The sequence below is a fragment of the Odocoileus virginianus genome, chromosome 30 (genome assembly GCF_023699985.2).
Source record: "Odocoileus virginianus isolate 20LAN1187 ecotype Illinois chromosome 30, Ovbor_1.2, whole genome shotgun sequence".
Taxonomy (NCBI): Eukaryota; Metazoa; Chordata; class Mammalia; order Artiodactyla; family Cervidae; genus Odocoileus; species Odocoileus virginianus.
This window is the reverse complement of record NC_069703.1, coordinates 31,843,585-31,950,271: the sequence shown is the minus strand read 5'-3', so window position 1 is coordinate 31,950,271 and position 106,687 is coordinate 31,843,585. Positions and strand designations below refer to the sequence as shown.

The following is a 106,687-nucleotide window of genomic DNA, read 5'->3' as shown; positions in this document are numbered from 1 at the left end:
CCGGCAGATCCCCTACATCTCGTTACATCCCAGGGGATGTGTGTCCCTTTCTTCCTCCAGCCTGGCATCTGGGGTGGCTGAACTTTGGGTGGGTGGTCGGGATGCTTCCAGGAGGGACTGACGGCAGGGAGACTCAGATGGGAACGAGAGCAAGTGTGCTGGATGGAAGAACAAGAGAGCTTGGCGGAGCCGGGCTGGGATTCGGTGTTTTCTCTCCGTTTCAGGAGAATGGAGTCCAGAGGAGCTCAGGTGGCATCTTGAGGGTTTCCCAGGCGGCGCTAGTACTAAAGAAACCTCCTGCCAATGCAGGAGACATCAGAGACGTGGATTCGATGCTGGGGTTGGGAAGATCCTCTGGAGGAGGGCATGGCAACCCACTCCAGTATTCCTGCCTGGAGAATCTTATGGACAGAGGAGGCTGGCGGGCTACAGTCCATAGGGGTGCAGAGTCGGACACCACTGAGCGACTTAGCACACAGCATAAGGGAGCTCAGCGCCTTGGAGTGGGACAGAGGACTTTAGAGGCTCAGAGACCACGGCGTTCACTTCATTCTGTCCTTCTGCAGAGCTCCCAGGGAGACCCCGAGTCCCTGCTTCCCTGCGCATGTTTTTCCCCATGCGAGGGACCAGGAGACCCTGATGGCCATCCCAGCGGGACGCGCGTGTTCACACACACACACACACACACACACTGGCTTTTGCACGATGAAGAGGACAAAGCAGCCAGCTGCGAGTTTCCTCCAAAGGCGGAGGTGGAGCCTGGCTCACGTTAAGTCAGTGAGTCTGAAAGGACTCTGTGTCCTCCCGCAGCTTGGAGCTGTGGTGGGGAGCAGAGAAAAGGGCGGGCTATCCTAGTGAAAGCCATAACCTGGCTGAGAAATCACCTGTGGGGGCTGCCCGCGAACAGTGTTTCGGTTGACCGTTTAAGCTCAGCCTCTTGGCTCCTGGAATTGTTTTCATGAGGGGCTGTTGGCATGATGCTTCTGGCCCATTGGGAGTTCCTGTTTTAATCAAGTGTTCTCCCTGGACTCTGCAAAGTGGTGACTGATTTTGAAGAAATGAGGCCAGCTGGTAGAGGATTTCCAAAGGAGCCTTAACGTCTTGATTCGGGGGGTCAGTGTGAGTGGATTCCCAGACAACATGGTGGCTCTCAAAGAAACACATTTTGTGGAATCACCAGTGGCTGCTGAGAAAAAGCAGAAATGAAAGCTGCTCTGTAGAGATGCTGCAGCAGGTGCAGTCAGCGCCTCTCGGGGTCGGAGCCTCTCAGCTCCGTTCAGCTCGGCGCACCGGGGCTGGACACCCACCGCAGCTGTCCTTTGGCAGGCGGCTTTCTCCAGCTGCAGAAGTCCGCTCGGCTGGTGCGCCCGGGTGCCGAGGAGTGAAGGCCCCTGGGAGGGACCCTCAAGCAGTGGCCGAGTGGAGCTGGCGCACCGCCCCCCACTCCTTCCCTGTGAGCTCTGAGATGGGCGTTCACTCTCCTTCCTCGAAAGTGTGAAATTCAAAGTCCTGCATCCTGGGAGGACACCCCCACCCCCAAGTTCCAGGCAACCTGGGGGACAGTTGGTCACGCAAGAGAGAACCCAGATCAAGACAGATGTAACCACACCAAGTGAGGCAGAAAGATTGCTGACCATAGTTTGAAAGCCAGGCATGAGCTCTGAGAACAAAAGCGGGTCCGCACCCAGAGTCATAACCTGGTTAGTAACGATCCCTATATGGGTGGCCTCTGTGCTGTTATTTTAATTCCTCACTTGCCCAGGGTGTTTCGTGGCAGCACATAAATTTGCACTGAATCCTCATCTCAGGCTCTGCATTTGGGGGAACTACTGTGACCAACTTGTCCTGATTTTCCTGGGATTGTCCCAGTTTTGAAACTCAAAGCCCCACATCCTGGGAGCCCCCCCGCCCCACAACTCCTAAGTTCCAGGCAACTTAGGGGGACAGTTGGTCACCCAAGAGAGAACCCACATCAAGAAAGATGTAACCGTACTAAGTGAGGCAAAAAGATCACTTGAACCTAGTTTGAAAGCCAAGCGTGAGCTTCGAGAACAAAAGAGCAGACTCGAGTATAATTTTTGTCACATCGTCAACAGTTTTTATGAGCTAAAAGCCTTTAAGAGAACAGTAGCCACCGTGTAATATACAAAGAAGCCATTCTGTTGAGAACAGGCAGACACATACAGCTCCAGGGTGGGATGTGCTGACTATTGGTGGACACTGGACGCTGGTGTCCAGGATTCCGCAATGTCTACATAACTGGCTACCGGGCAGAAAGGTGAGACGTGGTCCAAGGACGAGAAGTGTGGGGAATATTACAGGTGAGCAGGCAAGGGGGTGGGGGGAGCACGTTGTAGGCACTTGAGGCTCTGGGGTCAGGGGGCAAGCACCGGCCATGCCACTTGAGCTGAAGCCACCTGGGCGATTACTGAGACTACACTGCAGGTGCGCCCGCATTCAGCCACAGCGAGGCTAGGCGCTTTGCCTTGGGAAGCGGCTGTAGGCTCAAGACAGCTGGCTCCTAGCCAAGGAGATTTGCAGCATGAACAGGAGAAATCCCACTTTGTCAGGTCACCTGGAAGGCAGTGCTGTGGAGAGGCTGGGGGCTGGGTGAGCACGTGGGTCAGGGAGCGCCATCATGGGGGCTGGAGCCCCGGCCAGGAGATGCTGCCGAGTTCCTGACCTTGGGACGGATCTCTGTGGATCAGACTATCCAGCTGCAAAGTGCCGCGCCCGCCCCTGCCCTGGTTATTTTTACACTGGCTCTGCAGAGCGTGCCACAGCTGAGCTATGTGCCCATTTTTGTTGTTTTCTCTAGTCCCTGCTAGATTGGCGGGGGGGGGGGGGGGGGGGGGGGTAAAAAAAGATCTTCCAAATGCCATGGCAGTGAACACACAACCTACTTCCTGGAGTAGCAACTCCCTTCTCTTTCCCTCCCCAGGGCACCGTAAGGATGCAGAATGCATTTGTGTCTGGGGACCACCTACATTCCAATATGCAAATAGCTTGAGGCAGTATTTGGACCCCACAGTGGAAGCTGCCGGGAGTGTCACGCAGGTTCCAGCTAGGCAGGTGAGCTGAGTGGCCGGTCCCCTGGGGTAGGCTGCACTCAGATCTCAGGAGACCCCTCCAAATAAGGGTAGGAACAAAACCCGGGGCAAGAAAGGATTTAGAGGAAACTTCCAGAGGCCTTTCTGGAAGCAGGAAGAGGAGAGGAGGAACCTGGCTTTCTCAAACATCTGAGAAGCAGAAGAAAACCCAGCAGCTGGTTTGGGAATCAATCACTCTTATCATCAGTCACAGAAGAGGAGGGCAGTTGGTGACACTGGTTTGGTCCACAGGCAAGGGACAGGCTGGGAAACCTAAGTACTGGCTGGAAACTGATGCTGTTTATTTCCAAGTCCAGTTTAAGCCTGCCTATGTGAGGGGCCCAGTTTTCCTGGGATCTGGAGTTGGTCTCCTCGGGTGAGGGGGTCTCAGAGAGAGGGCTCTGCCTCTGTGTGCAGTAGCAGGTTGGACCCTTGAAGCAGGGACTCCTCCTACTTCACCGGACAAGGAGGCCCCCGCTGTTACAGTCAGCTTTACCCCCCCCCCCCCCCGCCCACATACACACACACACTGATGAGAAAGCAAGCCTAGGGCCATCTTCAGGGCCTATGGGGCCTCAGGCCACACCCACAGGTGGCAGGACCACAGGGAGGGGCGTGGCCTGTCAAGACACACCCACCTGGATTGCCAGGAAGTGAGGAGACCGTTCACAGAGGAGACATCCTTCAAATGCTTCTGTCCAACCTCCAAAAAGAACAGGAGCACCACACTGCCCCATTGTGTCTGGCAAACGTAGGCTTTCAATAAAGGCTTTTTATGGTGACTGCAGCCATGAAATTAAAAGATGCTTGCTCCTTGGAAGAAAAGTTATGACCATCCTAGACAGCATATTAAAAAGCAGAGACATTACTTTGCCAACAAAGGTCCATCAGGTCAAAGTTATCGTTTTTCCAGTAGTCCTGTACGGATGTGAAAGAATTGATGCTTTTGAACTGTGGTGTTGGAGAAGACTCTTGAGAGTCCTTTGGACTGCAAGGAGATCCAACCAGTCCATCCTAAAGGAGATCAGTCCTGAATATTCATTGGAAGGACTGATGCTGAAGGTCCAATACTTTGGCCACCTGATGTGAAGAACTGACTCATTTGAAAAGACCCTGATGCTGGGAAAGATAGAAAGCGGGAGAAGAAGAGGACAACAGAGGATGAGATGGTTGGACGGCATCACTGACTCAAGGGACATGAGTTTGAGTAAACTCTGGGAGTTGGTGATGGACAGGGAGGCCTGGCATGCTGCAATCCATGGGGTCACAAAGAGTTGGACACGACTGAGTGACTGAACTGAACTGAAAGGCTTTTTGAATGTCAGTGCCTGAAGAACCTGAAGGGAGATCTAGCAGCATGTTCCCAACTAAATAACCTGGGGAGAGAGACCCAAATCACCTCCCAGAGACTGACAATGCATACTTATATAGTCATGGGACTGAGTTGCCCTGACTTCAAGAAATCTGTTTTCTTAGTGCTTCCCTAACATATTTGCCTGCTGGACAGTTTCTCATGAATTGCTAATTTGCCTATCCACCAAGAAATAGTGCTGGAAATGCTGAGCTAGTGCCACCTCCTCCTCCAAAGGATGAAATGGGGCCCAGAGGAAGTGGGCAACTTGCCAGAAGTCACACAGCACACTAGTGGTGGAGTTTAGAACGACACTTAAATTCCCCAGCTTTCAGCTCCGCATTCTTTTGATCTGTGCCATTAAGCATTTGTATCCTCCTGATTCTTGAGCCTGGCAGGACATAAATGACCTTCTGCATGACCTAGAAAGCAAGGACCAGGTTAACAAAGAATCCAGATTAATCCACATCAATCCTGATTACAGGGGCAATGGTGCATCTACACAAGACCTTTTGTACTATTTACCTAAGGTTCTTCCCTCTTCCTTGGAATTAGGCCCTTTGGTCCTTTGCTTGGCAATCCTGGGGGCAGATTTCTGAGACCCGTGTCATGCCAATACCACTGGAGTTCTTTAAACAAAGTCTCTTATCCAGATGTCCTCCAAAGCCCTTGGGTTATCTGAAGTCAAGGAGGATTTGTTCTTCTGCATCTTTGGGTGCTGGGTAGGGGAAGTGGTAAGTGCAGAGGTCAGCAACTTGCTTGTGCATCAAAGCTGTCCAGGGCTCCAGCAGCTGCTCCTGGGGCAGGGTCTGCGGTGGCTCCCTGCTGGGCTTCTCAGTTCCTCCTTCCAGGGGTCTCACAGCACTGGTTTTATACTGGGCAGGTACTGGACCACCTGAGCCCAGGTCACTGTCCGCACTGAGCTTAGAGACCCAGAAGCAGGCTAACAGGAAGTTGGACAGCCCCGTCCCAAGCTGGTCATGGTGGACGGGGAAAGAGGCCCAGAAAGCACGTGGGACTCGTTCAAAGTCACACAGACAAGCACGTCAAGGTCATCATCTCAGAGGTGGAGAGTCTGGGACTGTCGGAGCAGGAGAAAGCCCCTGCTTCCTGGCTCCAGGGCACCCCTAGAGGGGGAGCCACTTTCCCAAACTAGTGCCAGGCGTTTCAGCTCTCAGCCTGACAGTAGTTCCATTCACGGGGGATGGCACGCCCGTCCTCCTTCCCCTGAAGCTGGGGCTGCTGGCTGCATTGGTGACGAGGTCTGGAGCTAGCTCCCAGCCCTCCATCCCTCTTCGGGTGGGTGACTGCCTGGCTGGGTTCTTCCCCAGAGGGCGGGTCTGAAGCACAACGGCCAGCCAAGGGGCAGATGGGACCTGATGTGAAATCTCCAGCCCCGTCCCCGCCCAGGGGCATGCGTCACCAGTTTCTAGGGGAGAGCCTCGAAGGGCGAAGGGCGGGTGAGGTGAGAGTCGGCCAGGGAGACCTTGAAGCCCAGCAGGAGGAAGGGCGGGCTCTGCAGTGGGATGGGGGCGGGCGGGGCACCACGTCCTGAGCGGGCTGCCTTTTCTCCACGTGCGATGGGCGTCCTGCTGACCCCGCGCTCTCTCTCCCCCCTTGAAGCCCGGGCACTGGGTCTTCGTGGGGCTTCGTGAAGGTGTCTGATCCGTGGGGTCATCCAGATGTCCTGAAGGGGGACACCTGGCAAGGGGAGGCTGTGTGCCAGGGTCCTGGGCCAGAAGGGACCACTTGGTGAGGAGAGATTAAGGCCTTGGAGAGGGAGGTGGGCAAGGGTGTGGACTCAGCCTGGGGTCTCAAGCTGTGGGCTTCCTGGGTGAGGTCCAGACCCACCCCTAAGGGAGTCTGCAGGCAGAGGTGACTGGGCACGGGCCGTGGGGGAATCCCAGGCTGGGACACACCTGTCCCCACGGCGGGCCTGAGAGAGGGAAGTCCCCAGAGGCTGCTTTGAAGCTTCAGGAGTCTTTCCCTTCATTGACTAAATCACGGCCCCCAGCTGAAGCCAGCACCCCCAAACGCGCTGCAGCCAAGCATGGAGCTCTGTTGCAAAGAAGGCCCCTCTCTCCCTCCCCGCGTGCTACGGCAAGAGAAGGCCTGCACTATCCAGAGTGCAGCTGACACCGCGTGCCTCTCCAGCCCCTCAGGACACGTGGTCAGAGCTTGCACTTCGTCTCTGCGGAAGGTGCATATCGATTACCTAAGGAGTCCTCTGACTTCTCCACTGACTTCTGTGACCGTGGCTCTTCTTTTGGGACTGGTTTTGCACAGAACGTGGCTTTATGCTAAACCTCAGCTTGCAGGGAATCTTCCCTTGTCCTCTTTTTAAGTAGGAAATCACAATCTGCAGACCAACACTAAAATATAGGAAGGGCTTCCAAGCCAAAAAATAAGTTCCCTGGGTGACTGTCGTAAAATGCTGGGGAGGATGGTTCTCCAGGCAGTTTGTTGGTGGGATTTAGGGTCCTGGCCTGTCACCATGGAGTCAAGGGCCTGTCCCAGAATGCAACTGGCGGAGGTGGTCTCCCCCTGCCTAGATGCAAGCTTGCAGGTCTGGTTACTTTCAGGTTTTGGGTCTGTGTATCCATCCTTTATCTGGGTCAAGGGCCGGGGGTGGTCTGCATGTGCTCCTCCTCCAGAGAGAGCTGAGATTTAAACTGTATATAATCTTTCCCCAACCCCCAGTGACAGTCAATTCCGTGGCTCCCCAGAAGTCCAGGCAGAAAGGAATCTGGACATTCTCAAGACCTAGTCCAACTCCCTCACCTCGCCCACTTCTTTTACAGGTGGGGACACTGAGGCCCAGAAAGGAGGTGGGGCTGGCCTAAAGTCACACAGGTGGGTGGTAGCAAAGCTGGCATTGAATTCAGGCCTCCCGATCGCCAGTCTGGGACTCCTTCTAGCAGCAGTATATTGGCTATAGTTTTCAGGAGTGCCTCTTACCAGCCCACGGGGCTCCCCTCCCCCTCCCACGCCACCCCAGCCTCCCCAGCGCCCCCTACACGTCATTCGGGTTATAGCAGAGCATATTGAACTGCAGGTTCTCGTCCCAGTGCCGCAGGAGCACGAAGAGCTGGCGCGCGGCGGCCTTGAGCGAGTCCTGCGTGCGGCCCTCGGGCACCTCCTGCTGCTCCAGCCACGAGCTGGCCTTGGCGGCCACCAGCTCCCACTCGACGAAGTAGGAGGCGGCACTGTGCTCCAGCCACGCCAGCGCCACCACAGTGGCCCACAGCTTCCCCACGTGCTCCGCCACGGCCCCGAGCTCCTGGCCCGGCCTGCCCGCGGCCAGGGGCTCCTGGGAGAGGCCGTCATGGGAGGGGGGCAGGGGCGTGGGGCTGGCGCACGGCTGGGGGCTCGGGGGCTGGCGGGCGGTGAGCGACACCCGGTGGCAGGTGAAGGGCGAGGTCCACTTGAGCTTTTCCATGGGGACGCGGACGGCCTCACAGAAGGCTTGGTTGAGCAGGAAGGCCCCGGAGGCCCGCTGCAGAGACACCTGTGTGTGTGTAGGGGGAAGCCCTTCAGTGGGCCTCATGCTTTTCAGCCCACGGAGCCCCAGGCCACGGCTGAGCCTGGGCGCATGGAGCGCACCTCTTCCCCTCCCCCGGCCAGCTCGCCCTCCCCACCCGTGGGATTTGCGGGACCCCCAGACCAGCTGGGCATCGCCGCACCTTATCCGGCTGGTGCTCACACTGATGGCTGTCCCAAGTCCAGCTCAACGTCTTCACTCCAAACCTGCCTCTTGCCCTGGGCAGCTGGACCCGCCTCAGCCCCTGGGACCATCCACTGTGGTCCAGGCAGCTCACCACCAGCTTCCTCCCTCCGCCTCCACTGGTTTCCGAGTCCCAATGAGCCCACTCTCCAGACGGCTCTGCAGTCCGCCGTCTGCCACTTCATGCTCTCCCTGGCCCTCCTTACCTCCCCTGTCCACCCACCCCCACCCCATCCTTTCCGCGTCCTGAGGGGTCTCTGTAAGGCACAGGGCACGTCACTCTTTGGAGGCCATCCACTCGGTAGTTTCCGTTTTCTTCGGGGATAAATCCAAGCTATAACCCCCAGAGCTCTGTTCGTGCTGGACTCTTTCCCTTCGCCACCGTTCCCCAGCTGCCAGGCGCCCTCCCTCCTCTGTAAACCGCCAGCCACGACTCCTTGCCCTTCAGAAGTGGTGCCTAACCATGGCATCCTCCCAGAAGCCATGCCTCATGTCTCCCCATCCTCAAGCCTGCAGTTGGTGTCTCCTCCTTCCCTCATTCTCCCCCCAGACCCCATGTCTCCTGTCACGGCACCCAGCGGTCAGAGCTGCCTGGTTCAAGAAGTCCCCACTAGACTCTGAGCGACTGGAGCTCAGAGACCACCCTCGCCTGCTTCAAGGTTATCTCCCAGGGTCTAGCACGGTGCCTGACAACAGATCCTTGTGACTACACGCCTCCTGCTCTATTGTCCGGGATGTTTGGAGACTCCAAGTGACCGTAAGCACTTGGGTGTGCAGGGGCTGGGACAGGGCAGGGAAGCTCCCACCATCTCCATCTTTCCAGCACCTTCTTCCCCAACTTGGCTGAGCCCCAGACGTGGCAAGACCAGGCCCCCTTGCTCCTCAGTTCAGAGACACTCACTCCTGGCCGGGGCTCCTCACCCTGCCCCGCAGGCTGGCGTGTCTACAGAGCCATTTGCTAAACACGGTGCATGTCCCTGGGGTGTTCTTTTTACTTGCTGGTGACTCATTTCAAGCCCTTTTTTTTTTTTTTTTTTACATATTGAAAAACAGACACACACGGGTGGTGGAGTAGGACACAAGATCCCCGGGAATTTTTGAAGCCAAGACAGCAGATTGCAAAGAACGGCTGTGGTGCTGACACTGGGTTTTAGCAGCCCTCCTCCACCCCTGGCGGGGGCCTGGGCACACTCCCTCCACTCCGCTGCTGTGTGGGCAGGGAGGTCTAGGTCTTCTTCCCTTTGTGGAGGCAGAGGGGTGGGTGGCCCTTCCGCTTTGTGTGGGGCTGAGGTCTGGGGTCTGGGGCACTCACCAGTGGGATGTAGTCAGAGCTTTGGTTCCCCGGGGCTGAGTCTGGAGTCTTGGTCAGTGGTTTGCCCAGGAAGCCCTTGGCCGCTCGTGTCAACAGCCTAGACTTGTTGAGACTCAGCCTGTGTGGGAAGAACTGAGGAGTGACCGCCGCCGTCCCAGGGGTGTCCCTGGTCCCCCCACCCCTCCCAGAGGCCCCGCAACAGCCTCTGAAAGTCCCAGCCAGAAGGGGCCTGGCCGATGATCTCCTCCTTTGACAGTGGGGGAAACTGAGGCCCAGGAAGTGTGTCTACCTGAGGCTACTGCTCGAGTGAGGGGCGAGGTAGTACTCTTTTTAGGACCCTCTTTATTTAAAAAAAAAGTTTTTAATTGGAGGGTAATCGCTCTACAATGCTGTGCTGGCTTCTGCCACACGTCAAGATGAATCAGCCACAGGCATCCATCTGTCCCCTCCCACCCGAGGGCTTCCCAGGTAGCGCAAGTGGCGGAGAACCCGCCTGCCAATGCAGGATCATAAGAGACGCGGGTTCGATCACTGGGTGGGGAAGACCCCTTACTGGAGGAAATGGCAAACCACTCCAGTGTTCCTGCCTGGAGAATCCCATGGACAGGGGAGCCTGGCGGGCTACAGTCCATGGGGTCGCAGAGAGTCAGACACAGCTGGGCACACACACACCTCTCTCCTGACCCTCCATCCCATCCCAGGACCCTCTTTTGACAGCATGTTCTCGGTCAGCCCAGTGGTCAGACAGTCACATGCCAGCCCTCCTGGGGGGACCTGCATTTGTAAAGATATGGTGGAGGTGTGGGAAGGGAACCTGGGGCTGGGGGAGGTTTCAGCAGTGTTGAAACCTGAAGACGGTGCTGTCTCTGGGCAAGGGTCCTTCCTGCCACCCTTCAAAGTATTCTTGTTTGTGCAGCTGTCAGGCTGGGCCTACCTCTGGCCCCCCAAACCAGGGACAGTCCCCTGAAAATGGGGTGGTGGTAGAGGGATCCCCCAGTGGAAATCCCCACGTACCTGGATCCAAAGAGAGTGTCTGAGGCCTTCAAGGAAGAAAGGGTGTTGGTGGTCAAACCTCGCAGGGGACCTGGAGAGCCACAGAATGAAGATTAGGACCTGAGAGATGACCTTGTCCCACTGCTCACCGCCCCGCTGGGGGAACCGCTGGGGAAACAGAGTCCCAGAGAGGGGCAGAGGCTTGCCTACATGCCTAGGGATCCCAGCTAAGGATGATGCTGCAGGGCTATTTCTGACCCAATGGGCATGGGGAGGGGTGAAAGGTGTGGGTTCCTGGGTAAAGAAGCAGCCCTCCAAGCCCCCTTGGCTGGCGGCCCTTGCATTTTCTGGAAGTTTACCTGTGGGGACAGTGACAGCTGCAGGTCAAGCCCCACTTCAGCCCCAGGCAGGGATACTGACTTTCTTCTATGGGCACACTGCTAGAAGATTCTCGGCAGAGTGATGTGGGAGATTGGTCCTTCAGCTGGGAATTGGGAGGCCTGATTCCTGGCCTAGCTCTGTCACCAACTTGCTGTGTGACCTTGGGCAAGTCATTCCACCTCCTCGGAGTCTCCGTTTCCTTCCTTTAAAGCTTTAATACTATCGATCATGCATGGAGCTGTTTGGAGACTCAGAGACCCACCAAGGACTTTGTTGGGTTAAGACACTCTCGGCCCAGAGATCAGTTACTATTTTAACTCAAGGGAGAGCTGGCAGGGACTTCCCTGGTGTGGTCCAGTGGCTAAGACTCTGCACTCCCCAGGCAAGGGGCCCCCGGGTTCCATCCTTGGTCGGGGAACTAGATCCCAGGTGCTGCAACTAAGCGTCCACATGCCGCGACGACTGCAGATCCCAGGTGCTGAAACTAAGACCTGGCACAGCCAAGCGGGTAAATAAATATCAAAATAAAAAAGGCAGCGCCGGCAGACGGCATGCTCACCTTCAGGAGGAGCATACTTGTCGCGGGCCATGTTCTCACCAAAGGACACCGGGGCTCTTTCCTCCAGGTCTGCAACAGAGAAACCAGTGAGGCCTGAGCTACCTGGCCCTCCCCCTCGCACCTCCAGGACCCACGAGGAGGATGCGGGTCGGAATTCACGGTACCTGGTGGGGGACTGGGAGAGCAATGTCCCAGTTCCCATCCTGCTTGGATGGATCTTCACCTCCCAGAGATACCGCCATGGCTGCACCACAAGAGTTGGACACGCCTGGGTTCGCATCCCAACCCTCCCAATAGGGTAGCTGTGTGACCCCAGGGAAAGTTACTTCCTTTATAAGCTTCGATTGCAAACCGGGGCTAATAGTATGGCTTGGTGTTGTTGTAGGATTAGATGAGATAATATACAGATAGTGCTCAGTGCTTGGCCTGTGGCATGCAATCCATAAAGCCCCGAGCTATGGACTCAGCAGGTTAGTGGGAGCAGGTTAGAGGCCCGAGCGTGGTGGTTGGAGGTGGTGGTGGGGTGGGGGGAGGTAGGTTCATGTCAGCTCTTCAGGAGGCACCAGAACATGGCTTTGACTTGTCAGAGGGCTCTGAGCCTCAGTTTCCCCATCTGTAAAATGGGATACCAAATCGCACATATTGTTTATTCAAAATGTGTACTGGGGTGATTAGTCCTATGATTATTATTTAACAGCTGGAGAGTGATGGCAATGTACTATTCAGGAATGATCCAAATTACGGGAAAGACTTCACGCATAGATAAGACCTGCCGAGCCTCTGTCTCCCCTCTGAGACTATTAGCAGCTCTTTGAGGGCAAGAAGCTCCGTTTACTGCCAGGTGCCTGTGGGGGGTGGGGTAAGCTGAGCACAAAAAAAGAGTGAACCAGTGGCTGAATGACTGAAGCAACCAGCAGGCAAAGAACATGGTGGTTAATTAATCTCACGGACTCTGGAGCCAGACAGGGCTTGTTCACATCTTGGCTCTATTGTGTCTCTGCCGTGTGCCCTTGTGTAAGTCACTTAACCACTCGGAGCCTCAGTTTCCTCGTCTCTTAATGTGGAAAATGAAAGAAACTCTCTCAGATGGGTGTGAAGAGTCACGGATAATTAAAGTAGTGCTGAGCACCTAGAAAACCCTCGGTGAGTGTTAGGCATTCCCTCCTTGAGGAGGGAAAGGGAGGGAAGGGCATGGGGTAGACTTATAAGAGCTTGGAAATCATGCACACCGCGTATGATTTAGAAGACAATTAGAAAAGGAGGGATTTGTGATTTTGATGGAACTCATGGGCCACCAAGAGCTGAGCTACAGAGGATGGAAAGGGTAGACGAGAAGTTTCTTCTAGACGGGGAGCCCAGGGTGACTTGGGGGTAGAGCAGGCTCCCCTTGGAGGCTCTGAGGGACCAAGGACTTGGCGAAACTCCTTAATCTCTGAGGAAGCCCTCAGATTTTCACCCCCTCTCATACTATTCCTTTTTGAACCCAGTAATGTCCATGAGCACTTTCTAATCCCTCAGGCACAACAGGGCTATTGTCTGGGTGTTGGGGCTAGCAGCCAGGTGGGACCTCTGATGTCCTTTCCACACGCAGAAGAAGGCAGGAGATGCTCAGGGTACATGTGAGGGCACGGAGAAAGGGGTTAGGATGGGTGCAGCGGTTAGGCTGTCTTTAGCAGGACAAAAAGACATGTAGACCTCCAGGACACAGGCTATCCTGTGAATGTATGCAAGATCGCCAAATGATCAAATCATGGAACTTCAGGGACCCAAGCTTTGGGCACAGTGAAATTTGGTGACGGTTGAAAGGAAGCTTTTCAGGAATCCTAGAGTAAGCAGATGGTGGGACCTGAACAGATGGAGCTGCCTTTTCCCTTGACTTTTAGGTTTCCTGGCATTCAGGGCCTGGGCGGACTCAGGGGTTGGAAGCAGGGAACAGCCACTGGGGTCGCTGGACCTTGAAAGGGGAGAGCTGGAGTGTGGTGTGGGCACGTGGGCAGGGAGGCCAGCCTGTTTTCTGGCTCCTGGTGGCACACCTGGGCCGTGCTCTGCCCATCTCAGACCTCAGAGAATTCAGGAGGCCTGGCCTTGCTCTGGCCCCATAAGGCCCGGAGCGGAGACTCAGAAAGAGTCCGTCATGGCTTCGGACATGAGGGTGCAGTGACCCGGAGGCCTAGACTTCAGAAACCAAGGCAGTTCTTACTTAGATTCTGATATTTGCTGTCCCCTGCAGCTGAGTCTTCTCCAAGCATGGTCTGGGAGCGCCCGAAACCAGAAGTGCCCTTCCACTGTCGAGTCAGGACCCGAGAGCTGACCATCCGCAACGCGGCACCTTCAGGAGGACAGGGAGAAGGTGGTCAGCTGGGTACAACTGTGCTACACTTTTGGCTTGTCCCCAGGGCTTCCCTGGTGGATCAGATGGTGAAGAAACTGCCTGCAATGCAGGAGACCCAGGCTTGATCCCTGGGTTGGGAAGATCCTTTGGAGGAGGAAATGGCAACCCTTTCCAGTATTCTTGCCTGGAAAATCCCATGGACAGAGGGGCCTGGTGGGCTACAGTCCATGGGGGTCGCAAAAAGTCAGACATGACTGAGCGACTGACATGTTCAAGGCTGGCAGGAATGGTTCTAGCTTCAGCCTGTCAATTTTCTAAAAGGAGGAAGACATTGCAGAAGGCAAGACCATGAGCTTTGGAGCCAGAATGACCTGGGTTTGAACCCCAGCCCCATCTCTTACTAGCTGGAAGGAATGCTGACCACTCTGAGTCTCAATGTCTTTACCTGGAAAATGAGGATAATAATACTCACCTTGCCAGGTAAGTACTATGGCTGAGATAATGTTCAGAAAGCAGCAGTGTTGGTTAGAAAAGGTTGGTTTTCTCAGAAGCACCCCATTTTCCTTCCTCCCAGTCTGCCGTCTCAGAAACTGAGGTCCCAGTTTCCCCCTCCCCAGATCATCACCAGAACGTCCCAGAGCATCACCGTCAGGGATGAAGCTACAACACCAAACAGGGTATTTTGGGGAACTCCATTCTTGGAGAACACGAATTTGTAAGTTGTTCCTAAAAATGAAGAGTTCTACTGAAGAATACATTTTGAAGAAGTTTCATACTGTTGTTGCTCAGTTGTGTATGACTCTTTGCAACCCCATTGGGGGCCACCATGCTCCTCTCTCCATGGGATTTTCCAGGCAAGAGTACCAGAGTGGGTTGCCATTCCCTTCTCCAGGGGATCTCCCCAACCCAGAGATCAAATTCGGGTCTCCCACATTGGAGGCAGACTCTTTATCATCGGAGCCACTAGGGAAGCTTTATTGACTATGTGGATCACAACAAACTGTGGATTTTTCTTAAAGAGATGGGAACACCAGACCGCCTTATCTGCCTCCTGAGAAATCTCTATGCAGGTCAGGAAGCAACAGTTAGTATTGGACATGGAACAATGGACTGGTTCCAAATTGGCAAAGGAGTGCAACAAGGCTGCATATTATCACCTTGCTTATGTAACTTCTATGCAGAGTACATCATGCAAAATACCAGGCTGGATAAAGCACAACTGGAATCAAGATTGAGGGGAGAAATATCAATAACCTCAGATATGCAGATGACACCAAACTTACGGCAGAAAGCGAAGAGGAACTAAAGAGCCTTTTGATGAAACTGAAAGAAGAGTGAAAAAGCTGGCTTAAAACTCAACATTCAAAAAACGAAGATAACAACATCCAGTCCCATCACTTCATGGCAAATAGAAGGGGAAACAATGGAAACAGTGAGAGACTTAATTTTCTTGGGCTCCAAAATCACTGCAGATGGGGACTGCAGCTGTGAATTTAAAGGACACTTGCTCCTTGGAAGAAAAGCCATGACCAACCTAGACAGCATATTAAAAAGCAGAGACATTATTTTGCCAACAAAGGTCCATCTAAGTCAAGGCTATGTTTTTCCAGTGGTCATGTATGGATGTGAGAGTTGGACTATAAAGAAAGCTGAGTGCCAAAGAACTGATGCTTTTGAAGTGTGGTATTGGAGAAGACTCTTGAGAGTTCCTTGGACTACAAGGAGATCCAACCAGTCCATCCTAAAGGAAATCAGTCCTGAATATTCATTGGAAGGACTGATGCTGAAGCTGAAGCTCCAATACTTTGGCCACCTGATGTGAACAACTGATTCCTTAGAAAAGACCCTGACGCTGGGAAAGATTAAAGGCAGGAGGAGAAGGGGACATTAGAGGATGAGATGGTTGGGTGGCATCACCGACTCAACGGACATGAGTTTGAGCAAGCTCTGGAAGTTGGTGATGGACAAGGATGCCTGGTGTGCTGCAGTCCATGGGAGAGAGTTGGACATGACTGAGGGACTGAACGGAACTCACACTCACACTCACACTAGTCCATTCTCTGGGCCTCTTGATATATACTAGCACCCTAAAAGTTCTGAGAAGTCCTGCAGTAAAGAAAACTTTTGAGCTTTATTTAATCCTGTGGTTGGGAAATGTTTTCTCCCAATCTGGTATTTCCTATTTTTTGTGCTGAATGGCCATTAACAGGACACAAAACTGGGGTTCCAGTTTCCTGGAACACACTTTGGGAAGTGATGATCCAGACCTCAGGGGGCTGTGAGACTTGGGTTAAGACACAGGCTTGGTCCCTAAAACTCCCAGGCTGTTTTTTTTTTTTTAGCTATAGAGGCTAAAAATGGTCAGAGATGAGTGGGAGGGGATGAACATCATTCAGGGCGACAGTGCCCAGTGGGTGAGAAGGCCAGTGAGTGACAGCTTCAGTGGCTGGTCAGTCTGAAACCAGAGGGGGTGAGGCAGAGAGGGATGGAGTGAGGGAGGGAGGGAATATTGAATATTTTGGTGCCATCGATTTTTAAAAAGCAGGGCAGAGGGGCGAGAGGAATGAGAAAAGGTGTATTTTATTTCCAAATACAATTCTGTCAAGAGGTCTGCTTTAAAAAGAAAAGACTGCTGCAAAGGACAGGAAATGCGATTTAGGAAAGAAAAAGTACATAAAGTTTATAAACCTATGGAAAGTTTTCAACAAAGAAGCTAAAGAAATTCCCCAAAGATACTTTCTTCCCCTCTCAGATTGTAGGTTCAGAAAGATAAACAATTTTCAGTGTTGGTGAGAATGGATAACACAGGATAACCTCTGAAGGCAGGGCTAGTTTGATAGCTTACTTTACAATAATTTAAGATGGGTCAGGACTCCCCTGGGTGTTCAGTGGTTAAAAATTCATGCTTCCACTGTAGGGGGCATGGGTTTGATCCCTGGTTGGGGAACTAAGATCCCACAGGCCCATGCAGAGCGGTCAAAAGATCTTTTTTTTTTTAAAGGGCTTATCCTGTGATATGCAATCTTAGTTCTGAATGTCAATTAACCCTGAGGAGATAACCAGACCATATACAAAGATGTCCTCGGCAGCATAATTTACAATACTCAAAAGGGGGAACAAACAGAAGGTTTAATAATAATAGCGTTAGTCGCTCTGCCCTGTCTGACTCTTTGTGACCCCATGGACTGTAGCCCACCAGGCTCCTCTGCCCATGGAATTCTCCAGGCAGGAATACTGAAGTGGGTTGCCAATGCCTTCTCCAGGGGATCTTCCCGACCCAGGGATCAAAGCTCGGGGCTGGTTAAATAGGTTGATTTAGACCTTAAGTGGCAGTGGAGAGGGCTAGCAGAGGGCACGGACTCTGGAACCGGGTCACTGGGGGTTAAAGCCTGACTCGCGCCTTTGTGCTGTGTGACTGTGGACAAGTGACTTACCCCCTTTGCCTTGCTTCCGCATCTGTAAAATGAGGGTAACTATCTTCTTTGCAGAGCTGTTTGAGGATTAAATGATTTAATATATATAAAGTGCTTTGGAACACTGTCTAATTGGCTGTTATGGTGATTGTTCCCTGCCGTGTGCTTAGTCATGTCTGACTCTTTGTGACCCCATGGACTGTCGCCCACTAGGCTCCTCTGTCCATGGAATTTTCCAGGCAAGGATACTGGAGTCGGTTGCCATTTTCTACTCCAAGGGATCTTCCTGACCCAGGGATTGAACCCACCTCTCTTGCATCTCCTGCATTAGCTGACAGCTTCTTTACCACTGGAATTGTTACTATTAAAATGAAAAGTGGAAACATATTTCCCACACCCGGAGTTTGTAAGATATAGCACATATGGGTATGATTCAATTCACGCAAAATGATCTATCTTTTGGTTTCTCTACATGTAGATACTCATAGAAGTCTGTAAGGATGATCACACCAAGGGGGTAATTAGTACTCATTTCAGGATGACACTCAGTTCCAGGCACTTTTATGTGTTTAATGTCTTTATATATTTTTATTTATTTTCCACTGAAGTGTAGTTGATTTATAATGTTGTCCTAGTTTCAGGTATACAGCCAAGTGATTCAGCTATACATATTATATCTATTGCATTTAGGTTATTATGAAATGTTGAGTATAGTTCCCTATGCTATACAGTAGGTCCTTACTGGTCACCTATTTTATATACAGTAATGTGTATCTGTTAATCCCCCACTTCCCCCTTTGATAATCGTTTGTTTTCTATGTCTGTGGGTCTGTTTCTGTCTTGAAAATAAGTTCATATGTGTCATTTTTCTGTGGATTCCACATATAAGTGATGGCACATGACAGCTGCCTTTCTCTGTCTGGCTTACTTCACTTCGTACCATCACCTCGACGTCCATCCACGTCTTTCTATATTAGCATTTTCTACAGTGACACATACCAAATGGAAAAAGGACGATAAAATCAAATTCATTTAGTGGGAAAAAAGGGAGTGGGGTGGTTTTGCAGCCCTCTTCAGAGCAGTAGGCTGGGGGCTTGTGAGCCCCCCACCCCCTGGCGGTCAGACCCTCTCCCCGGGGCTTTTTCGCTTCGAGGCCTTTCCCTGCACCCCTTCCCACCGTCTAGGCTCCTCTGCACCCCAGCGCCCTCCTCCGGCCCACTGGGAGGACCCTGCCTCTGCCTTACCGGAGTTGGGGTACCCCACCACGGTGGGCAGGTAGCGGCTCTTGTTTATGTCCACGGGCACGAAGGCTGTGTACTTGCTGATGATGTTGCAGGCCTTGCTGGCGTGCACGGCATTCACCTGGTAGCGGCGGCTGGTCCCTGCAGGCGGAGAAGCCGAGGTCATTCTGCGCACTTGGAAAGGCCTCCCTCCACAGGGGCTGAGAGGAGGGCTAGGTCGGTGGTCCCATATTCGGAATTCAATCAGGCCTTACAATTAAGGAACTACCAACTTGCCATTAAGCACATTAAAAAATTAACTCTCAGAATTATTGAAACCTCCACCATCATTTCATAAAATAAGGCTATTTTAATGTAAAAGAGGTAAGATAGCTAATAAAATGAGTTACCTTCCTTAAATAACTTTAGTGTTATTAAAAAAAACCCAAATCTCTGTGTTGGCAGTATTTTCTATTTTCATTTTGCAGCTGTGTGCTGAGAATCTTTCTGCAGGATTTCACAGGTCCCCTGGCTGCATGGGGACCATAGATCTGCCTCATAGAGACAAACCAGAGAGGGGGAGTGGGGTGCACAGGGTGACACAGCAAGTTAGGAATGGACCGGAGATCAGGACTCAGGATGGCCTGACCCCAAGGTTCAGACTCTTCCTACTGAGCAGGTGAGGAGTCTTCCTGGCATGAATGATGGACAAATGTCCTGTAAACTATAAGGAAAAGTGCTCATGGAAAAAAAAAATAACATATATGAAACTACAAATAATATAAACAAAAACCATGTAGTAGTATTATATAAATAAGGCATATATTATAACAAATAATAGAAATATTCTCTATGTATATCTATCTGTTCTCCAAATGCACTTCATCAACAGCTCAGCAATCACTTTCTTGAAAGTTTGCCCCAGTTCCTGGAGTAAATGAGCCTCCCTATCATCTCTGTTATACAGTTGCTTGGATTCCTGTGTTTCTTCTTAATAGTATTAGGACAAATCGGTCCTGAATATTCATTGGAAGGACTGATGCTGAAGCTGAAGTTCCAATATTTTGGCCACCTGATGCAAAGAACTGACTCACTGGAAAAGACCCTGATGCTGGGAAAGATTGAAGGCGGGAGAAGGGGACAACAGAGGATGAGATGGATGAGATGCACTCAATTAACGGTGTGTGTAATTATTTGATTCATGTCGGCCAGCCTCCAAGCTAGTCTGTGTCAAGCACTCAGAAGTCAGGACGGGGATGACAGTGGTCACTCTGCTGTTCAGCCTGACCCCCAGCTGATCCGCACTCAATAAATGGCCTTGAAGGGTGACTGTGCAGACCGATTAGGCCTAGAGGGTTCTGTGGGAGGAGAGGTGTGGTACCAGAGGAGCTAGGGAGGTGGAATAGGGCAGTCCTCATGGTAGTGTCTGCAGAGTCCTACAGTCCAGTCCAGTTCAGTTCAGTTGTTCAGTCGTGTCCAACTCTTTGCGAGCCAATGGACTGCAGCATGCCAGGCCTCCCTGTCCATCACCAACTCATGGAGCTTGCTCAAACTCATGTCCATTGAGTCGGTGATGCTATCCAACCATCTCATCCTCTGTCGTCCCCTTCTCCTCCTGCCTTCAATCTTTCCCAGCATCAGGGTCTTTTCTAATGAGTCAGTTCTTCACATCAGGTGGCCAAAGGATTGGAGTTTCAGCTTCAGCATCAGTGCTTACAACGAATATTCAGAACTGATTTCCTTTAGGATGGACTGGTTGGATCTCCTTGCAGTCCAAGGGACTCTCAAGAATCTTAATCCAACACCACAGTTCAAAAGCATCAATTCGTCAGTGCTCAGCTTTCTTTATGGTCCAAGTCTCACATCCATACGTGACTCCTGGAAAAACCACAGCTTTGACTGCTGCTGCTGCTGCTAAGTCCCTTCAGTCGTGTCCAACTCTGTGCGATCCCATAGACTGCAGCCCACCAGCTCCTCCGTCCCTGGGATTCTCCAGGCATGAATACTGGAGTGGGTTGCCGTTTCCTTCTCCATAGCTTTGACTAGATGGACCTTTGTTGGCAAAGTAATGTCTCTGCTTTTTAATATGCTGTCTAGGTTGGTTATAGCTTTTCTTCCAGGGAGCAAGAGTCTTTTTAATTTCGTGGCTGCAGTCACCATCTGCAGTGATTTTGGAGCCCAAGAAAATAAAGTCTGCTACTGTTCCCACTGCTTCCCCATCTATTTGCCATGAAGTGGTGGGACCGGAGGCCATGATCTTAGTTTTCTGAATGTTGAGTTTTAAGCCAACTTTTTCACTGTCCCCTTTCACTTTCATCAAGAGGTTCTTTAGTTCTTCTTTGCTTTCTGGCAGAAGGGTGGTGTCATCTGCATATATGAAGCTATTGAGGGACCCATAGCAGAGGGGAAGGAGGGAGGAGAGAACAGATCACGGGGCAGATCACGCAGGGGGTGGAGCCCTCGGCCGGGTGTGTGTGTGTGTGTGTGTGTGTGTGTGTGTGCGCGCGCGCGCGCATCTGTGTGCGTGGGTGTGGGTGTGTGTGTCGGTGTGTGTGTGTGTTGGGAGGGGGACAGTGTGGGTCAAGGGAGGCACATGTAGGCAGCGATGGGGCGGGGAGGTGGAGCGCTGGGCGGTGGCAGGGCTGCGGAGAGAAGTAAGGGTGGGGCCAGGAAAGAGGGCGGCCCCTGGGGGAGAGGCAAGGGGCGGGGCTTACCAGACGGGCGGCGCTGTGAGGGGCGGGGCCGCGAGGATGGGCGGGGGAGAGACAAGGGGCGGGGCCGCTGTGAGGGACAGGGCTATGACGAGGGGGCGGGGCCGCGCGGGGGGCCGCGCAGGGCCCGCGGTGCTCACCTTGCTCAATCTCACCCTCTCGCTCCGCCAGCTGCTCGAAATCCCGGATGATGGCGCGTGCTGCCAGGTGGTGGAAGGTCTCGCTCCACAGGTCGGGCTCTTGCGCGCCGCCCCTCTCCGGGCCGGGAGGCCCCAGCTCGAAGCTCACTTCCCACTGCAAATGCTGGCTGTCTTGCAGGCCCTTGACCACGGCCTTGCCCAGCACGGGGCCTGGGGTGGCGGGCCTGCTGGGGCTGGCCCGCTCCTCGGACTCGGCCAGGGGCTCCCAGTCCGAGGACGTCTCCGTCGCGAAGGCAGAGGGGTGATGGGACGGCTCTGCGGGCGGAGGGACAGGCGGGCTGAGATCTGAGCTGCAGGACAGAGGGTCCACTCCCAGGGGACATCAGACACTAAGCGAGGACAGTCCCCCCTCGCTGCTCCCGCCCCAGGGAACCCACAGCTCTCCTTAGGAGGTCAGGGGTAGCACGGCTCGTCCCCAAGAATAGGGCAGATCGCCCTCCCAGGAAGCCAGTACCTGAGGGGGCCAGAGAGGGTGGGAGCACTCTGCAGGGAGGACGTCTGGGAGCCTCGCAGGGAGCCCAAAGACCAGGTCGATTGGGAAGGAGGGGTTGGTGAGGTCCCTGGCAGGGACGGGCCACAGCAGACAGCGCTCCACCTCCCCCGGGATGGGCTCCAGCCTACGATTCCTCCCTGTCTCCAGTCGGGTCTTGGACATTGTGGACACTTACCCAGGTCCCCAGGGCTGCGGCTGTCTGAGGCAGGCTTCAAATTGGACCCAAGATCCAACTCTTTCATGGGGCTCCAGGCCTGGGTCTCCTGGCTGGAGGGTAGGAAGGGCTGGCAGCCTTGGGGCAGCAGAGACGGCCTGCGGGCCCCTGGACCCCGGAGTTTGGGGCCCTGGCTCAGGTCCGGGCCACCGTTCAGCAAGGGCTAAGAATGCAAGAGGAAGGGGAGAAGGCTGAGCTCCTGGCGCTGGGCCCCCTCCCGTCGGCCCCGAGCCACAGCTCTTCTTGGCACGTCACAGCTCCTCCCTGGGGACTGCCCCCAGAGCGCCCAAGGACACTGACCTGCTCTCCACTACCCATGAGAAACATCGGCACAAGTAATCCCAAATCGTGGATAAAGTCCAAACCACAGAAAACCATGGGAAAATCATGTACCATGGATAATATTCTAAACCCACTTTTTTTTTTTTGGTTTTGTTTTTGGCCATAAAGTTTAAAACTGTGTGTGTGGTTATAATTATCAACCTTTCCCCTTATGTCTTCCCATTTGTCATGCTAAAAAGTCTTTCCTAATAGAAAAAAATTCTAGAATTTTTGTGATTCTGTTTTTGTTTACATCTTTAGTTCATACAAAAATTATTTTGGTGTAAGGAAATAGAAAACAGCCTTTTCTTTGGTTTTCTGAATACTACAAATGTCATCACCATTTACTGGCGACAGTTCATTCATTGAGTCCCTGCAGTTTATCAATTCTCCGCCTCTATCCTGACAAAGCTGTCATGAGCATTTGGTTTTATTTCTGGACTTCTGTTTTGTGGATTTAATCTGTCCAACGCTAGTACAAAACACTTCAAAAGGCAAGAAGTCAACTGGGAAATATATTTGCAGCATGCATGACAAAGATCATTTTCAACAAAATGCTTTTATGAGAAAAGTATTATATAAGCCTGTGAAAAAATGCTCAGTCTCAGGAGCATTGCTCTAAATTGAAATAAGTTATGAGTGTTCCATCTATGGATTAGCAAACATTTAAATGTTTGGTGACACCCTTGTTGCCAAGGAGGAGGGCGGAGTCTCTCGTGGACTGTTGATGGGACACCGCGCTGGCACTCCTGTGGGAGAACGATTTAGCAGTGTGCCATCTGTCAACACTGAAAATGCACAAGCTCCTTTGACCCAGCGATTCCACTTTTAGGAATTTAACTCTGTGGCAACACACAAGGATGAAAATATCCATGTGCATGTACTGTATATATATTGTGGACTTTGAGAAAGTAAAAATCTGGAAACTTTCTAAAAGGCCATTTATAGGGGATGGTGTATGCATCACGGTTGTTGTGGTTTAGTTGCTAGGTTACGTTCGACTCTTTTGCGACCCCGTGGACTGTAGCCCACCAGGCTCCTCTGTCCATGAGATTTCCCAGGCAAGAATACTTGAGTGGGTTGCCATTTCCTCCTCCAGGAAATCTGTCTGACCCAGGGATTGAACCCGAACCTCCTGCATTGCAGGCAGATTCTTTACCACTGAGTCACCTAGGAAGCCAAAATACGTTATGGTACATCTGTGCAGTGGAACATCATACAACACTGAAATAAAAGTGGTGTGGATTTTTTCCATACCAATACAGAAAGATGCCCAAAATAAAATTTATTTTAAAAAATTTCAACTGTTTCATATTTTGATTGTGGAGAGAGTTACATGACTACATGTATTTATCAAAACTCATAGAGATGTTCACCAAAAAGAGTAATTTTTACTGCATATAAAAAGTTAGTTAAAAAGACATTTAAAAAGTAAATTGGAGAGCAGTTTGTATATGTGATTATTCAAAGCATATACGTGTGTTGCAATGTGTGTTTTTGAGTGTGTGTAGTATTTCTGGAAGGAAACGCCCCAAACCAAGTGGACACAAGGCAGAAGAGAGGGGTACTTTTACTTTATATTCAACCAAACTGAGGGTTTTTTAAATTGAGAACCCCAAGTATGTATTACTTTTGTAATTAAAGAATATTAAATTAGTTAAAAATAAAATTTGTACCTCTGGGAACATGTACTCCTGCCTGGAAGGAGGAGGGTGGAGGGGAACAAAGACACTTATACATAACAGAGAGAAAAACTGCCCCTTAGTTTTTAGACTAATGGTTAACTACAGAGTCTTTCTCATCTCCATCAAATATTTACTGGAAAGAGGACTATGCCTCCCCAGTAGAGGGGGCTTCTTGGGGGCAGGGGTTAAAGATGTCCTTCCTGTTTCCTCTGGGCCTGAGGTCCTGGGGGTGATACAAGGGTGTGGGAGACGGAAGAGACTGGTCCCTCTTAGGAAGGCCTCAGTGGGAACCGGTACCCAGACAAGGCTGCTGAGTCCCAGGACGTCCTTAACCCCTTTATCCCCATCAGAAACTGGGATTTCCCCTCACTCCAGGGTTACCACCACACTGAAAAACAGACTGCTGCAGTTTCCATAGCAACAAATTAGTCTAAGATTCAGCCCCCTTCACCCATCCGTAGACTGCAGGGAGTGTGTACGTGTGTGTGTGTGCATATATGTGCATTCACATAAGTATACTGGGGATTATCACATTGTGAAAGAAATCAAGAAGGGGATAAGGAGCAAAGATGGGCCAGAAGTGAGCAAGAGAGAAGCCAAGCTGTCCAGAGCTCTCAGCAAGCAGAACTGTGTTTAAAGGATGCCATTTCACACGACAATCCCACTACTGGGTTATATACCCTGAGAAAACCATAACTTAAAAAGCCACATGGACCTAAACCTTCACTGCAACACTATTTACACTAGCTCGGACATGGAAGCAACCTAGATGTCCGTCAACAGATGAATGGATAAAGAACTGTGTTACATATACACAATGGAGTATTACTCGGCCGTAAAAAGGAATACATTTGAGTCAGTTCTAATGAGGTGGATGAACCTAGAGCCTATTATACACAGTGAAGTAAGTCAGGAAGAGAAAAACAAATGTTACATATTAACATGTACATATATGGAATCTAGAAAGATGGTACTGATGAACTTATTTGCAGGGCAGCAATGGAAACGCAGACACAGAGAACAGACTTGTTGACACAGGCAGGGAAGGAGAGGGAGGGACGAATGGAGAGAGTAGCCTGGAAACGTACTCACTGCGTGTGTAAAACAGACAGCCAGTGGGAATTTGCCGTGTGACTCAGGGAGCGCAAACCAGTGCTCTGTGACCACCTAGAGGGGTGGGCTGGGCTAAGAAGTGGGTGAGGTTCACGAGGGAGGGGGCATAGGTTTACCGATGGCTGGTTCATGCTGATGCGTGGGAGAAACAGACACAATATTGTAAAGCAATTACCCTTCAATGAAAAATAAATGCATTAAAAAAAAGAAACTAAAAAAAATAAAATAAAGGACACCTACTCTGTGCCAGGCGCTGCACTAGCTACTTTATCTCTTATCAGCAGATGCTGCAGGAGTCTTCCACCTACGGTTGGCTCCCAATAAACATCTGTTGCTGACTCTTAGTCCAATTGTCTGACAAGCTAGTCTCTCCTTTGCAGAGATGAAAAGTTGGGGCTCAGAGAGGTTAAGCAACATGCTTAAGGAGCAGAGTCTGTCTGACTCCAAAGCCAGTGTCTTCTAGCCGCATCGAATGGCTCCTGGCTAAGCACCGCGAAGCACCTTCTGGGGCAAGGTGGCAGTGTTTCTGTCGCTGGGGAGCGCAGAGGGCTTAGGTATATGTGGAGATGGGAGGGATAGGGTTACTGGGGAGAATGGGGGGATGAAAGGCTTCTTTTATGGAACCAGAGACTCACAATGACAATGCTACGCAAAGCCCAATTTTAAGAAAATGGGCTAAGGCATATAGATCATAGCAAACATCCATTCGGGTTACCATAGTGTTTCTCAGACCTGGTGATTTTGCTGCCCTGCCCTGGGGACCTTTGGCAGTGTCTGCAGACGTGTTTGGTTGCCCCGACTGGGGATGGTAGTGTTACTGACAACCGGTGGATAGAAGCCAGGGAAGCTGCCCGACGTTCTACAATACATAGGACAGCCCCACAACAGAGTTACCACTTCAATAGTGTGGGGCCGAGAAACCCTAGTCTAGCTGGACGCTGGATAACTGGTCCTCCTGTGCCTCTGTCTCTGAGATGATCTCCGCCGTGGATGAATGTACAACCCTTGAGGTTTGCAGAGGGTGCAGAAAGGGAAGAAGAAGGGAAAGCAAGGCAAAAGGTCCTGGGTTGCAACCCCCTGACTGGCTGAGTGACCCTAGGTAAATCACTTTACCTCTGTGACCCTCACTTTCCACATCTGTACAGAGTGGGGGTGGCCAGCTCCTACATTGCCTCCTTTCCAAGGGGTACTGTAAAATCAAACTTGAGTGCAAATGGGGTGCTGTTTGACAACTGGGAAGTTCTATGAGAAGAGAATACGTGATGTTATTGACCAGTGGGTATCATTATTAGAAAGGTGTCAATTGTTTTTTTTTCCAGTTTTTTAAATTTATTTTTATTAGTTGGAGGCTAATTACTTTATAATATTGTAGTGGTTTTTGCCATACATTGACATGAATCAGCCATGGATTTACATGTGTTCCCCATCCTGATCCCCACTCCTACCTCCCTCTGGAAGGTGTCAATTGGAGGTCAGGTAGGCAAAGATTTGGAAACAGGGGGAAGTGACTTATGTCAGTGTAAATTGCAGTCAAGCTCCATCCTTCTGACTGAGGCAGGAGACACGGCTCCTCCCATCTACAGCAATCCCTAACTCCAAAATTCCCCGCTAGGGTACCTGCAAATCAATCTGCCACCACGGAGCATCCAGGCTGGTCTGGTTGGTGAGGTCCTGCAGCTTGGTTTTCCGCAGTGGGTATCTCCCGGTAGCCGTTGTGGGGTCACTGGCTGTGAGCGTTCTTGGGGTGGGCTTATGGTTGGTGATCTGGTTGGTGCTATATGCCCGCCGTCGCTGGGAGAGGCCTAGACCTGGGCAGGAGTGATGACGGAGAAGCAAGTAATCAGGGCGGAGAAAGAGAGGGGCTAACAGACTCCTTGCCTGCTTGGATACTTCTTGAGTTTTCCGCTGCTTACCCGTCGGGTTGGGAAGATCCCCTGGAGAAGGGAAAGGCTACCTACTTCAGTATTCTGGCCTGGAAAATTCCATGGACTGTATAGTCAATGGGGTCACAAAGAGTCGGACACGACTGAGCGACTTTCACGTTCACTTATCTGTTGAAATGTGTGCAGGTGTCTCACCTCACCTGGCATCCAAAGCCTTGCCTCACCCAGTGCTAATCCCTGCTCAGCTACTCTTTCTCCGCCTTTTTCAGGAGGAAAAGCATATTTGTGCTCCAAATATACCGGCTGTGTGTGTGTTCTCTAGGCACGACACCTCGACGTCTTAGCTCAGGCAGTTCCTGCTGCCTGGATCTCCTCGCCCCACTCCTAAGCACTGGTGCCCTTGTTACGTCTTTGCTAATAGCCTCTACCAGATGTTCCTTTCCCTGGGATTCCTACAGTTTGTTGAAATTCCCTATGGTCCTTGTCACCCTGCTTTCTAACAGAATTAAGGACAATTGTGTCTTGAAGTCGGAGGGCTTCTGAGGGACAGGTACCGCGTTTGATTCTCTGCTTCCCATTCTGTGCTCAGGACCAGCCTTAGTAGGTGATCAGTAAATACCCTACGAATGGCAACTGATGCCATGAAGAAGTTTGGGAGGAAGACGGATATAGACTCTTTATCTGTACTGTCCCTCTTTCAAGTTCCATGAGGTTAACTGAGTTGCTAAAATTCTCCAAATCTCAGTTTCCTCGTCCGTAAAGTTGATGTTATAGTACCCACCTCCACAGCTGCTAACCATTAGCACATAGTAGGTACTCAGTAAAAATGTGGCAGTCGTGGCTTCCCTGGAGCAGGGCGTGAAGCACAAACCACAGCCAACTAACCAGGGTTGGGGGCAGAGTCTCCGCTGGATGGCTGGGTGTCTTTGGCCTGTCTCGGGTTGAGCGGTGCCCTGACGCTCCTGCCACAGTCCCCACTGTCTGGGTTGGGCTCCTCATCCTGAGAGTGGGAGAAGACAGAGCTGCTGGACTCCTGAGAGGGCAGCATGCTGTATCGTCTTCTCTTGTCCTGGAGGGAGGGAGAGGAAAGAGGACTTAGAGAGAGGCTAGGCGTCAAGAAGGACATCCAAAGGGCGGCAAGGGGTGTGAGAGGAGACGGTGGAGGCTCCACCTTTGAAGAACCAGAATAATAAGCAATGGTTTTCCTTGCTTGGGGAATTTAGGCAGACTGCTGTTTAAGGGATGATGAATGGAAATGGTTTTTCATATCACTTATTCTGTTAATATTTATAATTGTATTCTTTGTTAAATTAAAAATGTAATTCTAAATGCTATTGCTGTCTCCAAATAGATAAACAAAAACAACAGCATGAACCATCTGTTGCTCTCATCCCATTCCCCATGATATAAACATATAAAAAATATAAAGGTTTTGGTGGTCATCTTGTATTATAAAATCTGGACCATATTACTTACATTTTGTCCATAGCTTGAATTTCACACTTAAAACATTTTGGAAATCTTTCACATCAACTACTCGTTTAAACATCTGACTGTGCGATATTATACCACCCCTTATTATGAAGCATTTGCTTTGTGGCCATTTATTTTTTTGCCACCATAAAAAATACTACAATAAATTCTTGACCATAAATCTATTACATCACTTTTGTTTCTATGTATTGGACTCTTAGGAGGTTTTGCTGGATTGAATAGTTATCTATGTCCAACTTGATTAGTTATTTCCGGATTGCCTTTCAGGAGGGTAAGTCGTGATCACACTCTTCACCCAGCAACTCTTCTAGGAGGAGGAGAAAGCATTGCTAGTCTCATGCGTAAGGACGAGAGAATGGATTTGATAACCCCTGCTGGTAGTAGAGTCTGTGGATGACCCACTATCTCCCAGACCTCCACGCAGGGCCCAGTCTGTGCAAAGTCTCAATCAGCATTAGGTTTAGCGTGTTTTCTCTGCAGTTGAGCACCCCACTCTCCAGAATACATTACCATTACTGACCATGGTTCTTAAGAGATTCCATATCTTTATAAAATCTGAAAATTTCAAATAAAATCCTAACTTTTCTTGAAAGATTAGAAACATGTTTAACACAAGGTCTGCATTCTTCCATGGCAACCCTTGTTAGACCTGAGTAGGGGCTGACAGTTTAGACAGGGTGTGTGTGATCCAGTTTGCTATCTTCTTCACCACTACTCATTTCCTCTCTGTCAGGAATGTCTACTATCCTTCATGATATTTTCCCCTTCGATTTTTATATCAAGTTCATTTCATTCATTTTATACCTGCCCAGTCCCTCTGGGCATTGCGTTCATGACTCTGGTTTAAAAACAAAGTAAGATGACAAATCCTTTAAAGGGGAGATGAGAGACTTACAAAAGAGTAAAGAGGGAAGCTAAGAGAAAATATCTGAGAAAATAGCTTCTCGGGCAAGCTGATACATTTTAGCATTTAGGATTTCACCTCCCTTTGAGAAGGTCCTTACTTTTATCCCACTTCTGCCACCACATGCCACAGAATTATCCATGTTAAGAAATAAAACACAAATTCTTCTAAGGACATATGGCTGGATTAGAGTGTTTGGGGGAAGGAAACCTGAGTGCTGTTCTGAACTGAGTTGTTCATCAAATATACCCATAACCTACTTTGGGTCAATTATGTAAAATGCATATTCTTGGGCCTTATCTGCTAAGTTTTATTCAGTAGACCTGGGTTGGAGCAAGGGCTCTACCTTTTAAACATGTTCCCCAAGTTCTTCAGCTGCAGGGGACCTAGAGAGCCACAGACTGAGATAGTAGCATTTATCCAAGCAGTGTCACCATTGACTGAATGCCTATGGCCTAACAACTATACCCCACAGCAGTAAACCCAAATCCAATTGGCTCCTGGCTGCCACAAATAAACAGTCTTTCCAGCCAAGGATGGCCTTGTAGGCAGGGTTCTGGACCCCCACCGCCTCCTGGAATTTCTAAAATACTTACAGTTCTAGGATTGGAGATGTATAAAGAGGCATCACATACAATGCCATATCCCACCAGCCGTTCTCCGGGGAAGAGGGAGCTGGTGCTGACAGGTGAGATCAGGACCTCGGTGGTCTCTGGGAAGACCCATTCCACAGTCACATCACTCAGGACCGGGGCCATAGCCTTCTTCAGGGATTTGACCATCTGTTGGGCAAGGTGAGAACACAGGTTGGGGGGATGTGTAAGTGGGGATATGCACACGTGAGGAGCATGAAGACCATGTGAGTGTGAGCATGAGGAGAATATCAGAGAGGAAGTGACAAGAGATTGTGGGGTGGCCTGTTCTGCAGTGAACATGCGTCTGGGCTTCTTAGACTCCTAGAATGTCAGAGCTGGAGCAGATCTTTGCTGTCACCTCTAAGCTTAGCATTTTATAGATTAAAAAACCCATGATTCAAAGTAGGATTATGATGAGCCAGGGGCATACAGAAAGTTGTGTGAAAACATGGGCTGAATAGTGATTTTGAGCAAGTCAATTTGCCTTCCTGGGCCATAGACCTTCCTGGGTCCCTTTCTGTTAAAGGGAGTCGGTAATTCTCTACTCTTGGTAGAGCTGAGAGGATGACCTGGATACTGCATTTCAAGTATCTGCTACAAGACAGGTGCTCAACAAATGACAGCTAGTTTAGCACTTAGCGGCTTAGCATCCCCTAGAGTGATTTCCTCAAACGTACTGCAAAGGTGGAGAAACAATGATCTGGGGAGAACGGCAGCCACAGAGATGCACTTTCAATTTTCCCTTTGAGACAGACTGTGCTCTTTTGCTGCGAGGAATGCATTAGGCGGCAGTCTCCATGTGCGATGCCTCAGCTTTCAAACCAAGACCACACCCTCTCCCTGGAAGCCCCCAGGCAACAAATGAGCAGTGCCTGGCCTTTCCACCCAATACAGATGACCTAATGGGCAACTCTTGCTCCAGAGATCCCTGGTGGGTTGCTTAAGACCTTGCCAGACCTGCACTGACGCCCGAGGCTCTCCCTGCTCAATTCTGTTTCCCTCCTTCCCTTTCACAAGTGCTGCATCTGCACACAGACTAAAGAGTTTTCCTCTCTGTTTCCTCTTCCCTTCCACAGATTTTAACCCTTCAAGAAACTTCTTGCTCTTCAGCTTTGTTGTTTCTTGTCCCTGGAGGATATGGACCAACAGAGACTCTCTAAGGACTGGATTACTTGTGCCAGTTATGCAGGAGATGGAGAGGAGACTAATTGCCTTGATTTCTTCTGGGCCCTTTAGATTCTCCTGAGCCATCATTTATCATCTTCAGGAACATGTCCAGAAAGGACCCCAGACACAACTCACATTAAAGAGGCAGTGATTCCTTTGGCAGCCCCAATCCTACCCACCCAGGATGGATGGAACATATGACCCTGGGGATGGAGACAAGAGTGATCTAGTGTCTTGTACTAACTCCAGAAATTGCCCACTCTGTGCTTTCACCTGTGATTCTCCTTGGGGTGCAATGTGGCCTAGTGGAGAGCTCAGATTTGGGGTGAAACCCCAGTTCTATCCCTGAGTTACTGTGTGGCCAGTCTGAGCTTCTGAGTTTCCAGCACCAGAAGAGACTGAGGTCCTTCTGCCTACCTTGGGTTGCAGCCGCTCCCCTTCCTCCAGGAACTCAGCACTGCCCTTGGACACAGTTGCCAACCCGTTCACCAGTCTGTGGCAGACGTTGGGTCCAATTCCAAAGCTATAGCACCTGGGAGAGGGGGACAAAGAGACTGGGACTTCCCGCCCTCTCTGCCATTTTGTCCCCTGATAGGAAAGGGACAGATCATGAGCTATCTCAGAGCTGGCCCTGTTCTTTAGGTAGAGGGTGAGGGAGAAGGAAGAGGGGCATCCATGGACACTCATTCACATATGGACAACTCATCACCTCCCACCCCAGTGGAGAGCCAAAGCAGGAAGAGCTCCCTCTGCTGAGGCTGCTCTTTGGGACCTGGATGCAAGGTCGTGAGCATCTTATCCTTCCTGAACTGTTGTGGGGAAAAGGCAAACTTTGAAGTCAGGCACACCACCAATGAAGGTCTGTCTAGTCCACACTATGGTTTTTCCAGTGGTCATGTATGGATGTGAGAGTTGGTCTATAAAGAAAGCTGAGCACTGAAGAATTGATGCTTTTGAATTGTGGTGTTGGAGAAGACTCTTGAGAGTCCCTTGGACTGCAAGGAGATCCAACTAGTCCATCATAAAGTAAATCAGTCCTGAATATTCATTGGAAGGACTGATGTTGAAGCTGAAACTCCAGTTCTTTGGTCACCTGATGCAAAGAACTGACTCTTTAGAAAGACCTTGATGCTAGGAAAGATTGAAGGTGGGAGAGAAGGGGATGACAGAGGATGAGATGGTTGGATGGCATCACTGACTCCATGGACATAAGTTTGAATAAACTCCGGGAGTTGGTGATGGACAGGGAGGCCTGGTGTGCTGCAGTCCATGGGGTCACAAAGAGTCAGACACAACTGAGCGACTGAACTGAACTGAACTGGACACCACCCTGGAAGCAAAGCTCTGGAGGAGTTGTGGGTCCTCGCTTTTCCTTCTGGCATTTTCCACGTTACCCCAGGCCTGGCATCCTCAGTCCAGGGCAGCCCAGAAAAACCAAGCCCTAGGCCTTCAGCCTGTGCCCACCTGGTGGAGAAGGCATGGTTTCGCACCAGCTCCAGCACCTTCCCGGTGTTGTTGACGGCACCATCCGTGATCAGGAAGAGAAGCCTCGGGTAGCCTCGGAGCGCTGGCTGCCGGATGACCCACTTGAGCGGGGAGAGGATGTTGGTGCCACCCATGTCAGCTCGCATTTTCTGGATGTTATCACAGGCCATGGCCAAGTTCTCCTACAGAGAAAGGCCAAGGGTAGGGAGGTCGTCCCCAGGTTGTCACATGGCATGGAGATGCCCAGCACCAGGAGGATGAGTCCTCTGTTTCCCTGAATTTTAGTTCAGCCTCACTGGAGTTGACTCCTCTTCCCGGTTTCATCTCTGCCCCATGTGCAGGGAGAATAGGTGGTTGTTTTCTGGTGTGAGCTCCCTAATAATACCATCTACCAATGTCGCAGATGCTACCACTCATGATGTATTAACTCACTGTTGCCCTTTCTTTGTTCCTCTTTAAAAATATAAACATCCCTGGAAAAGATAGCACGTCAGATCTTGATTGCTCAGCACAGAGGAGGTTTCCTTGTCTGATGAGTGAGGCAGGAGGTGTGGTGGAAAGACCAGTAGTCTAGAAATCTTAAGACTTGAGTCCTGGCTCGACTGTGGCACTAAATGCCTAGGATACTTTGAGGAAACCATTTCCCTCATCTGGGCTTCAGATTTCTGCCCTTGTGGACCAGTACTGTGAGACCCAGTTAGGCAAGAGTTCCTGGCATTGGATGGATGTCACTGAGCAAGGACAGATTCCTGCTGGATGTCATGTGCCCTCCTGATCCTGACTCAGGAAGCAGCTCTTCCAACATGCACACTTGGAATGATGGAATATATCAAAAGTCCTCAAATGTATATGTACCCTTTGAACAAGCAAGACTAGAAATTTATCCCAAGGGAATCATTAAGGATGGATGCAAAGCCTTTGCTGCAAAGATAACTAAATAGAAAAAAAAAATGGGAACAACTTAAATGCTCAACTGTAGGGGTTTAGTTAAATAAGTCACAGTCTATCTGTGTAGTGGGATGCTAGGCAACTATTGAAATTATGTTGCAGATTAATACTTACTGGCATGGACATATGCTCAGGATATGCTGTTTTGTTAGAAAAATAGGTTACACAGACAGTAAGGGAGGTTTAATCCTATCTTTATTGAAAATGTGTGCAAGTGCTTAGAACAAGAAGGGATTTATACTAAGCTCTTAATAGTGTTTTTTTTTTTCTCTTTTTTCTGACTAATGATGGGAGATTTTCAAATTTTTCTTTTCGACTATCTAGATTTAAAAATCATGGGACAATCAATATATATTATTTCTGTACTGAAGAAACCCATAAAGAAGTTATTTTTAGTTGAAAAGGAGTTCCGATGTCCCTCTTTTCTCCTTTCCTACACCTTCTCCCCCTCTTTCTCTTTCCCTCCCTCCCTTCATTTCTTCCCTCCTTTCCCCTTCTTTCATCCATCCCTCCATCCTTCTGTTCCTTCTTCCCTGGGATGGGGCCTGAAAATGCAGAATCTAACCACCAGGCCAGGAGGGAATCCCCTAGGATGCTCCCATTCTGAACATCCTGCTGGGGCCGAGGTCTTCTTGTTCCAAACTGTACCTTGTGGTTTGGAAAGACTTCTAGACTAGTGGTCTTTCCACCACACCTCCTGCCTCATTCATCAGAAAAGGAAACCTCCTCTGTGCTGAGCAATCAGGATCTGATGTGCTACCTTTTCCAGGGATGTTTATATGTTTAAAGAGGAACAAAGGAAGGGCAGTGGTAAGTTAACACATGGTGAGTGCTGGCTGTGTGGAGCTGTGTGGAGCGCCATTCCCAGCCCCCTCGCCCACCTATTCTCTCCTCTGCCCCTTGCTCTTCACACCTTCCCTCAACCTTGCCCGAGTCCATCATTCTGACGAGAGGGAGGCTTCAGTGGGTGGGAGGCCTAAGGTGCCCGCTCCCTCCGTCTTCCCTCTGCTCCCTCCCTGAGCACACCCATCCTTCACCCCACGTGTTCCTTATCTTGGGGAGGGGGGAGTCAGCAGATGGCCTGCAAGGGGAGAGCCTCCCCTGCGGTTCTCTGCTCCTGGCATCGCCAGCGAGGCTCTACACGGGGTCAGGGTTAGGCCCTGCGGTTCTCTGCTCCTGGCATCGCCAGCGAGGCTCTACACGGGGTCAGGGTTAGGCCCTGCGGTTCTCTGCTCCTGGCATCACCAGCGAGGCTCTACGCGGGGTCAGGGTTAGGCCCTGCGGTTCTCTGCTCCTGGCATCGCCAGCGAGGCTCTACACGGGGTCAGGGTTAGGCCCTGCGGTTCTCTGCTCCTGGCATCGCCAACAAGGCTCTACGCGGGGTCAGGGTTAGGCCCTGCGGTTCTCTGCTCCTGGCATCACCAGCGAGGCTCTACGCGGGGTCAGGGTTAGGCCCTGCGGTTCTCTGCTCCTGGCATCGCCAGCGAGGCTCTACGCGGGGTCAGGGTTAGGCCCTGCGGTTCTCTGCTCCTGGCATCGCCAGCGAGGCTCTACGCGGGGTCAGGGTTAGGGTCCCGTGAGGCCGGGCCTTGAGGTCGCCTCCTCTCTCCTCTCCCTCGCTTGCCTCTGCTCCTCACCACCCAAGCCCTCTTGGTCCCAACCACGCCCCCTCCTTACCTCACTGTAGGTCTGACTGGAAGGGAAGAGGGTTTTAAACGTGGATCCAAACCCAATGACGTTGAAGAGGCAGGTTGGCATGAGGCTCTTAAGAGCCACCAGCATGGCGTCCTAATAGGGAAGGAAGGAACTTTTAGGATTCCAGAAGGCGTTCTTCCCTTGGTCATCACAGCACAGAGGCAGCCTCCAAGGGAAACTTTCGCCCTCTGCCTGCACCCGACATCGCGTCCTCCCCCAGAGCAAGAAATTCACTGATGCTGACCAGAGGCTGGGCCAGAGCCATCATCATAAAACTCCTCATCCGTGTAGCAAGTCTGATTTCTCAAAGTCATTCTATTAGAGTTTGCCAGTTCCGTTTCACCTCCTACTGACCCTGAGCGGTAAGGAGAGCCGGAAGTATGCATTCCCTTCTGCCAAAAGAAAATTGACATCTAAGGGAGACACATGGCCTGGTCTCGCTGGTGATGGAGCAGGCCTCTGTGTGGCTCTCATCCAGGGCCTTTTGTATCAGAAACCCCCCCACTATCATGAACTAGGATACATTTCTTAGGAGGAGTCTCTTTAGCTCGTATCTGTTCAATGCCCAGAATGTACTTTACATGCATTATCTCACATAATCTTCACGCTAACTCTTTGAGGCAGGCACAATATTATTCTCATTTTATTTAAGAGAAAACTGAGGCACAGAGAGGTGGAGTGACTTGTTTGTGAGCATCCAGATTGTAAATTAGTGGAGCCAGGACTCAAATGTGTCACTCTGACTCCAAGCCTGTGAACATTAAAGGGTCTGAACCGATCTGACTAGGCAACACCAGGAGACCTTCATCAAGGTATTTTCTAAAAAAAATAATGACGCAGAGAGAAGGTGGAGATGACAAGTGGGAAAACGATGGCGTTGATGCTGATGACACAATGCAATGATCAATGTCAAGCAGTCACTATGTGCTAAGCGCTTTATCTCTTTCGTCTCTACAATATACATTATAGCAGAGTGGTTAAGAAGACACACTTTGAAGTTAAACATATCTGGGTTTCAATCTCACTTTTACTAACTTGACCTTGGGTTAGCTATGTCATTTTTCTGAACTTCAGCAAGGCACACAGTAAAATATTCAGTAAATGGTTATTATTACCTACCGTATGAAATACGTATTAATAAAAACACCTCTATTTTACAGATAAGGAAACTGAGGAACTGCACTGGATCATAAAGCCTAAGAACAGGGCTGAGGCTCTCGAAGCCTAGCGCCGAGATCTTTAGTCACGTTGGCTCTGCTTTGGCACAGAACTCGGGAATGAGGGGCTTTTCCCCACCCTCAGAGAGTTTATTGATGGCATCCCAGGGATCTCGGCAAAGCTTCACAGAAACAAACTGTCATGCTCCAAAATCTAGAAGGAAACAGTTGCAAGTAGATCCCGGCAACTTCCACGCCATATGGTCTTTAGAATCCACAACCCTGCAGCACCTCGCCCACCCCGCTTTGTAAATATTAACATCAATGTTCTGTCCATCTCCTTTTATGACTTGTCTTAATACGTTTTGTTTTTCTGCAAAAGAAGTCAATCTCTGTTTATTTTTTCATTAGCTGCTAATGTGTGTTGCTGCTAGCAGGAGGCTCTGCCGATCCATACAGATGGTCTCTGCTCACACCTATCACGATTTTTAAAGCCCCGTTTTTGGCAGCAATTGGTAGCTGAAGAAGGAGACCAGCTGCAGGAAATTAAATTGGCTGAACCTTGCCCTTTGGCGGGACTGTTTAGATTTCTATTCTCTCTTATATCCTGAAGCCTAGCTTTTCCTAAAACTTCAACCTAATGGGCCACCTAATGACTTAAGCAACCCCTCAAAGGCCTCATTGTCAATGGGGAAAGGGACCTGTGGCTTGAGTAATTTCTGTGACTTTTTCTAAAAGGGGCACATTTAGCAGAATGGGTTGTGCCAACACAAAGCCATTTGTGAAAGAATGACCTTGAGCTCCCTGAGCTGAACTGGAAAAGAAAGCATGAGCGACTCCAAGGGGAAAGGGACTGAGACACGAATCAGAGGTAGAGAAAGCTATTGTCAGGGAATTCTGAAAATAGGTCTTTAATTCAGGAACTGGATTTCCACTCATCAACAAACTCCATTGAACTGGTAGTAACTGCCTGGGACACCAAGCTGAGAAGGATATATAGATTGAGACCAGGCTCAGCATTGAAAAAAATGTCATGGTCAATTATATTTTTATTTTGAAATGAAACAGAGATGAATATTTTTCAATGATAAAAGGTACAATTCACAAAGAAGATGGACATCATAAACCATTAGACATAATGGTCAGTTATTGCTGTCTGTCTGGGCTTGGGAGAGGGGAGTGGAATGATGTGTGACATATGCTTGCCCTCCCTGAATAAGTCCTCCCTTCTCATCTTACAGAAAGAATAAATGACACCCAGAGTTGAGAATCAACTTGTCCAAAGTAACATAGTAAGTCTGTGGCAGAACTGACCCTGCAACCCAGGCATTGCTTTTCCCACAGAGCTATGCAGCAAGAATAACAATCAGAGAAGAGAGCTTTTCTTAGTGGAAGAGTCTGTATAATTCCCTGCCAGCAATGTAAGGAAAATGAGCACTGAATCAAGATACAGAAAGCTCAGGTTCAAGCACCAGCTCTGTGATGTTGGGAAGAACATTTAGCCTTCTGCGACCTCAGTTTCTTTACTTGGAAAATGGCGAGGAAAGGGGATTAAATGCTCTCTAAGAGATGTTTTAGGTATATGATCCCATGATACTCTAGAGTAACTGAAGAGATGTCTTACAAATTGGTACAGTTGTGGAATGGAATACACAGGGCCACACAGGCCTGCAGCGTGCTTCAGCACTCTAGCCCTGTGGACAGCTCCCCATCTTGCTGCTTGCTTTTGATGTTGGGTAGGACTGGGGAAAAGGTGCTAACCAGTCCTGCACCCGAGTGTCAAGAGGCCTCAGACAGGAACTTGGATCTGATATATGACTGCTCTGTCATACGTTAAGAGCAAGTATGCAAGTCATACTTGCTCATACTTGCTCATACTTGCCCAGTCATAGCAAGGCTGAGGACACAGTTGACATCATGGGTCCTACTTAACTCCATCCCTCCCTGCTGATCCTGTTGCCCTGGAAACAAGAGTTTGCTCCAAGGACAACTGGGAGAGGGATACAATTTCAGGCGACAGCAGAGTCCTCTCCTTGGCCCCTCATGCCTTGCTCTCTTGGACTGTAATCCTTTACCCAGTTCAATAAATGGCAACTGAGGGCTCTTAATGCATGAACACAGAGCTAGACCCCAAGGTGAGAGAGAGATGAGGAAGATCTGCCATTTCCCCTCAATAAGGGAATAATTCCAGAGGAGGAGGAAGACAGCTGCACAACTGAAAATACAAGGAAGAGTTGGATAATTCCATAATTGAGGTGAGTGATCTGAAGGAGACAGACTGCTTCTGGATGTGCAGAGGGAGGGTTCTATTCTTCTTTCACCTGCACTCCAAAGCATCAAGACCACGCTCCCAGGAGTGCTCGGTTACCAGGGCTACAAGCCTCACGTGACTCTGAGCTTCGTGGTTTTTTGTTTTATTTGGCCACACCACATGGTGTGTAGGATCTTTGTTCTCCAACAGGGGATTGAAACCCACACCCTCGGCAGTGAAAGGACCGAGTCCCAACCACTGGACCACCAGGGAATTCCCCATTGTGAGCTCCTCGAGGGCAGAACTGTATTTACAGCCTGCCCTCTTTCCAGACAGTAAAGAATCTGCCTGCAATGCAGGAGACCTGGGTTCGATCCTTGGGTCAGGAAGATTCCCTGGAGAAGGGAATGGTTACCCACTCTGGTATTCTTGCCTGAACAATTCCATGGACAGAGGAGCCTGATGAGCTACAGTTCATGAGGTCGCAAAGAGCTGGACATGACTGAGCAATTAACACTTTCACTCTTTCTGGATGTCCAAGCATCGAGCTTTGCACATATTAGGCATTTGAAAAAAAGAAAAGATGAACCAAATCATTTCACTGGATTCGACACATTCCTTGATGGCAGAGGCCATATCTAATGAGTCTCTGATGTCACATGGTAGAAACAGACAGACAGATAGGGGTTTAATTTCAGACCATAACCTTGGGTACTTTACTGAAACTCTCAGGATGGGTTTTCCCATTTGGAAAAAGTGACAGCTGGACCAACCTCACAGGAGGACTATCTGGATTAAACACCAAGCTGTGCATTAAGTGGCTGCACAGAGTCTGACTCATAGCAGGTCCTCAGCAAGTGCTAATTTCCTTCCTCTCTTCTCTGTTTCTCCACTGAGTCCTTAGTGAGGTGTTTTAGCCAGAGCAGGCACACAACAGAGCTGTGGAGAATTCCAAGGGAAGCTACTGATGACTTCATCCCCTGAAAATGGACAACAGTTAACATCTGCTCATATCACCGAGCAGAGAGATCTCTGTCTAAACTGATAGCCCCAAAAAAAAAAAAAAATTGCTCATCATGTCTCTTAGCCAGAGATAGTCACTTAAGGAAGTGGCTCAGATCTCTGTCTAAACTGATACAAAAACAATCGCTCATCATGTCTCTTAGCCAGAGATAGTCACCTAAGGAAGCGGCTCAGGTGTTGAAGGAGAAAGTGCTGAGAAGCTGGTTACCCTGGAACCCTAGATCCTGGGGGTGGGGTCCTCGTAAATGTACCTTGACGCATTGGATGTTGGTCCCATTCATACTGCCACTCCTGTCGATGAGGAAGATAAACTCCCCACGGGTCTTCCTCAGGTTCGGCTGGACTGATTGGAGGTCGGGGCAGAAGTTGAGCATGATGACGGAATGGTGGGGGATGTCCTTGTGGAGGCGTTTCCGGATGATTTCTGTCTGGAGGAGAAAGGAAAACTCTCACTTGAGCATTCAAGGGGCCCAGAGCTACTCCTGGGGGCTCGCCCTGGTGGCCCCCAGCACTCCCCAAGTTGATCAGACCCCACTCATCCTCTGCGTGTAAGACTTCCAGGTTCCTGGCTCCTCTGCTAGATGTTCACAGGTTGCAGCAGCAACAGGGACTTGGAGGCAGAAGACCTGGGCTTGAATCTCAGCTGTCACTGTCCAGCCGTGTGATGCTGGGTCAGTCCCTCCTCAGGGTTTGTTTCTTCTTCGGAAAATGGGACAAATAAGGCCCGTTTCTCAGGGTGGTTCTGAGGATGAACTGGGCTGGCCTGCAGATGGGAAGGCCCTGGCATGCGTGCAGGCCCCTAGCTGAGTGGTGGTTTCTTCCCTTCCACACGCAGGGATGAGCCACTCTCGGGCTCACCTGGGCTGTGAACTGGGCTTCTCTGGTTCACCGGTTCTCTCCCACTGATAAGCTTCCTACTCACGCGTCAAGCTTCACCTCTTTGGAAATCCTGCCCCCATCTTACATGGACTTAATTACCTAGTTCCCTTGCCCATGGAACGAGGACAAGAGCACATACCTCACCGAGCCGTATGGACTAAAGGCAGCTCGTGTGGGCGCCGCCCAGCAGGGCAACTGCTGCCAAACAGCAACCATCGCCACTCTCGCTACTTGCCGTGGGACCCAGGTGTTTCTCACACTGCGAGTTTCCTTGCTCATCTGTCTCCCCTCTAGTTTGGGGGCTACTTGAAGGCAGACCCTGCTTGAGTCTCTTGCATCTCCAGGGCTCCACATGGAGCTAGGAATAAAGATGGGCTCAGGAAACATTAAAAGAAGGACACCGCCACAATTCTGTATCTTTTCATGGATGCTCTTAGCTGGCCTTCTCCTGCTGCTACTGAACTGCCTTTGACTCTTGCAGTCATCTCTGCACCCAATCTCTTTTTCTCCATCCTCACTGGCACCCTGTCTCACCACCCCATCTTTCTCTGTCTCTGACTGTCGCTGTGTGTACATGTCTCTCTCTATTTCTCAGTCTGCCTGGGTCCCTTTCTCAGTTCATTAGGTGACATCACCATCCGCCCAGGTGTTTAAAGCAAAGACCCAGCAGTCATCCTTGACTCCTCCCTCTTCCGCATCCTATCGATATCTACTCCCTCAGGAGAGGACCGCCAGCTCTGTAGCTCAAATACCTTCTGAACGTGTCCTTTTCTCTGTCCCCACTGGAAACACCCAAGTTGGGTTTTCCTGGTGGCTCAGATGGTAAAGAATCCACCTGCAATCCAGGAGACTTGGGTCCAATTCCTGGGTCGGGAAGATCCCCTGGAGAAGGGAATGGTAACCCACTCCAGTACTCTTGCTGGGAAATCCCATGGACAGAGGAGCCTGGCAGGCTACAGTCCATGAGGCTGCATAGAGTCAGACATGACTGAGTGACTAATACTTTCACTTCACTTTCTTTTTTCAGGACCTTTGCCTGGACCTGTGCAATAGCCCCTTCCCGGCCTCTTTCCTCTCCTTTTCTCTCCCTGTGGGCTATTGTATACAGAGCAGGCGGTGCGATCATTCTTGTTATTCTCTTGCTTAAGCGACAGTATCCTCTCATGCCCGTGCCAGGTCTCATGAAGCCCCTTATGAGTTGACCCCTGCCTACCTGGCCACCTCGTGTTTGCCCCACACCTCAGGCCACAGGCGGCACATTTCTGTCTTCCAAGCACATCACCATTATTCTGCCTCCAGTTCTTTGCACATTTTTCCAGGGTTTCACAATCCACTGGGTCTCATCCTGAGATAAGCTTCCTCTAAACACTTGGCAAAACAGCTCCCAGGACTCATCACTCATTATCCTATCATTCTGTTTTAGGTCTTTCACAGTCCCTAGCCCTTGCTCGACTGATCTTGCTCATATGCTTGCTTCTTGTCTGTTTCTCTGTGCTAGAACGTAAGCACCAGGAGGAAAGGATGTGACATTTTCAGTCTTCCCGTGCCTAGAACAGAGCCTGATGCCTGCTGGGCACTTATTGTTTGTTGAATGAATAAACGAGAAGATGAATCTCTGTAGGCTTTTCTGTCTGCTACTGACCTGTGTACATCATTTTTTTCCAGTCTGTCTCTCTTTTGTCTCTGCTTCTCTCTGCATTTCCATCTGTGTCTCCCTCGGTGTCATTTGCCCCCACTTTGTTAAGTCACAGTTTTTGACAGCTCAGCCCACCCAGCCCTTCCCGACTGATGCCTCTGGGTGCTCCCCTCCTCCCTGGTGAGGGATCAGGTCCTCCCTCCCACAGGGAGGTCCTTCGCCAAAAGCCTACTGCCCGACAGGGCTCTCTAGATGACAGAGCCCGAGGCAGCAATGGCCACATCAGCGACAGGAGCCTGATTTTTGCCTCTTGGAGGGTCGGGGTGGGAGCCTCGGGCTCAGGATTCTCTGCTGTCTCCTTGAGCTGCCATTATCCAATTACAATAAACTCATCATTTCTTAGCAGCTGCCGGTTGATGGCTGTCATCCCTGAAGCTCATGAGACTACAGGGTATTTGCATAACCAACCCAAGGTGGCAAATTAATTCTCATTTGCTCCGGCGGTCCCAGAGCTAATTGATTTAAGGCTTGGCAGGCAGGCAGGCAGGAAGGCTCACCGCCGACTCCCCCTGCCTGCACTGTGTGGTTCTCGGAGCCCAGTGGCACCCCGGCATTGCCACCCCTACTCTTGAGAACCCGGCTCCAGCCTCTTCTCCCAACTGACTCACCTCTGGGAGGGCAGATGTTTCCAGCAGGGTCTCCAAGGTAGAGGTGGGCCCTGAGCCATCTATTCCTTCCCTTCACCGTCTCCCCCACCTCCCGCCAAGCAGGGGCCTTCGGGTGGGAGCTCTACCAAAGGGAAGGATATCAGCTGTAGGTTTTCTCTGCATTCCTGTCTGTTCCTCTTCACTGTCCTCTGCCCATCAGGCTGGCAGGGGCCAGAGGGGCCCTTAAATTCAGCGCAACCGCCCCACATGAGCGGGGCAAAGTCCTTAGCCTCAGTATCATGAACGCCAACTCCCTTTTCCCAGCTCACCCGTTATTGTGGGTGCTAAGCCGCAGTTTTCTCATCTAAAAAGGGAGATGATAAAAAGCAGTGTGCCCTGATTCTTGAGCCTACCTTGACACTCAGGACCCAGGGCGCTGCGCAGTGACCTCAGCAGGAGGGAGACTGCGGGGGTGGCTTGCGGCTGAGGCTCAGCATGCTCTCACCCCCTTCCCCACCGCCAGCCCCTGCTGAGGACCCCCTTATCCATTAACTTCATGGGGTAGGGGCGGGCAGAGGGAGAGGGTTTCCCTGGCTTCCCCGGCTCTGCCTTTATTCTTTACCTAATAGCAAGCAATGATCCCAGAGGAAGGCAAATCAAGAGACTGAGCGACTTTCACTTTCATACTTTCAGGCACCTGGATGGCACTAGGAGCAGGTGACCTCTCAGGAGGCGGGATCATCAGCTTGCTGTGTGGCCTCAGGCGAGTCCCCCCACCCCACCCCTGGGCTCAGGCTTCTCACTGGTCCAGCGAGGCCCAGTGCCCAGAGCCACCCCAGTTCTGCCACCGCTGACGTTTCTCAGTCACCCTCACCTTTCTCTCTGCACTGCTGTCCTTCTTCATCCCTTTGATGAAATCTGCTCTTCCCTTCAGGTGCTGGTCGAACTCCCCCAGGGTCATGTCCCCTTTCTCCATCAGGACATGTGGCATGTGGGGCTCTGCAGAGACGAGACAGCACTGGCGAAGCGTGAGGGTAATGCTGGGGACCTTGGTGGAGGGGTGGATCTTCACTCTGGGGAGGACTCCCAGTTGGAAGAGGGGGATGGGATCCCTGGCCATTTGAGGCATGAGGGGCCATGAAAAGACTCCTGAGCTGGGAGGCAGGAGAATGCGTGACTCGACTTTACCCATCTGTAAAATGGGAGTGATCCTAGGCTCTGATCTTTTTGCATCTCGACAGTCTATGAATTCTTAAAGAGATAAGAGTTGCTCCCTGGGGGTTCAGAACTGTTGGGGTCTCACTAAGCTTAGGTGTTCAGCTGACCTGAGAGCAAAGTGCACCAATGGGTGGATGAGACAGTGGGGCCTCAGGAACTGAAATGGGGCAGGAGACACTCAACTCTGCCAACTAGAGCCACGTTTACATGGAAGCAAGTTGTTGGCCTCCTCTCCTCTGCCACGTAGCCTGCTCTCTCCCTGGCCACGGGGCGGCGGGGGTGGCAGCTGTCTGTGTGCCCTGGGATCAGCGCCTCCTCCCTCCCACCGGCAGCCCCGGGGGCCCCGCCGGGGGCACAGTACCGCTGGGGTGGATGAGGATCTCCACGGGCCGGTCGAAGGTGTGCCTGTTGGCCAGGGTGACGATGACGCTCTCGGCCGAGCTTGCGGACGGGGCGGCGTCAGCTCGGATCTCGTGGGTGGGACTCTCTACCCCTGAGTGGCGAGAAAGGGGGGACAGGTGCAGGGGCCCCCAGGGAGAGAGGGGCTTGGTGGGGGGCCTGGAGACCCAGGCCGGACATGACTGCCACTCCAGCCCCGTCAGGGGCTCCTGACCTGCTGCTGTGCAAAACTGTGGACAGCCCTTCTCAGTTTCCCCGTCTGCAAAATGGGAGTTTATCGAGACACCGTCGGATAGCCCCTCCTGCTCTGACCCCGGGACCCAGTGGGGGTTAAAGGGGTGGCTTCCTCTTAGGGGACAGAGACAAAAGGAGCTCCCCACTCCATCAGACGGCCCTCCATCAACACCTCATGTGTTGGGATGTGCACTCCATCAATGCACTCTCGTGTTGGGATGTCGGCATGCTCTGGGAGAACACTCATGGACCGAAACCACATTCTTTTAAAGCCTTGACTGGGAGGGGGACAGGGACCATCAGAACAGTGGTGCCTGACTCTGGCTCCTGTTAGAATCACTGGGAGCTTTGCAATGTTTCCGGTGTCCGAGGCTCTTATCCCAGACCAGTGTCATCATCAGAAGCTCTGGGGTGGGATCTAGGTGGCTGGATTTGGAAAGTTACCCCACTGAGGAGGAGGACCCCTCACCCCCACCCCAGGGGAGGGCCGGAGAAACATCTTTGTGGCTGTGGCCTCCTGGAGAGGGCCTTGGACCTCCAACCTCGGACTTTGGACTGCTAGGCCCTTGTGGACATTTCCCCAGGGAAGCCATTGGGGGGGGAGGTGGTTGGTGGGCACAGTCTTAAAATCTGTCCTCGGGAAAGAGTCCTGTTTTGCTGTAGGTTGGCCACAGGCTGTTGTCTGCTTGGGCCGGCCAACTTTCTCTCCCTCCCTTCCTCTCCCCACCCCGGGACCTCGAATCTTCTTTCCAGCCCCATCAGGGTCTAGGCAGCTCCGCTCACCTGCGAGCAGGCAGGGCCCACGAATCTCCAGCTGGAAGTTGAACTCGTATTCCATGGGGTTGGACACGTCGGTGTCCAGGAGAGTCGACAGGCATAGTCTGTTCCAGGAGTCCAGGGCCCGGCTGCCAAAGCAGTGCTTGTCTCTGCTGGGAAGGGGGCCGGGGGAGGGGGGCGGGGGAGGAGACTCAGCAAGATGGGAGCACTGGCTTCAGTTCCCACACGCGCACTTGGCAGAGCGTACATCCTCACCCAGTCTCTCGGACTCGGCCGTGGGACGGTTTGTGTAACGTCGCATCACATCAGGACTCCCTGCTCTGTCTCTGGGAGCTGGGGACCCTTGCCTGAACCACTGCTCCTCTGAGTCCTGGTTTTCTCGTTGAATAGGGATCATAACGGCACAGCTTTCTCCCGTGAGTGCTCAGCAAAGCGTCATCTGCTGCCCGCTCGCTGTGGCTGGCCCTCTGTCTGTCCCTCACCCGTCCCTCATCCCGCTCTATTTCCCTCCCCTCCACAGCCTTGCCCCCTGAGGTTTTTGCTTTGTGTTCTAAAAATGCACATGGCGTTGTAAGAGACATCATGACATTTGGTTGAAAAGATGGCATTGTGTTAGGAATCTCATTCAGCTGCTTCCCTTTTTTCACCCAGCACTGCGTTTTAAAGGCCTGAAAACCTTCTTTGCTGCTGCTGTGGTTCAGCTTGTTCCCCTGGTGGCTCATCGGCAAAGGATTCGCCTGCTGACACAGGAGACTCGGTTCGATCCCTGGGTGGGGAGCATGCCCTGAAGGAGGAGATGGCAACCTGCTCTAGTATTCTTGCCTGGGAAATCCCATGGACACAAGAGTGTGGCAGGCTACAGCCCACGGGGTTGACTTAGCGACTAAACAGCAATAACAATGGTGCTTCCTGAGGGCCTCTGTTATATTGTCCTGGTTTCTTCCTGCCTCCACATCCCTCCATCCGCAGGCCACCCCCATGAAGATCCTCATCTGCATTCCCTTTTTGGGCCTTTGGAAGGATTTATCTGGGATCCCTGGGTCCAAGGGCACACATCAAGTGTCGCCAGATTGCTTTGCAACGTGGCTGGCCAATGTTCACTGGGCCCCAGCAGTGAATGAGAGTTTCTCTCTTCATCCTCACTAACGTTTGGTATGGTCTATTTTTCTTATTTTTTCTCATGTCCCTCTGTCTAAGCCACTTTTTCATCGGAATTTGATGCAGGCAGGTGTTTGCATCCCCTGCAGTCCCAAGGGTGTCTCTGTTTACTCTTCCCTGCTGGAATGGGCAGGAATCAAAAATTTATCAGGGCCACCTCAGGGGAACTGGGCACTCCTCCCAAGTCTCTTGTTCCTTGACTCACTGAGGTCTGAATGTCCCCAGCTCTGCTAGGTCTTGCCTCTCAGATGTACCAGGCTTGCATTTACGAAGTATTTTGCATTTACAAATGCACTCTGGCAGCGTTTACAAAGATGACACAAGGCTGGTGTTCACTGGCCTGAGACTGGCTGGTGCCACCAGCTTCTCTGCTGTGCCAACAAGTGTCCTCACTCTAGATTTCGAGGCCCTCCATGGTCTGATTCCAGCCTTCCTCTCCCATTTGCTGTGTTCATACGAGCCTTCCTGCTGCTCTTCAAACACACCAAGCCTGGCACTGCCTCAGGGCCTTTGCACTTCCTGCCCACTCTACTCCCTGCTCAGAATGTTCTTCCTCCAGATGATTTCCATGGTTTGCTCCCTTCATTCAGATTAGGCCTCAGATGTTGCCTCAGTTCAGTTCAGTCTTTCAGTCGTGTCTGACTCTTTGCGACCCCATGGACTGCAGCACGCCAGGCTCTTCTGTCCATGGGATTTCCCAGGCAAGAATACTGGAGCGGGTTGCCATTTCCTCCTCCAGGGGATCTTCCTGACCCAGGGATTGAACCCACGTTTCCTGCATTGGCAGGCGGATTCTTTACCACTGAGCCAACAGGGGAGACCAAATGATAAGATGCATCAAAAGACACCTCCCATATGCAGCAGGCCTCTTAAACCTGGCATCCTCTCTCCCTGTGGAGGAAACGCTGGTCCCCCTGGGTCCACAGGTGGGGAGAAAGGAGGATCCCTGATTTCAGCTACAGGTGCCCCAGGCTGTGACCCCCTTTTCCCTCCTCCCCACCCCCGGGGAGAGTACAGAGAAACTCTCCTGGAATGTCCTACCCGACCCTGCTGAAAACCCTTGTTAATGGGTCCTTATTGCTCTGGGGAGAAAGCCAGAGTTGGCCAGGGCCACAGGGTGCCCTGTATCTCTGCAGCCTCATCTCAGGCCACTTCCTCTCTGGGGCCCCGTCCTTGCTGCCTTGGGGCCTTTGCCCCTTGCTGTTTCCACCTATAGGAATGTTTCTGTCTGTGCCTCATCCGTCTGCCTCCTGGCTCAGCCCTCAGCTGAAACATCACTCCTCAGAGAAGACTGACCTGGCCCCTGGACCCCAGGGGTTTGGTCCCTCTTTTATATTCTTAGCCAATGGATGTCTCTTCCACTGCACTTCCACATAATTAATTATGCATGCAAAGTTCACAAACAGCTCACATTAGTTGTGTTATTGGTTGGATAACAATCTCTTCCACCATGTTCCGAAAAGGCGGGAACCGTGTGCATTTGTCCCTTCTGTGTTCCTAACACCCACCCCAGTGTCTAGCACATAGTGCGTGCTAAGTCGCGTCAGTCGTGTCTGACGCTTTGCGACCCCATGGCCTGTAGCCCGCCAGTCTCCTCTGTCCGTGGGACTCTCCAAGCGAGAATACTGGAGTGGGTTGGGTTGCCATTTCCTTCTCCACTAGCACACAGTAGGTGCTCCGAAAATGCCTCTTGAGTGCATTAAAGTATAAAGCCTGGATATTCTGATCCCAGTTCCAATGCTTCTGATCGGTATCAACATCAGGCATTTCAGGGAGATTCTTTTTTTTTTTTCCTCTTGGCTGCACTGCATGGCTTATGGAATCGTAGTTTCCCAACCAGGGATCGAACCCATGCCCCCTGCGTTGGAAGCTGGGAGTATAAGCACTGGACCACCAGGGACGTCCCAGGGAGAGTCTTAGGTGTTCTAAAAGTGAGCAGGGGAGGGGCAGTCATCGCAAGGTGGCAGCTACAGAGCTTAGCATCACCGCCCATCTCTATCTCCCCCACCTCGACCCCCTCAACCCCACAACCCTGGCCTTGTCTGGCAGGGGCTCCTCACCCGTGGACCTGCTGGCTGGGGGCGCCGGTGCTGTCCGTGCAGAACTGGGGCACGGTCGGGGCACAGACAGCAGGCAGCAGGACCCGCACGGCCCCGCTGGGCAGCGTCGGGAGTTCCGAGGAGGTGCTGACGAACACGGTGACGTTCTCCATCGGGGCGATGGTCCCCAGGTTGACCACAAAGAGGATCCGCTCCAAATCCTCGTCCAGAGCCACCTTTCCTGGGATAATGGAACATTTGCAGAGTGGTTCCTACGTGCCAGGCCTGGAGGCAGGGGCCGTGGGACCTCTGTCACCCCCTTGAAGCTCGCTGTGTGTTAGGTTAGAGGAGCTTGTGTGCGGATGGGAAAACAAGCTCAGCATGGGGCACACGAGTACAGGTTATTTAACAAATAACTGATTTATTGAACCAGGATCTGAACCTACGTGGGCCTGACGCCAGGCCTGTGTACTGTGCACTGTGCCCTGCCGGGAGTGGGAGGCCGGGACCCACTAACCCCCAGTGGAGGGTCACAGCTCCATCCTCAGACTCTATGTCCCCCCAGGATTTACACTGGAGCGTCTCACCTCCCCCAGAATCCGTGCTGTTTCTTTCCATCTGAAAGGCCCATCTCTCGTTATTTCTTAGCCCATCTTACCCACCCATCCAGTCTCCCTTGTCCCAGTGGCGCCTTCTTTTCCTCCTCTGACATTATCTGGACCGTTTTTGGCACAGCCACTTTCAACTTCCTTTCGTAGTCACTCCCTGGCACGCCCTAGCTGTTCTCCCAGGCTGGGAAAAGGCCTAAACTCTTGGGGGGCAACTTTGCATCTTACACAGCATGGGTGTTCAAAGGTTCTTGAACATCGATGATCAGGTGAACAAACTTCATTTCCATCACAGATCCAATGGTGAGAGTCTCTTATATCTGGACTCAATTCTTGGCTCTGCCACTAACATGCTCTGTGACGGTGGGCCGGTCACTCACCCTCTCTGAGCCTCAGTATCCTCCACAGCAGGAACCCATAGCCATTGTGTGAGTGCTGACTCTGCACCAGCGACAGTGATGAGCGTTCTGCATGCTCTTTGTTGAGATTTTGATGGATTATTAGTTACATTCTACAAAGCAAGGCTTCACTTCTTATATAAGCTTGCAAGCCACAGGACCGGCAGTCAAATATTGGTATGACTCACTCCACAACCTCTAAGCTTAAAGGATATGCTTTTCTGGTTTTTAGAGATGTCTTAAAAACCCTTTTGGTTGCCTCCTTTGACCCTTACCACTCTTTCCAAGTGAGAGGAGAAACAACTGCCTGTTTCACAGACAGTAAGGTGAAGTTCAGAGAGGTTAATTACTGGGCCATGGTCACACAGGATTCCCGACTCTTAGCACAGTGCTCTCTCTACCCGATCCCACTGCTTCCCTTTCGGTCTGCCCGAGACTGCAGCCACGCCCAGGTCCTGCCACAGCCCCTCCAGCCCTCTTACCTGTGACAGTCGCAGCTCGAATGCCGGTAGCCTCAGAGTGGCCACCCTCTATTTTGGCTTTGTCCTTGATCTGTACCGTCACGACACGGTCCGCGATGACCGCCTCAAAGCCGATCACCGTGGTGTACTCGTCCAGGGGGTACACGAAGAGTCCTGGCAGAATGGGGCCCGGCGTCACGGGGTGACCCAGCGCCGCTCGGCGTGCCCGCCCCCGGGACGGGACCAGAGCCCTTGGTCTCCGTTTGAGTGCACCATAGCGTTCACTGCCACTTAGAGCGCCCCGAGGGGACTCGGGCCGGGCTCCTGGCTCGAGGGCTGGACAGGATGTGTAGGGTGGCAGGCTCTGCCTCAGTGGTGGGGTAGCTCAAGGGACAGTTTCTCCCCCGTCCCAGCCATCTCTTCCTCCGGCAAGCTCACCACGACCACCCAGTACTCTGCCCACCTGCCCCACCCCTCGCAGCCCCAGTGGGTAGAAAACAGAATGAAGAGACTGAACCTCTAACACGGGCAGCCTCATCCACCCTCTTTAGGGAGGAACTGGACTCACTGCGGGGCAGGTGCCAAGATATGCCCCCCAGTGGCCCTGGGCTGGTCTCTGCAAAGCCTTTGGGAGAAGGGGGCACTCCTGCGGATGCCTCCATGGACTCTGGGCCTCTGAGAAATGTCCTGACCACTTCCTGCCCAGAGATTTGCCTCCACCTTCATCCCAGGTTTTAGAGTACCCCATCCTTCTGGTTCCACTGGTGTGGCCAGGGTTTTCGATTTTTCAAGAGAGACTGGCAATCTGGATTTTTATGTGACCTGTTGTGCAGGTCTAACAAGACACCTCTGCGTGGTGTCTTATCACCCGTGGTGCCCAGGAGCTGGTCTTTGGAGGAAGAGGATTAGGGTTCTAATCCGAGCCCTGCCCCCTTCCCCAGTCCGGTGACATTCAGCATCTCTAAACCTCAGAGACCCGTCTGAAGATGGGGATGATGGAGTCAAACTCAGGGTGGTTATGAAAATGGGAAAAACAGCCACCATGACTGAGCCCCCTCCCCCGTGGGGTGCATCCTACATTATGTCTCACTGCAGTGCTCCTCAGACTTTAAGAAAACGTGAGTCACCTGGCGGGGTGGGGGGTGGGTCTGGTTAAAATGCAGATTCTGATTTGGTAGTTCTGGGGCAGGGCCCGAGATTCTGCACTTCTAACCAGCTCTGGGTGATGCTGATGGCTGAGAGAACACACTTGGAGAATCGAGGTCCTATCTTGTTTAATTAGCCCACTAACCCGGGGGCAGCACAGTGCCAGGACCATGGTGAGCTTTCCATAAATCCCAGTTTCCCATCCCTCTGAGCCTCAGTCTCCTCATCTATAAAATGGGGGGACTGGTTTTTCCGCACATGGAAAGCCAAAAGACTGTGTTAAAGCTGTTCAGTAATATAGTCTCCTTGGTTCCCCGTGAGTCTCACGTTAAGCCATCCTCTGTAGGTTTCCTGAAACAGAGGGACAGGATCTTTGTTCTGTCTGGAAGATTTCTGTAGGGAGGAAAGTTTCCCCTGTAGGTTTCTTTTGGGAACTCAAAGGATTGCAGACACTCAGGTCAGGTTGGAGGGTGGGTGCCCCAAGACGTGAAGTTTGGGAGTTAGGAGGCCCGCACCACTGTGGATGAGAAGGGATGCAAAGCATATCTAGCCTTTATACATGACCTTCCTGGCCAGGCTTCCGGTAACTCCCTTCCTTAGGTGCAAAGACAAGAGCGCAATTTACAAACAGCTCTCGCAGGGGAATGTCGGTACACCCTCCTGACTGCCGCACAGTGATGGCTCACGTTCGCAGACTCTTTTCCACTCCACGCTGCCCTTCCTCACGCATTACCTCATCTGCCTCTCCCTCAAACCCTGGCGTCCAGATGGACGGCGGCTTCCCCGAGGTCGCGGGGACGAGAGCCACGCTGAGCACTGGGAGTTCCTGGCTTCCAGTGAGTCCAGACGCCTCTCTTGTGAGACTCCCTGGGGGACATGGAGGACTGACTATCTGACAGGTGAGCGTGACTTGTGGACATCGAGAGGGCTGGGGCAGAGCCCAAACCTGGCTTCAAATCCTGACCTGACTTGCCACCGGCTTTAGGACCTGTTGGGCAGAAATGGTATTCCTACTTTGCAGGTGGGTAAACTGAGGCTCAGAAAGGTGGCCTGACTTGTCTGATGTCAGTTGGCAGATGCATGTCAGGACGGGGGATGCAGCATGCCCGTGGTGCTGGGGAAGCCCCCGCAGGGCCCCTTACCCTGGAAGGGCTGGGCTTCCAGGTTGCCATAGGTAAGGGAGGCGGTGAGCCCCAGGGCGTAACCGCTGACGAAGGAGGTGACATCGGACGCGGTGAGGGGCAGGGCCGCCCCTGTGATCTGGTTCAGCAGACCCGGCATCTCGCGGGTTACTCGGCCTTCAGGACCTGCTAGAGATGGCAAGGCAAGAAGTGGGGAGAGGCCCGCCCTGCCGCCCGGCTCAATTCTCCCCCTTCAGCCTCCACAGGCAAGCAGAGCATCATTCTCTCCATTTCCCCAGCCACTTCCCACAGTGACGCCCGACCACCGCTCGGAAGAGAAGGCGTGATTATTTCCTTTGTTTTCACCTCACAGGAGAGGAACTGAGGCCTGCAGACACGCGACCTGGCTGGATTCACTGTGGGTCTCCCAGCTTCCACCGCATCCCTTAGATGAGACCTGTGTGCTCTCAAACCTTTGTCCCTGCCACACTCTACCTGGAAAGCTCACCCCGTGAGCCAAAATAAGCCAGCCACCCCCACTGCCCTTAGCTGTCAGCCCAGGGCCCCCTTTGCAGGGAAGGCAGTCCACCTGTGCCAGGCTTTGCAGCGCCTAGCCTCTCCCCTTCCAGTAGTCTGTCGCAATTCATCCTGTCTCCATGAGATTATGTTATTCACGTCTATCATCCCCTTTAGGAAAGGAAATGGCAGCCCACTCCAGTATCCTTGCCTGGAGAATCCCATGGACAGAGGAGCCTGGCGGTCTACAGTCCATGGGGCCACAGAGAGTCGGACACGACTGACTGACTCAGCAGCGGCAGTCTCATCCCCTTTGCAGAGCATGCTCCTGGTCTATTCTTTGCTTTGCATGGCATCCAAAGTGCTGATTGAACATGTAAAAGCTCGGCTGGGGACTCTCCTGGTGGTCCAGTGGTTAAGAACCTGCCGCCAACACCGGGGACACAGGTTCGATCTCTGGGTCAGGAAGATCCCACATGCTGGGGAACAACAAAGCCCGTGGGCCACAACTACTGATGCCCATCTGTTCAAGAGCTCGTGCTCCGCCACAGCGAAAAGCCTGCAGACTTTTCACCCTCGCTGCATCTGGAGAAAGCCCATGTGCAGCAAAGAAGACCCAGCACAGCCAAAAAAAATCCCACAAAAAGATGGCTGTCATCATTCCAACACCAGTGACTTCAGAGCGCATTTCAGGGCAAGGTGCCGATTCTCTATGAGGTTCCCGAGGCCCTCCCAGGCAATCACCTGCTTTTGAGAGGTGGTGGTAGGAGTGGAAAGCTAAGCTGACCAAAGGGTGCAGAATACGAACTTGAGGTCCTTTTGGGGTCTTCTTCTGGGTGATGGATGCGCCAGGCGAAGCCGCAGCGGGCTGGCAGCCTGTTGCTGTTTATTTGCAAGGCTGTTCTGTGACTGCTGATGACCCTGTCTTTTCTCGAAGAAGGGAACTCTGTGCTTTAACATCCTTGTGTTCCCAAGCAAGGATCCCCGGGTGCTCCCACCCTCTCTGCCAGCCCAGGAGTATCGTTTTAATTATGTTCTCTCTGTGGCTCCAGCCCAGACAGCTCTCAGACCCTCGGCTTATCTGCAGCAGGCTGACTGACAGCAGGAGGCAGATAAGGAGCCAGGAGAGGGGGCTGGATTCCCAGCCACCTTCTCCCGGGAGTTCTCTGTCTCAAAGCCCAGGGTGAAGCCAGGGGCAGAACCAGATGTCGGGGCTCCTTTGCTGAGACAGTCACGTCCCCTGCCCTCCACACTCCTTCCCTCCACCTCCTCTTCCTGGTTCCCTCCTGTCCAGAAGGCTGATGGCGAGCCAGCCCCCAGATGTGTAGGGAACTTGGACTTCAGCTTGGGTTCATCCTGGGGTGGGGCTCCGTGGGTAAAGAATCCGCCTGCAATGCAGGAGACACAGGAGACTTGGGTTCAGTCCCTGGGTTGGGAAGATCCCCCAGAGGAGGACATGGCAACCTACTCCAGTATTCTTGCCTGGAGAATCCCCTGGACAGAGGAGCCTGGCAGGCTACAAGTCCACAGGGTTGCAAAGAGTTGTATGTGCCTGGGCGACGAAGCACGCATGCTCAGGGTGGAGTTTTGCCAAGGGCTCCTCAACCAGCCCAGTCACGCTGCACTGCATTCATTCCCCTTTCCCTCCCCTCTCACCTCACCAGCCCATTTTCCAGACCCTGAATCCCAAAGGTTTGGGGGAAAGAGAGGTGCTCTGGCCGATCAGGAAGGAGATGAGGAGGGTAAATGCCTAGTTACATACTGACCCACTGAGATCAGCCCCTGTCAGTCTCTGGACCAATTCACAACGCTCTGTTCCTAAAGCCGAGTCTGGCTTCTCACACCGTCCAGGGGGCGCTGGCGGCTTCCTCCCCATGAGGTCACTCCTGGGTGATGCCTGCTGGGCCCCAGGCTGGCATGGTTGCAGGGATGATGCTCAGCGCTTCTGGCACTGGTCCCCATCTCTCGCAGGGATGCCCCTGGAGTCCTCCAGGAGAAAGTCCCACCCACGCACCCCTGGAACCCATATGCCCTTGGGGGGCCCCAAACTCATGTGCAAAGCACACACAGCTCTTTGAGGGAATGAGTGGACTGGCAGAAGGAATGGGAGGGGCCGCTTGAGCGCAGAGGAGGCATGAGGAGAGCGGTGGGTGGAGAGAGGGTTTCTGAGAGAGGAGCCACTTTAATCCCTGGCCGTTCACTCCCTCTTTTATAAACCAGGTGAGGACTTCCCTGGTGGTCCTGTGGTTAAGACTCCGTGTTTCCAGTACAGGGGGCGTGGGTTCTATTCCTGGTGGGGGAAGTTCCCTAGGCTGTGCAGCAAGCCCCCCCAAAAAAGGGGGGGCAGGGGGGAATAAACAAAAACAAAACCAAAAAATCCCAGGTGAGTGGAAGGGCCAGTAGGTCCTACCTCACTGGCACTGCAGATTAAACCGAGTAAAGTATAAAGTATCTGGCACAGTGCCCGGCACGTAGCAGGTACTCAATAAATATTTGTACAGTGAAATGAACGAATGAATGCGGGCAGTCTCCTGGGGACACTAAACTTTAGTGCTCACCTACGTGCTGGGCAGATGGTGGAGGACAAGGCCGATGTGGGATACGAACTAACGGAGGTGACAGATAGCAAATAAAGCTGCAAGCCAACAGATTCACAGCCTGACTCCTTGTCTCTGCCACTGCTGTGAATCGCTTGTCCCCCAGCGAAGTCTATTCCCAGTAAAGCAGCCAGAGGGGTCCTGAGAAGTCAGGGGTCCAGTCATGTGGTCCCAGAGTTTGCCCCCCCGCCAGCTCTCCACACCCCTCGAGACCCCCGATCCAGGCCCTGCACCGGTTTCCTCTCCGGTCTCCCCACTGGTGACTCCGCATGGCTTTTCTCCCATGGAAGAGCTTTCCCGCGGGCTGTTTCCACTTCTAGGGATGCTTTCTCCCTAGCTCCCTCCCTCCTTCAAGTTTTGCTCAAAGGACACCTTCTTGTTAATCCTGGATTTAAACTTGTAACCTGTTCCCCCAGCTTCACTTCCAAACCCTCATCCTGCTGTTTTATTTTCCCCAAAGCACGTATTACTAACATCCTCCATATAAAATATTTATTATGCTTATTGCTTATCATCTGTCTCCCCTGCAAGAGGGCAAAGATTTGGGACCTGTGTTTCTCACCGATAAGTCCCGAGTGCCTTGAGGAGTGCTTGTACTGTTAGTAGGTGGTGAGTAAATATTGTTGAATGAATCAATTGATATGTATAGTCACAGGGCAAAGCTGGCCATTTCTGAGTTTTCCAGTTTTCCAGGGGAGGGAGAGAAGTCCTCTGACCACCAGGTCCAGGGCGGCTCCTCAGGGAAGATGTTGAAATTAAGTCCATCATTTAGGCTTCCCTCCCAGAGCTTATCAGTCACCCTCCGGGCCAGCATGGCGGCCCTGCCCATCTTTGAACAGACCATCTGCTGGTCCACAGAGGATGCTCTGTTGCCCTGCCCCTGAGCCATCCCCCGGGCAGCTTCTCCCTCTCCTAACGGCCCATCACTTGGCAGCCGGCAGGCTCCTTGAGACGCTCTCTGTGTCCTTGTCCGAGGACCTGCTTCCCTCCTTCCAGCAGGGGCCGCTTATTCCTTGCACCCCCCAAGTTGGGAGGCTGACGTCTCTCGGCTACATCCCCCCCCCCCTCCGCTCTGTGTCACTCGCCATCTTCAAGGCTCCAACCACACCCTCCTTTTAGCAAACACTTGGCCTCTGGCTCCTGGCTTCTCTGCTCCCCAAGCCCTGCCATTGCCCAGGGGGACTTCAGCACCTGTGGGAACCGTGCACGCAGTTTCTCGGGCTTCCATCCTCCAAACCCCACATCTCAGGAGCCACCACTGCCTTTCCAGCTCAACCTTCCATTGCCATGCACTCCTTGAACTTGAGACACTGCCTGTGGTCGCTCCATCTCCAGAACCTGAGTCACTCGCACTTCTAAGGGCGGCCTCTCAACACTTCCCAGCTCTCTCTCCTTGTTTGTTTTTTCCTTTGCAGTCATCACCCTCGGATAGACTGTCTTCTGCTTCTGTATTTGTTTAACATGTCCCCCTGACTCTCTAGATGACGTATAACCTCTAGTGAGGGAAGAATTTTTAGCTTGTTTCTTGGCTCTCTCTGCCTCCCAAAGAATATTATGGGGTATAGTAGATGTTCAGTAAATATTTGTCAAGTAGCTGAAACATCATTGCGAGCGCTTTGCATATACTGCTTGGCCAAAAAATTCATTCGAGTTTTTCTGTATGAAAAACTTGAATGAACTTTCTGGTCAACCCAATACAATGTGGGCAGCACGCCATGGACAGAGGGGCCCAGTGGGCTATAGTCCACGGGGGTCGCCAAGAGTTGGCCACAACTGAGAGGCTAAACCACCAGCACCACCTCAGTAGCGGGCACGCTTACCATCCCTGTGCTGCAGATTGAACACATCAGGGCGCAGGGAGGCGAGGTAACTTCCTCAAGGCCACCCAGCCTTGGGCTGGGAGCTGACCAGAGCAGGAGGACCCCAGAGCCCCGGTCCTCAAGCACGAGTCCACCCTGCCTCCTGCCGGAAGCGTCCCCCCGAGTCTTGGCACATCTGCCCACACCCTCCTGACATCGTCTGCTCCCCATCCCCGCGGGGGCTGCCTCAGTGTTCTCTCCTGGACCATCTCTACCATCTCTACCAGCTCCTTCAAGCCCCAGGCTGATTTCCTCCCAGTCCCCTCTGTCATCTCATGGGCACACGTGCAGGTGTGAACACACACACACACGGGCACACATGCGCCTTCCCTTCCCCCTGAGCTTCATGGCTCCCCGCCGTGTCTGCCCAGCAGGTTAAACTCCTCGAGTGGCATTCAGGCTCCTCTCCGCCCCGTCTCCACCGTGGGTCAGCTCCTATTACATCCTGCATGTTCCCTTTGCTCCCAACACACTGACCTTCTCACCATGCCCATCCCACACTTTTCCTGTAGTGATCGTGACCTTCTTCTCTGCCTTTCAAAGTCCTCTTCATCACTCTAGACCCAGTTCCACTGTCGTCTCCTCCCTGAAGCCTTCCCTGACACCCCAGCCCATCAGACACGCCCCCCTCGGGGCCTCCACAGCCTCTGGGCACCTGTCTGCCACCTCGCACATCATGAAGCTCTGTAACCGCCCATCTGCAATGGCTTGTCTCCCCCCCAGGGTTGGGGGCACGGGAAGAACAGGCGTGCCCCTCCCCACTTTCCTGTGTCCCAGTTCCCTGCAGGGGAGGGGTTTGAAATGGAGCCATCTCCCAGGGTCGAGGGCTTTGCAATCATCGCTAATGCTCACACACACTCACGTTACAGGTAGGGAAGTTGAGGGTTAGGGATCTGGAAGCCAGGACCACATGGCTGGTGAGGGGTCAGGGTGGCTGAGATTAGGAAGCAGCCTTCCTGGAAAGCCTGTACTTCAGGACCTCCCTGGGGGTCCAGTGGCTAAAATGCCACGCTCCCAATGCAGGGGACCTGGGTTTGATCCCTGGTCAGGGAACCAGATTCCACATGGCTCAACTAAGAGTTCGGAAGCGAAAGTCAATATGTTAGCTGCTCAGTTGTGTCCAACTCGCCTGACCCTGTGGACTGTGGCCCTCCTCCGTCCATGGGATTCTCCTGGCAAGAACACTGGAGTGGGCTGCCATTCTCTTCTCCAGGGGATCTTCCTGACTCAGGGATTGAACCCAGGGTTCCTGCCTTGCAGGCAGATTCTTTAATCTGAGCCACCTGGGAAGCCCTGGGTTCGCACACTGCAACAAAAGGTCCCGAATGCCGCAATGAAGATTGAAAATCCTGCCTGCCGCAAGTGAGACCCATCACAGCTAAGTTAGTAAGTAAGGGTTAGTTGCCCAGTCATGCCTGACTCTTTGCGACCCCATGGACTGCAGCCCACCAGGCTCTTCTGTCCATGAGATTTTCCAGGCAAGGATACTGGAGTGGGTTGCCATTTCCTTCTCCAGGGGATCTTCCCGAGCCAGGGATTGAACCCGGATCTCCTGCACTGCAGGCAGATTCTTTACCGACTGAGCTACAAAGGAAGCACAGCTAAATAATTCAATAAATATTAAAAAAAAAATACACCTGTGCTTCCCCTTCCCCAGCTGCTTCATGATCCATGCTGAGCATGGGGAAGCGGGGAAGCAGAAGGAAGGAGGGAGGGACGGGGAGAGAGTGAGGTTCAGGACTCTGGTGAGCTGGGGCTGTGAGTGCCGGGGACCCCGGGCTTCCTCTGCTTTGATGCCTCTCAACATGTGGCTGGGACCCCAACTGCACTGTGAGCCCTGCCAGCCCCCGCCCATCCTCCAGGCTGCAGAGATGCCTCTGGGGAAGCCTGCGGCCTGGGGCCCCAGGTTGTCCTAGAACGGCCTGGGGTGCAGGGTTCCAGGCGGAGCACAGAGGCTGACTGACAGATGTCTGCAGCGGGCGCGGGTGTGACTTGATTTAGATGTGATGCGGAAAGGCTGCGTGGGGAAGGAGTGAGGAAAAGAGCGCTGGACCCTGCTTGGCCTCAGTCGTGATGACGGCGGTGGAGAACGCCTGCACTGGGGTCCTGGGTCGAGGAGCGCGGCTGCAAGCCTCCCCTGCCGGGGGACATTTACTTTTCAGGAAGAGATTGGAAAGGGAGATGCTTGTGGGGTCGCAGCGAGGTCCCAGGAGCTAGCATACTGCCTGGGGATAGTGTCTGGATGGCTACTTCTGGGCGGCCTTGGACCAGTTACTCAGCTGTGTCCTGCCAAGTACCTCCTGTGCAACCTCAAGCAAGTGACCAGTTTTGTGCCTTAGTTTCTACATCTGTAAAATGGGACCATGCCGGTTCCCCCCGCCCCACTCCTAGGAAACTGGGGTGATAAAGGAGAGAACGCCTGTCAAGTGAGTGGGTGGGAAGTAGGCAGGTCCTGGTGGGGCTTCTCCCGTCTCCCCGCCTCCATTAGCCCTCCCCGAGGGGGGACTTCCTGACCCCTGGGCAGACTAGCCCACTGGAAAGCTCCTTGGGTCTCTGCCTGAGAGCTCATCTTAGTAACTCCTCTGATTCTGCCCTTGGAGCTGTTCAATTCAGTCCAGTTCAGGTGCTCAGTCATGTCTGACTCTTTGTGACCCCATGAACTGCAGCACGCCAGGCCTCCCTGTCCATCACCAACTCCCGGAGTTTACTCAAACTCATGTCCACTGAGTCAGTGATGCCATCCAGCCATCTCATCCTCTGTAGTCCCCTTCTCCTCCCACCTTCAATCTTTCCCAGCATCAGGGCCTTTTCCAGTGAGTCAGTTCTTCCCATCAGGTGACCAAAGTATTGGAGTTTCAGCTTCAGCATCAGTCCTTCCAGTGAAGCTGACATTTCCCTATCTCCTTTTATCCCGGGTCATTAGAGGGAGGCCTCTTCCCTCCACCTGGAAAGTCATTCTGGAAGCCTCTCGCCCCTCACCCTGGTCAGATCGCCCCCGGAATATGTCCACAGAGTCGGAGCCCCTCAGCTGAGGGGGCTGAGCCAGGCCTGGGAGAGGTGCAGGCGGCAAGCTGGCCCACTCACCTTGAGCTCAGGGGTACGCCTTCTCTGCCCTGTGGCCGACGCCTCTTGGAAGTCCAAGCCATAATGCCCTCACTCAGAGTCTGTCCCCCAAGGACCACCCCACCCACTGACCAACACTGACACTTCCATCAGAGTGGAGGGCAGAGTTGACGGGTTCCTAGGATCCGATCTGATTGTTCTAAGCTTCTAGAATTCTAGGGCTCTCAAATTCTGGTCCCCTTCATCTGAACCTCCCACCTTGGATTCATATCCAGCCGATGTGGGTAAACAAATTGGTGCTTCTGGCGTCCCCTCTCCCCACCTCATTCACCGCACGCTCTGACCAGTTAAGACCCCTTGAGTTCCTTCAGACGAGCCTGACTTTACCAGCTTCCATATCTCTTCTGAGGCTGCCAGTTTCTGCCAGGAATGCCATCCCCATGCCAACCCCCGCCTCGAGAGGAGATCTGACCCATCCTTTAAGACCCAGCTCAAATACCACCACCTCCATGAAGCCTTCTCAGGGGTCCGGTGACGAGCAGAACTGCCCCACTCCCACCCCCAGCTCAGTCAGTCCCTGTTGCATTAGCTGTCTCATTATTGGTGTGTTGTGTGTCCTTTCAGCCAATGCATGTCGGACACTGTGCGGGCCTGGGCAGGCAAGGGCTGTACCCCCAGGCAGAGACCCCACCCTCCCGAGCGGGGAGGCGGCCAGCTCCTGGAACTCAGGGCAGAAACTCTCTCTCCCCAGCGTGCGTCTGGCACGTAGACCGCGCTGCGATGAACCCAGGGAAGCAAACAGCAAGCGCTCCATTTGCGGAGTCAGTGAATGAGTGGGTGAGTGAATGTTGAGGGTAGACGGGATAGGGGTGGGAAGAGGCCTTGGCGATGGGAGGAAATGCCTCTATCTCAGCCCAGCGCCGGGAGGATTCCATCCCAGACACAGCTGCGGTCCCACTGTGGGAGAGAACCAGGGGCATGGTCGGGTCAGAAAGGCGCCCGGCGTGCCCATGTGGCCCGAGGGAACTGGAGTGCCGCCAGGACGGGCATCCAGGGCGGCAGCCCTGCGTGTGGCTGAGGCCGGGCATCCAGGGCGGCAGCCCTGCGTGTGGCTGAGGCCCGAGCCGCCCACACCTCGGGAGACTTCCAGCTGAGAGGCTGTGTCCAGACCTGCTGGAGGAGGGAGAAAGGGGCACATTTGGATTTGAAACCTCCACGTCCGTGAGCCCCGGTGGGTAGGGTTACTGATGAGAATCTTTGCCGTGTGACATTCAGGAGAAGTGGAGTGGAAGTACGATTCACTCGGTCCTGACTCTTTGAGACCCTGTGGACTGCAGCCCGCCAGGCTCCTCTGTCCATGGGATTTTGCAGACACGCATACCCGAGCAGGTTGCTATTTTCTCCTCCAGGGGATCATCCTGCTCTAGGGATCAAACCTGCGGCTCCTGCATTAGCAGGTGGCTTCTTCACCACTGAGCCACCAGGGAAGCCCATTGTGAGGACTACAAGTGAGTTATTGCGTACGCATTGCTCACCCCAGAGTCTCGTTCTCCTTAAATGCTGATGACTGCTTTCTTGTCCTTTTTCCTTTGGGATTTCCTCCTAGTCTTACCTTCCCCCCAACTCAGACTGCATCTGGGCGCCTATGTTCTTGGCATTTCCCAGTTGTGGCCATGGCCACCCCTAGCCCCCATCCCTGCCATTCGGCCACCCCAGGGACCCCCTTTCCCAAGGCGCCCAGTCAAGGTATGGACTGAAGAATATATTCATTGCCTTAGTTCCCCTTTGAGGTCCACGGTCGGCTGGTGCCGAGCTGTGAGGCCGCAACCTCACACGTGAGAGAGGCGGTGTAGACGGAGGCCACCGGGCAGGTCAAGGCCCCCAGGCCTGAGCGCCAGCTCTGCCACCCACCCCACGTGGGCCCCGGATTGGGACCCTGGTGTCGCGCAGCCTGTGCCCACGTCTCAGCTCTGGCGCCACGGGTGGCTGCTGGCTCAGTGTCTGTCTTTGTCCAGCACCCCTGAGGGTGGATGCCCTGAGGGTAGGCACCAAAGCTGTCTGCTTCCTTGTTCTATCCCCTAGCATGCACAGCAGCGGCTAAAACCGTTATTCGAAAAAGAATAAAGATACGGAGCAATGAAGACCTACCAGGCATGGTTCTAAATACTTCTCATGAATAGCTTCGGTAACCCCCCGGACAACCCTGTGAAGTAAGGCATGGTTATTATCCCCATTTTGCAGATGAGAAAACTGAGGCCCAGGGCAGTTGCATCCCTTGTCCAAGGTGATATACTCACAAGCGGAGCTGGCACTGGGACTGTAGCTTCAGAGATCGATGTCTTAACCATAAAGCTGCATCACTCCCTCAATACTTTGCAGAAGGAAATAAGAAGTCACTTCCCAACTCCACCTGAGTCTTGGCATCTTCATTGAACAGCACGAAGAGATGGGCCTGGAGAATGAATCCCGTAGCCCTTTCCCAAATTGACAGTCCACGGTCCTCTCTAGAAGGAAGAGGGTTCTCTCTCTTTTAAGGCAGCTGAAGCCTGGGCATTGGTCCCTCACTTGAAGGTTCCTTTTTTAAGGGGGCCGCATGCCTGACTTCTCTGGTGGCTCAGACGGTAAAGCGCCTGCCTACAATGCAGGAGACCCAGGTTCAATCCCTGGGTCAGGAAGATCTCCTGGAGAAGGAAATGGCAACCCACTCCAGTACTCTTGCCTGGAAAATCCCATGGATGGAGGAGCCTGGTAGGCTACAGTCCATGGGGTCGCAGAGTCGGACACGACTGAGCAACTTCACTTTCACTTTCATGTCTGACTGCTGAGTCCCTGCCCAGGGGCAGTCCTGGGTGTTTCTGCCCTACCTGGGGGAATATCTCATTTAATCCCCATAAAGACCCTGTGGGGACTTTCCTGGCGGCACAGTGGTTAAGAATTGGCCTTTCAGTGCACGGGACACAGAGTCGATCCCTCGTCAGGAAACAGATCCCACGTGCGGCAGAGCTACTAAGCCCCGGCACTGCAAATAGAGAAAGCCTGCACACCGCCGCGACAAGCAGCCAGCACAGCCAAAACAATAATAATAAAAAAGACCCTATGAAGCAGGTCAGCTTCACTTTACAGCCGAGGAAACCAAGACACAGAGGTTAAGTAAATGTCAAGGTCACACAGCAAGTCATAGAAGAGTCAGGATTTGAACCCAAGCAGTCTGGTTCCAGAACCTGGGTTGCCCATGGAGTCTCCCTGCAGCGTGCTGGTCAGGTCCACGTGCCAAGGCCCAGTCAGTGCCCCCGGGACCCTGCTTGCTCTGACTCGGTGGCTGTGATCCCTTGGCTCGGATTGCGGCAAAACCCCTAGGTTCCATGTCCCACTGGCTCCTGCCCATCTGACGTTCCTTCCAGGAGTAGGGGCAGGGATGGTAGCGGGAATGGGCACATCCTTCCCCGCGCTTCAGGCACAGATGCTGGACCGCCCCGCGGCTCTCTTCCTGCAGCATCAGCACCGTTGAGGTGACTCCCACAGGAAGTCATTCGAACCAAGAGGTAAATGGACCATAGAGGATGCAGGCAGCAGCCTCGAAATGGATCTCAAGGGGCAGCTTACTTGCAGGAGAACCTTGGAAGAGGTCTGCGGTGTCTCTTTTTTTGCTAGGACTCCATGTGGTGAAGTGCCAGCTGATAGTTAGCAGGGAGTGGGGAACCGGTTGAAGAAGCTGGGTCCCTGCCAACCAGATTTACAGAGAGACGATCTGGACATTCCTGACCCTGGTAACAAGCTGTCCCTGGGTCAGGCACGATGCTAAGTAATTCATGTCGCTTACCACACTGACTCCTCCTGACCCTATACTATTATTATTATTTTTTTTAACAGACAATTTGAGTGAAGCTGAAACTCCAATACTCTGGCCACCTGATGCAAAGAACTGACTCATTTGAAAAGACCCTGATGCTGAGAAAGATTAAAAGCTGGAGGAGAAGGGGGTGACAGAGGATGAGATGGTTGGATGGCATCACCGACTTGATGGATGTGAGCTTGAGTAAACTCCTGAAGTTGGTGATGGACAGGGAGGCCTCGGGTGCTGCGGTCCATGGGGTTGCAAAGAGTCAGACACGACTGGGCGACTGAACTGAACTGAACTGAACTGAGTGAACCTAAGAGAGGTTAAAAACCTTGCCCAAAGTCACAGAGCTACTAACTGATACATCTGGGACTTGAACTGGCAGTCTCATTCCAGTGCCTCTGCATTTACTACACGGCTGGAGCTAAATCCACAGAAGCAAGAGAAAAACCTTCCTGATGCAGAGTGGGGCTGTCAGCAACAGAGATGAAAGCAACCAGAGGCAAGTGAGTAGGAGTCCCCCAGCCTGAGGGTCAAGAGCTCAGGGTCTGCAGTCCCAACAGAGTTGGGTTGGAAGCCTGTCTCTGACTTGTATCTCTGGGTCACATGGACAAGTGACTTCACCTCTTTGAGCCTCAGGTTTCTAATCTGTAAAATGGGTATATTAGAGGCCTACCTCCTGGCATCATTATGACAAAACGAATTGATGTGCCAAGCACAGTACCTGGCCTGGAGTAAGGGGTCCTCAAGTCTGGACTGTGTGTCTGATTCAGCAACAGAGTGTCAGGGGCCAAGCTAAAGCTGCGTGAACAAAACAGGGCTGAGTATTAAAGGTGAGTGGACAGCTCTGGCCTGGGTTGGGGAAGATGGGATGAAGAACAAAGTTGGTCAAGGTCAGACCTCCCAATAGGCTTGTGATGAAGCTCTCAGAAAGGGGATCTCAGGAAAGGCTTCAAGGTCCAAAGAATTGAAAGGACAGAAGTAAAAGTAGTGAGGGGTTCCGATCCCTGACCAGCTTATCCTCTCAATTCCACCACTGAGCCTTAGAAGAATGATAAAGAGTATCCATGCCTCTTAAGAAACAATGTATAATCAAAGCATGCTCACATCGATTAATTAATTGGAACTTTCTAAATAGGGGAAAAATATAGATTGTTATCCCCATTTTAAGGATCAGGGGCCTGATGATGGGAAAGATTAAAGGCAGGAGGAGAAAGGGACGACAGAGGATGAGATGGTTTGATGGCATTACTGACTCGATGGACATGAGTTTGAGCAAGCTCTGGGAGCTGGTGGTGGACAGGGAGGCCCGGCGCGCTGCAGTCCGTGGGGTCACAAAGAGTTGGACACGACTGAGAGACTGAGCTGAACTGAACTGAAGGATCAGGAGACTGAGGCTCAAAGGGAAAGTAACACAACAGAATTGGAGTTCCTGTAGCAGAGCCTCCTCTATGCTGTGGACTGAATGCATCCCCTTTAAGTTCCTATTTTGAGGCCTTGATGCCCAGTGGGATGGTGTTTGGAGGTGGGGCCTCCCAGGGATAATTAGATTTCGATGAGGTCATGATTATGGAGCCCCTGTGATGGGTTTGCACAAGCAGAGGAAGAAACCAGAGCTGTCTTTCTCCACCTAGCGAGCAAAAAGCAAGAAGGCACCCAGCTGTGTGTAAAGCAGTAAGTAGTTCTCCCCAAGAACTCGACCTTGCTGACCACCTGATCTCAGACGTCTAGCCTCCAAAACTATGTGAAGTAAATTCTTTAAGCCACCCATTGATGGTATTTTTGTTACAGCGGCACAGGCTGACTGAGACATTGTTAAAACCAACCTACTGCTTTGCTCAGCTGGAGCTTGAGCGTTGCAGAAGCCAGCCCCACTGGCCACAGGTATTCAGATCTGCTGATCAAAGTTAGTGACCAGGGCTGGGGGCGAAGATGCTCAAAGGGATCCAGCCCAAGATCACCCATTCTCTTCCCCCAGTTTGCTGGTAACATCCCCCGAAGGCTCTGCTGCCCCTCTCTTGGGGAAGCCAGAGTGCGTCCTTCCTGGTGTTGGGCAGATCTTTCTCCTCCTCCTCCTCTGGACAGCAGGCACACCACGCTTCTCCGCCCCTCTGAAGGGGTGGGCGTGTGTCTTGTCGGGCCAGTGAGCAGGGCGGAAGTGAAGTGGGCCACTTCCAGGCAGAAGCTGTAATAGCCAGTGTGCAATTGGCCATGTCTTATTCCCTGCTATGGTGATCAGAGACACGTGTCCGTGAGGGGCCTCTGTTATCCTGGGCCTGAAAGTGACAGTGTGCCTGACTCCCAGACGTGCGGCTCAAGCCAGAATGAAAACACTGCCGCTTGTTATAGCACCATCAACTCATCTACTAGGAGTCAGTCCATGGATGGGTCTCAGTAACTATGGTCCCAAGGGCAGAAGCCACACTACGGAGACAAGAGTAAGAGGCGGGGAAAGGGGAGATTGGCCAGTGAGTCTGCTAGAACGCAAGCTCCATGAAGGCAGAGTCTTGCATGTTTTGTAGACAGTTGTATGCCCAGTGCCTGGCAATCATTAAATGTTAAATAAATGAAGGAATGCCCTAGGGTGAGGTGGGCAATGCAGAAGCAAAAGACGTGAAGAGCAACAGGCATGGCCCTTGCAGGGATAGTCATTCACTCATTCATTCACAAACTCTACAAATATTAAATGCTGGTCACATTAGATCTCTAAATTTCCCCAATAATTTGACCAGAAAAAGGCCAAGTGAATCCACTTAAGACAGGGTAGAAAATGTTGTAGGAAATGGTGAGAGGAGAAAAGTTTTCAACATGGATTTCATTTTAAGAAATGAAACTAAAAATATAAAAATAAAATCTTACATTATTAAGATAAGATTGCAACTGCAACCACATGCTAAAATTTTCAAGGATCATGGGAATTCCCTGGTGGTCCGGTTCTTAAGACTCTGCCCTTACACTGCAGGGACACAAGTTTGATCCCTGGTCAGGGAACTAAGATTTCACATACCATGTGGCCAAAAAAAAAAAATTTACAAAGAATAAAACAGGCATGGTTGGGGCGGTAACATTTTTGAACCTTATATGCTAGAATGATGTGACTTTTTTATTTCATATTTCACCGTCTCAGCAGAGTGATTGAAGTTTCCTACCATAAACACCAGGTTTCCCTGGTGGCTCAGAAGGTGAAGCATCTGCCCACAATGCGGGAGACTCGTGTTCGATCCCTGGGTCGGGAAGATCCCCTGGAGAAGGAAATGGCAACCCACTCCAGTATTCTTGCCTGGAAAATCCCATGGACAGAGAAGCCTTGTAGGCTACAATCCATGGGGTCGCGAAGAGTTGGACACAACTGAGCGACTTCACATCACCATAAACTCAGTGTGGCCAATTTTCTCTCCTTGTGTTAGTAATTGGCCTACCTCTGCCAACTTCTCATTTGTCTACGACTTTGGGTGGGATTAAAAGAGTCCTCCATCTTCCCCTTTGATTGGAGTCATTAAAACCCACAACTTTCGCAGGACGGCAGTTTTACCATGCAGTCTGTGGCATCGTATGGTCAGCTGCTGACCCCACCCAACAACCAAAGAGGACCGGATGGACACAGGTGTTACGCGACGGGCAGGGACTGATGCTGGCGAGGAGAGATGGTCATGCAGGGACTACATTTTAAGTGGTTCTTCTGTTCTGTTAAGAATTTTTGGGTAACTTACAGCCTCACACTTGTGGGGTCTCAGATGGTGATTACCCAGATCCCTGCAAAGGGTCTGCACACATAGATCAGGAAGACCAATCTCTCCTCCAGGCTCCTTTTGTGTCTGTGCTGGAGAATCCCCTGCAGCTGCCATCCTGACCCTGCGTCTCACTGTCTCAGAGGGGCACCCATGGAAGGAACCACTGGGCCGATGTTCTGCATCCAGCAGTTTGACCCCTAGTGCAGTTAGAGGAGGAGGGAGAAGAATCTAGCAAAGGGCTTTCAAACTGGGGACTGGAATCCCCCTCCCCTCCCCACCCAGATCCTGGTGAGGAGCCAAGCTGTGAAAGTCCAACTCCTCACAGCAAAGAGTCGGACGCGACTGAGCGACCGAGCCTGCACGCACTCCCCGAGGTCCAGACCTGATCGCCGTGCTCCCTGCTCCCCGACTGTCAACAGTCTGAACTGCATGTCGGACCCAGCCTCCTTGATGGTCACCCCCAAGCTGCCTCTGAAGCCTGGTCTGGTGTCATGCCTCCACTCTTGCCCTCAGTCCCTGAAAAGATAGAATATTTGCAGCCCTGCCCCAACCCCATGTCCTTACCAAGTTCCTCCCTCAACCCAGAGCACGCGTGTGCCATCTACATGTTTCTAAAGCTACTGATCCTCCTGGCCCTTTCAAGTCCCACCTCCTCCCTGAAGCCTCTCCCCATCCTTTATCTGCGGGTGATTGCTCCCCGCTCTGAGCCCCCTGGGACGCAGGCTGGCTCAGCCACATCCTTCTGTGATCATCGCCTTCGGCAGTGGTCCTAAGATCTCTTCTGAAGGAAGCACTAGTGCCTTCGCCGGTCACCTCCTCTCAAGACACCCAGCAGCTACTCAGGAATTGTCTGTGGGATCTGCCCACCTCCTCACTTCACTTCTGCTGAAATGGCTCTGCCATTTGCTGTGTGACCTCCAACCAAGCCCTTCGAGCTCTCCAAGACTCAGTTCCGTCATCTGCAAAATGAGGACGAAATAAAACCCCACGGGGAAGATACCTGGTAAGGAGTCATCACTGAGCGGGGAGGACCCCCAGTACTGGTCCCCTCCCTCCAGCTGCAGTTTCTGTGTTTCCTGGGGAGGCTCATCCCTCCGGGCCAGGACTAAAGTGAGGCAAGGCACTGGCCAGCGGAGGCAAAAACTCCTCAGGGTCCAGTCTCTGGCCTTCTCCTCTCTCCTCTCCCAAAGTGGCTGACGCCTGCCCTGCTCCAGCCTGTGAGCAGATGGCTTCCACCTGCCTGTCTCCACTCGGCCTTCAGCTCTGGGCTTCAGGTTCTCACAAGACTCCTTGGAGTCTCCTTGTGGCTAGCTCGAAGAGACCTCAGGTTGAAGAGTTCATGTCATGGGCACTGTTTTGCCTCATCCTGGGTAACTGATGCATCTCACTTTCCACACTTGAGACTGCAATGCCCAGCACAGAGCCTGGTGCAAAGCAGGCCCCCAGTGATTAAGGATATTCATTCCTTTCCCTCTTTCCACCCTAGGTGGTTCTATTCATGCCGACTGATGTACTTGATACAAGCCGGCCAAGACTCCTGCTCCTCCTAGCTCTGCCTGTCCTCACACCTCTGGCCATATGTGAATGCTCCCCAGACCCTCCTCATTCACCCATGTATCCACATCCCTCCACCAATTCCTTCAGGTCCCCACTCGAATGTCACCTCCTCCAGGAAGCCCTCTCAGCTCCACACAGAACACCCCGAGTCCCAGCCCACTCTCTCAGAGAGTTTCATGGGCCAGCCATTCTGCTGGCTAAGTAACCCCAGAGAACACAGGTTAGGGAAAGTTTCCAGCTGGATTTTCATCAGGCAGTGCCCCATGGACACATGCTCTTCAAGGAATTTGAAAGTGAAAGTGAAAGTCATTTAGTCATGTCTGACTCTTCGCGAACCTATGGACTGTCCATGGACTTCTCCAGGCCAGAATACAGGAGTGGGTAGCCTTTCCCTTCTCCAGGGAATCTTCCCAACCCAGGGATCAAACCCGGGTCTCCTGCTTTGTAGGCGGATTCTTTACCAGCTGAGCCACCAGGGAAGCCCAGGACCACTGGCGTGGGCAGCCTGTCCCTTCTCCAGGGGGTCTTCCCCACCCAGGAATCGACGGGGTCTCTGGCCTTGCAGGCGGACTCTACCAGCTGAGCTCTCAGGGAAGCCCTCAAGGAGTTTAACGGGATGAAAAGATTTGCGCATCCCTGGTAACTTGGGGTCATATTTTGTCCACTGATCCCACTGGACTGTTCCCCATGCCCTGAGGGAAGTCTGTTGATGTCTCGTTTACAGTGACCCTCTGCTTGGCCTGGCCCAAGCCACCCTCCCAGTGTGGCTGAACTGGGAACGGCCATGAAACCACAGGCAACCTAAGTCAGCTTGGCCACGGGTGACTCGGGTCATGTGGTTGGAGGGGTTTGGCCAGGGGATGCTAAGAGAGACCTGCTCAGCCGGGAGAGAGGACAGTTTGAACCTGAGCAGGAACCCGAGGCCAGGATCCTGGCGGGGCAGGGTGCCTCCCCCCGGTGCCTCTTCCACTGTCCCTATTCCCTGGGAGGAGTCCTTTCCCCCAGAACAGCATCAGCACCTTCTATCAGGTGAGGGGAGGCCAGGAGCAAGTAAGCCCCGCTGAGCGAGGGAAACGCTGCTCTGGCCTCCGGGACGGGACCAGCAGCACCCGTCCACCAGGCAGCAGCCCATGGCCAGTGGCCGGAGTCCCTTAGGCGGTCATCTGGCTGGGGTTTGGGGCTGGCTTCCTACAGACCCGGAGTTACCTAAGGCTGGGGAGCGAGCATCCCCGTCCCCCTAAGCCCAGGACCCTTGGCCCGTCTCAGAGGAGCCGTGGGGTACGCGGGCAGCCATCAGGGCACAGTGTCCATCTCTCCACTGCCCTGGCTTAGCACCTGTGGGGGGCGGTGGGGAGGGTCTGGTTGGAATCAGCGGAAGCTCTGTCCCGGGGGAGGGATGCTGACCCAGGCTGGGTGACAAGTACTGCCTGCAGTCAACGTGTCAGGTCGTGGGAATCCTGGAAGACAACCTCTGGGTCAAGTTCAGCCCACAGCTGCCTGCACATGTGCATGTGTGGGCACACACACAGATACACCCCACACTGTCCCTGCACGCCAGCAGACACAGGGATCCCCCACACGTGCCCCTGAACACGTCAGCACGTTTACCCACGCACCATGCCCCCCCACCCCCTTACCACCCCGAGGCTCCCTCCCTTCACACCTTCTAGGGACGCACAGCCCCCGCAGGTCTCTAGGGCAGACATCCTGCGGGCACCACGCCCCCCACCCCACCCCACCGCCCCCGCCCCCCGCCCAGCGCTCAGGGCCCCTGCCCTCCAGCCGGGCCCCCTCCCCCAGTTCCAGCTAAGCGAGGGAGCTTCAGGTGCCCTCTGCCCTTCAGCTTCGGGCAGGACGTCGGGATTCATCCAGCGCCCCTGAGTCTCTGTCCAGATCCCGGGGCTGGGGAATCCAGGGAGGAGGAGAGGAAGGGCGCTCAGCCCGCTCTTAAATCTTCAAAAAAAAAAAAAAAAAGGAAAAGACAGGAAGGAAAGGGAGCAGGAAGGTGCCTGCGGCTCTCGGAGGCGAGGTGGGGGAGGGGGAGGGTCTAGCATCCCCCCTTCCCCGCGCCAACGCCGGCGCCCACCGAGCCTGGGTCTGCGCCGCGGGGCGGGCGGGGCGGAGGGAGCCTCGGGCTCGGGCTGTGGGCGACGCCGCGGGAGATGTTATGACGGGACTTCCAGCCCGGCTTGACGTGTTGGCAGACGCCACTGCTGCGCGAGGGTGCCAGGCTCCCCTCCCCTCCCGCAGCCTGCCGCGGACCCCTGCTCCCTCCCAGAGCCCCACTTACCTGGCAGGAGCCTGGGGGTTCGGGGCTCTGAGAAGGGCTCGAGGATCAGCTAGCGGCTGGCTTTGGGGACAGTCACACGCCCAGTGCCCGGAGGGCAGCGGCACGAGCCCCGCAGCCCGGGGAGGACAGCCCGCAGAGCTCCCGCTGGCCCCGGGGCGCTGGAGACTGGGAGAGGGCGCGGGGAGACGGTGGAACAGGTGTCAGGGCGGGTGTGGGGAGGGGAGGGCGCAGAAACACTTAGCGGGCGGGAGATGCTGAGATTCATCCCCGGGAAGAAAAAGAGAACTAGCCACTCACACAGCCGGAGCGCTCCAGAAAGGGGCGGGGGGCGGGGGAGAGGGGGAGGGAAGGGGAGGGAACCGGCAGCAACATGTGGTCCTGTGATCTCTCACTTCTGTCGCCGGAGCATCCTGAGCCCTGGGTCCGGCGGGTCCCCCATCCCACTAGTGCGGGCGCGCAGTGCACACACGCTGATGTGTGCACACGCTGATGTGTGCACACGCTCACACACACACACACACACCCTGGGGACAGCCCAGCAGCCCCGTCCTCATCCCCACACAAACTGGGCCAGCCCTTACCTCACTCCCGAAGCAACAGGTGTCTGGATAAACGCTCCCTGCTGTCCACAGCCCCAGCCCAGAGCTGCTGGAGGGGGCACCCAGGGCAGGGCTCCGGTTCCAAGCCCAGCGCCCGTGGCCCCGGCAGCCGGCTTGATCGATGCCCACATTGCAGTGGCTGCTTAGGTGGCCTGCAGGAAGCAGAGCCATTTGTTTTGTCAGAGCGTAACCATGACAATCACCCCATGCGCACACCGCTGGTGCAGCTCCCCCCTCGCCCTTTCCCTCCCCCCTCCTCCGGAGCACAGGAGAAGGCCGAGGCCACTTAGCAGCCTCTGCTAATTCCTGCTGGGACTGATGGAAAGGGCCAGGCCAGCAGTCACAGGCCTGCGGGCAGCCCCTCCCTGGGGAACAGGGCTGCCTTGGGCCAGCACTGGACAGGGCCTCTCTGGGCCCTGGGTGGGGGGGCCCTCTGCCCAAGATCGGAGCCAGGCTGGCCTTGTCTACATCTCCTTGACCCCCAGCAAGTGTCCCCCAGCATTTTAGGACCGAGTAATAGACCCTGACCGTCCATTTCCCCCTCAGCCCCTGCCCTGCTGGGGCCACGATGAATCAGGCAGATGGCTCTGGTTATCTCGCTGATCACAGGCCCGTTATTGCCGAGACCTTTGGCCGTGCCTGTGCAGCCTTAGAGCCCTGAGATGTTACCGCCTGCCCCGGTCATGCCAAAGCCACAAAGAAAGTATCTAGGCTTTTAGGTGAATTCTAGGAGGCATCACACTGGAGACCTGGGCTCTGAGTACAAAGTTGGACGGCCCAGTGAGTCAGAGGCTTATGATCAAGGGCAAGCAGATCTGGAAGCCAAGAGGTCTGCTAGCTGGGACTGTGAAACCTGGCTTTGGAGTCTGCAGGTAAGTACAGGATGAAGCTGAACAATCAAAAACCTATGCTGTTATTGTTCAGTCGCTAAGTTGTGTCTGACTCTTTGTGACTGCATGGACTGCAGCACGCCAGGCTTCTCTGTCCTTCACTGTCTCCTGGAGCTTGCTCAAACTCATGACCACTGAGTTGATGATGCTGTCTAGCCATCTCGTCTTCTGTTGCCCATTTCTCCTTCTGTTCTCACACCCAAGAACAGGGGCTTCATCCCAGTTTTATAGAGAAACAGCGGATCAGAGAGGTTTGGAGTGATTTAACCCAAGGCCACACAGCTCGGAGGTGACAGTAGGGATTCAAATTTCTGCCTGTCAGATTCCAATGCCTGGGAACTCCCTATCACACCCCATCGGCCTTTTATAGCTCTCACTGTGTGCCAGGCCCTGGCAAGCAAGGCCTGGAAGAGGTGAATGCTGTTGTTTTACACGAAACCCTGGGAGAAAGATGCGGTGATATTCATTTCAGAATGATTGACAGATACATATTACTGTATTTAAAATAGATAACCAACAAGGACCTACTGAATAGCCACAGAACTCTGCTCAATATCCTGTAATAATCTACATGGGAAAAGAATTTTTAAGAAGAATAGAACTATGCATGTGTATAGCAATCACTTTTCTGTACATCTGAAACTAACACAACAGTGTATATCAACAGTTTAATATAAAACAAAGATTTTTAAAAATGAGCTCAGAGAGGTGAAGCAATTTGCCCAAGGCTACAGAACACGTAGAAGAGATGAAATTCAAGGCCAGGTCTGTCTGATTCCATCTTTCCACCCTGTCTCCTTATCTGCACACCCAGGGCAGATGACCTATCCCTTTTCTGAACTCTCTGCCTAAGGAGGAGACGTCTGAGGATGGGATGGGGCCAGTGGGTGGACGCAGTGGGACACAAAGGTCTGAAGGGAGCAGAGACATGGTGTGGATGCAGGAGCTCCCTGCCAAGGTAATGGATGGCACGTGATCTCAGCCAGGAGCCTGACAGTCAGTGATGCCACCACTAAGAAGTCATGTCTTGAGTGCTCTGAGTCCCACCAGACGTTCATTAAATGTCTGCCTGAAACCCCAGTAGACATCAGTGTAGGTGTCAGCCGGCTGAGAGCACAGCCCCAGCAAGAGAATTCTGGAGAAGAGTTTGGAGGGAGGGATTTTGTGTGTGTGGTGTGTTGGGGGGTAAATGTTGCTGGGCAGAGGGCATGGAGAAAGGGCAGAGAGGACAGGAAGCTAGCTTATAGGCAAACAAACTTCTCCAAGTTGATTGTTTGGCCTGGGTCACCTCTGAATGCCTGCTGGGGTGTAAGATCGGTCCTGAGTAGAAAATGATGGTTTTGGGAATGGAATGCTGCCTTCATCAAAATGGGGACTCACCATGATTCACTTCAGTTTGAAACTGAAATTTGAAACCCATGATGAGCTAGGCATTGGGTTCAGGGCTTAAAGAACGGAATGATGAGCGACTCAGATTCCAGCAACTTGGTCAGGAAGGAAAAGACACAAGTGTTTCCAACCAGCTTTTGTTCCACTCGACCGTCCCCTAAAGCCTTTCCACACACATCATCTATTTCATCCCACCATCGCTGGTGCAGTAGGCAAGATCAGCCTTGTGCTAGACAGGCTGAGAGATTGAGGTGAGAAGTGACATCACTGGTACCTGCAGTGGCTTTGAGCCACTTTTCAGCTCAGAGTTCCACTTTCCTGGAGGTTAGGGACTGGGGCTTACAGAACATCAGTTCAGTTCAGTTGCTCAGTCATTTCCAACTCTTTGTGACACCATGGACTGCAGCACATCAGGTTTCCCTGTCCATCACCAACTCCCGGAGCTTTCTCAAACTCAGGTCAATCGAGTTGGTGAAGCCATCCAAACATCTCATCCTCTGTCGTCCCCTTCTCCTCCTGCCTTCAATCTTTCCCAACATCAGGGTCTTTTCCAATGAGTCAGTTCTTCACATCAGGTGGCCAAAGGATTGGAGTTTCAGCTTCAGCATCAGTCCTTCCAATGAATATTCAGGACTAATTTCCTTTAGGATGGACTTGTTGGATTTCCTTGCAGTCCAAGGGACTCTCAAGAGTCTTCTCCAACACCACAGTTCAAAAGCACCAATTCTTTGGCGCTCAACTTTCTTTATAGTCCAACTCTCATGTCCAGACATGACTATTGGAAAAAAAATTCCAAGCCTCCCCACTCCTGAGGTTCCTAAAGTCCAATTCTCATCCCCCACAAAGTTCAAAGCCTCTGTCCCCCTACCATTCAGGTTCCATATTCTCTGGCCATTCTTTTCACTCAGTCTTCCCCAGCCTAGAGTCTGCATTTGGGGATTAAAGTTCTCTGGGAATCAAGGTCAGCAAGGCTGAGTGACTCCGTGAGAGGTGGTGGGAGATGGAGGATCTTGGATGTGCCCTAGGAGGGTAGAAAAGGTGGCCAGCTTGGAGTTGCTCTCTGGACCTGCCTCTGCTTGAAACCTTCAAAACTTTACCCATTGTATTGGTTTCCCAGTGCTTGCCAACCCAGGGATTGAACCCTTGTCTCTTGGGTTGACAGGTGGATTATTTACCACTGCACCACCTGGCTGAGTAATATGGTGGTTAAATGTGGACTCTGGGGTTGGATTGCCTGGGTTGAAGCCCTGACTCAGTCATCCCCTGGCCTGTTGCCCCTCAGTTTCCTGCTGTAAAATAGAGATGACTTGAAGTATCATTATGATAATTAAATGAGCAAATATTTGCAAAGCACTTAAGATAGCAGGACACTTAGTAAGCATTGTATGAGTGTCTGTTAAACATCAAATGTCTGCTAAACCAATATTACTGTTTTATAGGTGTGAAAACTAAGATCCTGGGGCTTCCCTGGTGGTTCAGTGGTAAAGAACCCGCCTAACAATGTAGGAGATGCAGGTTCGATCCCTGGGCTGGGAAGATCCCCTGGAGAAGGAAATGGCAAAGCACTTCAGTATTCTTGCCTGGGAAATCTCACGGACAGAGGAGCCTGGTGGGCTATCGTCCATGGGGTCACAGAGAGTCAGACACGACTTAGTGAATAAACACCAACAACAAACTAAATCTAGAAAAGGGAAATGACGCTCTTCAGGTCACCCAGGGCACAGGCTATTTCTGCTTCTTTCCTTTAGAGTTACTCTCAGGGGAGATTAAATCTTCTGCCCATTTGCGGTGCAATTGGAGAAAGCAGGTAGATGGCTAGGAGGGGCAGCCAGAGAGGAGGGCGTGAGTGCGAAGGGGAGGGAGGATCCCAGTGAGATGGGGAACAGAAGGAGTAGATTTCTCCTGCCCCAAACATATACCCCTTTTCCCACCCACCCCTCTGTTGCAGGATTGGAGCAGTTGTGCAACTCTTTCTGCCCACACGGAGGAAAACAAGGCTCAGAATGTGTAATCAACACAGTCTGCGTGAGAAGGGAAGCCAGTCCTCCGGGGGGTAAGCAGCAGGTGGGGGGGTGGGCAGGGCGCAGGGCAGGGCTGGAAGAAAGATCACAGTAAGTCTGGATGGGTTTTGGGGCTGAGGGTTCGGTTCTTCCCCTGGAACATTCTGTGCATGGTGGGCAGGCTGCATAGACATTGCATCGGAGACAATCCCTGTCTCACGCTTAAATCTTGATGTGGCTTTGAGGTCTAGAGGGCAACAAATCCAAGCTTTGGAGGCTGACATGGGTCCCATTCTTGGCAAAAGAACTCACGAACGCTCTTCGTCTCCTCCTAGTCTTCACTGTATACAGGGAACAGCCTGAACGGCCCAGTTCTTCACCCTTCCTTGAATCCTCGCTTTGTGCCCTGTGATTCGGCAATTCTTCCTCCAGAAAGATGGAATACAGCTCCCACCCCTCCACCTTGGGCTCATCTCCGTGACTTACCCCGTGGGATACTGGTGGATATAACATAACTAACGGCTTGTGAAATTCTTGCCTGCTTAGGCTTGTTCTTTTGTGCCTTGACCTCATTGCCATGAGATGAGCGTGCCCGTTGGTGCCAGGAGGGGGATGAGAGCAGGACCAAGCTGCCCCGGGCAAGCCCAGCTGGTATCACCCAACTGCAGATGTACGCGCAGGTCCACTCAGCCTGGTCAAGCCTAGGCAAGATCAGCCAGCTCTCAGCTGACCTGGGGTCAATGATTTTTAAGTCACTGAGTTTGGGGCTGTTGGGTTTGCAGCATTTTCCGACGGGAGTTAATTGATAAGCCACCTCTTGTGGATTTCCCCTTCCTGATGTCTTTGGAGCACACACCTCCTCTCCACCCTGCCTGCCTCAGTACCAGCCTCCTCACGGCTTCCGACTTGGGCTCCCTGTCTTGGGTGTCCTCGTCTCCCCTCCATCCCCCGGCTGCAGCCAAGTCTCTGTGATATCTGACGGGGCCTGTCCCTACCTGATACCCGCTTCCCCCCCAGCCTGAGACCCTTCAGTGACTCTGCCGTGGCTTCTCAGTAGGAAGCTCCCCCTCTTGCCTGAGCACTCGAGGCTCTTATGACCTTCCCTGCCTCTGACCCCGCTCCTGCCCAGGCCCCCGTGCGAGCCTTTCCTCCAGCCATGCAGACCTGCTGCGGTTCCCTGGACCCCAAGCTGCTTCATACCTCTGGGGTTTCTAACCAGCGTCGATCCCTCCATCTGGAAGATGAGTTTTCCCTTCTTCCTCTAGCTATCTTCCACTTTTCCTGAAAAGGAGAGCTGAAGCACCCTTGGAAGGCAGCTCCTTGAGAAAGTCTAACCATCCCAGTTAGATAATCTGCCTGAGGGGCCGCAGTTCCCACGCTGGGCACAGTGGGTGCTCAGTTAATATCCTATTGGATGAATGCATGGATGGGGAAATGAACGAATAAGACTTTCTCAAGGGCAGTGTCACGCCTAACAGATACCTGTATTTCCAGCATCTAATGCTCATCTTGACGTGTAGCAGGGCTTCATGAATATATGTTGAATAAGTGAATAAACGAGCACATGGCTCTATGTGTCCGTGTCCCAAAGAGTCACATACGCTTCTCCCCTCCTCTCCAGAGAAGGTGGCGGTAGGTAAGGGGGCTTTGGCATCCATCATTGTGGGGGCAAGTGTGGCAGGAATCATCTCCTCTGAGTCCAGCCAAGAAGAGCTACTTTGTGTGTAGAGAGTATAAAAAAAATAAAGTTAAAATCAGCTTGTGTTTAATTATCATCAAGTGTTGGAAAATTCAATGTTGTGATCAAAAGGTCCTCCGCCCACTGGGCAGACCCTTCCATCTGCCTCCGCCGTGATGGCCTGCTGTGGGGGAGATACCCTTCCTTTGTCCCGGTGCTCTCAACCCCATGAAAGCCTGCCCCATCGGACAAAGTCCGTGGAGAGACAGGGCAGTTGTGTCTGGTGAGCCCAGCCTGGGTTTTCACGAAGGCTCACAGCCTTGGTGCAATGCTCTCTACTGGTCAGGTGCCAGGAAGCCATTGTAGCATCAGGGGCGCATGGGTGGCAGATGGCAAAAGCAGGATTGGCACCCTGGTCTGCGTGCCTCCGGAGCCCGCCGTCTTCACCTCCCTGGGTCCTGCCTCCAGCTGGCCCCTGAGCTTGCTCTTTTCCTACTGCTACGGCTGACACCCTTGGGTTTGGCTGAGGACCCAGCATTTGCCGAGGGCAGGACTGGGTCAGCCTGGACGCTGCCCTCCTCACCTTTGGCAGAAAGAACTTTGAGGCAGAGGCCAGCCCTGGCCATGGGGACCAGTCTTCACTTAGTCACTTGGTATTCACCTAATCACAATACCTGATACTGGTCTCCTGGAAGACTGGCCGTGAGCTTGGTCCCATCACTTGCTATTTTGGGGGACCACTTCCCCTTTCTGAGGCTTGATTCTCCTATCTCTAAAGCGGAGATGGTGATTTTTGTTTCTCCCAGTGAATGGCAGCCCTCCATCCTCACCTACCCCACCCCTTCCCTCTCCACTGCTCCCCCCAGCGCCATGCAGCCAGCTACTGGGACCTTCCTTCCAACTCTGCTGCCACCATCATTACTGCACCACCCTCACCTTCCTCCAGGTTGCCTTCAGCAGACTTCAGGCTCCTGCTTTCCCTCAGCAGCCCCCTCACCCCAGTCTTTTCCCCACGCAGCAGCCAGAGTGAACCTTGAAAGGATTAAACTGGATCTCAGGACGCCCTGATGAAACCAGCAAATGTTTCCCATTGCTCTCAGAATGGAGACACAATTCCTCTTTACCTCCAACAACAAGGACCACCAAGTCTGGTCCCTGCCGATGTTCCTACTTCATTTCCACTCTGCATCCTCAGAAATATCAGATTCCCTGAAAGCCCTCACAATCTCCGAGCTACTCCTGACCCATGTTTAGTCCAAGCTGTTCCCTTTGCTCAGGGCATTCTTCCCTCCTTTCTTAGTTAGCATCTCTACCTCTTCAGATGTCAGTTCAAGCATCACTTCCTCAGGGGACCCGCAAGGTCAAATTCTCCAATTACACGCTCTTGTTGCCCCAAGTACCTGTCCGTTGTAGAGTTTTTAGAACCTGTCACAACTGTAACTTAGCGTTTAATTATGGAAGCTCTGGATGCATTTCTTTCCTCCCTGCAATACAAGCCCAGTGAAGGTCAATACCTTATCTCTTTGGGCAACTGTATCTTCCATGCCTAGTGTAGTGCCTGGCATGGAGTGGGCACCTAGTAAATAAGTTTCACTGAACAAGTAAAATAAAAACATTAGTAGGAAAGATTTTTATCAAAAATGTAAATCCTAGGTACCCATTTGGGATTATTCTTCCACCCACTATACAGATAAGGAAACTGACAGAAAAGTGAAGGAACTGACTCCCATCTCCCGGCTTAGCAGTAGAGCCAGGGCTGGAGCCCAGACATAGCTCCCAAGCCAGGGGGCGTTTGACCGCTGCCGGCTGAGCTCGGGTGGGCTCTGCCTGCATCTCCGGTGCTTGCTGCCTGCACCGTGCTGCCTCTCCAGGAGGTGGGCTGCCTGGAGTTTGCAGCTGCTGCTGGGCAGGGGACGGTTAGTGCTGGCGGGAGATGTCTGCTCTGCCATCAGGGTCCTATTTCTTATTCACGATCTGTTACCATACAAGGAGCTTTGCTGCAAACAAACAGGCCGAGACAGCTCCTTGCTTCAAAGCCATCCTGGGGGCAGGAACAGAGCCTGGCCTGGCCAGGGTCCCTGGGGTGTCGCTGAGTGGGCCAGGAAGAGGCGGGCGCTGGGCTTGATGCAGACGGCACGGAACAGGTGGCTACTTGAGAGCCACTGGCCGCAGCGAGAGAGGGCTGCTCAGGGAGCAAGGACGGGCAGAATCTCTGGAGCGATCGCCGTGTGCGCTCTCCCAGCTCTTTAAAAATAGACACTGCAAAGGGGGAGAAGAGGCAAGCAAGAAAATACATTCTTCCAAGTGTGGTCAGAAGCACTTTTTTATGTTTCTTGCCCTCGCATCTCTCATGGTTTATTCCCCCTGGGAGATGAGGATAATGCATTTCTGGTGCCTGAAATCTACGGGCCAGCCTGGGACACTGAGTCTGCGGAAGCCTGCAATGAGCCTGGCCCTGTGGCAGGGGCTTTCAGTGGCACGTAATCCTCAGAATAGCCCCAGGAAGCTTTTTGTTGCTGTTCTGTTTGGATTCAACAAATATTTGAGCATCTCTTCTGCTAGCCCCAGGGCCTCCAGAGTGAATTCCTGCTGTCATGAATCCCACATTCTACGTCCCTGAAACCACAAGACAGTTGATGCTATAAAGGGGAGAGTTTGAGTGATGGGACACGGAGTCACTAAGGTAGGAGGTGGGGTGTTGGATTGGGAAGTCAGGGGAGGCTTCTCGGAGGAGTTGATATCTGAGCTGAAGCCTGACGGAGGAGGAGGAATCCAGCTGTTGAAAGAATGGGGTTGCAGAGGAGCAGTCAGTGATAGAGCAGCAGGTGCAAAGGATGGGAAGGGGTGTCGAGGACCCAAGGGAGAGAGGAGATGAGATGGTTGGAGCGAAGTGAGAGGGACCCGTGCAAAGGAGAGGGAAGGTGGGAGGTGACAGGACCAGTGCAGGTCACTGCGGGGTTGGAAGTTTACTCTGAAAGCAACGGACCTTCCCCGCAAGGCTATAAGTAGATATGCTTCTGTCTACATTTTATGAGATCAACCTAGGCCCTGTGTAACGAACGGATTCAAAGCTGAGAGAAGGTCAGTGGGAAGCTATGGTGGTAGCAGAAGTCCAAGATGGCAGCCAGTGGTGGTGACGGAGGTGATGGGAAGCAGGGGATGCCTGGGTGTGGGTGTCCAGGGAGAGGGAAGAGTCAAGGGTGCTTCCTAGGTTATGGGTTTGTGCAATGAGATGGGTGATGCTGCCATTCATAGCGGTAGGAAAGGTGCAGGGAGAACCAGGTGGGAGTTGGCATTGGTGGGAATCTAGATTTTGTTTTGAATATAAAGGTTTCGGGACAAATCATGTAACCAGGTAGAGTTTATGGTTGGATTTATGAGTTTGGAGCTCAGATGACACTCAGCAGAAATTAAGATTTCAGAGGCACAAAGCTGTAGATGGTACAATCCAGCAGGACCTTCCATGGACTGAGAGTTGATTGATGGCCATTGCAAGTTCCATGATGGCAGGGACCATGCCTGTCATTGTCTTTGCTCTCTGCCCCCTCCCCACTCGACACCTACAAACTAGCATTTGTTAAGTCCTTACTGAAGACTGAAAGGTGAAAGTGCTGAGAAAGCCAAAGATGTGATCCCTTTCTTCAAGGAGCCTGTATAACAAGAGACCATTCAGAAGCAAACCCAGCCTCAAAAGCACAGAGCAAAGAAGCTGCAGGACCAGTTTGGAATCCAGGGCCATTCAGATGAGCCAGGGTTGGCATTTGCCTTAGCCTCACAGAGCCTGCCCTGCTGGGGGGTCCAAATTAAGAGGCTAAGTGCACTTGTGAGGCAAACATTTGAAGATTTGAGAAGAAGCACTTTCTAAGCCTTTTAGAGGATCTGCAATACGCTCAGCGGGTTTGTGCACCATTTGTTTTTGGTTTCCTGGGCGCGTCTGTGTCTTTGCTACTGCACTTGTCTTCTTGCCCTGCAGGCCTTTGCTCTGGAGACACCTTACATCCTCCCACCCAGCTCCCTCTCTGTCCCCAAAACCAAAAGTGTAGCGAGGGTAGAGGGCTTTATCGGACTGATTTCATAACCTCAGAGGCTGGCTGGGTGCTGGGCATGTGACAGATGGCAGATAAGCAGTACTCACAATAGATACTAGAAGCACAGTGGGGTTTATTGAATAAATGAATTCTTAGCCTTTTATTGAAGCAAATTCTTTAAGGATCTCTCTTAGTTGATCTTTCCTCAAATTACTATGTAGGATCCAATGGCAACAGAACTGCATTGGAGGTTTTAAAATGTATTATGTGGTAGCTGTGTGATCTGGAATAAGTCTCTGAGCCTCTCTGGGCCTTGGTTTCTTCTAAACAGCCTAGAAAGGGTTGGCAACACCTATAGCGTGGATGAGTTTATACGTGTTCATTAAAAAGCAGAGACATTACTTTACCAACAAAGGTCTGTCTAGTCAAGGCTATGGTTTTTCCAGTGGTCATGTATGGACGTGAGAGTTGGATCATGAAGAAAGCTGAGCACTGAAGAATTGATGCTTTTGGACTGTGGTGTTGGAGAAGACTTTGAGAGTCCCTTGGACTGCAAGGAGATCCCACCAGTCCATCCTAAAGGAAATCAGTCCTGAGTATTCATTGGAAAGACTGATGCTGAAGCTGAAACTCCAATCCTTTGGCCACCTGATGCGAAGAACTGACTCATTGGAGAAGACCCTGATGCTGGAAAAGATTGAAGGTGGGAGGGGAAGGGGATGGCAGAGGATGAGATGGTTGGATGGCATCACTGACTCGATGGACCTGAGTTTGAGTAAACTCCGGGAGTTGGTGATGGACAGGGAGGCCTGGTGTGCTGCAGTCCATGGGGTCGCAGAGTCGGACACGACTGAGCGACTGAACTGAATTGATCCGGGTGGCGAGGGGCTCCTGTCTGAGTGAAGACTAAGGCAGGGTACTTGGGTACTTGCAATCTCTGCTTGGGAAAGGCAGACTGAGCTGCGGGTCAACGCCCGAGGTTAGAGGCAGAAAGAGGTAGAAAAATTGGTAAAGTGCCTGGTGGAGAAAAACGCTGAGACAAAGACTATACGTTATTTTTACAGTAAAAAATCATCAAGGGAATTCCCTGGCGGTCCAGTGGTGATAAATCCTCCTTCCAAGACAGGGGACATGGATTTGATCCTCGGTTGCAGAACCAAAGTTCCACATGCTGCAGGGCAACTAAGTCAGCATGCAATTACTGAGCCGTGCTCTCCAGAGCCAACACATGCTCCTATGAAGACCCAGTACAGCCAAAATTAAAAAGAAAAAAAATCAAGATATCCATGGACAGTCCATCAGCAAATATAGCTGATTCTGCCTCCAAAGTCTCTTTCAAGTCCACCCACCTCTCCCCCTCCCCCTCTGACCCCCCAGTCCCTCTCCCTCCCCAACCTCCTCCCCTAGCTGCCCCCCCAGACTCCGCAGCAGTCTCCTCACTGCTCTCTGCCTCCTTTCTTGTTTTGCACAACAGGATGACATTTAAAAAATATAAATTAACTCACATCCCCGCGTTGCTTAGAACCCTCTGGGGATTGCATCATGCTCAAAATAAAATCCAAACGCCTCACTTTGGTCTTGAATGACCTGGCCCAGCCTCCCTCTCTAATCTCACCCCTACTCCTCTCTCTTCAACCGATGTCCCACCCATTTCTCCTCCTCTTAATTCCTCAGGCCCAGCCCTCAGGCCTCACCCCACCCTGTTCCCTCTGCCTGGAATGCTCCATCCCTCACTTTGGGCAGGATGGCTGTCAGGTCTCAGCATAAATCTCACCTCCTCAGAGAGGTCCTCCCTGATTACCTGATCCCAAAGTACAACCTCCAGTGAGTTTATATCATTGAATGGCATCGGTTGATTTCTTTAGTAGGTCTCCTTGAAATTTTTTATCTGTCTGTTCATGTGTTTATCATCAGCTGCTAGACCATAAACCCCACAAAGAACAAATACTATGTAACATTTATTCCCCAGTGAATCTTTTGGCACATAGCAGATGCTCAGTAAATGGTCCTTGCATGAATAAATCCTCCCCAATTGGAACAGACCCCAGCATGACTCCAACACAGTGAAGACAGAGGGAGGAGGAGAGCTATTTGGATATCTTGAGGCTTTGGTGTGGGACCCACAGGACCACAGTGCTCTCAAGGACACAGCAATTCGAGCACCCACAGAAACTGCATCCGGCCCTTAGGCGACCACTGATGGTCTCGTATGGAGTATGCTGGACTACTCCTTCCCCCAGACTTCCAGAAACACTTAGAGGAAGGGACTCTGTGGGGTTCTAGGGCCCCACCTAGTTGGTGGCGCCCCACGCCTGTGGGTTTTGTATATTTCTGTTAATGACCCTTGTTGGTTGCTCACCTTCTTGTTGGCCCTTGGCTCTCCGTAGTAAATTCAATGCCATTTGGATTAATCGCATCTGTATTCCAACCCGAGGTGCATCCTCTAACAGGGAGTCAAGCTGAGCACACCCTTTGAAAGCTGGCTCTTCCAGAGGCCAAGGGACTTCACGAAAAAAATGACTTATTCCTGGGAAAAGGCGTAAGCAGAATCATCTTTCACAACTTGTGCACTGTTCCTCTTTTCTGCAGGTGTTAACTGGCATGTGTAACATAAGCAAAAAGCATGAATTTAAACTGGCTTCTGCAGGAGGTTTCTGGCCTATGTTGAACCTGCTATTTCAAAGTGAAATTCACCTACTTAACTCCTGGATGCCCCAGGCATCCCCAAGGTGAGTACCTGTCCACTCCAGCTCCTGAATCCCTGCTATGGAATCAGAGGGAACAGCCCACATTGGCAAAGGTACCCAAGGTCCGGGTCCAGCTAGGAGCGTGGTCCAGATAAAATAATTTCTAGTCTTCCTCCTTATCAAGAAGCACTTCTTTTTTAAAAAAGTTTATTTTAGTGAAGTATAGTTTATTTACAATGTTGTGTTAATTCTCCTGGATGACAAAGTGATTCAGATATATACACCAGATACATAAATTCTTTTTCATACTCTTTTCCATTATGGTTTATTACAGGATGTGTGTGTGTGTATGTTAGTCACTCAGTTGTGTCCGACTCTTTGCAACCTCATGGACTGTAGCCCACCAGGCTCTTCTGTCCATGGGATTCTCCAGGCAAGGATACTGGCGAGGGTTGCCAGTTCCTCCTCCAGGGGATCTTCCCCACCCAGAGATCGAACCCAAGCCTCCCACTTTGCAGGCAGCTTCTTTTCCATCTAAGCCACCAGGGCAGCCCTATATTGAATATATTTCTAGTTCCCTATGCTATACAGTGGGACCTTGCTGCTTAGCCATTGTATGTGTGATAGTTTGCATCTGCCCTTCTCAAACCCCCACTCCATTCTTCTCCCACTCTTGCTCCCTGGCAAGCACAGGTCTGTTCTCTATGTATCAGTTCATTTGCGTCATATTTTAGATTCCACATGTAAGTAACATTTGGTCTTTCTCTTTCTGGCTTACTTCACTTAGTATGATAATCTCTAGGTCCATGCATGTTGCTGAAACTGGCATTACATTGTCCTTTTCTTGACTGAGTAATATTCCACTATTTACCCTTTCATCTCTCGATGGACATTCGGGTTGTGTCCATGTCTTGGCTATGGTGAATGCTGCTGCTGTGAATGTATGGGGTGCATGTATCTTTTCGAATGGTACTTTTGTCTGGATATATGCCCGGGAGTGGGATTGCTGGATGACACGGCAACTCTATTTTTAGTTTTTTGAAGAATCTCCATACTGTTCTCCGTAGTGGCTGCCACCAACTTGCGTCCCCACCAACAGTGTCGGAGGGCTCCCTTTTCTCAAGGGGCACTTCTGTTTGGGGTGGGAAGGGGCTGGAGGAAGAGGCTGGCATGTGTGGCTTGCAGCCCAGAGGTGCCCCAGTGGTCTTCTGTGTCCCGTGGGGCTAGCGGCTGCTACTGTTCCTTCTCAGCCTCATTTGTGAGAATCCACAAACTCATTCCATGATGGGACTTGAGCAAATTACGTAGCTCTCTGGAGCCGGAAATCCCCTTCTGGAAGTGGGAGCAGTGATCCCTGCCCCACAGGTGGCTGTGCAGACAGGTGAGATCAGGTAGACCCAGGACCCCGCGGGTCAAGACCTCCCCCCACCTTGGTCTCAGCCCTTGTGTCAGAATCAGGACCTTGGCAGGTCACTCTCAACAGGCTGCCGACCCAGCTCACTAAGGATCCACCTGAGAACACATCACACACCTTATCAGCGCCCTGTTCACTGTGTCCACGGCGATGCTAACGAAGACAGCTGTGAGTGAGCGAGCGTTCTCTGCGTCCCAGGGAACTGCTGTCTCTCAGCAGATCTGGTCCTCACCGCAGCCCTGCAAGGGAAGTCTTTATTATGATCCCCGCTTTGTAAGTGAGGACGCAGGGACTCAGAGACGTGGAGGCGTTTAGGAGGCAGAGCCAAGACCTGAAGCCGGGATGCCTACCTGTTTGCTGGGGGCCGTGGTGGCTCTCCCCCGCCTGCATGAGAACTTTTCGTGACCTCCTCCCCCACTCCCGCCCCAATCTTCTTCATGTTTAATTGAGAGGAAACAGTTTCACAATACTGTGTTGGCCTCTGCCATACTTCAGCGTGAAGCGGTCATAGGTTGACACGTGTCCCCTCCGTCTTCAGCCTCCCTCCCGCCCCCGACTCCTTCCCACCCCTCTCGGTTGCTACAGAGCCCTGGTTTGAGCTCCCTCGGTCATATAGCAAATCCCCACTGGCTATCCATCTGACCCATGGTAGTGTATATGCTTCCATGTTTCTCTCTCCTTTCGCCCCACCCTCCCCTTCCTCCATCACCTGCTTGAACGGTGACGCCGCCTCCCCACCGAGGAGCCTTGTCCTCATGATGACAATCACACCACAGACATGTGGTCAGGCCTATAGATAGGACTAATTGATCCATGGCGCCCCTGGACTCTCAGACACAGCTGATTGCAGTGACGCATCTCTGGCAAGCTTGAAGGTGGTTTTTCCTCCCTCAAAGACTTTATCTCTTTCAGGTTGGACCCTGGCCTCAGTTCCCAGAGAACAGAGAGGCCGGATTTGGCATCCCCAAAGAGCAGTCCAGGGTCTCCAGGGAGCTAGGCGTTGCCATGGCATCTGCCTTAGCTGCTCTGATGCTGGGCTCGGCCGGCGAGGTCTGGCTAAAGCATCTCATCATGCCAGGCTGATGGCCACGTTGCCAAGGGAATGTCAGCCTCTGAACAGCTCCAGGGCTGTGGGCCCTGGGGAGGAGGCCGCAGGGAGCAGGGACAGGATTCAGCAGGACAGCTCCCTCCTCGGGGCTGGCTCTCTGCTCCTGAACAGTCCCTGCCTGTGACCGTGTCCCTGAGAGCCCGGCATGGTGCTGGTAGACAGACCACGCTCATTCCTTCGCTCCTTGGTTCAACCCATGTTTACTGAGCACGCTCTGTGCCAAGTACTGGGGGTGCATGGAGGGAGTGAACACACACACAGGGCTGACCCTCATGGAGCTTATATTTTAGTGGAAGAGGGAGCTACTCAAGATTGTGAAAGAACGATTGTGACGAAGGCCACTGAGAGAGTGACGTGGTGCTTGCCCGACAGCAGAATTTAACTGCATCCTGGAGGTCAGGAAGTCTACTTGAGTTGAGACCTCAGTGAATAGGTGTTAAGCTGGAAGAGGAGGAGAAGGAGGAGGAAGACGGCAGCAGAGGCAGAGAACAGAGAGGCCTGCAGACCGGGCTGAAGACTCTGGCTTTAACCTCAAGGGCAACAAGAAGCCGTCAGGAAGCCTCGAAGCAGGGGCTGATGTGATCTGATCTGCTATGAAATGATCGCATAGCTGCCGATGAAGATTTGGAAGGATGGCTCCAAGCAGGCATGGTGAGATCAGAGGTCATGAAAAAGTGCTCAAGATATATTTTGAACCTGTTTTCCAAATCTGTTCCCTGTCTCCCTTCCCCACTACCACCACCTGGGTTCAAGCATCTTGATCTCTTGCATGCAGCTCTACCAAACCCCACCCTTGCCCCTCACTGTTTGCCACCTGTTACTCACCTTGCAGGGATTAGCAAAATTCGCATTCAAATTTCTAAGTCCAATTATGCCCTTTATAGAGTCCACGGTGGTTCTCTGTGTCTTCCTCCTTCAGCCTGATGTGTGTGAGGGATGTCTCTCGTTGTAGTAATATTCCCTACCCTCCCAAAGCTTCCCTCAGCGTCTGGAACATTATTGTTGTTTAGTAGCTAAGTCGTGTCCAACTCTTTGCAGCCCTATGGACTGCAGCACACAAGGCTTCCTTGTTCTTCACTATCTCCTGGAGTTTGCTCAAATTCATATCCTTTGAACCTGGAACACAGGGTGACTTATCCCCAGGCATACTCTCTGCCTGGAATGTCATTTCCTCCTTCCAGTCTGTAGCATCTCTGCCTCACCCTTCAAGAGAGCCCAAGAGGCCCCAGCCCAATATTTTTCCTGTACCTTGGTCCAGGTTATGATTTATTTCCATGCTGCTTCTTTAGGTAAAGGGAAGAACAGATGTCTTTTTGAGCATCACTTAGATCAGGCTGTCAAAAGTACATACATTCATTTAGTCCTGGAAACAATTGTTATGTAAAGAAACTATTGTTATTTACATTTTTAAAGATGAGAAAACCAAGCCTCAAAGAAGGGAAACAACTCACCCAAGGATATACTGCAAGTAAGGAGAAGAGTTGGGGGTCTGTCTGCAGTCTGGGATGAAGGTGGGGGAGGCATCATTTGGCCTCCTGGTGTTCACTGCAGTAGGGAAATGAAGGAATTGGGAAATGATGCAACTAAATGAAGATAAATCTTGTCTTCCTTTGTATCTGCTCCCTGCTTGAGGTCCCTCTGTCTCAGACATTATTAATACTGGTGTCTTATGTTATAAACATTTTCCTTGGAAACGAACAGAGATCATTCTGTGGTTTTTGAGATTGCATCCAAGTACTGCATTTCAGACTCTTTTGTTGATTATGATGGCTATTCCATTTCTTCTAAGGGATTCTGGCCCACAGTAGTAGATATAATGGTCATCTGCATGTTAAAAAGCAGAGACATTACTTTGCCAACAAAGGTCCATCTAGTCAAGGCTATAGTTTTTCCAGTAGTCGTGTATGGATGTGAGAATTGGACTATAAAGAAAACTGAGTGCCAAAGAATTGATGCTTTTGGACTGTGGTGTTGAAAACTCTTGAGAGTCCCTTGGACTGCAAGGAGATCCAACCAGTCCATCCTAAAGGAGATCAGTCCTTGGGTGGTTCATTGGAAGGACTGACGTTGAAGCTGAGACTCCAATATTTTGGCCACCTGATAAGAAGAGCTGACTCATTTGTAAAGACCCTGACACTGGGAAAGACTGAGGGCATGAGGAGAAGGGGACGACAGAGGATGAGGTGGTTGGATGGCATCACCGACTCGATGGACATGAGTTTGGGTAAACTTCTGGAGTTGGTGATGGACAGGGAGGCCTGGCGTGCTGCAGTTCTGGGGTCGCAGAGAGTTGGACACGACTGAGCAACTAAACTGAACTGAGTTAAACTCACCCATTCCAGTCCATTTTAGTTCACTGATTCCTAAAATGTTGATCTTCACTCTTGCCATCTCCTATTTGACCACTTCCAATTTGCCTCGATTCATGGAGCTAACATTCCAGGTTTCAATATTGCTCTTTACAGCGTTGGACCTTGCTTCCATCACCAGTCACATCCACAGTTGGGTGCTGTTTTTGCTTTGGCTCCATATCTTCATTCTTTCTAGAATTATTTCTCCACTAACCTCCAGTAGCATATTGACCACCTACCGACCTGGGGAGATCATCTTTCAGTATTTTATCTTTTTTGCATTTTCATACTGTTCTTGGGGTTCTCAAGCCAAGAATACTGAAGTGGTTTGCCATTCCCTTCTCCAGTAGACCACGTTTTGTCAGAATTCTCCACCATGACCCATCCGTCTTGGGTGGCCCCACACGGCATGGCTCATAGTTTCATTGAGTCAGACAAGGCTGTGGTCTATGTGATCAGATTGGTTAGTTTTCTGTGATTATGGTTTTCAGTCTGTCTGCCCTCTGATGGAGAAAGATAAGAGGCTTGTGGAAGCTTCCTGATGGGAGAGACTGACTGAGGGGGAAACTGGGTCTTGTTCTCATGGGCATAAAAAACATGCACACACACACAAAATAACATGAACAAGTGTATTGCACATGTGTATGTGTCTGGTTCTATGCAGACTACTTGGTTAGCGTTATCTCAATGAAAACTTTCCAGCAAGCAGAGAAGGAGGTGCCATGATCATGCCCTCCCCTGGAGGGGAAACTGAGGCCCATGCCACAGGAAGAGAGTCTGGACTGGGCTGGCCCCCAAGCCCACAGTCCCTCCCTCTATGAAATACACTTTGCCCATCTACAAGGAATGGTTTACCCTGGGTCTCAAGGTCATTAGGAGCTTGACCACTTTTGTGGTCCTCCTAGCTTTTCCCAGAGCCTGAATGAAGTCCACTGCTTTCTCAGCCTCAGATCTTGAGCATCTGGAATTCTCCAGCCAGAAGGACGCAATGTTTATTTCAGTTGACAGCATCCATATACGCCTGCACGCATCTACCCAGCCAATAACATTCACTAGCGCCTGCTGCTGCCTGTCCTCCCATGTGCGGGGCTCTGCAGATCCAAAGAGCCTGGCTCTGAAGGAGCTGACGGGCCAGTGCTGTTCCCTGCCCACCAAAGCTATCAGTGACATTGCAGCGACCAGCTGGAAAATCTAATTTCTGAAAGGACCCGGTGATTATCGAAGGTTGGCAGCCTGAAGGCTTGCCCAGAAAATCCTCACTTTTCCCACCGCCACTGAAGTCTGGGGCAGATGCTGCAAATCAATGGGAAAGGAATTAGCTCAGCTGCGGCTTCTGCCTCAGGAGCATCAACAAGGAGGAAGCACCTTGCAGAGTCTGGGCAACGTCGTCATGGTTGGATTTCCTCCCCCTGGGCCGCTGGTTGAGACTTTTTGGGGGCAGATTGTCACCGCTTCTCCATCTGCATCAGCTCAGGAGGCATCTCTCAACATCTTGCTCTTGCTGTTGACATTTCTGCCAGTGGGGTGGCTGTGAGGCAAGCTCTGCCCTCCTGCAGAAGCTGCTGTAACAACTGGCATTTTTTTGTGTGTGCTTTCTGTATGCCAGGCTCTTTGTAGGTGATGCTATACCTACAATGTGTACACCCGCCATGATCCTGTAACGTAGCAGGTGTTGTCCCCATTTTACTGATGAAAACACTGAGGCTCTTTGAGGGAGGGGCACTTGGGTCAAGATCAGACAGCCAGGCAGCGGAGTGTTGGGCCAGGAGCCCTCGTCCCTCTGATGCACGCCTATGTTGACTGTATTGGTTTATGGCCGGGTAGCTCTGCCTGCAGGGTAAGCACTAGACAAAACTGTGAGGTTTTCTAAATTTTTGATACCTTTGCTTTGGGGGATTAAGGAGGTCTGAGTACCTCAGAGAAGCCCAGGGAGGAGAAATGAATGTCCACTAGATACAGTTCTCAGCCTCCATAAAGGTAGTACCTAAAACCTGGGGATCTGGAATCTATTTGCATAGGTAAGATGGGGGTTGGATTTCCAGACTGACCCACAAAATCCCATTTGACCCTTAACTATTTGGAGGATTACTAGTCATATTTTAGCTTCACCCAACTGTCACTTTCAACCCTGTTACTACAAGAAGGCACATTCCAAGATCTCACTCATGATACCAGCAACGTGTTTCAATGTCCACCCCCAAGCAACAGCCTCAGAGCTCCACCAAAAAGGCAAGTGTGTGTGCTAAGTCACTTCAGTTGTGTCCAACTCTGTGCAACCACATGGACTGTAGCCCACTAGGTTCCTCTGTCCATGGGATTCTCCAGGCAAGAATGCTGGAGTGGGTTGCCATTTCCTTCTCCAGGGGATCTTCCCAACCCAGGGATCGAACCCATGTCTCTTACATCTCCTGCATTGGCAGGCGGGTTCTTTACCACTAGCGCCACCACAAGGATGGGACTTAATTCCTTTATCTACAAAGAAAAGACCCCTCTGGACACTGGTGAACATGCCACATCCGTTTAAGATACGGACTAACACACAGCAGGTTCTTAGTACAAGTTGACCGAAACAAAAAGGCAGACAGTGGGGCAGGGGAGGAAGGTGGGTGGGAGGGGCTGTAAGAAATCAGGAAGGGGAAGCGCGATGGGCAGACGGGGAAGCGATTGCTTTGGTCGTTGGGCAGGTGTTTTGGGATGAAGGGCAGATGCTGCAGGTAAGTCAGCCAGACACGGCTGAGCTAAATTTGGCCTCCACCTACACCATATTACTTCTGGCTGGCTGGCCTGTCTCAGTGGCGGGGAAGGTGGTCCTGGCTGCGCTCCGTAGGGGCACCTGCCCTGTGACACAGCAGCTCCCCCAGGTCCCGGCTACCAGTGCGGGGCTCAGAGGCTGACGCTTGTACCTTGCAAATGACTCCTTCCCTTCCCTTCCTGGTGTCCATTTGCCCTTTCCTGACGGAAGAGGCTGTCTGGCAGACAAGCATCGCTGGGTGTTGCCATGGTGATGACTATGATGTCACTTGGGAGTAAATCAGATTGCAAGTCTCACAGTGGAAGGGTTCTACATCGGGAGGGTTCTAAGGAACAAAAAAGGGGTTGATATGCCAAGGGGCCTGCACTAGAAACGGATCATATGTCTGGGTCATACGGCGACTGCTTTTAGTTTTATAGGGAACTTCCAGACTGTTCTCCATAGCGGCTGCTCCAGTTTAATTCCCACCGACGGCTCAGAAGGGCTCCCTCTCCTTCGGAGAGTCTCCCACTCTCTCCCTGCCTTGTCACCTGAGACGAGGCTCGTTGGTCCCTTCATTCATGCAAATCGTTTTTTGAGCACCTACACTGTATCAAGCACCAAGCTAGCGTCTGAGGACGGAACTGCAGGTGAGAGGACGTGCCCTGCATGGCTGCACAGTTTACAGACGAGTGGGTGGCGCAGGCACGTGAGAATTACACCGTAACGTTCAGAGGAGGCGACCCTTCCGAACCCTTGGCAGGAATGTAAATTGGTGCAGTGACTATGGAGAACAGTATGAAAGCTCCTTATAAAACCAAAAATAGGGTTGCCGTGTGATCCAGCAATCCCATTTCTAGGCATAGATCCAGACGAAACTATAATTCAAAAAGGTGCACACATCCTTATGTTCATAACAGCACTATTCATAGTAGCCATGACATGGAGACAGCCTAAATGTCCATTGACAGATGAATGGATAAAGGAAATGTGGTACATATACACAATGGAGTATTACTCAACCATAAAAAATGAAATAATGCCTTTTGCAGCCACATGGATGCAGGTGGTGCTGGTGCTAAAGAATCCGCCTGTCAATGCAGGAGATGCAAGAGAGACAGGTGTGCTCCCTGGGTGCGGAAGATCCCCTGGAGTAGGAAGTGGCAACCAGTCCAGGATTCTTGCCTGGAAAATCTGACGGACAGATGAGTCTGGTGGGATACAGTCCGTAGGGTTGCATGGAGTAGGATCCGACTGAGCACACACACACACACACACACACACACACACACACACACACACTCTTCCCAGCCGCATGGATAGAGCTCAAGACAACTTACTAACAAGTAAATCAGAAGGAGAAAGGCAAATACCATATGATATCACTTATCCATGTAATCTAAAATATGGCACAAGTGAACCTATCTACAAAAACGGAAACAGACTCACAGGCATAGAGAACACATTTGCGGTTGCTGAAGAGGGGGACGGTGGGTACGGGAGGACTGGATTGGAAGTTTGGGATTAGCAGATGAAAACTGCTATATACCAAACAGATAAACAACCAGGTCCTACTGTATAGCACAGGGACCTATATTCAATATCCTGTAACGAACCCTAATGGAAAAGAAAAAGAAATCACACCATAACGTATCACTGCCATTGTGATTCATGCTATGAAGGAACATACCAGGAATGTTTTAATTTGCTTAGGCTCCCATAACACAGTATGGCATATACCACCCATACCATCACAGGTCGGGTGGTTTAAACAACAGAAATTTATTTTCTCAATTCTGGAGGCTAGAATTCCCAGATCAAGGTGTTGGACAGGGGTTGGTTTCGTCTTTGGGATCCCCTTAGCTTGTAGTTTGCCGTATTCTCTCGTGTCTTAAATAACTTTCCTTCTACATTTTTCTTATAAAGACACCAATCATACTGGATTAGGGCCCACCCTTCCCATCTCCTGTGAGCAATAGGAAGCCACCAGTGGGCTGTAAAGAGAAGAGCACCTCAATCAGCATGTTCTTGTGAAAGATGGTTCTTCCAATGGTTTGGGGAGGATGCCCATTACAGGGGCTATAAGAGCAGCTTAGGTGTGATAGGCTGTGTTATTTCCCTCCAATTCTTTCTCCCTTCCTGGCCTTGCCATGGTTTCCCTTCTATGGGCGGAACATAACATTTCTCCCCTATCGTCTTGGGCATTAACTATATAATTTGCTTTAACTAATAGAATGTTAGCAGATATAACACAAACAAGGGCTTTATAAGCAATTGTACTGTTTGGCTTCTTCTCTTATGCACCGTCTGCCATGAGAAGAAAATGCCCTGGGTAGAAAATGTCCATGAAGAATAAGGAAACCTAGAGAGAAAACCAGAACCTGACCTGTAGCCTAAAGAAGCACTCTCCCAAATGACCCACACACCTATCCTCAAGAAATGCTATGGCAAGTCACTGAGATTTGGAGGGGGTTGTTTGTTATGTAGCGTTATCATACCAACATCTGACAAATACACTAAGCAGGAGATGGGGTTGACTTGAATTAAGGTGATGGCAATAGGATTGGCAGAAGTGGGCAGGTTCTAGATGTTTTTTGTAGTTGACCACGTATCAGTGGCATTTACAACCTGGGCTGAACAATGGGAGTTAGGGTTTCAATGTGTGAATTTTGAGGGGATGCTATTCAATCCATAAGAGGTACCAGGTGCTGGGAACAAAAGCAAAAGTTGTATAACCTCTTAAGATTTAGATGGAATAATCATAGAGCATCATACCCACTGCATTTTGTCTGTTAGAGACATCAAGTCATATGGCCAGCTCAGATTCAGGGGGATGGGAGAAGCAGATTCCACATCTTGGTGGGAGGAGTTGCAAAGCCACATCTACAAAAGGGCATGCAGATAGGAGAGACCATGTGTCTATCTTTGGAAGTGAGCATCACAGAGGCTTTGAGGATGAGTGAGTAGGAAACTTCAGAATTCTCCCTGGTCCCCACCAAACGACTTGACACTTATCTGGGTCTTCTTGACATTTGAAGACCAACGTATCCCCAGGAAAGTCTCTTCTCACTTGCCTTCTCAGTCTAGCTAGTTATTTGAGGACATCCATTCTGGAATGATTTCATTTTACAGCTCGATAGTGGCAGAATTGGTTTGAGTGTGAAAATGATGAAGCCCTCAACATCAGGCAATGGACTGATGACATGGGAAGCTTGTGTTTTGCCCACCAGTCCCATCCCCTCCCATCCCTCCTTCTTACGATAAGTAAATTCTTGTGATCCTTTTGTGAGCTACACCTCCTCCGCCAGGGGCAGGAGTGGTTGGACTGTCAATCAAGTTGTCCTGCCCATCACCTAGCCGAGACGTAGACCCAGTACCCAGGACTGCTCCCAGAATTTGCGTCTAAAGAGAAGTCGTGTGAAGACAGGGTGAACACAATTCACCCATGGGGCCTGGCAGGGATTATGGTTGTTTCCTGCCAGCTGGATTTTTAGTTTCTTGTTCTTCCTGAGTCTTGGTTTGTGTGCTTATTCCAATTTTCCCTTTGATTTTTAAGCTTTCCCATATCTTCCCAAAGAACTTCATTGCTTAAGTGAGCCAGTGGATTTCTTTTTTTTAAATTAATTTTTGTTGGAGTATAGCTGCTTTGAGAAACCTAGACAGCGTATTAAAAAGCAGAGATATCAGTTTGCCAACAAAGGTCCATATAGTCAAAGCTATGGTTTTTCCAGTAGATATATACGGTTGTGAGAGTTGGACCATAAAGAAGACAAATGCCGAAGAACTGATGCTTCTGAATTGTGTTGCTGGAGAAGACTCTTGAAAGTCCCTTGGACTGCAAGGAGATCCAACCAATCCATTCTAAAGAAGATCAACCACAAATATTCATTGGAAGGACTAATGCTGAAGCTGAAACTCCATACTTTGGCCACCTGACATGAAGAGTCGACTCTTTGGAAAAGGCCATGATGCAGGGAAAGATTGAGGGCGGGAGGAGAAGGGGATGACAGAGGATGAGATGGTTAGATGGCATCACCAACCCGATGGACATGAATTTGAGCAAGCTCTAGGAGATAGTAAAGGACAGGGAAGCCTGGTGTGCTGCAGTCCGTGGGGTCACAAAGAGTCAGACACGACTGAGTGATTGAACAGTAATAAATACAAATGGCAAATTTTATTTTTAGTTGTTGTGTGTTTATTTCTATGAACATTAATATGGATAGTGAGCACCCCATGGCTGAAATTTTGTGGCTATTATTTTTTTATGTGCTTGGCTGCTCAGTCATGTCCGACTCTTTGTGACCCCCGTGGACTGTAACCCACCAGGCTCCTCAGCCCGTGGAATCTTCCAGGCCAGAATACTCGAGTGGGGTGCCATATCCTACTCCAGGGGATCTTCCCAACTGAAGGATGGAACCTGCGTCTCCTCCATTGGGTGGCAGACTTTTCACCGCTGAGCCACCAGGGGGGTCCTGGATAGATGGCAAAGGATGTCGCAATCATCAGACAAGCGCAGCTTTAGACGCAGGGCTTACCAAGGAGGCATCAGGAAGACGGCTGTGGACGGTGAGGGCGGCAGGGCGGAGGGAAGCAAGGCTGGGCTGGGCTGGACCTGGGCCCAGGAGGGTCAGAGATCCCTGCAGAACATTCCACCTCGGGCAGTGGTGAGGCAGTGTCTGCCCCCTATGAGCAGGGCTCTGTGGACTGGATCCCTGTCTGCCTTGCCGTGTCCTAAGCCTGGTGCCTGCTCTGCTTTGGGAAGATGAACTCAAGCCCTGCCTCCAGGGATGAGCTGTGCTGTGGCCACAGGGGCAGGCGAGGGCGGCCTCCATCTCTCCTGCCCCTGCCTTGGAATCGATCCCTTGCTAAGTTCCCTCAAGTCGGGAAGTGGCAGAAGCCACAGGTTTGGGGGATTAGACAGGGCTGAACGTAAACCCTGGCTCTGAGGAGTCACCAGCTTTGAGGCCTTAGGTTAGCCCCTCCTACTCTGAGCCTCAGTTCCTCGTCTGTAAAATGGGAGTGATAAAATTCTGGGGAAAATGTGTTCCACATCTAATTCCCCCGAAGATTTGGAATGGCAGCAGGCAGGGATAATAATGGCCCGGTGACTCATGCAGCTGCAGAGAGAGCAGATGGGGTGTTCTGCAAGGGCACCCAGTGCAGGGATCTGGGAATCCATGCTGCTTTACTCGCCCATGTGAGGCCCCCCAAAACCCACCCCCAGCCTCAGTGTGTGAGCCTGTGGGAGGGAATGGTCAGGGAGGGCTGCGTGGGACGGGTGGGACCCTCCAGGTGGGACCCTCCCTCTCCAAGACTCCCCCTAACTCAAAGACACCTGCTTCTGGGTGCCAGGCTTTGTTCTGGGAGGCAGGATGAGTTTTTGCCTGTCTTCCCATTTCGCTTTCTCTCCCATGTGGGTTTAAAATCAGAGACACCCATCCTAGGCATCTCAGCTCTATCTCTAACCAATCTGGTGACCTTCATCTCTATGGGCCTCTGTTTCCTCATCTGTAAAATGGGAATGAAAATAATGACTTCTTATGGATTCTTATAAAGGAATGAATAGTATGGAGAATGTGAAAGGGTCCCGGGGGTTCCCAGAGCACAGCAGGCGGCCCTGACATCCTTGTCCCTTCCCTTTCTGGCAAGAACTAAGTGTCTCATGTTCCAAAAACCCATTCCGCAACCTCAGTCCCCTCTCGGTGACAATTCCAGGTCCTCCCCCGCCCCCCTGTCTCTCTCTGTCTCTGCCACGGCTCCGCACAAGGTGACAGAGGACGGGAAACTACTGCGTCTGTGTCTCCGGGGCGCCTGGCTGGGAGTGGGACCGGGGCCAGGGGCGGCTGGCTGGGTGACACCAGCCTGGGTAGAGGGCCTTCGCGTTGGCGAGTGCACGCAATTAGGACGGACAAGCCTCAGGGTTCCCTCTCCGTATGGGCCTGTTAGTTCTGTCACTGCATTCCTCTTAATAAACGCTGATGAGCAGCGTTTAAGCAGGGCGCTGGCCCAAGGCGAGTGAGTGGGAGAGTGGGGGTGGGCCATAGAGATTCGCGACAATAGCAATGACAATAGCCATTCCTTACTGAGTGCTTAGCAGGGTTATTCTTTTTATTTCTATTCTATTTTTTTACTGAAGTACATTTACAATGTTGCATAAATTACAGCAAAGTGATTCAGTTATATATAAATGTACATTCTTTCCACTCCTGTATTCTTGCCCGCAGAATCCCCATGGAGAGAGGAGCCTGGTGGGCTACAGTCCATGGTGCCCCAGAGAGTCAGCCTGACTGAGCGACTGAGCACATACATTCGTTTTTATATTCTTTCCCACTGTGGTTTGTTATAGGATACTGAATATGGCTCCCTGTGCTATACAGTAGGATCTTGTTGTTTATGCATTCTGTATATAATAGCTTGCATCTGGTAACCCCAGCCTCCCAATTCATCCCTCCCCAGCCCCTTGGAAACCCCAAATCTGTTCTCCATGTCTGTGTTTTGCTGTTTCATGGGTAAGTTCGTTTGTGCCATATTTTAGATTCTATGTATAAGTGATATGATATTTGTCTTTCTCTTCGGACTTACTTCTCTTAGTGTGATAATCTCCAGGTCCGTCCATGTGGCTGCAAATAGCATCTGAGTGATATTCCATTGTATATATGTACTGCATCTTTAGCTATGCATGCACTGAAGGACATTTACATTGTTTCCATGTCTTGGCTCTAGTGAATAGCACTGCTGTGAGCATAGGGATGCCTGTATCTTTTTGAATTATGGTTTTGTCTGGATATACGCCTAGGAGTGGACTTGCTTGATCATACAGCATGGTTATTCCAAGAGCTCTTTGTATGTTCATATATTTGATCTTGATCTTTGCTATTTAAGAGTTTATACTAATATTAATAATGATTATCACTACCATTATTTAGTACTTACTCTACTGCAGGCTTCCCTGGTAGCTTAGTTGGTAAAGAATCCACCTGCAATCCAGGAGACCCTGGTTCAATTCCTGGGTTGGGAAGATCAGCTGGAGAAGGGATAGGCTATCTACTCTAGTATTCTGGCCTGGAGAATTCCATGGACTGTATAGTCCATGGGGTCGCAAAGAGTTGGACACGACTAAGCAGCTTTCACTTACACTGCTCCAGGAGCTTCCCTGATAGCTCAGCTGGTTAAGAATCTGCCTGCAATGCAGGAGACCCTGGCTGGATTCCTGGGTTGGGAAGATCAGCTGGAGAATAGGCTACCCACTCCAGTATTATTGGGCTTTGTTGGTGGCTCAGGTGCTAAAGAATCTGCCTGCAATGTGGGTGACCTGGGTTCAATACCTGGGATCAAACCAGTCAATTGTAAAGGAGATCAGCCCTGAATATTCATTGGAAGAACTGAAGCTGAAGCTGAAGCTCCAATACTTTGGCCACCTGATGTGAAGAGCTGACTCATTGGAAAAGACCCTGATGCTGGGAAAGACTGAAGGCAGGAGGAGAAGGGGACGACAGAGGATGAGATGGTTGGATGGCATCACTGACTTGATGGACATGAGTTTGAGCAAGCTCTGGGAGTTGATGATGGACAGGGAGGCCTGACGTGCTGCAGTTCATGGGATCACAGAGTCAGACACGGCTGAATGACTGAACTGAACTGAATTGAACCGGCTCCAGACACTGGGTTAAGCATTGTCCACACATATTCTCAGTTACTCCCTGGGCGCCCTATAAGCCAGGTGACTTTACTCTGCCCATTTTACAGATGAGGGAACTGAGGCTCCAGTAAATTCCTGGGCTAGATCAGAGTTTCTCATGTGTTAGTATGCATGTAAAACAGCTGATGATCCTATTCAATCCAAACCAATTCAAGCCCAGGAGATCTGGGTTGGGGTCTGAGACTCTGCGTTTCTAACAGGTGATGTTGGTGCTACTCGTCCAGGGACTGTGCTGGAGGTGGGAGGTCCTAGATCCCCCAGCTGAAGGAAGACCCGTTCGGGAACTGAAGATGCCCCTCACACGGTTAAATCAAGCGTGGGACCAACTGAAAAACACTGTAATGATAGTAAAAAAGAGAATGTATGAGAGGAGGAAAGGACTATTTCTGACTGGAGGGTTGAAGGAAGGCTGCCTGGAGGAGGTGATCTGAGTAGGGCCACAGAGATGGAAGGGAAGGGGCATCTCAGGTTCAGGGAAACTGTGAGTAAGACCATGGAGAAGGAAGAGTGGGATGTGTTTGGGGGATACAATTGCTGAAGTGTAGGGTATGTTATGGACTGAATTCTATCCCTCCAAACTTGTATATTGAAACCCTAACCCCTAGAATGTGACTTTGTGTTCAGATAGGGTCGATGCAGATGCTAACAGGTCAAGACAAATGAGGTCGTATTGGAGTAGAGTGGACCTCTAATTCCAGAGGACCAGAGTCCTTGCAAAAAGGGGAGATGTGGACACAGAGACACGTGGTCGCCAAGGAGCTACCAGACACTTGGGAAGTGCCTGGAACAGACCCTCCCCAGCTCATTCCGAGGGAGTGCAACCTTGCCGACACTTGATCTTGGTCTTCTCACCTGCAGAGCTGTGAGACAATACATTTCTGTGGTTTAAACTGCTCAGGATGTGGCATTTTGCTGCAGCAGTCCTAACAGGGTATCTGTTGGGTACCTGGTATGTGTATGTTGGCAGATGGACTTGAGGGAGAAAAACCCTTTTTGGTGCCTGGAAACAGCACTTTTAGCCCCAAGAAGGTACCTTGTTAGAGGGTAAATTGGTAAAAGAATGGCTAACTCATTTGAGAGGAGCCCCATTCTCTGTCTGGGACCTGTGTGAAAGCAGATGTAAGTGAGACACCTTCCTGCTTCTAGAGAAAACTAAACACAGCGCTAAGGCCAACATCAAAGTATTTCTAAGAATGGATTCAAGTTTCTCTCCTTATGTGAGAAGGTCACAGAGGAGGAGATGGGATGAGAACTAGCAGGCATTGAGTCCTGCTCGGGGTCGAAGACTGTCCTGAACACTCTCACGCTTGAATTTCACCCCACTGCACTCTTAGAAGGAAGGTCTTGTTATCCTCGTTTCACAGATGACGCCGAGGGTCAGAGAGCTTAGGTCGCTTGCTTGAGGACCTGCAGATAAGAAACAGCATGACAGATATTGCAACCCAGTGGTCTGATTTCTCCCCTCCTGTCTACCACAGGAGAACACATCATGATGGGAAAAGTGACCCAGAGCCAGGCCACCATTCGTGGACGGGAACGAATCCAAGACCAGGAGGCTGGCAAAGAGATCTGCCTGCAGAATTCTTCCCACGTGAGAAAACAGCCCCCTGACTGTTCAAGCTACTTTTAGTCAGTCCATCGCTACTTTTAGTCGGCCCGTCTGTTTGCGGCCGAAAGCATCCGAACAGAATCGGCCGTGTGACATGGGCCAGGTCTTGAGATACATCACCAGGGACGCATGCCAAGAGGAGCTAATAAACAGTGCCCCTGCGTCCGCACCCACATTCTGATCCAACCGAGAAAGAAGAACAGGAGAAAGGCGGATGGGGCCCCCCAGCGTCACCTTTACTAAAGATAAAGCCGCGACTAGAGAGCGTGGCTCTCTCTGCGGGGAAGTGGGCTGCCTTCTGCACCCAGAATAGGCAGGCTCGCCCACCCGGCTGTAGGCAGCTTTGGGTCACAACAGGGACTGGAAGAATCAAGCAGAACCTGGCTCCTCGTGGGCAGCTCACTCCTGAGAGAGAGCCGGCAGGAACGTGCTGGGCCCCTCTGGCCAAGTTCCTTACCCCAGACTCACCTATGAGCTAGCTCCCTCAGCGGGGAGGGCATGTGACCGGGGAGAACCATCAGAGGATCTACAGAGTGTTGCTTCTAGAGGATTCACCAAGAATGAGAAAGAGATTTTTTTTTCCCCAGAAAGATAAAATTAAAGGAGAGAAGGTAAGAGGCAAAGCAGAGTAATTATTGTGTATCAGTAACACATAGTGATCTACTATGAGATAATTTTTGGTCACCAAAATGGGAAAAATCTTACACTTGTGCTGTCTACGTTTGAGCACAGACAGGCATGGAAGTGTGTGCAGCCAGGTGTCGCTGAGGGGTGAGGGTCGAGGAAGCAGGGAAGGATGGTGAAGTGTGTTTGAAGGGGTGGAGGCACTGAGCTCAAGGATCAAGGTTCTGGGAGCTGCTGGTCCTGTGGGGAAGCTCAGGTGACCTTCTGGATCCCATCCAGAGCGTGAGATAGTGTTGTGGGTTCAAGTTGGTATTGGACTCTGCAGACTGGCCACGGGAGACGGAAGCAGTCAGAGGAGGGCTCACAGAGGGGGTGAACACTGATTAGGAGGCCAAGCAGGCAGACCAGAGGTTCTCAAAGAGTGGCCCCCAGACCAGGGGCATCCACACCACCTGTGACAAATACCCTCGTGTCTGGCTGCAGCGGGTCTCCTAGTGGCTGCTCTTCCCTGTGGCTATAGGACCCCCCACCCCCGCCCCGTGAGGCGTCCTCTTCTGTGGCCCCAGTTCTGGCCCCTTCCCCCTGTCCTTCCAGGTCTGGAATGGTAGTAGCTTTTCTGTTTTTTTAATGTGCAGGGTGTTAGTTGCGGCACTCAGGATCCTCCGTCTTTGTTGCAGCATGTGGGATCTAGCTTCCCAACCAGGGATGGACCCGGGCCCCGCTGCACTGGGAGCTCTGAGTCCGAGCCACTGGACCCCCAGGGACGTCCCCTGGAACAGGAGTGGCTTTCTGCTCTTGTGGCCCCTCACCATCCCCCATGGCTTCCCTTAACCCCGCCCACATCTCACAAATACAGTCTCTTCTACAGTTTCTTCCTGGTATGAATGAATGAATTCCATTCAACTCTTGAGTGAGACCCTTGCTGATACAGACACCAGCATCAATAATGGCTGGCATTTACAGGGTGCTTTCCTATGTGTGACTTTTTTCCCAAGAGTGTTACACGCTTTAACTCACTTAACCCTCCTTGGTGGGTGCTAGTTGGCCTTATTCTTGAATGAATGCTTGTTACCTTGGGCCCATGAACTTTGGTGGCACTAGTGGTAAAGAATCTGCCTGCCAGGGCACGGGTTTGATCCCTGGGTTGGGAAGATCCCTGGAGGAGGGCATGGCAGCCCACTCCAGTATCCTTGCCTGGACAATCCCATGGACAGAGGAGCCTGGCGGGCTATAGTCCACGGGGTCACACACAGTCAGATATTAGCTCGCAGGCATGCATGAACTTCAGTCTTGGCTCCAGATGAAAGAAACACAGCCAGGCATCAGACAGAAGCTCCTGGGATGATACTTGACTTTTCTGGCCATGCTGATGGAAACTGATTTTGCAGAGGCCTGGGGACAGTCAGTGACAGCCTCGTGATGGGGGTTATTTCCGCTCCCCACCCAAGCTCTCTGAGTGCTGGAACTGTTTCCTAGGCTGCCAGGTCCTCCAAGCATCCAGTGCGGGCCGAGAGGCTGGCAGCGGATGTTTCCTAAGCTCCTATAGACTGATTGATTGGCTGCTACTGTGTGGCTGAATGAGTAGATGCTTTCAGAGCAGCTGCTGCCGGGGGAAAATTCCAAGTGCAAAATATTATTATTAATTATCACGATTGCTCATTCGGCTGCAGGCACTGTGTCTGCTTAGAAGAAAGAGATAAGGTGTCCCTGCCAAAGTAAAAGGACTGATTAATGCTGGCAGATTTTGTCCTCAGAGAAGAGGCTATAGACTGTTATGATTTTCTTTTCCATGACTTCTAGACCAAATTAAAAAAAAACAAAACACCTGGATTGTGAGGCCTGGCTAGGCCCAAGGCTGTGTGACCTTGGGTTAATTACTTAACCTCTCTGTGCCTCAGTGTCTTCATTGATTAAATTGAGAAGTTAGGACTAGGTGCTAAGAGCTCTTCTAGGGACTTTCTTGGTCATCCAGTGGTTAAAGACTCTGCGATTCTAGTGCAGAGGGTACAGGTTCAATCCCTGGTCAGGGAACTAAGATTCCACCTGATGAGTGGCCAAAATAAATAAATAAATAAAAATTTTAAAAACTATATTAAGAAGTATTTTGAAAATCTATGAAAAATCAAGTTTAAAAAAATAATAACATGCCTTCTAGCAGTCCTCCAAAAATGCCAAGCAATGCAACATCAAGGCCCAGCTGACTGATTCTCTGTGTTCATCCATCCTTTGTCCTAGTGAAAGTGAAGCTGCTCAGTCGTGTCCGACTCTTTGTGACCCCATGGACTATAGCCGGCCCGGCTCCTCCATACATGGGATTTTCCAGGCAAGAGTACTGGAGTGGGTTGCCATTTCCTTCTCTAGGGTATCTTCCCAGCCCAGGGATTGAACCTGGGTCTCCTGCATTGTGAGCAGACCCCTTACCATCTGAGCCACCAGGGAAGTCTTGTCCTAATGGGGCAACCTCAAATGCTGTGTCTCTTGTCTCCTGGGTCCCTTAGGATGTGAGAGTCGAGTGTGTTTTCCCTCTGTTGCTGAGAGCCATGGGCATAGTGGGGAAGGAAACAGACACAGAGTCCGCTCTTCCTCCTCCTCCCTCTTCCTCCTCCGCCGCCTCCATCATGATCACAACAGGATCAAGAGCAAGAAAGCAATGCCACCCCCAGCTGGTGCTGCTGGAGGCTTTACATGGCGCCCAATCGCTGTTATCAGCGCTCTAAAGAATGGATCCTTCTAGTCCTCCTAACACCTCCAAGAGGAGGTGCTGTTACTACCCTTTACTGATGAGGAAATGGAAACACAAAAGTCTCGACTCACTTCTCTGAGGTCACAGAGCTGGAAGTGAGAGCCGGAAGGATGCCATCTAGCCCCTTGCGTCTCAACCAGACTCCACCTGAGAATCCCAGGGGAGCGTGAAGCATACTGAGTTCCATTCAAAGGTTCTGACTGTGTTGGTTGGGGGCGCAGCTGGGTGTCTGGGCTTTTTTACTCTCCCCCGGATGATTCTGACATGCGGCAAAATTTGAGAACCACTAATTTCACCTAAGTACCTTTTCACAGGTGAAGGAATTGACCCTTAAAGTAGGGAGGTGGATTTAGCTGAGCTTCTCCAGCGTGTGTCGTCCTGGTGCGCAGCCCTCAGGGACGAGTGCCAAGGAAGGGATGCTGAAGCTTGAGGAGGTGCTTCTCCTCGTCACGGCCCCCTCACAGCCCAGCGTCCCTGAATCTCCCCCAGCTAGCGCTGGGACTGGTCTTCACTATGCACCCCCTGCCTCTGCCCAGACTGGCATCAGTAAAGCCTTGAGGTAGCCAGGGGCCCCAAGGAGGGGCTGCCGAGAGGAGATCGGGGATGGAGGCCTTGCTGGGTCAGCCCTGGGATGTGATTATCCTTCCCCTCGGCCTGAGCTTGGCTCTCATCCTCCCCCAACATGATTTCCTGAGCTGAGTGCGCACAGGTTTGAACTGGCGGAGATCCGCAGTGTCTGTTCTGCGGAGAGCACTGACGCTGAGCGCTCTGGTCCCAGGCAGAAAGAGCCTGGGGGCTTGGACTGAAACAAACTCCCAATAGCAACTTCCTGAGAAGTGCTTCTGGTGTGCCAGGCTCTATGAGATTATTTCCTTTGAGTCTAACAGATAAAAGTGGTAAATATTATGAATCCTGTGTTTTCATTGTGTAAACAGCAGCCTAGAAGGATTAAATGATTCGCCCAGGATATGTCAACTAGTAAAGGACAGGACGGAAATTTGAATCCAGGTGACCTGTGCTGTCAGCTGAAATGCCACCTCTTCCAGGAAGTCTTCCCTGAACATCAAGACAGGGTGGAACAGATCCTTGTAATATGTTTCAGCATTCACTAGTCCTACTTCCTCCCTTAATTATTAAGTATTCATCAGTGCTGTTATTCAATGAGGCTCTGTCTCTCCCACTAGACTGTAAGTTCCTTGGGACGAGGGCATG

At 51.7% G+C, this 106,687-nt stretch overlaps 1 protein-coding gene, 2 long non-coding RNA genes and 1 other non-coding gene across 7 annotated transcripts; 1 reads left to right on the top strand and 3 right to left on the bottom strand.

Annotated features, from left to right (window-relative positions):
• Positions 1–2,086: 2,086 nt before the first annotated feature.
• Positions 2,087–60,716, bottom strand: VWA5B1 (von Willebrand factor A domain containing 5B1). Of its 3 annotated transcripts, none has more exons than XM_020899199.2 (22): positions 60,531–60,716; positions 52,496–52,663; positions 50,229–50,381; positions 48,762–48,981; positions 45,550–45,695; positions 44,495–44,626; positions 43,790–43,914; positions 40,005–40,181; positions 35,305–35,415; positions 32,659–32,861; positions 31,612–31,726; positions 29,989–30,174; positions 27,880–28,063; positions 26,729–26,919; positions 21,954–22,155; positions 21,226–21,540; positions 18,399–18,536; positions 13,610–13,738; positions 11,410–11,478; positions 10,491–10,560; positions 9,477–9,594; positions 2,087–7,948 (listed from the first exon to the last, which is right to left on the bottom strand). In XM_020899199.2, the coding sequence occupies exons 2-22, from the start codon at positions 52,632–52,634 to the stop codon at positions 7,454–7,456; spliced, it is 3,618 nt and encodes a 1,205-aa protein (XP_020754858.2). In that variant the 5' UTR covers positions 52,635–52,663; positions 60,531–60,716; the 3' UTR covers positions 2,087–7,453. The 3 variants fall into 3 exon arrangements, with proteins under 3 accessions (XP_020754858.2, XP_070314929.1, XP_020754859.2); XM_070458828.1 differs by having other exon boundaries at positions 27,880–27,994; XM_020899200.2 differs by having other exon boundaries at positions 52,496–52,660.
• A 2,395-nt stretch (positions 60,717–63,111) lies between these two features.
• Positions 63,112–63,185, top strand: TRNAC-ACA (transfer RNA cysteine (anticodon ACA)). Its single transcript has one exon. It is a non-coding gene; the product is annotated as a tRNA-Cys (tRNA).
• A 4,383-nt stretch (positions 63,186–67,568) lies between these two features.
• On the bottom strand, positions 67,569–72,672 carry LOC110140660 (uncharacterized). 2 transcript variants are annotated; one of them, XR_002314807.2, is made up of 3 exons: positions 72,507–72,672; positions 68,461–69,037; positions 67,569–68,275 (listed from the first exon to the last, which is right to left on the bottom strand). It is a non-coding gene; the product is annotated as an uncharacterized lncRNA (long non-coding RNA). The 2 variants fall into 2 exon arrangements; XR_002314808.2 differs by lacking the exon at positions 72,507–72,672 and adding an exon at positions 71,926–72,118.
• Positions 72,673–84,312: 11,640 nt separating this feature from the next.
• Positions 84,313–93,050, bottom strand: LOC110140659 (uncharacterized). Its single transcript, XR_002314806.2, has 3 exons — positions 92,973–93,050; positions 86,728–86,849; positions 84,313–85,036 (listed from the first exon to the last, which is right to left on the bottom strand). It is a non-coding gene; the product is annotated as an uncharacterized lncRNA (long non-coding RNA).
• Positions 93,051–106,687: the final 13,637 nt, after the last annotated feature.

What these genes read in the sequence shown, in the direction of transcription:
- VWA5B1 (XM_020899199.2), bottom strand. Translation starts at nt 52,634, where the DNA reads ATGCCGGGTCTGCTGAACCAGATCACAGGGGCGGCCCTGCCCCTCACC. An exon ending in CCAGTCAGACCTACAGTGAG is followed by an intron (nt 32,862 to 35,304) that starts GTAAGGAGGGGG and finishes CTTTCTCTGTAG; the next exon opens with GAGAACTTGGCCATGGCCTG. An exon ending in GGGAGCGGCTGCAACCCAAG is followed by an intron (nt 30,175 to 31,611) that starts GTAGGCAGAAGG and finishes CTTGCCCAACAG; the next exon opens with ATGGTCAAATCCCTGAAGAA.